This window comes from Acomys russatus, chromosome 5 (genome assembly GCF_903995435.1).
Source record: "Acomys russatus chromosome 5, mAcoRus1.1, whole genome shotgun sequence".
Lineage (NCBI taxonomy): Eukaryota > Metazoa > Chordata > Mammalia > Rodentia > Muridae > Acomys > Acomys russatus.
The window spans coordinates 2,385,845-2,530,023 of NC_067141.1; the positions used below are offsets into that span (position 1 = coordinate 2,385,845).

The 144,179-nt window shown below is 48.5% G+C and overlaps 2 protein-coding genes and 1 non-coding gene across 3 annotated transcripts in view; 2 read left to right on the forward strand and 1 right to left on the reverse strand.

The window, feature by feature from the left end:
- Window positions 1-23,865: 23,865 nt before the first annotated feature.
- Window positions 23,866-80,369, forward strand: Scnn1b (sodium channel epithelial 1 subunit beta). The gene is made up of 13 exons (XM_051145166.1): window positions 23,866-23,957; window positions 58,636-58,954; window positions 60,749-61,016; window positions 62,969-63,159; window positions 71,445-71,548; window positions 73,463-73,626; window positions 73,883-73,990; window positions 76,142-76,259; window positions 77,658-77,733; window positions 77,850-77,907; window positions 78,486-78,547; window positions 79,650-79,725; window positions 79,806-80,369. The coding sequence occupies exons 2-13, from the start codon at window positions 58,644-58,646 to the stop codon at window positions 80,184-80,186; spliced, it is 1,917 nt and encodes a 638-aa protein (XP_051001123.1). The 5' UTR covers window positions 23,866-23,957; window positions 58,636-58,643; the 3' UTR covers window positions 80,187-80,369.
- A 4,524-nt stretch (window positions 80,370-84,893) lies between these two features.
- Cog7 (component of oligomeric golgi complex 7) overlaps window positions 84,894-144,179 on the reverse strand; it is a 59,813-nt gene continuing 527 nt past the window's right edge. The window contains 17 exon segments of the mRNA XM_051145165.1: window positions 84,894-85,168; window positions 87,150-87,293; window positions 91,651-91,765; window positions 92,960-93,043; window positions 99,776-99,916; window positions 101,236-101,422; window positions 105,201-105,266; window positions 107,591-107,707; window positions 113,553-113,707; window positions 114,816-114,943; window positions 118,334-118,532; window positions 128,865-128,987; window positions 129,903-129,985; window positions 134,953-135,121; window positions 139,867-139,979; window positions 140,099-140,138; window positions 140,140-140,252. Of these exon segments, the coding sequence (XP_051001122.1) occupies window positions 85,002-85,168; window positions 87,150-87,293; window positions 91,651-91,765; window positions 92,960-93,043; window positions 99,776-99,916; window positions 101,236-101,422; window positions 105,201-105,266; window positions 107,591-107,707; window positions 113,553-113,707; window positions 114,816-114,943; window positions 118,334-118,532; window positions 128,865-128,987; window positions 129,903-129,985; window positions 134,953-135,121; window positions 139,867-139,979; window positions 140,099-140,138; window positions 140,140-140,252 (2,144 nt within the window). The 3' untranslated portion in view covers window positions 84,894-85,001.
- LOC127190262 (U6 spliceosomal RNA) lies at window positions 127,052-127,158 on the forward strand. The gene has a single exon (XR_007830758.1). It is a non-coding gene; the product is annotated as a U6 spliceosomal RNA (small nuclear RNA).

Below are 144,179 nucleotides of genomic sequence, written 5' to 3' on the forward strand. Positions count from 1 at the left end.
GCTTGTAAGAAACGTGAGACTGATGGCAAGCCTCCACATTCTCTTGTCCATGGAGGGCTCCAGGCTCCAGGTGCGGCGCTAAGCTCACTACAGACTCAGCCTTGCTCCCCTTCGCTCCTCACAGCAAGCACTGAGGAAGGCTTTGCTGTCCGCTTTGCACAGAGGAGGAAGAAGTGTGCAGCGGGGGGCTAGCCCACAGTGGAGAGATAACCATCTGGCCCTGCCTTCTGGAGCCTGACTTTCCAAATTGCTGTGGTCGCTAGTGTTTTTCCTCATCCTCCACCCAAGGTAAACATTTTTCATGAAGGCTGTGCTCCCGCCTTGTTTGGTAGGCCCTCTGGCATGTGAACTTTCTCCCTGCCATGTAGACATCTGTGCATAATTGTACATAGACTTAGAAGTGAAATCACCTGTGTGCGCTCTAGAGCCGACTTCTCGATGCCTTGGTCCACCTCCCTCTGCCATTTCTCTCTTCTTCCCTGGTCTCTTCCCTAGAACCTACACAGATCAGATGAGTGATCTTTGAATATTTTTTTCCATTTTTATTTCCTCAGTGCCCAAAACATCTCTCTCATTAACTATACATATGCAAGTTATTTGTAATTTTGTCTTTTCATTTTTAAAATATTTTTTAATTTAAAATTATGTGTATGTGGAGGGCATGCGACCGTGAGTGCAGAGTCTGTAGAGGCCAGAAGAGGGCGTCAGATGCCCTGGGCATATACAGGCAATTGTGAGCCATCCCATGTGGGTGCAAGGAACTGAATTCAGTTCCTCTGGGAGAGCGGGAAGCACCCTTAACTGCTGAGCCATCTCTGCAGCCCCAGCTCATTTAAACAAAACCTTTGAAAATCACCTGGACCGTCTGGCAGACTTTAGCCTACTATTTGTGTAGACTCTGCCATGCTGCAGGGGTCGACAATTGCCTTCTCAGCTGACTGCCATGCTTAGGCAGCAAGGACTTCCTCGAATGCACACCCCTGGATACCAGTGCTTTTCTCTCTAAGGGATGGAGTCTAAGGATTGTCTCCACTGCATGTGGGCTTTAATTAACACTTATAAATAAAATGTGGATATGGACAAGAGATCCAGGTGTAAGTGTCAATAATCTCAGTTCCAAATTCCAGCTTCTTACCACTGCTGGGACAAATCAGCATGTGCCCTCTAAGCCTCTGTGGTTTGAGTCAGCACAAATGCATTCCCCTACGGTTGTGGAAATCAGAAGTCCTGCAAGTGAGATGTGAGAATGGCTGTGTCCTTTCTGTGTCCTTCCTTCAGCAGCTCCTCCAGCTGCCTGAGGTCCCTGCAGCCTGCATCTCCATCCATCTTTAGTGGAGCAGCAACCTCGGCTTCTCTCCTCTGGTCCTCTGCCTCCTTGCTACTCAGACTCTCTCAGTCACACCAACCACCAGATAATCCAGACTAATCCCATTCCTTGGTCCTTAGTTGACCTGCAAAGTCCCTTCTTTGGCCAGGTCTGATGACATACTCACAGGTTCCCATGATAGAAAGTGGCTATCTTGGGGAGAGAAACACTGGTCAGTGGCTATGCCAGTTTAATGTGTAAGAAATGCATCCCTCACCTTGACTACTCCCAGAACTCCCATTTCCAGTCTCTGACATATCCTCCTAGAGATGTCTTGAGCCTGGAGAGAGGATCAGTCGATAACACTCGCCCTGCAAGCACGGGGCGCTTGAGTTTGGACTCCCAGAACCCATATAAAAGTCAGGCACCTGCATCTGTTACCCCAGCACTGGGAGGTGTCGGGGGGGGGGGGGGGGGGGGGGGGCAGGGCTATGCAAATCCCTGGGACCCAGACAGCCAGTCTAGCCAAATCCATGACCTCTCAGGTTCAGTGTGAGACCCTGTAGGAAGAAGAAAGTGGAGAGCAACTGAGGAAGGCAGCTGACATGGACCATTGGTCTCCACCTGCACACACTTGTATGAACACGCGTAAACATGTATGCACATGCTACCCATCTATATAAACATACCACACACAGAGAAACAAATAAATGTTTTTGTTCAAACTCCAATGTCTGTTTCTCTCTCTCTCTCTCTCTCTCTCTCTCTCTCTCTCTCTCTCTCTCTCTGTGTGTGTATGTGTGTGTGTGTGTGTGTGTGTGTGTGTTTTATTACATGAATACATAACATACCTAGTCTTCTGTCCCTTACTTCTTTTTATAGCATGTTTTGGTGATGGTCTCAGTGTCAGAGCTGAGCTTCTGATCCATTTGGAGGACTTGATGGACGCCCAGGTCCACAGGTAGACATGTGACTTACAAACAGCAGACAGCTCACCCAGACGTTGGGGAGCAAGTGGGACCATGATGGGTGGGTGGGTGGAGGCCCAGTCTGGGAACACTGGCAACACTGGGAATTCCAGCAGGTGGATCAGCTTCAGGAGCTGTGTCATCAGCTCCCAGGTTTCACAGGCGGGACTAGGTGCTCAGAGAGGAAGGGACCATTGCTGAGAGGTAGGAGGAATTCAGTCCTGGGCAGGTTACCAAAACAGGCACTCAGAGCTGGAGAGTACAGCAACCACAAAAACAATTCCACAAATATTTGTTCAGCGGCTGCCACAGGCCAGGTGTGAGCTGAATGCTGCTGAGAGGAAGCGGCCCAAGCCTTGTCCTCCCGTAGCTCAGCCAGTAAGCCCGCAAGTAGAGAGGCAGCTGCTATACAGTAGCCCTGGTGTGGTGGGGAGAAAGGATTTCCTTACAAAAGTTGGGATGCTGCTGCCTGGTGTGGTGGCACAGGCCTTTAATCCCAGCACTCAGGAGCCAGAGGGAAGGGGATCTCTGTGAGTTTGAAGCCAGCCTGATATGCATAGCAAGTTCCAGGCCACCCAAGGCTACAAAGAGAGGCCCTGTCTTAAAAAAGAAAAAGAAAAAAGAAAGGAAGGAAGGAAAGAAGAAAGAAAGAAAGAAAGAGAAACAACAACATACACACATCTAAATAAAAACAGGAAAAGAAAAGAAAAGGAGGAGGAGGAAGAGTCCAAGGAATCATCATCATCTTCTGGGCTTGAGATGGTTCAGCAGGTGAAGGCACACGCTGCCAAGCCCAGCCACCCGAGTTCGATGCCCAGAACTCGCGTGTTGGAAGAGGAGCACAAACTCCTGCAAGCTGTCCTCTGACCTCCACTGTGGCATGCCCTCCATCTGGAAAAAAAATTAATCTCATACTGATAGTTGGAAAACAGGCAAATGGGATTTGTCTCCACCCCACCCCCACACCCCATACAGGGACCCAGGCTTAGTCTATTTGCCACTTGGCTGCACTGCCCTTCCCCAGGGTAAGCATTCTCCATGGGATCCCCTGTGAAGGAGAGCAGGAGAGGGTCCCATGGCTCCAGGTTTGACCTGGTATCAGAGTTTGCTGGCTTCCCACCAGCCAGACTCAGCTGCGGTTACCGCCCGTACTGGAGTAGTAATACTGGAAAAATATAGTCCAGCTGTGCACTCAAAAAGTCAAAGAAGCAAGAATTGGTAGATTCATAGTATCCTGGACTTCATGAGACCTGGGGAGAAGGGAAAAGCCTCTTGGATGGCGAGAGTCTATGCTGACAGTGGAGGTGACATGGAAGTGAGTTGCAGGATGGGAGGGGGTCAGAAAGAGCTGACAGACAGGCCAACTCCAGGAAGTACACAAAGCACCATGGTCTCAGTATGCTGGAAAAAAGTGAGTTCCACCTCAGGGCTGCATCAGGAGGGTTAAAGAATTGGTCTCAGCAGGATGTAATACCATTGGGAGGCTGAGGCAGGAGAATCGCCACAATTTCAAGGTCAGTAGGAGCTACATACTGAGTTCCAGGCCAGCCTGAGCTACACAATGAAACTCTGTCTCAAAAAAATAAAGCAAAAATAGAAGCCAAGCCCTTGGAAGATTAAAAATTTGTCTTTTAGCTAAAGTTCTGAGGCCAGGTGGCATGTGGTGATTGGCACGTGCCTTTAATCCCAGCACTAGGGAGGGAGGGCAAGTCTGTGAGTTCCAGGACAGCCAGGGGTCTGTGGAGAGACTGTATCTTGGAGAGACAGACAGAGAGACAAAGACACAGAGGGACAGAGAGAGAGAGAGAGAGAGAGAGAGAGAGAGAGAGAGAGAGAGAGAGAGAGAGAGAGAGTCAAGAGAAACAGACAGACAGAGACAGAGGCAGGAAGACAGAGACACACAGAGAAAAATTCTATCTGTATAGAAAAGAGATGAGGGGAAAGGGAGAAGATGCCAGAAAACTGGCTGTTAGGCTGAGAAAAATTATGGTTTGGCTGTAGGTGTGGCAGACACCAGGAAATGGGATGCACGGGACTCTAGCTGAATTATGATGCCCAGCAAAACGGAAATAACCAGAAGGCAGCGTCCCCTGAGCCGTTGACTGTTTGCACGGGAACAGCACCCTTCTGTTTAGGGGCAGGTTGAGTTTCCCTTTGCACTGGCTGAGTGTGTGCTACCACCTGGACAATTAGAGAGAGCCACACACTGCAGTCAGTTGCAAATGAGTCTAGAATCAAATGGAGGTTTAGGCTGGTGATAGTCATGAGAGTCCACAAGGACAGATCGCCATGGGATGCCCATGTGGTGGGCATCGAGGTGGAAAATGAACACGCACAGTGCTAGCATGTAGGACCAAAGCGAATGAGGCTGTGACACCGTGGAAGCATGTGTTTTGATCTACTTTCTGTTGTTACAGCAAAATGCCAGACACTGGGCTATTCACAAAGAATTAGAGTTTATCTGTTTCATGGTCCTGGAGTCTTGGAAGTCCAAAGTCATGGCTCTGGCATCTACCGGCATCTGGGGAGCAGCTTTTGGTGCATCTGAACCTGGCAGAAATATTGCATGGTGAGACGAGGCTAGAACTCTAACTCTCTTCCTCTTCATCCAAGCAACTGCAGCCCCACCTTCATGACCTCATCTAACCCTAATTACTCCCCCCAAAAGCCCCGCCTCTGCATACCATTGATATATGATCTGAGGTTCCATTTCCAATGCATGAGCTCTGAGGGATGAACCACCGCGGAAGTTCAGCTGTGTAAACCAGAGAGGCAAAGAAAACGAAGGACTGTAAATCACCTGTCAGTTTTGGCATCAAGGAAGTCAAGAGCTGACCTCAAAGACAGGACAGAAAGGGGAGATGGAGGCATAAGCATGGGCAGCCTGATCGAGAGCACTGCCTCATGACATGTGACGCCATTGGGGACACTGTTATGGGGGGGGGTGCTGAGGGGCCGCGGGGGGGCTGGGTATGACAAAGTCTGGGACTTGAGGAGTCTCTCAGGTTTTACTTTGATGTGTGTGGGAGGAAACAGCCATGTGTATGTGTCCAGAGGTCTTCGTCAGTCACCTTCCACATTTTTTTTCTTTTTTTCTTTTCTTTTTTTTTTTGATACAGGCTCTGTCACTGAACCTTGAGCTCACTGTTTTGGCAAGACTAGCTGGCCAGCAAGCCGTAGGGATCCCCCTATCTCTACCTTCCCAGCTCTAAAAGCACAGGTACATGTCACCACACCCAGCTTTTTGTGTGGGTGCTCACTTTACCAATTGAGCCATCTCCCCAGTTCCAGATTCTGTGTTTTGAGACAGGTTCTCATTATGTAGCCCAAGCTGGCCTCATGAGTCCCTCCTGCCTTAGGCTCTCGAGTGCTAGAATTTACCGACCTGCACCACCACACACACTAATGAACTATAAAATGGAAGGTCCAAATCCATGACTTTATCGAATGCTTATCAAGTGCTTCCTACACAGCAGGCAAACGCCTGCCCTGGTTTAGGCAAGAGAGGGCACAGCAGTGCCTCCAAGGCAGCAGGGACATACACAGTAAGCGTGTTGAAGCGGGTAACGGTGGCCTGAAGAAAACCGGATGGAGAAGCATCCGGGGAGGGGATGCAACTTCAAAAGCTCACGTGGTTAGGGGCCGTTTAGACAAAGACCTGACTGAAACTAAACAAACCACTTAGCAATCTCTGTGGAAGAATGTTCCAGAAAGAACATGAGAACAAAAAATTAAAGGAGGTGTGGACTGGAGAGATGGCTCAGCAGTCAAGAGCACTCGTTGCTCTTTCAAAGGACCCAGGTTTGATTTCCAGCATAAACACAGTGCCCACAACCATCCATAACTCCAGTTCCAGGGGATCCAATGCCCTCTTCTGACCTGTGCTGACACCAGGCATGCGCCTGTTGTACATATATATACATGCAGGCAAAATACGCATACATGTAAGATAAATCTTTAAAATATTGAAATAAAAAAGAATTATTCATATGTTTTAATATTAAAGATGCCAGCCTGAGTGGGCAGGTGACACAGGACAGAGATGGAGTACTAGGGACGTTGTGGGGCATGCGTGATGGTGAGGGAGATGGCGCAGGCACCAGAGAGGTTCCAGCGGAAAAGGTTCTTCAGAGTCCATCACAGGATTAGTGTAGGAGGTAAAGAGGGGACAGAAGGCGCAGAGGCCAGTAACCCAAGCCTCAGGGAGAGCTCGGTGCCAGCATAGGGACCTGAAGTCCATCCTCATCACACATGTCACAAGCCTGTCGTCCCAGCCCTGGGAGATGCAGACAAGAGGATCCCAGAAGCTTGCTTGCCAGCCAATCTAACTAACTGGTGAGCTCCAGGCTCAATGAGAGGCCTTGTCTTAAAACATAAGATAAAGGGGCCAGCAAGATGGCTCAGCAGATAAAGGTGCCAAGACAGACAGATGAGGTCAACCCCCAGCATCCACATGGTACAAAGAGAGAACATATAACCTCCACATGCACATCATGGTACATGTGTACCCACACATATGCATACACACAACACACACATGCACACACAAATACACACACACACACACACACACACACACACACACACACGTAGTAATCCAGCTAAGATAAGTAGGGACCAGGCATCAGTAGCAGAAAGGGTGGGAAGTGACTCCATTCTAAAATTATCTTGAGGACAGAGCCAGCTGGATTTGCTGGCTATTGGCTGTGAGATATAAAAGACGGGCCTCCAGAATGATTCAACTATAAAACAGAACAAAGCGGCAGACGTGTCACAGCATGCTTGGTCCTCAATATACCTTGCCAAGCAGAAGTCAGACACAGAAGAGCTTCTACTCGCTTGGTGAAATGCGCAGACTGGGTAAGTCACACACAGAGAATGCAGAGCTATGGGTTACCAGGAGCCTGTGGGTTAGACACAGAGCAAACGCTTCATGTGACATAAAAAGGCTAGCGGCCATGTTCATGCAGCATGGTGGCTGCATGCTGTACCACTGAACTGTCACCTGTGAAGTGGTTGAGGGCTGGGGAGGTGACTCACTGGGTAAAGTGCTTGCTGTGTAAACATGAGGGCCTGAGCTGGGATCCCCAGTTCCCGTGTAAAAGCCAGATGTGGTGACCCGGGGCTGTAACCCGGTGCTGAGGGGAGGGGGGTCAGACACAGGTGGATCCCTACATGTGCGTGGCCAGCCTAGCTGAACCAGCAAGCTTCGGGTGCAGTGAGAGACCCTGCCTCAAAAAACCAATGAGGAAGAGGGAGCAGTAGCTCTGTGACTAAGAACACTGGTTGCTCTTGCAAAGGGTTTGTGTTCAATTCCCAGCACCCACATGGCAGCGCAAAATGGTTTATAACTCCAGTTCTAGGTGATCCAAGGCAGCAGGCATGCACATAGTATACAGACATACATGCAGGGGAAACACTCATTAACATAAAATTATAAAGCAAAATATTCTAAAACTTTAAAAAAAGGTGGAGAGTAATTGAGGAAGACACCTGAAGTCAGCTTCTGACCTGTGCATAGGCATGCATGAACACACATGCACATACAAACACATATACACACATTAGACACACATACACAGGCACGCACACATGTGCACACACACACATATACATCACAAACACATACAGGCAGGCACACACAAACACATACATACACATCACACACATACAGTACATACACATCACACATACATACAGACAGGCAGAAATACACAAAAAGATTGGTTTGATGGTCTGACTTTCACTTCCCTTATTTTATTCTTATTTTATTTATTTATTTATTTATTTATTTGAAACAGGATCTCACTATGCAGCCCAACCTGGTCAGGAAGTCAAGATCCTCTTGCCTCAGCCTCCCTCGTGCTGGGATTCCAGCTGTGTAGTGCACACCAATTTTTTGCACTTAGAAAGATGCAGTATCTTTGGTGTGGACAGTAAGAATGGAATTGATTATCTAGTGTTGTACAGAGGGAAGGATGGCAGGATGAATAACACATGCAGCAGGCTTGGGAGAAAATTCTGGAGCCATGCTGGGTCATCGTGACTGCCTGTGAGCATCCCAGAAGATCAGGCACATACAGATGCGCTGGGATTTTGGGGGAAACATCGGGGCTCCTCAGGAGCTCATACTTTATACTTTATACTTCCTGGGGGGCGGGATGGACAGAAAGAGAATGCCATCACGAGAGGAAAGTAAACAGTTTTACGTGTGGCTCACCAGAGCTTGTGGACTGACAAATCACACTTTCTACACTAGAAAGCACTGCAGCTCTTTAAAACTATCCAAGCATGACAGACCTGGAGCCAGGCAGGGCTGGACACATCAGAAGGGCAGAGGTTGACAAAAGCTGGGTGACCAGGGCTGCCTCTGCCTCCCCGCAGTCCCTGGAATCCAAGCATGTCTTTGGTCTTCTAACAGATCGGCGTCCCTTAGAGCTGATTTCATCTGCTGAGCCTTGTCTGTTTGAAAAAGCACGTCTGGTTCATGAACAGAGCAAACCTTTGCCAAAGGAAGAACGTGGTGTTTAGATTAATCCAGTATTGCTGGTGTTTGTGGAAAATTAATACCATCCACCACCAAATGACAGTAAGAGCTGATTTGTAAGCCCCGATCTTCTGCCAGGGCATTTGCATTCCCCAACCAATTCTGCTCTCACATGATGATGCCCCTAAGTTTGAACAAGCACAGAGGGCTTAAGTGATCTGCCAAAGGACACACAGCAAGAAAATAGAGAAGCGAGAAGCAAACTCAAATATGTCCCAACCGAACACCTTCTGTTTTAGAGGAATAAACACAGAAACTTCTGGCACCATTCTGTAGCTTGAGGACACGTGGCCTAGGACCCTCCAGATGACCATGGGTCTCCTCACCAGGCCTTACCACTGGGGTTGCTGTGTAATTGGTGCACAATTACTGCCCAGAGTTTGCTGAATGAATGGATGGAAAGTACACAAAGGGATGATTAGCATATACCACGTGGCACTGTGCTCAGCATAGCATACACCACGTGTGCTCAGCATAGCATACACCACGTGTGCTTAGCGTAGCATACACCACGTGTGCTTAGCATAGCATACACCACGTGTGCTCAGCGTAGCATACACCACGTGTGCTTAGCATAGCATACAGCACACGTGCTTAGTATAACATATGCCACGTGGCACTGTGCTTAGCAATCAGTAAACCCTTCTCTCCTGCTAAGCTCCGAGCTAGTGGAGGGGAAAGGCATCTACATACACACACTCTAACAATGAAGTTCTCTGGGGAAAACATTCCTGAATACTGTTTATCTGAGGTTCAAACACACCCCCTCTTCTCTACCAGCTGCGTGACTTCTGGAACAAATGATTCAACTTCTCTGTGCTCTGAGAGTTTATCTGAAAACTGGAAAAATAAACACCTCATTAAACACATTTCTCCTGGCTAAATTAAGTAAAATAAGATCCAGCTACACCGTAGGTGTTCAATAAACATTAGTTATGTTTCTATGGAGCAAGAAAGACGTCCCTGCTGTCCCTGGTGGTATCAGGGACAGTTGATCCTTGTAACCAGAATAGCCTATGTGAGCTAAACACCTAATATACCCTAGCAGCACTAATAATAATATACTAGCAACACTAATGAGATGGAAGTCATTAGAATCCAACTTTCCTGATGAGGAGACTGAGGAAAAAAGATTAGGAGTTCAAGGCTATCTTCAGGCACTAAGCAAGTTCGACACCAGTCTGAGCTACATGAAACCTTGCGCAAGATAAATTTCAAGGGAAAGGAGGATGAACAGGAGGAGGAGGGAAAGAGGGAGGGAGGGAAAGAGAGAGAGAGAGAGAGAGAGAGAGAGAGAGAGAGAGAGAGAGAGAGAGAGAGAGAGAGAGAGAAGTGAGCCAGGCAAGGTGGCACATGCCTGTAATCCCGGCACTCAGGGAGGCAGAGGCAGGTGTATCTCTGTGAATTTGAAGCCAGCATGGTCTACAAATTGAGTCCAGGATAGCCAAGGCTACACAGAGAAACCCTATCTTGAAAAATCAAAGGGGAAAAAAGTGAATTGAGCATACAAAGGATACAACAGCTTGGGAGCCAACAAGGGATGGAGATGCAACCCAGGACCAGCCACAGCCAGAGGCAGCTCCTACTGTGAGCATTTTGGCATCCATAGGCCAATCTGCTGAAAGGCAAGGCTATGGGACCAATATGCCCTTCTGGTGATAGCAGCTGTGGGACCAGTGCCCCCCTTTTGGCTTCATCTGAAACAGGTCTCTTGCAGAGCTGGCTCAGGCTGGACCCCAGTGGGAGGGACATTGCAGATCTCTATTTCCTTGCCTCAGTGCAGTGGCGAAGGCCTGGAGCATAGTTTTTGCTATAGCTGAGCCTGTCGGGAAGGCTCCTCTTGGGTTTTAAAGATTTTAAAATTATTTTTACCAGTTCCTATATGGGGGTTTAAGAACCATCCTCAGCCTTTTAGTTCAGCACCAATTTTGTCCTTTTTTTTTTTTTTTTTTTTTTTTCTGAGACAGGGTTTCTCTGTGTAGTCTTGGCTGTCCTGGACTCACTTTGTAGACCAGGCTGGCCTCAAACTCTGCCTCCCGAGTGCTGGGATTAAAGGCATGTGCCACCACACCTGGCTCAGCACCAATTTTAATGATTAAAAAATAAGATGCCAGGCAACAGATATTATATGGAGTTCATTATGTGAGCATGGGGAGAGAAGGAAGGGAGCACCCCAGAAGGAGAGAAAGAGACAGAGACAGAGCAAGAGAGAGGAGGAGGGAGAGAAGAGTCAAGAGGGTAAGAGCTAAGAGATGGGTCTGTCCTTTATATACTGGGCAGGGCCACACCCATTGACAGGTAAGCAGACTAGGGCAGAATCCTAACACCTACTGCTGGGGCTCGGGGGCACAGGGCAGGGTGTCTGGGTACCCAGAGCATTGGCATGCAGAAGAAGCTGGAACTAGGCTCTGGCTGTCTAGGAAGGAGCTACAGGACAGAAGAGATGCATCTGGAGGAGTGAGGTGGGCTGTGTGAAGATGGAGAAGGGGAGCTCGGCTGCGCCCAGTGCTTCCAGAAGGTACTTTAGAGCTCAGTTTGACTAAAAGCTGATTGGCCAGCACAGGGTGGAGGGGGCGTGGAGTGGGGGAGTGGAGGGAGATGCAGTCTGCTGGGGGAGAGTGAAGAGTGGAGCTAAGACAGCAGGAAAGGGCCGGGGAGTTGCTTTGTAGCTGGGACAGAAAGGTGGAAGGGAGGGGACAGGGCAGACACACACTGAGTTCTGTGTTCTTGGAGAGAATGGGACCAGATGCCTTCAGAATCCGGGCAGTTTCTACCAAGGCCTGGAGCAAACTGGTTATAAGGAGGAACGAGGAACCACATCTGTCTAACCGGGGCAGCCCTGCTAAGCAGCACTGAGACTCAGCCAGAAGGCATAGACTTCAAAAGCTACCTATGGCCTGATGGGAGCTATTGACATCCTAGCACTCGAGAGACACAGGCAGGAAGGGTACAAATTCAAGGCCAGCCTGACTTGCACAGTGAGACCTTGTCCCCAAAGGAATAAATAACGCTGCTGTCGAGAGTGCTGACTTCTCAGGAGAGATGGAAAGTCTTGATCGTCAGGGGCTTGGGAGATGGTTCAGTTGGTGAAACACTTGCTTACATAGCACGAGGTCCTGAGTGGGGATCCCTAGTACCACAGAAAAGTCTGAGTTTGGGGCACAAGCCTAGAAGCCTGGAGTTGTGGTGGTAGCAGCAGGAAGATCCCTGGGGCTTGTTCACCAGGTCAGCCTAGTTGACCTGATGAGCTCCGGGTTCACCAAGGAACCCTGTTATCTCAAAACCCAAGGTGGAGGACCTGCAAGACGGCTCAGAGTGTAAAGGTGCTTGCCGCCATGCCCGACCATCTGAGTTCAATCTGAAAAACCCGTATGGTAGGAGAGAACTGACTCCCACACCATGGCTTGTATACATACTACAAAAAATAAGTTTTAAAAAGTAAAGTAAAATTTATTTACAATAATGTGGAGAGTGATTGAGGAGCTCTGGCTTCACACGCATGTACACACATGTGCATGTAGTCCCACAAACATGTACATAAATCACACACACACACACACACACACACACACACACACACACACACACACACACACGAAAGAAACTCCTGATTGTCAAAATAATTCCACCACTTTTTAAATGCTGGCAAAGTGGTAGATCCAACTGGAAACATTTGGAAGTCAAATCCAGATGGGTGTAGGGCATATCGTTGGGTCATAAAGCAAAGAAACTTGTCAGAGGTGACTGGAGCTGGTAGCCATGTCACCAGCACACAGCGAGCCTGGCACTCCCACTCGCTGAAGCTGGACCACATTTGAGTATCAAAAGTAAAGAAATGGGCTGTGAGTATAGCTCTGTTCTTAGAGCTGCTTTCCCAGCATGCAACTGGCTCTGACTATGACCCTCAGCTCCCCAGAAAAATCAGTGAAGGCTGATAGTAATGAACCAATACTGGTCTCTCAGTTTTGTCAAAATGCGTGTTACTGAAAGATATGAATGTGAGGGTAATTCGAGAAAGACAGCCAAGTTCTTTTCTTGCATCTGTTGGAATGTCTTTGTGCTTTGTTTAAGAGTAACTTTTTACGAGTGTGTGTGTGTGTGTGTGTGTGTGTGTGTGTGTGTGTGTGTGTGTGTGTGTTCCAGAAGGCTTTGGGTCCCCTGGAGCTGGAGTTGCACGCAGTTGTGAGCAGTCTGGTGTTGGTGTTGGGAACTAAACTTTGGTCCTCTGCAAAGGCAGCTAGGACTCTTAAGCACTGAGACACCTCTCTACCCTTTAAATCTGTTTTAAAGATTAGTGGGTAGCCTAATGATATTCAAGAGATAAAAAATAAATGTGTCACTGGCATTACCAGCCGTGGCATCAAATCCTCACTCTGAAAATGGTAGTAATTAAGTGGAAAGAATCTACTACCCCCGTCGATGAAGGCAAAAGCTCTCTGCAGAATGAATGACTGCTCACCAGGTTGGAGGGAGGTAAGCAGTCAGATTTTGCAACCAGGAATGAAGCCGTTGAGTCAGGCGAGGATCACAGATGGCCTCAGAGCCACAGGGCGAAAGGTTCGGGGAACGCTGGCTGCTATGCCGCCAGCACTGCCAAATTGTGGGCTCAGGGAGGACTGACCGGTTATAAGAGAGGTGACAGTGGAGGGATTGGGTTCACCACATGAACCCACAGATTCATCTCAGCTGCACGGGTGAAACAGCCTGGCACTCTACCCTGGTGCCCTCCCCGGGGAGGCAGGACTGGTGGCACCTAGGTAGCTGTGATCAGACCATGGAATGAGTCTCACCTACGAGAAGTACGGCTGCGAGGGGGACCAGGGAACCAGGTAGACACCAAGGAGACAGTTTTTTAAAAAAAGGTCTATTTATTCTACCATCAAGACAATGTTCCTCGTGGCTGTAACAAGTCAACGACCTGGGAGAGGAGGGGGAAATGAAAAAGAAAACTGAGACTTAAAGAAACTGAAGACTGGCTGGAGAGATGGCTCAGTGGTTAAGAGCCCTGTCTGCTCTTCCAATGGTCCTGAGTTCAATTCCCAGCAACCACATGGTGGCTCACAACCATCTATACTAAGATATAGTGCCCTCTACTGGCGTGCAAGCTAACATGTAGGCAGAACACCGTATAAATAATAAATAAATCTTTTTAAAAAAAAAGGAAACTGAAGACATAGGATCAATTTGTGAACTCTGGGTCCTGGTTTGAACAAACTATAAATGGTGTTTTTAGGGGACGGCTGGTCAGCAGGTTGAGGTGCCTGCCACCAAGTCTGACGACCTAAGTTCAATCCCCAGTACCACAGGATAAAGGGGGAGGACCAGCCCTGAGAGCTGCTTCCAGACCTCTGCAAGCATAACCGTACACAGCCAACAAATTAATCAACCAACCAACAACCCTTAGGGGCTGTTAAGAAAATGTAAATACGGAGGGATTGAATATTAATAAAGATTTGGGGCTCAGCTCACTAGGTGTTACAGTGATCCAGTGGCTGAATAAACAACAGGCTCTCTTGGTTAAGGATCCACTATTGACTATAAATACTATAAAATAATTGAGCCAAAACAAAAGCAGATGAATGCAGCCAATATAGCGAAATGTCCCAGTGGTTACCGATGGGCGGGCGCTGTGATGGCTAACTTCTGATGACAGCATGACTGGATTCAGAAGTCCCTAAGACGTGCACCTCCGGCTGTGAGTCTGAGGGTGTTTTCAGAGAGTTCTAACGAAGGTGGGAAGACACGCCCTGGATGTGGGCGGCTCCATGCCATGGGCTGGGTTCCCAGACTGAACAAAAAGGGAAACGGAGGAGGCAAGCTGAACACCAGCATTCATCTCTTCCTGACTCTGGATGCCATGTGACCAGCCGCCATGTGCTCCTGCCATAATGTCTCCCAACCATGAAGTACTATATCCTCAAGCTGAGACGCAAAGTAAATCTTTTTTTTTTTTTTTTTTTTTTTTTTAGTTGCTTCTCTCAGATCATAGAAATAAGTAAGATAGGGGCGCTAACCACCTACATATTGGTAATACAATTCGTTCTGCTTTTCTGTGTCTTAAAAAGTATCCAAAAGAACGAATACAGTAGTTTAGACAAGCAAGCCTATCATAAAAATGTTTTACTGATCTCTACTATGTGCCAAGCACTGAGTATATATCATAACTGCTGAGGATGGATGGAACTAGGGAAATGGCTCAGTCAGTGACATGTTTGCCATGGGAGAACAAGTCCCGAGTTCTTTCCGATGCCCATGTTTAAACGTCAGGCATGAGAGAGTGAGAGATTTTGAAACACTTAGTTCTAAATGAGATATTTTCACCAAATATCTTCCCTCAAGGCTCAAATACCTATGTGGGAGAGGAGACCAAGAGATTGTAAAAGCCACACTGACAGAAGACATGGACACAGGCTCCTATTCCTTGCTGAGAAGCTACCTGCAGTTAGTTCCCACTGGCAAAGGGAGAATCATTTCCCCAGTGGCACGTCACTGCTATGTCAGCCGCACTGCACAACAGGCAGTAGTAACCTTAAGCCTAAGCCTAGCCCTTTCCTAGGAGTAGTTGGCCAATAGAAAATGAGCTCCATTTTGTGTGTGTGTGTGTGTTTCTTGTAGATGTTTTGCTTTATTTTGTTTGGGCTATTTTTTTAATTTTTATTTTTTGTCTTATTGGTCCCTTATTTTGATTGTCATTTTTGTGGGGAATTTGTATATGTTTTTCTTGGGAGTTTGCTTGTTTGTTTATTTGTTTTGTATGTGCACGCGCGCACGCGCACGTGTGTGTGTGTGTGTGTGTGTGTGTGTGTGTGTGTGAGAGAGAGAGAGAGAGAGAGAGAGAGAGAGAGAGAGAGAGAAAGAGAGAGAGAGAGAATAAACAAGCAAACATTAAAATGTGTCTTTAAGTTGTTCTTGCAGTCCTATGGTGGCTAAAGGCCAAGGAGCAAGGTAAAACCTGCTGCAACTGTCATTCCACACTAACCATTTCAATTTGATCTCACAGATGAAGCACTACGCCTATCCAGAACACAGGAGGCCTCGAGGGATCATCTGTTGTCTTTCCCATGAAACTAGGCTAAGGAAACACACACCGCACACACAGTGTCCAGAGCAGTGGCCGGCGCAGCAGGGACTCTGTCCTCTCTCCACAGGCAGGCAAAGCTGCTCTTTATTCATGCTGTTTAGTGGCAGTAACGCTTTTGTGACTCCAATCCAAAACTCCATGACTGTGGCCTTCCGTGAGGCTGCCTGGCCTGGCGTGAGCTGTGAGTCCCCACCCCACCTGACTAGATCAGGCCAAATCTGGTGGTTTTGTGTCACTTGGACAGGAAACAGCTCTAGTTCCTGCCGGCCCTCGCCACACACACTGGTCTCCACCTGCTGCTCAAGCTCATTAAGCAGAGCCCCGCCTTGGAGAACTTGCTGGTCTAGCCTGGGCTATTCTTCTCCCGGAGGTCTCTAGAGCTACCTTCCTCAGTTCAATAGCATCTTACCCACTGGGTCTCCTCTAAATTTAAATCCAGCCCTCTCACCTCTTTTGGCCTGTGTTCATTTTTCTCCTTATCAGTTCCTACTTTCTGGAAGATTCATTATCTTTCGTACGTACAGGTGGCCAATGATAATTGTTGAATGAATCATCACAGTGCCATCTGGCTTTTCCTTCACAGCTAGACTATGGCTCTATCTCCTTCCATCCCCTACACAGCATTCATTAGTTTGAAAAACCACAGAACCAGGCAGGCAAAGTGTGAGAGCTACTTGCTACCCAGCCTGATTATCTGAAATAGGTGGCAGGTCCCACGTGCCAAAAGGAGAGAACAAGCCTCCTCTCACTTCCACATGAGTGCTATGACACGTGTGGTCCTCAATAAATAAAAAATAAAATAAACTGTAAAAATGAAAACCACAGAACACGTCATTCCTTTTGCCTCACCACCCCCCACCCCCTCACCTAATGCCTCACATGAGACCTTCTCAGCCTTTTCAAGGTCACCAAAGCCCAGCCTGGTCTTTCTCAAGGTTGCCGGATGCAACCAAAATCTTCCAGAGTGACATGGCAGAGTCTGTTCTCCAAGCGTCCTCTTTCCAGGCCAAGGCCTGGGAGCGCCGCCAGTGGGCAGAGAGAAGAGGGAAGCTATGTGCTGAGTGGCCAGGTAAGCGCCAGCACCCAGTCTGGCTGTGCCCTGTGTGATCCTGGGGTTTCTGGTTGCATTTCTGGGAACCAGGAGGTGGGGGAGGGCTTCTGGGCTTGGCAGGGACTGGAGGCCTTCGAGGCCACTGCTAGAGAAGAAGAAGAAAAAAAAAAATCAGACGAAGGAAGCTGAACATCCAAACACCTTCAGGGCACTGCCAAGAGATTAATCTGGGTTAAGATGACACTGGGCTCAGGCTGAGGTTTTTGTATCATATTTCCTGATTTTTAAGCAGTGGTTCTAAAGCAACAATGACGACAGGTGACCTGACAAAATGTCTGAAACCTGGACCTCTCCCAACCCCATGAGGACGATGGGCTGTATCCCCACGGAGTACCGAACTCTCAGACTTCAGTTCTGTTCGGGGGTGGGGGGAGGTGGGAGCCAGGAGGGCTTTGCCATCGTGTTGGGGAGTTCTTTGACACACTAGACTCCGCTTCTTCATCTGGAAACCAGAACCAAAATATAACGCAACCTCAGAAGATTCTTTGGATAAAGAAGACTTAGCGTTTCAGCTGTAGTAGAGATGGGGGCATGAGGAGAGGCCTAGGGACTGTTAGAGAGTGAATAAGGACAGAAAAGGGACATGGGTCCGGCCAGTTCAGAGGCAGGGGACATGCTATATAATCGCCAGGGCATTACCCAGGGACCTGACTGTAAACAGTAATGTGAGATTGCAGAGATGCAGACTCCACAGTGGGGCCTCTGGCCCTACAGGGGGCGCTGAGTCTCTGAGGGGCCCTTCTCCAAAGCCAGGTTTGCAATCCTGTACTCTGGCCAATCCCAGCACTGTTGGTTTGGAGCCAAACCCTCAAGTCTGTCACAATTCTACAAATATGTGTCTTTAAAAAAAAAAAAAAAAAATCTTAGCTGCCCCTATCTTTTGTATTTAAAAAAAAAAACAAGCAAACAAACAAATAATAAAGCAATACAACATCAAACTTCATAATTAGGAGGGTTTTTTTTTTTTTTTTTGGCTACAAACAACGAATTTCCATAGTAGCCTGGCGCAAAGGCAATACATAGCCCTGTGGGCTTGAACTGTCCAAAGGGCAGGGCTAACTTGTGGGATGGCTGTGGGTGGACCAAAGGACAATGCTGTAACCTTGTTTCCTTTAGCGCCTTTCTGGGCACTATCTCCTTTTTCTCTAGGGTTTTGTTTTGAGGTGCCAGGGCTTGAGCCCCGAGCCTTGTGCTTGCTAGTCAAGTGTTCTAGCGCTGAGCCACACCCCAACCTCATCATTTATTCTTATATTTCATATATACGTATGAAATGTATATCCTTGGGGGTGGGGCACACGCATCACAGCGTGTGTGTGAAGGTCCCAGGCATTGAACCTAGATCACCAGGCTCTGTGACAAGTGCCTGTACCTGCCAAGCCACCTTGTGGGCCCCAGCAGAGCTAAATTGGGTGCTGTTGCCTGAGCGAATGAGTGGGTTGTTAGTGCCACCTTCTCCCCACAGAAAGAATACTTACCATGTCTCCTATGCCAAGCGTTCTTCAAATTGTGTCTGGCGAGGGAACCAGGGCTTCAGCACCAAACAGGGCTGGCTTAGTTAATCTTGGATCCTTTCCTAGTGCCATCATCTCCTTGAATTATGCTATTCTTTTTAAAGCGGGGGTGGGGGGGGGGGGGGGAGGGTGGGGGATGGAGAGGGTGGGGGGCAGAGTTTGCTTCTATAATAATATTAAATGTTCAATTGAACTTCTATTGACAGAAATCCACTTCCCAGGACCTGTCGTGGTTCCATCCAGAAATGAAGTCACTAACTCAGCCCACATACATTCCTCTAGAGAAGAAAACAAAAAAAGGTATTCTAAACAAACAAGAACTAGCCAGTAGATCCATAGACCTGGCTACAATCTAGGCAGGTGCTCTGTGAGCTCAGAGCAACATCCTTATCTGAGAAGTGGAGGGGAGCAGATTTGCTCAGGCTGTCTTTGGGAACACAGTGCTCTTTGTTCGCAGTGATTTAAAATCACAGCCTTAAAATTTATCAGGCTTGCTGGGCATGGTGGTACTGTAATGCCAGCACTAGAGAGGTGGAGGCAGGAAGATGAATAGTTCAAAATCGGCTTCAGTGCATAGTGGTTTTGAGGCCAGCCTAGGCTACTTGAGACCCTGTCAAAAAAAAAAAAAAAAAAAAAAAGCAACAACAACAAAATGTCAGCCAAGGTACCTGGGAGATGGATAAGTCAACAAAAAGGCTGTCATGTGAGCATAAAGACCTGTGTTTGGATCCCTAGCATGTAGGCAAAATGCACACACCACAACATACATCCCTAATTCCAACACTGGAGAGGTGGACACAGGTGGGTAATATCATCTGCTTTCTGTTGCTGTCATAAAAACTAACTTGGGAGGGAAGGGTTTATCACATCTTACAAGTTAAAGTCTGTCATGAAGGGCAGCCAGGACAGGAACTCAAACAGGAACCTGGAGGCAGGCACTGAAACAGAGAACACAGAGAAACAGTGCTTGCTGGCTTGCTCTCCAGGCTCAAGGTCAGCCTGCTTTTTATACCACCCAGGGCCACCTGCCCAGGGATGCACTGCCTACAGTGGGCTGGGCCCTCTCACTTCTATTATTAAACAAGAAAATGTCCCTCAGGCTTGCCTACAGGCCAATCTGATGGAGGCGGTTTCTCAATTGAGGTTCCCCCACTTCTCAGATAACCCTAGCTTGCATCAGGTTGACAAAAACAAAACAAAACCCACAGTGGGGAATTCCTAGAGGTGTCTGGCTAGCCAGCAAGCTCAATCAGTGGACTCCAGGTTCAGTGAGAGATCCTGTTTTAAAAAATAAGGTGAAGAGTGATAGAAGACACCTGGTTTCAATCTCTGGTTTCCATACACATGCGTTCACAAGTGCACCTGCATGATCACACACACACTCACACACACACACACACACACACACACACACACACACACACACACACATTTGTCAGCCTGCCATCAGGCAATCTGGACTTCTTTGATGCCTTCAAACTCCAATCCTCCCTCCTTAGAAGTCATGCCCTGAAGAACAGGCAGCTGTACAAAGCTGATCACAGCAACCCAGGCCCATTCATTCCAACTCAGGGGGCTCATTCTGAAAGCATCTATAACACAGACCAGCCAAAGGGAAAGCCCTCACAAAAACACACATCAGGTTGAGCCATATGAAATAGCCATTTTTGGAGGCAAATAATAGCCAAATAGCAACTATTTCCCACCTGCCCACCTGAAAGTGCTAGAGCAGCAGTTCTCAAAGACCCTTTCTAAGAAAATAAAAAGTCCAAATTCACTTTCATAATGACACTAAGACATTTGTGTATCTTTTTTGTCTGTTTGTTTGGTTGGTTGGTTGGTTTTTGGTTTGTTTGTTGGTTGGTTGGTTGGTTTTTTGGATTTTTGTTTTTTCATTTTTCAAGACAGGGTTTCTCTGTGTAGCTTTGACTGTTCTGGACTCACTTTGTAGACTAAGCTCTCCCCGAACTCACAGAGATCCTCCTGTCTCTGCCTCCCTGAGTACTGGGATTACAGGCATGTGCCACTGCACCCAGGCTGTTGTGTGTCTTTTTAAGCAAGCTGGTCGCTGTATTCCCAGTGCAAAGGCAGAGCTGGCAGGATGGTTCTGGTGATGATGGTGTGTGACACCAAGACTGATGACCAGAGTTTGGTTCCCCAGGACCCTGGTGGCGGGAGAAGAGAACAGACTCCTGCAAGTCATCCTCAGACCTCTGCATGTGCATGCACGCACGTACACACAGCACACACACACACGCAATAAATCAATGAACAAATATATAAACACATAAATGAATAAATAAGCACAATTTTAACAACAAACTACAAAAGCAATCGTAAGCACTTCAGCTTATTTTCTGGTGCTCTTATACAGTTCTACACCAGGGTCAAGGAGTGCCAACTTGCCTTCTTGCTGACAGAGTCCCAAGGTGACTTGGGCATCAACGCAATGGAAAAACAGATTCTGTGTCTCTCTCCTGTTTGCCTGCTTGCTTGCTTTTAAGGCAGGGTCCCACGAGTAGCCCAGGCTGGATTCAAGATCATGCTCTTCTTGACTCAGCTCCTGTGTACCGGGATTACAGGTATGACCACCAGGCCCAGCCCTTTCTCCTTCTCATAAAGCCACCAGTACTCGATCACGAGCCTCCACCCTGATGACTTAGTGCTAATCACCTCCCAAAGGCCCCACCTCTCAATGCAATGGTTGGATTAAGAAATTGGAGCAGCATCCTGTCACAATGGGGATTCAAACCTACTGTGAGTCTCCGATAGAGACAGGCCATCTTTAAGGCATGCCAAGGGGTCATAGTGTTTAAAGCTGGGATTCCTTCATTGTCTTCCACCAAAACAACTCAGGGCAGCCAACTGGATGCGGAAGCACACAGGATGGTCCAAGGGCCTGTGAAGAAGACAGGCATCAGAGAAATTCAGTGAAGTACTTACAGCATCCTTCCCAAAATTTTCATTCTACGAAGATATGTTTTATAAAAGCATTTTACTTATGTCTGGGCATAAGGAATTTGTTGCTACTGTGTGATGGCTTGGGAAATATTTTATTTTGTGGGCAAGGAAGGGTGTGTGTGTGTGTGTATGTGTGTGCATGTGCGCTCGTGAGTGTGAGTGCGCATAAGTGTGAGTGTGTGTGTGTGACTATGTGTGTTGGCACACTCACGCGTGCAGGAATGGGCATGCTAGTGTGCTTGACTTCGAATGCATGTCTGGAGGTCAGAGATAGACTTCACGTGTCAATTTCCCTCTATTATTTGCCAACATGTTTTTTTGAGCCAGAGTCTCTTATTGAATCTGAAATTTGCCATTTGGCTAGACTGATTAGCCAGTAGGCCCCCAGGATCCACAAGTCAGGCCTCCCTAGCACTGAGATTACAGGTCCATGCCACCATGCCACTTACATGGCTGTAACTCAATTCTTCATAACTGCATGGCAAGCACTTTAGCCCCTGAGCCATATCATGCTTGGAAATATTTTTACAGTATCAGTGTTGATCTAACTTTATTCATTCCTTCATTCATTTATTATTTAGAGCCGGTCTCACTGTGCAGCCCAGGGTGGCCTCATTCTCATTATGTAGCTCAGGCTATTCTTAGACTCTGGGTCTTCCTTCCTGTTTCTTCCCAAGTGCTAAGATTGAAGGCATGTTCTGTGAGCTACTTTCTCATCTAGAAAATAGCAATAGGTATAACCCTTTGTGCTACTTTGTTATTAGTATTATTATTAGTATTATTAGTATTATTATGTTGTTGTTGTTGTTGTTTGGGGTTTGTTTTGGTTTGTTTGTTTGTTTTTTGTCAACTTAACACAAGCTCAGGTCTCCTGCAAAGAGGGAAACTCAACTGAGAAAATGTCTCCATCAGATCTCCCTGTAAGCAAGTTTGTGGGCATTCTCAATTGATGTGGGAGGGCCCAGCCCGCTGTGGGAGCTGCCCCCTCCACACACACACAGGTGGTCCTAGGTTGTATAAGAAAGCAGGCTGAGCAAGCCAGGAGGCACAAGCCAGTAAGCATCGTTCCTCCATGGCCTCTGCTTCCAGATTCCTGCCTACCTTGGCTTCCTTTGAGAGGGACTGGAACGTGTAAAATGAAATAAGCCCTCTTGTTGCCCAGTGTTGGTTTTGGTTGTGGTGTTTATCACAGCAATATAAAGCAAACTAAGATACCCATGTAAAGAAAAACTCTGGGGTCTTCAATATTTTTAAAAAGACAATAAGTGCGTGTAATATAAACTTCAAGAACTCCTATGTTAGGGGCACCCGTGGATAGATAGATACTCAGGAAGTGAGACAGTGTGGTTACTGGAAAGAAGGGAGCTGAACCCAAGAGGAGGGTAACAGTCACCTAGAGGAGGAGCTGGGATTTTGAAAGGAAGGCAGTGAAGAGGACAGGAACAGGAGTCCTTAGTGTGCTCTGTTGTAAATGCCACAATACTGGATACATATAAAAGAAAAGTTTGTTTTGGCTTCCAGCTCTGGACCAAGATCACTAGGTCCTTCACCTAGTGATGTCCTCCTTGTTGGCAGAGTCCCAGAGCAGTGCTGGAAGTCGGCTGCTCCTGGCAGACCTCGTCAAACTGACTGCAAAGGCACAGCCACTCCAGAGATGACCATTCCTCCCTTGACCGTGTGGATGCGTTCATCTGTTAACTGAGTAGCTGGAATGCCCCACTTATCCACGGGGACTCCTAATCGCCTCTTAAAGTGCTGCTTCTTGTCCCCTCAAAATGGAGGTTCAGCTTCAACTTGGAAGGGACAAACCGTCTTCAGCCCCTAGCACAGGAGTACCAGGGATGACTTAAGGCTACACCAGCAGTGCGGCGGGTGAACGCACTGGGAATGGCCAGAGATGCAGACTACCAAGTGGCCTGTCTGTTATCCCATTATCAGCCTGGGGCAAGAATGTTCTGGGGAGAACAGAGTGGAGGGCTTTCCTAAAATCCCCAATTTCTGCAGGGAAGTCTCAGCATCAGTATAACCGGCTGTAACAAGTGATGTGTCAGTGTGTGCGTGATGCGCTCCAGCAAGGTAAGCATGACAGAAAGATGGAAAGTTTGGGTGTTTATAAAGAGCGGGAACGCGCGGAGGAAGGTATTTCTGCACCTATGTAGGGTATAGAGTCTCTCCGGGGTATTGAGAATGGGACTGTTCAGTGAGAAGTGGCCTGTGAGTACTACAGAGGATGCGGGTGTGGAGCCTGTGAAGCGGGAAAGGGTGGCCAGGGAACCTGGCGGTGCAGACAGCCGGGCTAACCCAAGCAGGCTCCTCCCGTAGGCGCTCCCAGAACGGTGCTCTCCGCCCTCCACACTCCCTCCGCCTACAGCGTCCGTCCGGGCTCTTACAGGTGACCCGGCGGCGCCACAGCCACTCGGACGCCACCACCTTAGCTGCCATCACCGCACACTGGAGCCGCTGCCCAATCAGGTATGACAGCGACCCCTGCGCGCGCGTACCTGTACCTAGGCAGTGACCGCAGTCCTGTCCCCGAAAGCGGCTGAGCGCCAGCCAGCCAGCCTTAGTTTCCCACCAGAGAGCTTTGGGGTGTCTGGTCACCACCAAGCTCTCCACAGAGGGGACGATGGAACTGGACCCGCTGGGGAAGCAGGAAGATAGGGAAAGACTTGCTTGGTGAATCTGGGAGAGATTCGACGAGGGTTACACTCCTGTCGCCCCCGGAGGGAAGTAGGGCTGTGGTCAAGTCCTCACGCGGAGTGGGCGGGGCGAGCTGTAGTTCAAAAGGTGAAGGTAACAAAACTCGAGCGCATCCCCGCCCAGTGGGTTCTCCCAGTGCCCTTTCACAGAGAAGAAATGGAGGATCAAAGTGGGAGTGCGGTGCTGGGGGTGGCGCACACCTTCAAGGATCCCAAAGACAAGGTGCTACCTGTAGATCTGAGCCCAGGCATCTGACTCCAGAGCCTGGTTGTGGCCTCCTCTGCCAGGCCAGCCACCCCTGGGGGACACCGATGTAAGAAGCAGTGTCGGGGAAGGACCTAGATCCAGGTCCCAACCTGTGCTGTCTCTCCACCATTCCAGGATTTTTCTTTTTTTAAGCACAAAGCTAACGTCTAAAGAATGTCATGTGACAGACGTGCTGAACACAGGACATGAGGGACGGAGAACAAGAACATAGAGGGAGAAACTGGGGCTCGGGGTTCAGGGAGGAAGCTGCAGAATTTTTCCCACTCACAAGAAATTTCCATCAGCAAGGGTCATGGAACAGCTCAGTCTGGTGTGATCCCTGGATGAGCCTCTAGAGAGTTCCACAATGGGACATCTGCCAGCAAGCCAATACAAGGGGCTGTTCTTTCTCTCTCTTTCAAACCTTCCAAGTCCAGCTCTCTGTTCCCTAAAAACAACCACCATCTTCAAGTGGAGTATTTCTTCTAGGCCTTTCTCAACATCTATACGGTCATATATACAAGCCCATAAGAAATACATAAAATAGTAAGGTTGTGGGCAGATATGTAATGGCGTTGGGCAATGGTAGCTTATCCTCAACTCCACATATTCCTTCTAGAAACATCTATGTTGCTGCATAGACGTGGAGCTAACTTATAAACGACCATTTCAGAGTCAAGTTCAAATGCTTGTTCTTTGTTCCAAACTAACTTCACAGCATATGAATTAGGGGAGGGAGTACAAGGCCCCTTCTTTTCCATTGTACACACAGAAGCCATGTATGCATACATGTATAGTCAGTCATATGAATATAAGTAGGCACTGACATAAGACAGACTCCCCAGCACACAGACATACCGACAGGCAAACCCAGCTCGGTGCTAGCTATCCGTGGTCAAAGACAAACCCATTTCCCCTCTACCCGCAGTTTCCACTGAGCCCAAGCGCCAGGAAAGGGTCAGTGCTCACACTCTGCCTGTCAGTGCCCAGTGGGCAGAGATGACACCAAGGACTTTCTGACTGCCGCCAGTGTCATTCTGGAGGCTCAGTAGCTAGCAGTGATTGCTGCTCTTCCAGAGGACCCAAGTTCAGCTCCTATGTCAAGCAGCTCACAGCCACCCGTAACTCTAGATTCAGGGGATCTGACACACTCTTCTGACCTCTGAGAATACCCTCACATGGGGTGCAAATGTAGAAAGACACATAAATTTAAAAACCATTGGCTGACAAAGCTGAGTACTCAGTTTCCTGGAACGCACCCCATACTTTCTGGGTCTGGACAATACCGTAAGAAGATTATGACCATATCCTGAAAGGCCTGATAGGACCATCAAAAGTTTGATGGAGCATGGCATAGTGGTACATGGCAGTAATTCCAGTACTCAAGAGGCACAGGTGGACTGCAGGTTCGATGCCAACCTTGGCTGCATAGCAAATGCTAAGCCAGCCAGGGTTTCATAGCAAGACCTTGTCTCAAAATGTCAAAGCAAACAAACAAGTTTCTTTGAATATTTGATAACAGCCAGACTAGCAAGACTAGCAAGATGCTAAAGTCAAAGAGACTTCAAGTTCAATTCCAGCTTTTGCCACTTCTCAAGTCAAGCAAGTGCACTCCTATCTCTGAGGGACAGTTTTCACATCTGTCAAATGGGCTTAATGATAAGTCTCTCCAAACTGTTGAGTGTTCAAGTAGGGGGATGCAAATAAAATTCAGGAATTCTTGTTCTGGACTGGGGAGATCCTAAGATGGCCCTGGGGTAGAGACAATGCTGAGCTGCCACTTGGGACTTTTCCCACACTGCAAGGACAGCCAGAGTCCTGAGCACCAGGTAGGAGCCAAGAAGATATTTCTCTTGCAGAATGCCAAGTCTAGCTCACAATAGAGTCTAAACACGCAATGGTACTAAAAAAAAAAAAAAAGTCCTAGTGTGCGTCCATGCCTAAGCTAAGATGCCAAAATGACTTCCGGTGTGCACTTTTGGAATATAGGAGACTGTTGAAGTCACAAAGATATCCTGAGGTGAGGGGCCTGGAAAGATGTCGCAATGGTTAGAGTACAGGCTGCACCTACAGAGAACCTAGATTCAATTTCCATCATCTACATGGTGTCTCGCAACCATCCATAACTGCATTTCCAGGGGATTCAATGCCCTTTTCTGGTCTCTGAACACCAGGCACACACCTGGTGAATACATGCAGGCAAACAAGCCATAGATACAAAATTCAATAAACACATCTTTAAATTTTTTTTTAAAAAGCCAGCAGTGATGGTGCACACCTTTAATCCCAGCACTTGGGAGGTAGAGGCAGAGGCAGAGGCAGAAGCAGGCAGATCTCTGTGAATTTGAGGCCAGCCTGGTCTACAGAGTGAATTCTAGGATAGCCAGAGCTACACAGAGAAACCCTATCTCGAAGAGGGAGGTGGGGAGGGAAGGGAAGAGAAGAGAAGAGAAAAGAAGAGAAGAGACGAGAAGAGAAGAGAGCCTTTGGGAAGCCTTTCTAAGGCACACAGTGTGTGTGTGTGTGTGTGTGTGTGTGTGTGTGTGTGTGTGTGTGTGTGTGTGTGTGTGTGCGCGCGCACCATCTCCCCAGCCCCACATGTCCTTTTAAAAGGATAGGCTAGCTGCTTTGAAGAGATGGCCGAGCCGCTAAGGGCATGTATTGCTCTTGCAGAGTGCCTGACTTTGCTTCCCAGCAACCATGCCGGGTGCCTCCCACCACTTCTAACTCCATCTCCAGAGGAGCAGATGCTTTTGGTCTCCTTGGGTATCTGGACTCGAGTGCACATACCCACAGACAGACACATAGACACATAATTTTTTTTAAAAAAATTCTTCAAAATTGTAGCTTAGTCCTGAGATTTCTAAGCAGTGGCAACTTCCCTTTAGACCAGGCAGGAACCTCCAAGATCCCACAGTCCCCTGGAGGCCGTCCCTTCTTCTCCAAAAGTAACACAATAGAAAATAGCAACAAGACTCCAAAGCCATTTCTGTCTCCCAGATGACAGACCTGCCATCTCAGGTCTCTAATTTTGGCTCTTTTGTGACCATTTCCTTGTGGGGGAAACAGATGATACACAGATGAAGGACTGTTTCAGGAATTAAATGACTCAAAACACTTAAACCACTCCAGTAATGCCTGGGTGACCGTAAATATGACCTCGGCATTCTGATAATGGCAGCGTACACCGGCCAGACCTTGTTACAACATTTCAGGGAAAGGTACAAAGAGAAGGGAAATCTCTAAGGATCTGAAGGATGCACAGGAGTTCTCCTGGGGACAGAGTGACAAAGGAAGGCTACATATAGGAAACAGCCTTTAAAAAGCCAGAAGGGAAGCCCAGCATGGTAGCCCTGGTTTTTAATCCCAGCACTCAGGAAGCAGAGGCAGGAGGATCTCTGTGAGTTTGAGGCCAGCCTACGTAGCGAGTTCCAGGCTAGTTTTTTACATGGATGCTGGGGTTTTGAACTCAGATCCTCACACTTGTGCAGGAAGCACTCAGTGAGCCACCTCTCCTGCCCTATGTATTAAGTTTTAACTGGCAATTGGATTTATAAAGCAGATGCTGTGATGACTAAAGAGCCAACACTGTATGAGCTCACATAGATACAAAGATGAGGTCCTCACGGAAAGGGGCAACAGAGGGGGAGAGCTATGTGTCATGGTGTAGAGTCCCATGATGAAGGACTCATAGCAGTGGCATCTATGCAATGGCAGAAATGTGACTTCTTGCACTAAATTGTGTACTTTAAAGTGGTTTATAGTTTAGGAACAGGGTACATGTAGCTCCACGGTAGAACACTTGCCTAGCATGTGCAAGACCCTAGGTTTGATCCTCAGCAACACACACACACATACACACACGCATGCACACACACACACACACACACACACACCTTATGAGGCAACCATAACAAAAGAGGAGTTTTGAACTTGGCTGTCCTGGATTCCAGCTTTGGTTCCGACAATTCTCAAGATATGTGGACCCAGTTAAGTGAGTCTCTCTCCAAGCTTCGTTTTTCCCCTCTGCAAAATGGGGCAGGTGAAGTGCTGGCCTCACCTGCCCTGTTCGAACATTAAGTCATTTTGTGCACACACAGGGCTTTGCTGCCTAGGGCCATCACCGATAAGGCTCAAGGGAGCAGGGCGGCTCAAACCAGCAACTGGAATCAGATCCTCAGACTTCGGGTATAAGCTGACCTCTAAACCCAGGTGAAAAAGCTGGGCGTGGTGATGCACACTTGCAATCCAGCCATGGGGAAGTGGAGCCTAGAGCTCCCTGGCCAAACTGTTGGCCTAATCCCAAAGTACCAGCCCCATCTGGAGAGCCCATCTCAAAAACAACAAAATGGTCCACTCCTAAGAAACGCCACCCAAAGCTGACTCTGGCCTAGACACACACACACACACACACACACACACACACACACACACACACACACACACACACGAGGGGTTTTTCAGGGAACAAGTCTGTATTTTCCATCACTAACTTTGAACAAATTAGAAATTATAATCTTATAAGGCAAAATACAATATGTTGAGTCAGGTAAACTCTTGCCAGCTGGTAAGGAACACAGACAGATGCTGTGTTTCTCAGCCTTGGCTTGTGATTCCACAGATAACAGAGATTCAAATCCAGCCAGCCCTACCACTTAGGGACTGTGAGACTCACGCAAGTCCCTTCACTTGTCTGTGCCTCAGTTTTCTCATCTGTAAACCGGAAATAATGACTCTTCCATCAGGATGGACACTCTGAGGGTTAAAGGGTGAAACGTGTACCGCAGTGCTTAGCTCACAGAAAATCCCGACGACATGGATGTTATCTAACTAGATTTGAAGTGACCTGAAAGCCTTAGAAATTATGTTTTGAGAGATGTTATTGTTTGTTTCGGTTTATTGCAGCTGCATATGTACTTTGTCAGTGTGTGTGTGTAGGTATGAATATGCCACCACAGGTGTGTAGAGATCAGAGGACAATTTACAGGAGTCAGTTCTCTCCTGCTGTGGGAGTCCTGGGAGTGGAACTCAGGGCTTGGCAGCAAGCCCCTTTCCCACTGAGCCGTCTTGCAGGCCCCTGTTTGTTTTAGTTTATGAAGCTCTCACTATGCTATTCAGGCTAGTCTGAACCCTGGGATTAGAGGTGCAAGCTGCCACAAAGAGGTTATTTATTTATTTATTTATTTATTTATTTTGACACTAAAGATCCTTATCCTAGCCTGACTCGGAATTTTCTAGAAGGTCATTTGTGATCAGACAGGACCCTGGAGGCTCTGAGAGATTCCCAGACTGCCCAAGGCCTCACAGTAAAAACAACCTGAATTCAGCTGCCTCCTTCCCTCACCCCAGCACCCCATGACTAGGAAAATCTTAGGAGTAGTGGGCATGGGGGCTTGGAAACACCTGTACAAGCCTGGCTGTTCCATTCCTTGCTGACCTTGGGGTACAGACTTCAAGGACAAAGCCAGCCATGCTTGCTTGCTTGTTTTCCCTCTGTGTGTGGGGAGCTCACTCGCAGGTGAAGGCTACAGGTGTGCTTTCTCTGTAACTATTCTTGATCTGGCTCCTCTTAGCACTTCAGCAGAAATGGATGCAGCTCTGAAAACAGGCTCCCTTGATGGGGATTGCTGGCATTCTTAGACTGGTGAGTGTGTGCGTTCGTGTGTGTGTGTGTGTGTGTGTGTGTGTATGTGTGTGTAGGTTGATGCTTTTCCCTTTTTGAGATCGGGGGACAACACCCTCACACACAGGGCAGATCACCTCTTCCCTCTGCTCACACCACAGTGAGAAGCAGTTGGTCTTGGCCTTAATGGATTGTATGAAAGAAAGAAACTGCAGAAACCTGCTGGGTCTGCGGCTGTAAATTTTTTTGTTTTGGTTTGGTTTGGTTTTTGGTTTTTGGTTTGTTTTGTTTTTTCCAGACAGGGTTTCTCTGTGTAGCCTTGGCTGTCCTAGACTCGCTTTGTAGATCAGGTTGGCCTCAAACTCGCAGGGATCCACCTGCTTCTACCTCTGGACTGCTGGGATTAAAGGTGTGTGCCACCACTGCCCGGTGCGGCTGTGAATTTAAGGGCAGCCTTTAAAGGGTTGTTGAGAGATTAGCGGGTGACAGGTGTCAAATAGCAATAGCATGCCTGGCACCTGATAGTAAGTGCTCATTAAAGGAAGGCAAAAGAGGACAGGACAGAGAAGGAGAGCGATGAAGAAGAAGGGGGGAAACAGGGAGGAAGGGAGGCCAGAAGTCTGAGACACAGCCCTAAGCCTGCAGGGACAGAGAGGCCTGACTGGGCCCCAACCCTCTCTGCATGTGAGGGAGAAGAGCAGGGGCTGGCACTGACAGCTGCTGACTCTAAGAAGGAATTCATTGTCTTGGAGGCAGGGCCTCTACCTGCTGGGGGGAAAAGGTCTTGGGGGCACCTTTGTTCTTCATCCTGTTCCTGCCCTCCAGGCATCAAGACTGAAGTTTAGTCAAACTCGCCCAGTCCTTACTTCTGCCTCTTCCAAACAGTTTGTGTAACCTACACCCCCAGAGGCACCACTGTGCTTTCCCACCCTGGGATCTGGACTATAGTGCCTGTGAGAGCGAACGTGTGCAGAGCTCAACTCCTAAGGGCTACCCGGAGCTGACTTTTGACCCTCAGGGAGAGCATGAGGGTGGGGCAAATCCAAAAACACTCTCACTTATGCTTGGAACGCTGAAAGGTCAAGTTAGGGCTAGGAGTGCTGGGGAGGGTGCCAATCCCCCACCCTATCCCACCCCACCCCTCCCACCCTGGCTCTGGTCCACTGGCTGCAGAGGACAGCTAGGAGTTCACGGGGTTGTAAGCTGGTAGCAGAACCTGGTGCTCCGTGGGAAGAGGCACTCAGAAGTCAGGGACATCCCAGGCAGGATGCAGGGATGCCTCACATGCTGGGCACTATAACTGACATTGTAGGAATCTAAACCAGGGGGAAAGTGAGGGTGTTTGGATCTCTGTGGGAGCTGAGGCTCCAAGCTGATGCTCAGCGAACATCTGGGAAGCGAGAGTGGTGGAAGTGAAGGGAGGCAGTGCGGAGAGAGATGGGTGCATGCTGGAGGTAGAGTAGACACTGAAAAGATAGCTGGAATACCAAGCCATGGCTCAGCCGCAGGAGCCTCATCTGCCCCTCACCTGGAGACCCCCAACCCACCCTCACCCAATCCTGCAACTCCCAGTAGGGCTAGCCTGAGGTGTGGGCTGGGTTGCTCCTGGTAGGGCTGGCAGTGTAACATGCCAAAGCCCTCTTCCCTGAAGACCCCTCTGAGAAGCATCTCAGCATCTCCTAGAAGCTCCTCCACTGCTCCAGGCAGCTGTTCCACTGACTTTCAACAATGGTCCAAATGCCCGAATGGCTTCCTTCCATCAATACAGTAGCAACAGGCAGAGGCATTACTTTTTTTTTTTTTTAAATCCTGGGCTTTGCACTCAGTAAGCATGTGTTCTACCCCCAGCCTGGACCAGTTCTGTATACTACATGCAAGCAATTGCTTTATTTCATGGAATTCTTTTAGCACCTGTAAGGCCTAACGGGGAAACTGAGTTCTCTCACTGGATGACTTCGTTGCCACCTCACTCAGTCCCATGGAACAGGTGGCAGGGTTGTACGTTGTGGCAGATGATTAAAAAATAGAACCCAAGATATTAAGTCACCTATCCAAGGTCACTGAGAGCTAGCAAATGGTGAAGCTGGGGGTCTGTAACCTGGGCAGTCTGGCTGCAGAGTACACTATTTGCCTGGCCCTGCCCTCTGGGTGTCACCTGAGGAACCAGAGTGGATGAAAAGCGGAGCACTCTCCTCTGAGACATGGCTCTCAATCAATGCCTTTGGGCCACCCACAGCCAATATTAAAGTTTCAGCTTTCAGCTCAGCTGGGAATCACCCTGCGTCACTGTGTGGGTTAAGATCTTGGTCCCTCCTAACAAAGAGGCTGGCAAGTGTTGGCATGCGACTACTGCCTTTCTAGGGTCCCCTCTAACCTGAGGCACCAGCATCAGCCTCCAAACGTCCCAACAGTAGCAATTTCCTCTGACCTGATGGCTCTGAAGTGGAGGCAGGCAAAAAGACTGGGTCAGCCCACCCCTGGCACAAGGAAGAGAATGTATGGTCTGGACTCCATGCAGGGAAGAGAAGGTAGACTTCAGTAGGATGCTCAGAAGGCCGTAGAGGAGGACAATGGCACTGTCCTTTCCAGGTTTTCTGCAGTAGTAGGGCCAGAACCCAGGACTGTCCACTTGCTAGGCAAGTACTGTGACACTGAAGCCACACCCCCAGCCCTTCCTCCTTCCTCCTTCTTGTTTCTGATCTCAGGTTGAAAGGTTGTAAGCCCTGTTGCAGGGGGACCTGCTTCGGAGGTCTTTACAGAGGAGCCAGGGAACACTTGCAGAGAAATGGTCTGTCTGCAATTTCCTCAGTTGAGTCCGCTCACAATAACCAGGGAGATGTGAACCTCCAGCACTCCCAACCCCCGCCATCGTGATTACCCCTAAGTACCACTCTCACATCCGTTATCTTTATCATGACCATCATCACCACCATCACCAACAGCAACAGGACCCACGCAGCTTTTTCAGAGCCAAGGTCAAGGCCCAGCCTGCAAGCAGACACACTCAGAGGATGTGATGCATCTTGTTCCCTGGACAGATAGGCAAGGATTTGGGCCTTACCAGTACAAAGGACACCTACTCAATTCCTAGCTCTTTCTTTCACTCTCTAACTGTGTGACTTTGGGGAATTGACCCAGTGTCTCTGAACTTCAGAGAGCTGACCTACAAAGTGGAATAATTGCAATTCCTACCTCTTGGGCTCATGGGAAGGGACACATAAGCTCATTCAGGTACAGCCCTGGCACGGGGCCTGGCTTGGATTGTAAAAGCAAAACAAATACAGAAAAACACACAGGCCGGGGCATGGTAGTTAAGGACATAGCTTGAGGCTCTGGCTGTGAGTCAGTTCCCATCAGCTCTGGATTCCCAGAGGCAGGTGGAGCCCAGTGTGAGAACTGGCCTGGAATAAGGTGGCTTGAAGGCAGCCCAGCTAAGACCACCCAGAGGATGAGCATGGAGGGGAGAGCCAACTCTTGCCTAGACTGGGACAGAGATTCCCACTGAAGTTGTAATCAGCCCCATTTGAGGCAAGTCAGGAAGGGCGCTTCTTCAGCTGGAGGCAGAGATCCCAGAAAGAACCAACTACTTCCTGTTCCCAATCCAAGCAGGTCCCCAAAGCATCGATAGGCACACAGCCCCTCTCCCATCATACCCGGAGACATTTCCTTTTGATGGGTTGTTTCTCAACAGCAATAAAAACAGAATCCCAGGGCGGCTCCTAGCCTGGGTACCCTGAATGTCTTACTGCCAGCTTCCAGGGCTGCTGTGCACAGCTGCATGAAAGTGCAACCTCAGGACGTCACCCAACCAGCTCCATTATGAATGGCACCCCCTGCAGTTACGCAACCTGCGCAAACAAACAGGGCCAGCCGGCCTGCCAGCCTCCTTTCTCCTGAGTGGTATAGAATGATTTTTATCAGTTGCCAATACAGGCTCAAAGCGGAGGAGGAAGGTTGGATGGCTTCTAGATGCCAATCAAGGCCAGAGAGCCCAGGTTTGCTGCCCAAGCAGACCAAGCAGGTTTGTAGCTGACCTTGAGAAGTTTGTGCGTGGGCGTTGTGGCGACTGGGGACAGTGACGGGTTATAGATGGTCATTAAGATAGATGGCAAGGAAGCAGTGAACAGAGGGGAGGGGAATAAGGGGAAAAGGGGAGGGAGGGAAGAATGGGAGGACACAAGGAATGGGATAACCATTGAGATGTAACAAGAATAAATTAATAATAAAAAATTAAAAAAAAAAAAAAAGAAGAAGGCTCTGCAGTTAGATCCCCAGGCTGACTCTCCAGCACTGCCAAAAGAGGGGAAAAAATCCTCCTGGTCTTTCTGTGTGACTTACGGCAAATCACTTGACCTCACTGTGTCTCGCTTTCATCTAAAATGTAGATATATAACAACTCTCACGGAGGTACACTAGAGAAAGAAAGGCTTGAGCCTCTGCTGCACAGAACATTCATTTCAAGGCTCGGTTGTAGCCATCGCCTGTTAAAGGCAGGTCGTTAAAGTCCTCAGATGACAGGAGAATCAGGGCCCAGAGGCAGATAGGGTCAATCAATACTAGATTGCGGTTTTTACATGACTTTGTCTTAGTTCAGAGCTGCTAAGGCAGCTGAGGTGGGGTAGAGGGGCCCCGTGCATGCAACTGCTAGAAGGAGAAGCTGGCCAGCAGGCTGGGCTGCCAGTTCCCAGGACTGCAGTTCAGTGCCCAAGCCCAGGGGTGTGTGGACAAGGGTTCTCCAGCTGAGCTGGGTCTATCCTCTAACTATGGGCAGCATGTGAACTAAGCATGGACATTATATGGCTAAAATGACATTCAGCATGGTGACCCACACCTGCCATCCCAGCTCGGGAGGCTAACACAGGAAGATGGAGTTCAAGGCTAGTTGGGCTACCCAAGGAGACACAGTGTCAAAGTTTAAAAACAAAACAAAATGTTTTCAGTGCTTGCCTAGTAAAACACAAATTTCTAGGTTCAATCCCTAGCATCTTATACACATATAAATAATAATAATAATAATAATAATAATAATAATAATAATAATAATAACTATTATTATTATTATTATTATTATTATTATTATTATTATTACCTGGACCTCTAATAAAAGCATATCATCCTATCATCCTCAAGTTAATCCATTTCCCCAAACTCTGATTTTTGAGAATTTTGTCAACTCCAGGGTTACACCATACTCCAGACCAAGCAAATCAGGAGCTCTGAGGGCAAAGACAGTTGTCAGTGTTGTTTAAACACCAGCGGGTGATTTAAGCGTTCTCTCACTGGCTCCTCTCCAGTCTCCTCCTGTGTGTTCTGCCTGGAAGCAATGCCTGTTTCTACAATCAGAAAGCCCACTTGCTGTGCAAGTATGAGGGCCTGAGTTCTCTCCCCAGAACCCAGGTAGGAAGCCAAGGCACAGTACCACATGTTTATAGTCCCAACACTGGGGAGCAAGGCAGGAGGGTTCCTGGAACAGGCTGTCCACCAAGGCTAGCTTAATTAGTAAGGTCCAGGCCAATGAAGGACCCTGTCTCAAAGCAGGTGGGTGATGTCCCTAAGGATGACATCCCAGGTTGACATCCTCATGCATGTATGCCTGTGTACCCACACACACGCACAAGAAAATTTAATTCTCATATACCACGCACACAAACACACATGGTGGGGGGCAGGGCAGAGGGAGAAGGGGGAGAGACCAAATCACAGCCATGGTGTTCTTATCTCTTAAGGCCTGCGTCACTGTGTCCAGCTTTGGTGCCATCCTTGTGCACAGGATCACAAGCTGATGTTCCCAAGGTCTGACTGTGATTCACACAGCATTTTTCTCTGGGATGGAGGGTGTGAAGGAAGGAACTCAGGCCTTCTGAGCGTGCTAAGCAAATGTTCTACCACTAAGCCGTGCCCCAGCTATAGTCAGTTTGTCTTTCATCAAATTTCACCCGCATCTGGTTTTCAGCTTCTGTCTAAACATCAAATCCCAGTTTCCAGTGGTGGCTTTGTTTTGTGACATCATCTTCTATGAGAGCTTGAGGCTAAGGCCAGGGTGGCTCCAAGTCTAACAAGCACACAAGTCACGCAGAATCTGGTTACAATACACATTCTGGCTGGGGTGTGTGTGCTGGGACCCTTGCCTAGCAAAGCTCAAGGCCCTGGGTATATCCCAAGCACTGCAAAGAGTTAAAAGAGAAAGGTTCTGTGTTGGTGGGTCACATCAGGCTTGGAGTTTGTCTCTGCGAGTGGCTATTGGTCATTGTCCAAGCACCATCACTGCTTACCATTGTTTCTTATTTTATTTTTTTGTTTTTGTTTTCTGACATGGAGTCTCACTCGAATGCTTTCCAACTTAGTTGAGGCCCAGGTTGAACTCTCCATCCTCCTGCCTCAGACTCTGGAGAGGCTGGCATTTATAGGTACGCACTACTGTGTCCTACTCTAGTCCCACCCTTTAAGCAGAGAGACGTTAGGGCAGCGGTTCTTGAGCTTGAACGTGACCCAGAACTCCAGAAGCTGGTTTGAACCTGGAGCTCTGATTCAGAAGGGCTGGATGGGGCCTAAGACAGCCTTGGCAGCAGTGCTCCCAGGGGCTGTACATACAGTCATATGGAGAACCAGACCTTGAAAACTGCCTCAGTCATACACCGGGCACCGGCCCAGTAGCTCTCACTGAGCTGGGTTCCCCAGAGGGCCCCGGAAAACAGTTTTTATTCTGTCTAAGGCGCTCAGGTCTCACAGAAGATTCAGATCTTGGTTTGCTTCAGTGGCCAAGCTTGTGTCTTTAACCAGACCTGAGCAGTTTCCTCACGTTCAAACCCACAGTTTAAAGATAAAATTGCTGCTCAGAAGACAGAGCTGTTGTGGTCAGGCAACCTTCTTCCCCGTTCCATGGCTTCTGCCGTGTGCAGCTCAGCGCTGAAGGGGTCATGGAGGATAACACAACCGAGCCTGTCAAGTGCCCTTCAGCTTCACCTCTGGGGCCTCAGCTTCAGGCCAGGAGCCATGGGAGGGAGGGGACTAGGCCCAGTGCCACCCACCACAACTGCCTTGATCAAGAATGACCACCCAGACCCCAACTGGCTCCCTGAGGCCTTGAACTTGAGAGGGCTGACAGGCAGATCTGAGTGGGTGAGTAAGCTACTGGAGATCAGACAGTAGAAGTGTGGGGTTTTTTCTTCCTACATGGGGGGGGGTTAGGGGGGCCGGAGGCTAGCTACCTCTGGGTGGGGGTGACTCCTGTTGCTATGGTAACCAGAAGCGCCAGTCCATGGGTGTCAGGGGTGGGAGGATCAATAAAACTGCATCACTGTTCACTGGAGAAGGCTGGTACAGTGAGACCTTTCACTCGGCTTCCCTTGTCACAGCTGGGTGACCCTGAGTGGTGTTCTGTGCTGGAGAGGTGACAGTCCCTTGCAGGCTTGACTCAAGGATTAAATGAGATGGTGTCATGTGATAGTTCCTGGTGCATACTAGGTGCTCAGCAAATGTTGCTGCCACCCTCACAGGACAGATAGGAGCTATGGTTTCATTCTGCAAACAGCCTGAGAGCACCGCTTCCCTATACCTGCTCCCTACACCCTGACCTCATACCCCCACCCCAAGCCCCCACCCGAGCCCTCTTCATGCCTCTGTGGCCTGCTGCTCGCAAGAGTTGGCTTCAGATCAGAAAGCACCTGTTTGGCCCCAAACATGCTCGTTGCAATAGCCAACCCATATTTAAGCACTTACTCACTGTTCAGCTCAATGCTGTCTTGTGTTAATATAATACGATCCGTAAACATGAGCCATGGAAGCGATTAAACGTCCTGTTCTGTGATGTCCAGGATCGAGCCCAAGACCTTGAATGTGCGAACCAAGTGCACTTGCAATGGCAGGCCTAGATTTTTGAGACAGGGTCCATCTGTGGAACCCAGGCTGGCTGTGAACTCGTAATTCTCCTGCCTCAGCCTCCCAAGAGCTGATGTTAAAAGTATATGTCACCACACCCAGAGATATATTTTATTTTCAGTTGCGATTTAAAAAAACAAAAGATCTGAGACATACAAACTGTCACCTTTTTTGTTTTTAGTGCTAGGGATGGAGCCCAGGGCCTCAGACACGCAGGACAAGGTTCCACCCAACCTCAACTCACCACTTTAAATCATTGGTTTTTTGTTTTTGGTTTTTGTTTTTGTTTTTGTTTTTAGACAGAGTCTCACTATGTAGGCCTGGCTGGTCTCAAACTCACAGAAATCTACCTGCCTTTGTCTCCTAAGTACTAGAATTAAAGACATTTCTGCCACCCGCAGTAACCCACTCTTTAATTTCCAAATTACATTATTTATTTTGAGGTGGGCACCCAGGTACCACAGCATGTATCAGAGGACCAATTTGGGGAGTCAGCTCTTCCCTCCTACCATACGTGGGTGCTGGGAATTGAACCCAGGTCCTCTGGAAAAGCAGTCAGTGCTCTTACCCGCTGAGCCATCTCTCCAGCAGACCAGGCTGGCCTCGAACTCAGCCTCCTGAGTGCTGTGATTAAAGGTGTGCGCCACCAAGGCTGGCTTATCTCCACTTTTCGTAACACATTCACCCATGATTGTCAGTGGGACCACCATGGAGCCTTGAACTGTTAGCAAATCAACTTGATTTTTTTTTTTTACTCGATTCCACAGATTATCCAACTCCCTCCACTTACACACACACACACACACACACACACACACACACACACACACACACACACACACACACACGGAGGCAGCAAAAAAAGCAGCCACATTCTTCCCTCACAACCTGCCACCAGCACATGGCACCCCACCCACCCTGAGCAGGTGGCCACTTGAATGAGTGAGGGCAGAGCCAAGGGCTTGGATGCTTGCCATGGGTGCCCCCCAAGTCATCCACGCACTGGCAGAAGATGACAGAGCTCCTGGCTCTGGGCCTGGTGGAGGAGGTGTTCTCCCACACTGGGGATTGCAAAGGATAGGGCACCCTGGTGATAGGAAGAGCAAATAGTGGGCGATGGAGAACATCAGTGTGAAGAGAGTCACCACAGCCACCTCCTCTGAAAGCCATCTTGGGCTCACCCTGTCCTCTAGAGGCAAGGCCAGGGTCACCTCCAGAAGCTGTAGGAGTAAGTGTGAGCTTGCTGGAGGTCCCAGGTAGACTGGGCCAGTTGACTGAGCACCTCTTTTGTTTGGTTTGTCTTGAATTGAAAATAAGTTATAAAGTAGCAAAAATTGGAGTTAAGCAGGGGCAAATAAATTATAAAGTAACAAAAACTGGAGCAAACGGGAACAAAGATTAGAAAGCAAGCTGAAGTGTATGCCCAATTTTATGTTCTTCTGTAAACCTGTTTGGCCAAGTAGTAGAAATTTGATCCCAAACAACTGAGGTGTTCTTTATAACACTCCCCCAGCTGCTCAATTCTAGAAAGCCAACCAAAAAAAAATAGTTTTCTGAGCTGGATGGCACATTCCAGTAACCCCAGCCAGCACGCAGAAGGTGCCATGAGGCAAGCCTGGACTGCATACTAAGTTCCAGAACAGCCAGGGCTATATAGCTAGATTTTTATCTTAAAAACAACAAACTGTATTTCCTGATGACCTCCAACCGCTTTCCCCTAAAAACTTTCTTTTTTCACACACAGCATCTTTTCAAATCCACACGGGACTACATCTAAGACCTAAGTCCTCGCTGTTCAGCCCCTCATATAAAGTGATTCAGGGGCACAGGCACACGTGACCTCTGTACATCCCCTGGAAACTTGCTCATCTTTAGGTCACCTATTGTCACTACTACAATGTATGTGTTTACAGACTGAGGAGGACATCTGTACCTGATCAGGACAGACACTACCTTAAAAAAAAAAAAAAAAAGTCTTATCTGAGATTGCTTGAGTCCACAGATGATACAAGAGACCAGTTGTATTTTTTATTTATATTGGTGGGGGGGGGGAGAGAGAACCATAACACTGCCCTGACTGGCTGTCAGAGGGGCCCTGATTGGCTGTCAGAGCCCCCCCCCCATTGGCTGCCAGAGGCGCCCTGATTGGCTGTCAGAGGGGCCCTGATTGGCTGTCAGAGGGCAGCCTCAGGAGCCTGTTCTCTCCTCCGCCTTCTCTGAGAAAGGCCAATCTTCTTTCCCCTGCTGTGCTGTTAAATTCTAGGCTCACAGGCCTGAGCTTCCAGAAGATTCTATTTGCAGTGGGGGTGCTAGGATTATGGGCATGCGCCGCTAACTACTTCTGGTTTTGTTTTGTTTTTTTATTTTACATGGGCTGATCATCAGGTTTATATGGCCAATATTTTTACTCCTGAGCCATCCTGCTGGTTCTGTTTTATAATCTCGGTTTTTCCAAGTAGAAATGCTGCCTAGAGACTTTTCCCACACCACTGCAAAACTAAGAATGTGCTTGTGGTATAAACAATATATGTTCATTACAGGAAAGTTGTAAAATGCAGATAAACTAAAAATATCATCCTTAGTAAGCCAAGCTCTTGCTTCTAAGAGGAAATCACATAAACACCCTGGTTAATGTCATCCCAGATGGCTTTTTCCTATGTACACAGATATGCGCATAATCCTACAGGTTGGTTTAAATCTAGGGATGGGGGAACTGGGTCTCACTATGTAGCTCAGGCTGGTTTAGAATTCTCCATCAGCCTCCTGAAAACTGGGATTACAAGTATGTATGTCAGCAAGATCAACTCTACAGGTGTGTGTGGTGTGCGTGCGTGCGTGCGTGCGTGTGTAGCCCATGCATGTAGAGACAAGAGAACAGCCTTGACTGTCATACCTCAGACACCTCTACTTTTTGGGTTGGAACTTTGCCAAGTTGACTTGACTAGCTGGCCATAGAGTTTCTAGAGATTCACATCCCGGTCCTTACACTTGCAAGGGAAGTGCTTCACCAACTAAGCCACCTTCCCAGACCCCACAGGTTATTTTACACAACACTTAACCATCCTTCCTAATGACCCCCAGGATTCTTCGTGTGTCTGGAATGTGCACAGCAGGCCGGGCGCTTCCAATTCCTACCACACATTTAGATCTCCTCTCAGTGAGCTTCTGTATTGTCGTAGAAAGGCTGGGCATTGAGGATGGGACAGCCAAGGGTGTGGTTACCTTCCTAGGCCCAGTTGTGGAACTTAATCACCAGGTGCCCAAGGAAATGACAGGTGTTTCCTTAAAAGGCTGGGACATCGCTCAATGATAGAGTGCTTCCACCGCGTGCTGAAGGGCCTGAGTGGCCTCCCAGAACCTCCAGAAAGTAAACGCTTTCTAAGCTTGATATGGTGATACATGTGACCATAACCCTAGTCCTTCAGAGTCTAGAGCACAGGAAGACGGCATATTGCAGGCCAGCCTGGGGATTGGGAGTGAGAGGGAGTATTCAAGGGCTGGAGATGTGGCTCAGCAGTAAAAGACTTGACTAGCATGACACAAGGGCCCGGGTTCAAGCTCCAGCCCTGGTCTGGGCAGGGCAACCAGTTAGCCTTATCTGACAGCTGTGGCCACCTGAGGTCTTAGAGATCGGTAACCCCGGTCTGGTTAGCTGTGCACTTCTCAGACTGTTCCTGGGATGGAGGCCTATGCAATCCTAGGCTGGGTGGTAGAGGAACCTACAAAACAGGTCAGGCTAAGATCCACCAGGCATGACCACTCAGGGGGCGGGGTCAGCATGTCAGGCTGTCAGGCAGCAAGGCGATTAATGTAGTCTAGTGAGTTAGGAGAAGACAAGGCTCCTGCCTGGGAGAGGGTAGCAGTGGCTTTCATATAGCACACACACGGCACTCTTTCTCATCTCGTTCATAATTGTTTATGTTGAGGTGGATTAGAACACATATAATTAGTAACATCCAACCTGTGATTTAGTGGACACTGTTGCTTAGGACAAAGCTAAAGTGGGTATTTAAGCAAAACTAGGAGTGAGTCAACTGAAAGAAAGATATTAAGTAAATGGCAGTATAATTGGTTCCCAAAGGCAGCTCATATCATGTCATGATTACTAGGCTCAAAGGATTCCTTGGACATGAAGCAGCCAGGCACAGAAAGACAGGAAGCTGTTTTCTGTCTGCAGAGATAACCTTATGGAATTCTTCAACGGTTCTGTGAGCTGAACTCTAAGGTGTTGGCTAGAACTGGTAAACAGATGGCACATGGTCATCAGAAAGGGGAGGGGGGTCACTGGATGTGGGCCCCGGGATGTCCTTCATCTGCAGAAAGTGCACTTTTTACTCCTGATTACTTCTCTTGTCCTAACTTTCACTGTGGAGCAAAGCGAGCTCCCATGATAATTAATGTTACTCTCTAATAACACTGCCATTAGGGAGGCAGATGCCTGGCACTTTTGGCCATAACCGGGGAGAGCACAGGGAAATAACATGTCAGGGGGAGAATAGGAGAGAGCAAAGAAGGTTGGATTTGGGGTCCGCCCGGAGGTGTGGTGTGGTGTGTGTACAGCTTGCCTTCCCAAGGAAAGCTTGACACATTTTAACTTTTCAGAGTCAAAGTTTCCTTTCAATCTGGTCCTTGGGTGGAAAACATTTATTTTTAAAAAAATGTATCAAACTTTAAAATCAGGAAAAAGACATTCTCTGCGCCTGCAGTGACTGGGGCCTTTGCACAGATGGCAACTCCATGCCACACTTGGGCCTGGGTGGGCTGTGCCCCACATCCTGTCCAACAGTGAAATTCCTCCTTGCTCTTCATTCGCCATCATTTACCTCCTAACAGCACAGAGGTACAGTCTGTTTGTCTCATTGGCATGACTTCAGACATCGCTTAACCATTGCCCATTTTAAAAATGTGTGTTTGGTTTGGGTTTATTTGTGGGTTTTTGTTTATTTTTGTTTTGTTTTGTTTTGTTTTTTGCTTGCTTCTTTTTGGTTTCTGGTTTGGGTTTTTGTGGGGAAAAAAAAATCTCAAGTAGCCCAGGATTGTCTTTAAATTGTCCTATAGACAAAGATGACCTTGAACTCCTGATCCTCTAGCCTCCGCCTGAGTAGTGAGATTACAGAACAAGCCACCACACCTGGCTCCTGTGTCCACTTTCCTTTTTGTGTTTGGAAGGCAGTGTGGCCTTTCACTTTCCTAGGTCCTTCAGAGAAAAAAAGGCGGCAGAAACAGGTGTGCAAGGTGTGCTGTGAGCCACACAGGGTTCTAAGCACCCTTAGAGTAAGGCATGACATCGGCTTTACACCTCAGATAAAAAAGTGAAGAGGCACAGAGACACCATGTGGTTTTCCAGGGTTGCACAGCTTCCCTGGAGGGGACTCTGGAGAAGCCTTTCTTGCAAGTTCTGTCTTTGTTACATTAGTTTCCTTCTTGGAAGGAAGGGATGGGGATCTTTCTCATGTTGAAAATATGGCCCCACTCGTGCAAGAAGGGCTGGCTGTGGCTCTGAGCAGAAGCCAGCATTTAACAGCAGCATCCAGATCGACATGGGATCTGAAAGCAGGAAGGAGAAAGTCACTCTTTTGGTGAGTGTCATAGCTGAGGACGCACATCTGGGCCAGTATGGCTGATGCTGGTTTTGAGGTGCCACCCCCTTCCTCTCCACCTAGCAGCTCAGCAAGCATCCGGTATGGGGATTTATGGTACTTGGATGGTTAGGGAGAAAAACAGGTGGAAGCGTCCATCCTTGAGGGCTTAGAGACTGCGTTCTCTTCATGCCCGGGAACATCTCTATGTGCGGTATTGACGAAACCTTGCAAAGAACGGGACAGGCCTTCACAGGAGCTGGACAGAGGCCAGAGAGGGTGTGAAACCGTTGGACTCTGCAGCTTCTGCTTTCTGTGTGGTGCCTGAGCATGTGCATACATGTGGAGGTCCGAGGATGATGTCAGAAATCATCCTCAATCACTCTTCCGTATTATTCAATGAGACAGAGTCTCTCAGTCAAGCCCAGAGTTCAGCAATATGGCTACTTCCGTGGACTGTTTGCTTTGGAATCTCCTGTTTCTGCCTCCCAGGGCTGCCATGCCCAGTTAGTATTACCATAGGTTCTGAATACCTGAACCTCAGTCTTCAGGGTTACAGGGCCATCATTTAATTACTGAGCCATCTCCCCAGCCCAAGGAAAACAGTTTTGATTTGACTGGGAGGAAAGGAAAGTGCCGAGTCCCAAGTCATTTGCAGGATGATCTGGGGTTTTGAGAAGTGGCATTCTCTGACCCTCACCACATTGCAACCAAACTTTTCCAGAGAACACATACATGTCACTGCTTTGCCAGCTGCCCTGCTCCCCTCAGGCTGCTGAAATAAAATGGCAGAGTGTTGGTGGGACAGGAACAGCACAGGTTTATTATGGTTCTGAAATCTGGAAGCCTAAGATCAGTATGTTGGCACACCCTGTCTGGTGGTGAGGGTCTGCTCCACAGTCCGCAGGAGGCTTCTTTTCCACCCGCCGTCCTCCAATGAATGCCTTCCTTGATGCCCTAGGGTGTTCTGCTCCTGGTGTGAAATGATAAGGAGACCGCCATTAACCCCCACCCTGACAGCTGCCTGTCAAAGACACTGCGTGCAGGAGTCCCGTGTAGCCACTCACAGAATCCTGACAACACCTAACTTCCTCCCACAGAGCCCCACCTCCTCAATGTGTTGTCATTTCTTCTTAGTACTCCAGGCTGAAAAACCAAGCCTTCAATACACGGGTTCTGGGGTGCATTCAAGATCTAAACCCATTTTTTTCATGGACTGAGCTTTCTCTAAGGACGCCGCAGAATCACCCATAACTGGGCTCCAATTGTACACCTGCGTCTGGGTAGGAGCAGTGGTCTTAATGCAGTTTATATCTATGCTGTGGATTGAAATCTCTGATGCCCTCTGAGGGTGCCCCCTCTGAGGGTGACCCCACCATCATCCAATTGTTGGACTAGACCAGAGAGCACCAATGATATGCGTCTCAGGTACAATGCCACCTAGAGGCCACCCCAAAACACGGTTAGCAAGCCCAAAGGGCATTCCCATACCATTCGTGAGTGTGGCCACTGCTTTAATGCTTCCAGAGAAGAGAGTGACCTGCCACGGAGGACAGAGAATGACATCAGCATAGCATTGCCACACATGTTAGCATTCCAGAGCTGGGATGCATATCTGTTAAAGCGCCTCTATGCCAACACTTGCTGGGCTTCTCCTCCACCACAGTTCACAAAGAGTCAAGGGGCAGCGCATTGAGGCGCAGCAACTACACACAGGGCAGCCAGGGGCAGGGCTTAGGGCTACAAAGCTTGGCTACCATACCCAAGGCTCAGCATCCCATGCCCTGCACCACAGAGAAGCAATGAAAGAAAAAGTCAGAGCAGGGACCAAAGGAAGCAATGTGCATTGTTGGATTGAGTCCTGGGCAAAAAGTAAGTAAGGATAGACATATAAACAAAAAATAAGTAAGCACAAGCCAACAGGTGGCAGTGGGGTCAAGGCTCAGTTCCCAAGCACCAACATGCCATCGGCTTCCCTGAAACCCAGAAGGCACACTCAAAGTCCAGCCATGTGGTTTCTTTTCCTGGCTTTTTTTTTTTTTTCAAGGACCCTCTGCCACCCCTTTTAGGAACCACCTTGGGTGGTGTGCTGATTAATTCTTTTAATTATCAACTAGAATCACCAGGGAAGAGAGTCTTAATGGGGAGGAATTATTAAGGTCAGGTTGGCACATGGGCTTATCTTTGAGGATTCTCTTGATTGTTAATGTGAGAAGGCCCAGCCCAGTGTGGGCAGCACCATTCCCTGAGCCGGGGGACCTGAGCAGTAGAGTTGAGGAGAAAGCTGTCTGAGAGCGTGCAAGCCTCAGGGGATATGATGATTTCCCTGCAGTCACAGATTATAACTTGGAGTTGTGAACCAAATGAATTCCTTTATCCCACACGCTCTTCTTGTCAGGATGCTTTACCATAGCAACAGAAATGAAAGGAGAAGAGACGGTTTCTAGTCCGAGGGCGTCCAGCGTCACAATCAGCAACCATACATTACGAGTGCTCACACACACTTGTGCACAGAGCCACTGGTGCACACTGGAAGTGCAAACACCAGGGTGTGTATCACCTGAAATATAACGAGACTCCAGCGTGCATCAGTGCAAACCCCATTAGCACAGAGAAGAGTCCTTTTCCCTAGAGCCTGGCCAACAGTTGGTGCTATGAAACATTTTCATGAGTGCTGCACCTAACTCTGATGAGCGTAAGGCTCAAACTTCAATTGTTCCTTTTCATACTTTTTGTCTCCTGTGGGCATGCACACGACACAGAGATGGATGTGTTACCAGATTTGAACCCTCAGGAATGCCTAGGGCCTAAATAGTATTTAAGACGTAGTTGCTGAGCAAGTAAGTACAAGGATTGATGGTGATGTGCCCAAACTTCAAGAAATGCAAAAGGAATGATTTGTTTTTTCAGTCTCTTTGCCAGGAAGTTCCCTTCCTTGAAGGCTGGTCATATTACCACTTCCTTAAATAGACCCTTAGACGTAGACCACACATACTTAACCACGCCCCTTGCCTCCTCTCCCTCCTGACTGTTGCTCTGTCTGTCTGTCTGTCTGCCTTTCAGCCTGTCCATCTGTCTCTATCTGTCTGTCTCTATTTCTCTCTGCTTCTGCTGCCCCCTCAAATACCAAATCCAGGGACTCATACATGCTAGTCAAGAACTCTACAACTGACCTCAAATTAGTAATCCTCCTGCCTCAGCTTCTGGAACAGTAGGATTGCCACCGACTGACACGAAGGCTTTCTGTATCAAGCCTTCCTTTGTTCCTGTCACTTAACCTTACACTATGCATAACTTAGCTGTGGCCAGTGACTCTCCCCTTCCAAGAGGCAATGCAGGAAGCCACCTTTGCTATGGTTTCCACCTGTAAGTGCTGAGCCTGGCTCTCTGGGAGAGCACCTACCTAGACATTGGCACACGAAGCCTTGAGTGAAGGAGGCGCATATGTGCCCACGCATGCAGGCAGCCGCCCCATTGCTACATTTGCCACTTCCCCTGACGCCCACAGGAACAGGTGCAGGGTGTCAGGCGTCCTTTGAGAGTGTCGATGAGTGATGGCTGGTTTCTATTTCCAGAACCGCTGTGAGTCACCGTGACTGCGACTGCGCACACACCCCTCTGCGCTCTCATTACCTTCCCTGAGAAATGGGCTTAATTATATCTGTGCCAGCACTCTTAAAAGGATGGCGTGCAAGCACACACAGGCACATGAGAAAAATACCTTGGAGGGAATCTTGTGTCCTCGGATGTCAGGTGCTTCGGCTAAAGGGAAACCATGGAAAGGAGAGCTCCTCTTTTGGCGAGGCCAGTACTCCACTCCTGAGCCACATGCCTGGCTCCTGTTGTTTTACTTTTTTATTTTGAGGCATGTTCTTACTAGTTTTCCTAGCCTGCTCTGAAAATTGCTATGCAGACCTTGGATTCATAGAGAGCTGCCCACCTCTGCTTCCCAAAGGCAGAGACTAAAAGCATACACAGCCATGCCTAGCCCAAAGGACTGAGTGGCTCACAAATAACCTATTTTTGAATGGTCTGAAAAGATACTTTTAGGGACTTCTTGGTGCTTCAAACTTATTATTTCACACACATAACTATCCACTTACTGTTCACAGCGCCTCTCAGGCTGAGGCTGCAGGGATTCCCGTAGCAAAAGCCAGACGATGCACCGTTAACTTTATACAAATCAGACACAAATGCTCCAGGGACTCAGTAGACAATGTGTTGACCTATGGATGGCAGATGACTCAGAAACCATCCAACTGTTTGGGGGGAACAAAAATCAAACTTAAAACATGGGAAACCCTCCACAGTATTCTGCTGTGACTCTGAAATGTCCTCACGGGCTCATGCTCTGAACACTTGCCCCTCTGCTGGTGACATGCTGGGGAGGGTAGAACCTTGATAAGGTGGGACCTAGTAGCACAATCAGCTCACCAGGGTGAGCGCCAGCCAACTGCCCCTGGTCCCAGCCTTTCTCTCTGCCCCTTGGTCCACCACAACGTGAGCAGCCTGAGCTACACTCCCCTGCTGTCCTGTCTTCACCACTGTGTTGGACTGGAGCCCTCTGAAACTGTGAGCTCAAATAAACCTCTCCTCCCTGAAGGTATAACTGGTGAGCTATTAAAACACAAAGTAAGGTGGAGGCATGTTTTTCTATAAAGAGTCAAATAGTTAATAGTTTGAGTTTTCTGAACTATGCATCTCTATCGCGTATTCTTTTTCTTCGTAAGACTGTAAAATTAGGATCTTGCTGGGCACACACCTTTAAATCTCAGCACTGGGAGTCAGAGGCAGCTGGATTTCTGTGAGTTCCAGGCCAGACAGGGCTACATAGTGAGACCTTGCCAAAAAAAAACCAATGATTTAATGAGTAAAGCGCCAGCCATGAAAACATGTGGATTCCAAACACCCATGTAAAAGCTGGCTATGGTGGTGTATAGTTGTAACACCAGCACTTATGGGTGCAGAGACACATAGGAAGGCCCTGGGGACCAGTCTAGCCAAATCCATCAAGCTTTGGTTTCAGTGAAAGACCATGACTCAAAACCTATGCCGGATAACAATAGAGGAAGATACCAGATGTCAACCTCTGGCCTCCACAGGCCTACAATGGGTGCTTATACCCATGCACACACACTGCATACACATTACAAGAATGTAGAATTCACTCTATGCTTAAGGACATCACAAACACAGGCCACACAGCAGGCTTTGAGCTGTAATTTACAGACCCTTGATACAAGCAAATTTATAGTATATGCTCATTTCCAGGGGCCCGTTTATCGGTGTCATTTATCTACTAATGACTTTACCAGTTTACTTACTTTCCCATTTTTTATGTCCTCATGAACCCATGGGATTTTAATGCATAATGTGTCTCCATTCAGCCCAAATCTCTGTCTATTTTAACATTGTAAAGGTGCCTAAAGTGCCCTACTGTTGCCAGTGACAATCTTTCCCAGGCACCCTTCTGATAGAAGCCAACAGACTTTGGTATTTCCCTTTCTTTCTAGTGTGATGGTAGCTCAAGATCGCCTTGTATTTCCTACAACACACTAGTGTCAATTGTTTGCCTCGTAAGGCCTGGTTGCTTCAGTCAGCTGTGGTATGCAGACACCAAGATACAGGTGCTGGGATGCACACAATACCAGACGCCAGAAGATACTGACCCCTCCCTTTAGCCTCTCCCCTAAGCCAAGTGTGGTGGTGCACAGCTGTAATCACAGCTCTCAGGTGGCTGCGGTGGAAAGATCCCATGAGCCCAGGAGCCCCAGACCCGACTGGGAAGCAGAGTGAGACTTCACCTCTTAGAAACAAAGCCTTGCCTTCAGCTCCTCTTTCCTAGCACAGCCAACCCCACCCCTGCCCTGATACTACCTGTTTTTTTGAGAACAAAGCCCCACTCATGTTCTGTGGCTCCGGCAGCAAAGACACAACCATGGAAACTTTCTCAATAACCAGAGTGGAATCTGTGCTCAGGTTAACCTTCCATTAGGTTTCAAACCTAAGCAGCTGATACCTAGGTCCTCTTATACTCTGAGGTTTTGCTATAAAAATAAATACAAGGAATGTAAATGAAAGAATTTCTGAAATACACAAAGATGTCAATGTAAGCAAAGCAGCTAGTGAGGAAGATGAGTACAGTGGGCTGGGTATAAAACATCCACAAATGGGGGTGAATCAGAGAGAATGGGGGACACTTCCAGCAGCTGTTTCTATGCTTGGCTTATTTTTTTTCAAACTTAAAAGAAAAATCTAGATTTTTATTTTAATGCAGAATCTCATACATATGAAATGACAATGGGTACATTTTTCCAAAGTTCACTAAGCTATAATTTACATGAAATAAAAAATACAGTCTTTGGGGGCTGGAGAGATATCTCAGAGGTTAAGAGCACTTGCTACTACTCCTCCAGAGGACCTAGGTTCAATTCCCAGAACCCACGTGGCAGCTCACAACTGTCAGTAACTCCAGTTCCAGGGAAGTTACTACACTCACACAGACCTACACACACGCGTGCACATGGGCATTTTTAAAGTAATTTTGTAAAAAGACTTTACTGAACTGCCAACCAGGGAGCCTGCAGGAGGCTGACCTCTGCACATACGTTGTGTAGCTTGGTCTTTTTGTGGGACTCCTAGCAGAGGGAGCAGGGTCTATCTCTGGCTTTGTTGCCTGCCTTTGGGACCCTTTCCTCCTATTGGGCTGCCTCTTCTAGCCTCAGTAGGAGAGGATGTGCTTAGTCTAAATGCAACTTGATGCACCAGGACTGGTTGATGCACATGAGAGGCCTACCCTTTTCTGAAGAGAAAAGGACGAGAAATGGATAGGTGGAGGGAGGGTAGGGGGAGGGCTGGGAGGGGAGGAGGAGAGAGGGGAAACTGGTTGAGATGTAAATTAATTAATGTAAAATAGTCTTTATAAATGCATAGATTAGCACATCCAAATTAGTCACCATCCCAGGACCAATCTAAGCATGCCTATTATCTCCAGAAGATTCTTCTGTGAGACTTTCTAGCCAGCCCCCTCCCCACTAAGTAAGACACAGTAGTCTCCAATCTGCCTTCTCTCTCAATAACTTAGTTCTGCTCAGCCAGGGCTTTCTTAGAGGGAATTTTACAGGCTTCTCTTTTGTGACTGGCTCATTTTACTCAGCATAATGATTGTGCATAACCATTCATGCCACTTTGTGTATTAATCATTGATTCCTGTTTATTGCTGAATAGTATTCCACTGTGGCTATGCCACAATTTCTTTTATGAGTGGATGAAAATTTGAGTAGTTTTCCCCCTTTGAGGGTATCATGACTGAGGCTGCTATGAAGAGGCATGGGTTTTTTTGTGTGTGTGGTTTTTTGTTGTTGTTGTTGTTTTGTTTGTTTGTTTGTTTTTTGGTTTTTTGCCCAGCCAGCTCCTCCAACCCTGGCATGGATGTTTTTGTGTATGCACATACTTTAGGTTCTCTCAGATAAATAAAATTGGGATTGTTGAATCACAAGAGATGTCATTTAACTTTTTTTTTTTTAAAGAATTATTTATCTTAATTTTATTTCATTCTTAATTTTTGTTTTGGGGGCATTATGGTGTGTATGTGGGGGGTCATAGGACAACTTGTAAGAGTTGGATCTTTCCTTCCACCATGTGGGTTCTGGGGATTAAATTTAGGTTTTTGGGTTTCACAAGGCACCCTTTACCCACTGAACCATCATCTGCCAGCCATTCAAATTTACAAGCTCTGAGCTAGCTGCTTTTATGTCACCTCCAATAGTCAAGAGAGCTACCCTGGAGGGCATGAAAGCAGGAGAACTAGCCCTGCACTCTCACTGGCTGTAGAACTTGGGAGAGCAGGCCCTGCACCTCTCCTAGGCAGCACAGTGGAGCTTGCCCTGATGGCAAAGGCATAGGTTAGCCAGCTCCCAAGTGTGTGAGAGCGAGGGAGCTGGTCCAGTGCCTAGAAGGCTGCAGCACTTGGGAAAATGGGCCCCGAGCCTTGACTGGGCAGCACAGTGGAGCTTGGAGGCATGGGTGCTGGTGAGGCAGCCCCAAGGGCATGAGAGCAGGAGAGCTGACCCTGCCTCCTGCCAGCACTGGCAGTGGATGGCCTTCCTGGAGCAGTGCTGGAGAGCTTGCCCTTGTGGTGCATATAAGAGGGAGCCGGCTCAATGACCAGCTCAGCTACCACCAAGGCCCAGATCCAAGGCTCTAAGTTGGCCCACTCCAAAGTCTATATAATCTGTGAATGTGAGAAGGGCCAGTCTTGCTGTTCCAAAGCAGCAGGCTTTCCATGACACAAAACAACAGCAAGATTAGTGGGAGGAGTCCTGATGGGGATCCAATATTGATGGTGTCACCGAAGCCAAAGACCATGAACGTTTGCAAATGAAGATGTGTGGACAGAGGGATATACTGTGGGACACACTGTGACGTACTACAGTTTCCACAATGTTTTCTATGCTTTGTTATTTTTGTGCTTGGTTGACTTTTGGTGTGTGTGTGTGTGTGTGTGTGTGTGTTTTATTTGGAGAGAAGGTTGCAAGGATGATGGGTGGATATGAAGGGATGGGGAAATGAGAGAGATTAGGTGCATGATGTGAAACTCACAAAAAAAAATCAATAAAAAGTTTAAAAAAAAAAAAGAAAAGAAAAAGAAGAAGAAAGAAAGAAAATGCCTTCACCCAGGTGTGGTGTGCACATCTTCACTCCCAGCACCCAGCAGGCAGAGGTTGGCACACCTATGTGAGTTCTAAGCCAGACCAGTTTACAAAGTGAGTTCCAGGACAACCAGAGCTACATGGTGAAACTGTCTCAAATAACAAAACAAACAAAAAACCTTCCATAAGATTTGGCTGTAGGCAAACCTTTCTGCTGTAACTTGGGTTTTTTTAATTAATTTATTCAGATTACAACTCAATTGTTCTCCCATCACTCATATCCTCCTGTTCCTCCTACCCTCCCACCTCCACCCTGTTACCCTCCCTTAGGTCCATGTCCGAGGGGAACCTCCTCCTCAACTTTATGGTAGTAGGCTATCAAGTCTCATCTTGGTAGTCTGCCTATTCTTTCTTTGAGTGCCACCAGGGCTCCCCACCAAGGGGAGGTCGTCAATAATGGGGCACCAGAGCTCATGTCAGAGTTAGTCCCTGCTCTCCACATAACTGTGGAGGATGTTCTGTCCATTGGCTACATCAGAGACCGTCCTTGGTTAGTGCAATAGTTTGAGCAGATACCCCTGGGCTCTGATCCATCCATTACAATGTTCTTCTTGTAGGTTTCTAAGATCCTCTGTATCCTTCTATTTCCCCATCTCCTATATTTCTCTTACCTAGAGTTCCAGTAGGATGTCCTCACATCTGTCCCAATCTCCTGGTAACTGAAGACATTCATAGGACATGTCTTTTGGGCTAGTGTCGAATTATAAGTGAGTATATACCTTGTGAGTCTTTCTGTTTCTGGGTTAACTCACTCAGTATGATCGTTTCTAATTTCCTCCATTTGTCCACAAATTTCTGGATTTCCACGTTTTTTATAGCGGAGTAGTATTCCATAGTGTAAATGTACCACAATTTCTTTATCCATTCTTCAACTGAGGGACATTTAGGCTCTTTCCAGATTCTAGCTATTATGAATAAGGCTGATATGAACATGGTTGAGCATATGTCCCTGTTGTGTGGTGGAGCATTTTCTGGGTATATTCCAAGGAGTGAAATAGCTGGGTCTTGAGGAAGCCCTATTCTCATTTTTCTGAGAAACTGCCAGATAGATTTCCAAAGTGGTTGTACTAGTTTGCATTCCCACCAGCAATGAAGGAGCGTTGCTCTTTCTCCACATCCTCACCAGCATGTGGTGTCACTTGAATTTTTGATCTTAGCCATTCTGATGGGTGTAAGATGGAATCTCAGATTCATTTTGATTTGCATTTCTCTAATGACTAACGACGTTGAGCATTTCTTTAAGTGTTTCTCATCCATTTGACATTCCTCTGTTGAGAATTCTCTGTTTAGTTCTGAGCCCCATTTCTCAGTTGGGTTATTTGGTTTGGTGGTGTTTAATTTCTTGAGTTCTTTATATATTTTTGGAAATTAAACCTTTGTCAGATGTAGGGTTAGTGAAGATCTTTTCCTAGTCTGTAGATTGTCGCTCTGTTGTGTTGACAGTGTCTCCTGCCTTACAGAAGCTTCTCAGCCTCAATAGGTCCCATTTATTAATTGTTGACCTTAGGGACTGGGCTGTTGGTGTTGTGTTCAGGAAGTTGTCTCCTGTGCCAGTGTGTTCCAGGCTCTTCCCCACTTTTTCTTCTAACCGATTTAATGTCTCTGGTTTTATGTTGAGGTCTTTAATCTATTTGAACTTGAGTTTTGTGCATGGTGACAAATATGGGTCCAATTGCATTTTTCTACATGTAGACATCCAGTTAGACCATCACCATTTGCTGAAGATGCTATCCTTTTCTATTGAATAGATAAAAGAAGATTATGAACAGAACAGTGTCTTTTATGATGTGTTTTTTTTTAATCTTTTTCCATTTATATTCTTATTATTGTGTGTGTGCATGTGTGAGTCTAGTGTGCATATGTGTGCATTATACCCCTTTGCAGTCCCTCAAGAGGCCAGAGGATGATGTCAGGTGTCCCCCTCTAGCACTCCTCCAGGGTCTGTCACTGACTCTGCAGCTAAGGTTGGCAGCCAGCAAGGGCCATCAAATCTCCCATTTCTACCCTTTACAACACCAGGCTACAGGCATATGTGGGGTCACACTCAGATATTTACATGTATGCGGGAATTCCAACTGAGGTCCTTAGCACAGCAAGTGCTCTTTTGAGAAAGGGTCTCTCTGTGTAGCATTGGCTGGCCTGGAACTCACTATGTAGCTCAGGCTAGCCTGGAACTCAGAGATCCACCTGCATCTCAAGTGCTGGGACTAAAGATGTGTGCCACCACACATGGCTTCCTTTTCCCATTTTAAAAAGGAACATTTATGTATGAGGCCACGTGTTCAATCACCAGGAACATCAGGGAGAGAGAGGGGGGCCCTCTGAAGGTGAGTCTTATTCTGTTGAAATTATAAAATGGAGCTGGCAATGTTTTTGTGGTTTTGTGGTGAATTAGTGGGTGCCAGCCTCATGTTGGTGAATTTAATGTTTTAATATTTTTAGATGTTAACTGATAGACAATCACTTGCATTTTATCAGTGAGTGTATAAGATTTTCATCCATGAACACAACAGACAAAGATCAGATCAGGGCAATTGGTGCATTTGTCACCTCAAACATTTATCATTTCTTTCTGCTAACAGTCAGAATCCTCTCTACACCTGTTCTGAGTATTCAATTAGTTGTCATCAATGAGTTAGCCACAGTGCCACTATAACCCTGTGCCATAGAAGGAAAAGCTATTCCTCCTGCCCCTGTCAACAGTCTCTCCTCTTCACTCACCCCTTCATCGCTGCCCTAGCCAGCCACTGGCTGTGTGCATGGGTGAGTTGTCTGCATGCGCATATGTGTCCGTGGAGGCCAGAGGAGGGCGTCAAATCCCTTGGAACTGGAGTTACAGGTGCTTGTGAGCCACCACGTGGGTGCTAGTAACTAAACCAAGCAAGTGCTCCGAAGCCCTGAGTGGGCTCTTTGGCCCAATTTGCATTCTTTTCATGGATGAATGATATTCTGTTGCTTTTTCTTTGCCGTTGGGGTTTTTGTTTACTTGCTTATACTTTGCTTGGTCTTGTTTTGTGGTACAGTCTTCCTGTGTTAGACTTGAATTTGCAATCTTTCTGCATCAGCCTCTCTAGGGACTGCAAGTGTTCGCCGCCATGTATGGCTAGCACATGGTCTTCATCCGTTCACCTTGGTTGGGTATCTGAGCTGACTCCATGTCCTTGCTTACCTTCTGATTTATAAGGCTCTCCATCTATCTGTCATTAGAATTCTTTCTCAGACTTGAACGTCACAAGTGTCTTCTTCATCTGCTTGTTCTGTCACTTTAACAACAGGTACCATTTTGCAGGGGAGGGGCTGTAGTGCTCAGGATAACAAACACTAGACAAGTGATATAGTAATAATCTGTGTCTTCAACCACTGACTGGTTTGTTGATTGATGGGGATGAGAGTCTTACTAAGTTCCCCAGGCTAGCCCTGAATGGGCTATGTCGCCCCAACTGGCCTCAAGCTTGACAGTCTTTTCCTTCAGCCTCCCGAGCCGCTGGGATTACAGATGGGACCCAGCACACCTGCCTTGGCAATGTCTTTGAAAAAGCAAAGACCTGGGGGTGTTCAGTTGGTAAGGCGCTTGCTGACAAAGACCAGAGTTCAATCCCAGGGCCCTACAGAAGAACTTGGGCTCTGTGGTTCACACGTATAACCCAGAACTAGGGACCCAGAGGCTGCACATTCCTAGAGGCAGAGAAGCCAGCCAGCCTAGCCTGCTCAGAGAGCTCTAGGGCAGAGGGAGAACTTGTCTCAAAAACACAGGGTGGACAGTGCTGGAGGAACAATACCCAAGACATTGCTCAGGCCTAAATGCAGGCACACACACACAAACAAATAAATACATAAATAAAATAGTGTGATCTAAAAACTAAAAATAAATCCAGTGAGCAGAGTACTGTCTGCATTAATAATAATAATAATAATAATAATAATAATAATAATAATAATAATAATGTAGGTCAATGAAAAAACACTTATCTAGCATGCCCTTCGTTTGATCCCCAGCTCCATAAGAATAATATATTAAATTAAGCATAAATTAAAAGACAGGTATGGTGACATACACCTGGAATCCCAGCACTGCAGGAGGTTGAAGCAGAGGGGTCTGGGGTGCAAGGCCGTCCTCGGGCACACAGGGAGCAGGAGCCCAGCGTGGATGCCAAGGCTCTGTCTGAGAACATAAGCAAGCCCAGTGAAAAGGCAAATGTTGCTTACTCCGACTGGATGCCGTGTCTGACTGTATTCTGAGCCTGAGGCCCCACTGTTGAGCTAGGAGAGCATCAGAACCTGTCCAGCCTGGACTTCCTCCCTGACTGAACCAGAAGGAATAAATGAGAAGGGAAAAGATTAGAACCCAAAAGATGCCCTTCATTTCTTTCTGCCATACAGCTCACCGGAACCTAATGTGCTGTTTTCTGAGGCCTTGGGGTGCTGGAGTTTTCCAGATAGGACAGCCTCGTCCACTGTGCACTTACCAGTCATAGAGTAATGTGTGAGAGGAACGTGGCATGTGGAACAGCTGCAAACAGCAGGAGACACTCAGGACAGGCCTGCTGAGGGATGCTGCGGCCAGGGGACTGTTTGACCGCTACCTTATAGCCACAAGGCTTGGGAAGCCATGGGATTTGACTCCCACAGAGAAGGAAGGCCACAGAGATGGCAAGGTGCCTGGTGCTCTGGCTCCTTCTGTTATGGGAGGAAAGCTGAGGGTGCCACTGTATGCAGACTGGCTGTGAACACACCTGGACAGTGCAGATAGGGACACCTGACTTGCTATATCTGGCTGTTCAGTGGAGATCTGGGTGCAACGCTGGACATTGTTAAAGATCCAAAGGCTGCCCCCTCCCCAGCACCCACCCATGGAGCTTGGTCTTTTCAGGAAGGAGCCATCCACCTGAGTAACTATAACACAGGCTTAACCTCTAACAGTTGCAAATGACAGACACCCAGTTGGGATCAGCAGGTACCACATGTCCCACCTCAGTGTCCTCAGCAGAAAGTGGCTCTCACAGCAGGCTAAATGTCATTCCAGCTCAGAGTCAGGACAGCTTGGAGGAGGAGAGCCTCTGCTGTTGACCTTGAAGGTGGACTAAGCTGGGACAGGAGGAAGCCAGGACTAGGGTGGCTCTGCTGTGCAGCGGACGAGCAATTTCCTGAGGCGTAGTGGTAATTATTAGCAGTCTCTGTGTGAGCCCTGCCTTCTGTGTTCCTGGGAGACAGATCTAGAATGGTTTAAGAGTATTTCACAGCTACCACCGGATGCTCTAAGCCAACTCACCCCATTCCAACCTGACCTATGGAGCAGCTGGAGTATTCGTTCCAAATCCAAGACTTAACGTCCCCCACCCCCATGCCCCCTGCACCATGCAGCCAGCACTGAGCTGGCTCCTTTGGACTCAGTGATTAGCAAAATTAACAAGCTTCCTTATGCCCCTGGGAATTCCCAACCTATGGGCCAATTACATAGACATGAAATGGGGGTGACAGTAAGCTCGCACTCTTCTGTGTTTTGAGACAGGGTTTCATATAGTCAAGGTGGCTTTTTGCACTCGCTATGGGATAGCCTTGATGCTTCGGCTGGTTGTAGGTGTGCATCACACACCCTGTTTGTGTGGTGCTGGGTCTCAAAGGCAAGCATTCTGCCAACTGAGCTACATCCCAGCCCAGTTCTTCTGCTTTTTTATTTTCATGTTTTGTAGTGTTGGGGATGGGACCTCAAGATCTCAATTCATATTCATTCATATCCATGTTCTCTGTGTCTCTGTCTGTCTGTCTGTCTGTCTGTCTGTCTCTCCTTCTTCTTTCTATCCCCACCCCCTTTCTGGTTATGGAGCCCAAAGCCTCCTACGGGCTAGGCAAGTGCTCCACCACTGCACTAGATCCTCAAACCCTTGTTTTTTATGAGACAGGGTCTCACTTTGTAGCCCAGTCTAGCCTGGAACTCATGGCAATCTTCCTGCCTCAGCTTCCCAAAGGATGAGATTACAAGCAGGGACCACCGTGCTTACTCGTGCCTGGGGGGGTCTCAGGGTGCAGAGCCCCAGTCTTTGAGCAGGCCATATGGAAGCTCAGCATTGCTACTCTATTTTATCAGCACCAGTCCATTGAGGCAAATCAGAATGCCACCGGTACACACCTCACTTAGGATGGTCAAGCTCTGGACTTGCTGTGACAGGGCTTGCTGTGGTCAGTGGCAGAGCACCTTCCTAGCATGCACAGGGCTCCAAACTCTGCTCCAGAGACACTGGTTCCATCATGCTATAGTCACTCAGAAAGTGCTCTCTGTTGGACGGACAGATAGGTGGAAAGTAGATTAAGGGTAGACAAAGGATAGAGGAAGAGAGGGGCTGATCTCTGTGACAAGTCGCCAAGCCTGCGGCCTCCTCATCAGTCCTGTCTGATGGCATCCCATGTCCGAGCAGGTGCCACCATGCCAGTGAAGAAGTACCTGTTGAAGTGCCTGCACCGGCTGCAGAAGGGCCCGGGCTACACCTACAAGGAGCTGCTGGTGTGGTACTGCAACAACACCAACACACACGGCCCCAAGCGCATCATCTGCGAGGGGCCCAAGAAGAAGGCCATGTGGTTCCTGATCACGCTGCTGTTCGCCTGCCTGGTGTGCTGGCAGTGGGGCGTCTTCATCCAGACCTACCTGAGCTGGGAGGTCAGCGTTTCGCTGTCCATGGGCTTCAAGACCATGAACTTCCCCGCAGTCACCGTCTGCAATTCCAGCCCCTTCCAGTAGGTGGTTCCCAGAGCAAAGCTGGCTCTTCTCTGTCCCTTCTTACAATCTCCTCTTCCTTTTCTTTTCTCCCTGCTTTCCCATATCCCTTTTCTTTCCATGGTCCTCTGTTTTGCTCCTCCTTTTTTCCCTTCATTCCTTTCTCTTTTGACGTTCACTCTTTGCAATATGTCTTCCTGGGCTTAGAGAGAACCGCAATATGGCTACATCTATATGGTTTTGGAGTAGAGAAAAGGTCAACCTCTAGTGTTGTGCCTCGGGCAATGTCCATCTTTCTGAAAATATTTTATTTACTATCCTTGTATACCTATGTATAATGTATTTGGATAAAAATCTACCCCCCATTAACTCCTCTCCAGCCCCTCTCTTAACCCCTCCCTTCTCTTTCCCCTCCCAAGTTCATTTGCTCTCTCTCTCTCTCTCTCTCTCTCTCTCTCTCTCTCTCTCTCTCTCTCTCTCTCTCTCTCCTCTCCACTCCTCCTCTCCTCTCTCCTCGCTCTCTCCTCTCCGCTCTCTCTCTCTCTCTCTCTCTCTCTCTCTCTCTCTCTCTCTCTCTCTCTCTCTCTCTCTCTCTCTCTCTCCCACCCCCCCACCCCCACCCTCCACCCCCAGCAGCCACTAGTTTCTGATAGCTCCTCTGCTAGGAATGAGACTTTATGAACCCCTCCCCAACCCAGGCTGGGATCTCCACTTGATCTTGTGCAGCTTGCTGTGAGTCTCTGTGTGCAACTGTGCTGCCATAGCCAGCAAATGTTGTCTTGTTACAGACACTGACTCCCTCTGGCTCTTATAATCTCTCCGCCCCCCGCTTCCGTGCTGCCCCTGAACCTCAGTGGGAGGGGGTACAGGGTTTATCATTATGATCTGAGCTCACTTATTAGCATAGGCTGGTTGCTACTACTGCCAGGGACCCACCTCTCTCCAGATCCCAGGTCCAGGGTTACAGATTTGTTCTACCACACCTTTCCACATAGGTGCTGAGGACCAAACTCAGGTCCTTGTGCTTGTTTATCCAGCAGTTAGCATCTCACCAGCCCTTGCACATCTGTAGCTACATCTGTGGTGGCAGACATCTATAACCCTGGCACTCGGAAGCTGAAGCAGGATGGTTCCAGGCCAGCCTGGGTTGTACAGCCAGATACATATGGCAGTTCCTGCTTTCAGCAAAGCTGCATTTATACACTGCATTTGTGTTTACTGGGCATCTATACTGTATGCCAGACACAGTTCTATATGCTGGGAATATTATCAATGAGCAGAACCAAGCCTCTGCCCTCTGTATAATCTGTCAGAGGAAACAACCATTAGGATTCTTTTTCCCATATTGGAGCTGGAGAAATGGTTCATCAGTTAAGAGCACCAGCTATTCCTCCAGGGGACCTAGGTTCAAATTCCAGCACCGACATGACAGGTCACCATGGCCTTTCGTTCCAGTTGCAGGAGATCCAGCGCCCGCCCTCCTCTGCCCTCTTTGGGCACCAAGTATGCACACGGCGCACAGAAATGCACACAGGCAAAAAAGAAAGGATATTGGAGGCCGGAGAGACAGCTGAGTGGTTAAAAACGCTTGTTGGTAGATGGGCATGGTGGTGCACGCCTATAATCCCAGCACTCAGGGAGGCAGAGGCAGGTGGATCTCTGTGAGTTTGAGGCCAGCCTGGTCTACAAAGTTGAGCCCAGGACACCAAGGCTACACAGAGGAACCCTGTCTTGAAAAGAAAACAAAACAAACACCATACATACTCTTTCTGTGGCAGCCTCTTGCCCACCTGACCCAATGTCTCCCCACTTAGGTACTCCAAAGTCAAGCACTTGCTGAAGGACCTGGATGAACTGATGGAGGCTGTCCTGGACAGGATTCTGGCTCCAGAGCCCAGCCACATCAACACCACCAGCTCCCTGAACTTCACTATCTGGAACCACACGCCTCTGGTCCTGATTGATGAGCGGAACCCTGACCATCCAGTGGTCCGGGACTTGTTTGGGGACAGCCAGAACAGCAGCAGCCCAACCCCAGGAAGCACCTGCAATGCCCAGGGGTGCAAGGTGGCCATGAGGCTGGTAAGCTCCCCCAAGCACACGACTGGCCATAGCTAAGGAGGCTGGTGACAATCTGTTTTCATTAATAACTTAAGATTGGCTGAGGGGACCCAGTGCCTGTTTTATTTACCTGCAGAGGTTTAAGGGGGTGCATGAGTATTTGTCATGTGTACCTGTCAGGGTCAGTTAGAGGACAACTTCAGTCGCCATTTTTCCTTAGGCAAAGCTGGCTGCCCAGCAAGCCTGAGGGGTCTTCCTGTCTCCGCCTCCCCAGCTCCAAGTTTACAAACACCATTTCCCTTCCTCTGGATTGTAAATTATTTTTAAGATTTATTTTATGTGTATAAATGTTTTCTTGCATGTATGTCTATGCCTGAAGTCTATGGAGGTCTGAAGAGGGCACTGGAGCTCCTGGAACAGGGGATATAGATGGTTGTGAGCTTCCGTGTGGTGCTGGGAATCAGACCTGGGTCCTCTGGAAGAACAAGTGTTCATAGATGCCGGGCTGTCTCTCCTGCCCTCACCTGGATTTTTATGTGGGTTCTGAGCATCCACCTCATGTTCTCTTGTTTATGTTGCTTTACCAGCTGGGCTATTCCCTGAGCCTTGCAAGCACCTTTTAAAAGGTAGAAATAGCTGGTGTGTTAGTCAAGACTCTTGGATGAGAGTGACCCAGCTCAAACTAATTTATGCAAAGGAGGGTGTCGCTGGCACACGGAACAGCCATCCAGAGTTCTCCTGGGTTCAGGCATGGGTGGATCCAGGTGCTCAGGTGCTTTCATGAGGACTTATCTCCCTCCATCCCAGCTCCCCGATGACGTCTCAGCAACCTCTCCCACGGTTCCTCTTTCTCAATAATGACAGCCAAACGCCTTGGACTTCCTCCTCTGGTCACAGAGCACTACAGCTCAGCCTCCAGTGATTGGCCAGTCCTGGATCATGTGCTCTGGATCTGCTAGTGATGTCAGTTTCACAAAGACCTAGGCAGGGAGGATGTAGCCAGAGGCCAGGAAACCACTGCCCACACCGAGGCCAAGGTGCTGCCCCAGTGGAAGAAAGCCCATCTGGTCTGGTACCACCCAGAGCCATGGCTCAATCCAGATGGTGATTGAGGCATTATCCCTGGAGAGTCCAAGGATGCTTGCTGTACAGGGGCTCGGCCCAGAAGCCTGCACTGGCTTCTCTGGCTACTCTGAGGTTCAGCCTCAGTCAGGGGCAAGGTTGGGGTGTGTAGTCTCCAGAGGGGCAACTGTCTGCCTTGCACTGGTACACGGTCACAACCTCCAAAGTCCACTCTACCCTAACTCAAACCTGAGCTGAGAGCCCAGGAATGAATGCCACACTTTAGGGTGTGGTCACAAGTTATCTATTCAACCCAAGCCTGTGTATCCACTAGCTCTTGGGGTAAGCCATGTGTCTGTGTGTGTCCCTGTGTCCCTATGTGTCTGAGTGTGTGTCTGTGTACTTACATGTGTGCATCTGTGTGTGTACTCATGTGTGTTTGAGTGTGTCTGTGTGTAAATGTGTGTACACATGTGTATTTATGTGTCTGTTTAGCCACGTATGTTTGGATGGCTGCCTGTGTTTGCCTGTGTGTGTTTGTGGTGCATCTGAGTGTATGTGTTTGTGTGCCCATATGTATTTGTATCCTTGTGTGTCTGAGTGTGTGTCTTTTGTATGTCTTTGTATGCTTGTGTGTGTGTGCGTGTATGTGTGGGTATGTTTGTGGGTCTGTATGTGTGTCAAAGAGGAGTCATGTATCTGTACATGTGACCTGTGCTCATGCCTAAGAGTACCAAGAGGGGCTATGTATGACCTTGAGCTGCTGGAGGTAGCAGACCCTGAGCAAGCACGAGCTGGGATTCTAACATAGAGTGAAGCCACAGGGCAGCTGATGCACTGCTCCCCTCCCCTCCTGGGTTCCTCAGGGCAATGGCCTCTGTGTCTTCAGGAACCTCTTTTCCCGTCCACAGTGCAGTGCCAATGGGACCATGTGTACCTTCCGGAACTTCACCAGTGCCACCCAGGCCGTGACTGAGTGGTACATCCTGCAGGCCACCAACACCTTCTCGCAAGTGCTTCCCCAGGACCTGGTGGGGATGGGCTACCCTGCTGATCGCATAATCCTAGCCTGCCTGTTTGGGACAGAGCCCTGCAGCCATCGGTGAGAGCAACTCCTGTGCCCTGCTCTGAAAGCTAGAATGAGTTAGGAGCCTGGCCTGCCAGGGTTCAGACTCACCCAGTTCTGGAGTAGCTAGCTATCTACAGGCTGATCTATGCCTCAGTGTCACATTGCAGCTTGCCGGAGGCCTGTCTGAGGTAGGCTCATGATGCCAGAGGGAATCACTTCGGGAGAAGTCAGCAGGAAAGGAGGGTAAGGGTGGGCAAGGAGGTAGCGACTGTGGGCGGAGCCTGGGCTTGGCCTGATTCATGGGAAGATCTGCTGCAGTGCACGAATAGAATCAGAGTTGTTGTCCCTTGGTAGAGGGGCCAGGTCTTTTATAATGTCCCCATCAGCCAGACTCAGCCATTGGCCACCCCAGGAACAGGGGCCGCCTTGGGCCATTAGCCCAACAGCTGGGGGATAATGTGACCAACCAACCACCTGTTGGCATATCTGGGTGGTGGTGGTAGTTTAGAAGCATGGCCTACTAAGTGTTTATTATTATGCTTATAATTATTATGGCAGTATTATCTAACCTTCTTTTACAACCAATATAGACACAGACTCTTGATTAGTTTAGAATAGCCTATTTTCACCTGGGCAAGACAGATATTACCTCCTAAGCTATCTTTATTTATACCCCAGCCTCCATCCCATGCCATCTGCTTCTGATAATTTCTATTGATTTACCTCCCATCCATAATCCCCAAATAGTTGTTAAGATTGTTCATTTGAGCCATTTCTTTCATTTTCCTTCTCTGGACCCGCATGGCTCTTTCCTATCCCACGGTGGTTCTCCTCTGGTCCTGTCTGCCTCTCCTTCCCAAGATTCTCTCTGTTCAAGGCCCATGAAGCTTCGGTCAGCCCCTTCCTTCTGCCTTGCCCAGGGGCTGGCCTTTTATTCAGCCAATCATGGAGGTGAGGTTCAGGGTAGCAACTAGATCTTAGGAGCCAGTAATTAGCATCAAAATACACAGCATCAGACCAACCTCCAACAGGGTGGGCTCCTGACATTGCCTGGCTTTTGTTTTCTTTTTTCTAAAACAGGACAATCGTTTTACCTACCTCTTCCATTTACTATGAAAGGGATATGTTAGGCCCACACTGATACATGTTGGGTCCACACCGGCATACGTTAGGTCCATACTGGCACATGTGAGGTCCACACTGGTACATGTTAGGTCCACACTGGCATCCGAGGCCTGAGAATCTTCCTCTTCCCTATAATGCCTCCTCATGTTGAAAGAGTGTCAGAGTGAAGGCGACAGCAAGCCAGAAAGTCTGGGCTGCCTTCCAGCTTGTCCACAAAGTTCTGTCTCCTTTACCTGGGCACAGAGACTACTGCCCTCCTGGTCCGAGCTCTCACACTTCAGCTCTCAATCCTGCTGCTGCACAGGGAGGGGCTCCTTCCTAAGATCTGTGACAAGCTTCCAGGTTCCTCTTCCAGGGGCTGTAGCCTCGGCCTTGAACCTTCCAGAGGCTCAGTGAAGAAACAGCTGAGAGCTGCAGACTCTGTCCTCCCTTCTGCACAGGTGGACTGGGCAGGCATTTAACACATGGTGTCAAGGAGTCACCGATCACACCAAATGCGATGGTGCAAGCCTGTGGTCCCAGCACTCAGGAGTCAGTGGCAGGAAGACCAAGAATTCCTTGTCATCACACACACACACACACACACACACACACACACCACATAGGATAGCACCAATGTCCCATAATGTAAATCAGAAAAATGGCAGTCCCCATGGGTGTAATAATCACAAGATGGTACTCCACTTATGGGAAAGGCCTGCCTTGAGGCAGCCTGGATTTCAACTAGTTGTTTGTATTACTAAACCCACATTTGATAAGAAATTCAAATTTACTAATAATGTAATGTTTACTGGAGCTTTTGTGGGCCAAACTCTATTCTGAGCACTTTTCATATATAAAATTATAATTCACCATAGCAACAAGCCTATGAAAGGGCACTGTTTTCCCTCCTTCCCCCAGAGAGATTAGGTCACATTGCTCAAAAGTGGCAGAGCCAGGGGCCTCTGTTATTCATGGTGTCAGATGCCGGTAGTTGGAGCACGAGAGCTGGGTGGAGCAGGAGTTCAAGACTGGGCTACGTGAGACTCTGGAAAGAAAAGAAAGGAAGAGACAGATGGGTGGGGGTAGGAGGATAAGGGAGGGGAAATGGAAAGAATAGGAAAAAAGAAAACAAAAATATCTATCATCACCTCTCCCTACCAACTTCTTTCTTTTTTAAAAAATTATTTATCTTTATTTCATGTGCATTTGTGTTTTGCCTGCATGTATGTCTGTGTGAGGGTGTCAGTTCTCGGAGTTACAAACAGTTGTAAACTGCCATGTGGGTGGTGGGAATTGAACCTTTGGAAGAGCAGTCAGTGCTCTTAACTGCTGAGCCATCTCTCCAAACCCCCAACTTCTTTCAAATCTCCTGAGCCAAGCCTCTGGATAAAAGAGGCCACTCAGCCACCTTGTCACAAAACCATAGCCAACCTACATGTGGGCTGTCCCTTACTGTCCCAGCTGCTGGGTACCAGCTTCCTGAGTGGAAACCGAGCGGCACTTTGTTCCTTGTCTTCCACCATACTGAGCCCCTGACACCCAACCCCGGCCTCCTCACTCTCTGCCTCTGTCCCCTCTCTTGGTTGTATGAATGCTCCTCAAAGGAAAGACTCGCTGTTAGGAGCAGGTGTCACAGCTGCACCCTGCCATCAAGCTGCCGAGATCTGATCACCAGCCAGTGCTGTTTGACCAGACTCACCACTTAGTTTCTTTTTCTCTGTCTCTCGGTCCATATCTTTCTCATCATTTCCTGTACTTTTATTAATCCATATGCAATTGTCAGGAGGCAGAGACAGGAGTACTAAGAAGCCCTTGGCACATACACACACACACACTCACATGCACATTCGCCATACACACACATGCACACACAAACAGAGCCAAAGCCAACATACAGGACTATCTTTTACCCCCTGCCCAGTGGTCTCTTTTCTTAACATCCTATCCTGCAATTGCAATCTGTCAAAACTAAGGGGAAAAGTGTGATGTAGGTCAGGGGCTGAGTGCATCCCCAGCGTGTTAAGGGTCCTGGGTCAAATCCCAGCACCACAAAAGCAAACAGCAAAGGATGAAAACTAGCACATCTCTAGGAAGGAAACCCACACGCTTTGTTCTGGCTTCATCCATTTTCCCACGTGACATTTTCCTGTCACAGACTCCATCCAGGACCGACAGGTGGCATTGACCATGGAGTCTCCCTGGTAGGATGGTTTCTCAGACTTCTTTGCTGGGGATGATCTGGAATGTTTCAGAGCACTAGTTGGATGCCTTTGATGTGAGTGGACCTGTTTGATCTTAGCAGGGGTCATGGGCTCAAGGAAGCCTGCTCCAGAGGCCAGCTAACACCTGTAAGGTATCATAGCTAGTGGAGCATAGTGGCCAGGTTATAGCACCCATGACATCATCTTCCTTGACTGGGTATTGCCTTCCCTTATTCCGGAAGTGATCTGATGGAGTGGTCAAGTGGTCACGTGATCGGGGTATGTAGACTCACGGATGCTAGGCATCTCCGCCCCTCTCCTAAATATCTTGTCCAGTCTGGAGCGGATCTCCTAAGCTCAAGTCACACAAGTGAGCTGGGTGTCCCTGGCTATCTCTCAGTCACCTCCGAAGGCTTGCTGGCCTTTGCATGTGTGGCTCCTGTCTCAGGAAACAGTTATAGCGGGGACCCTCGCCCTGGAACTAGAGGCTATCAGAGCTGGGCACAGCCTCTCTGAGTGACAAATATTGCCAAGAAATGACAGCCTGCAGAGTGTGGCCTGAAGAGGGGACTGACTTGCCACACCCTTGCAGCCTCCCGCTGCTTCCTGGGCTACAGCTGCCTGAGACAGTCACTTGAGAACACTGTGTCCTCAAAGCCTGGGGCGAGGTCTCTCCCTTCAGAGCAGGGCCTGGCTGTAGCGTGTTTGCTTTGCTCTCTGCCTGTGTTCTCAGCTATGACCCACACAGTATATAGACCCTGCAGCACCTGCTCAAGGATCCTGCTCCCCTTCACGCCTTTGCCAGTCCAAGAAGGACACACCCTTCCCTTTCCCACCTACTAGACTCCAACACCTCTTCTCATCCTTCATGTCTCCTGAGACAGCTTCCCTGACCCACCTCTCCCTCCCTCCCATCCCCCACCCCACCCCAGTTTCTCTCTCCAGTGTCCTTATCACATATTACAGTTTATTCAACAAATATTTGCCAAATGTCTGTGTGCTTCTGCACTGTGTGCTGGGCCCTGGGAACAGAGGCGTGAACAGTACCAGGCAAGGTGCTGTCATAGTAATGCTAGGCATCTCACCTTTGCCTCAGTCCTGGAAGGTGGTGGTAACTGCTGCTGCAGCTGCTGCTGCTCTCGGGGAAAATGAAAGCTCAGCATTGTTAAGGAACATCTTCAGGCAGGCAGATCCAAAGTCATGGCTCTCAGGCTCAGGGTCCACAGCAGGAGCGGCACATAGGCAAGCAGCTAAATTAGGCTGATTTCCCAGTCTTGTGCGGAATTGCAGCTAAGAAAAAGGTGGAAACCTGATGGGGGAGGGAGTATTCCTCGTCAGAGCCAGTGGAGTTCCATCACTTGGCATAGGGTGAGCTGGAGGCTGAGGAGGTCTCGGAGGAAATGACACTGGAGGAAACGGAAATACCAGCTATTTGATGGGACGGATTGACAACGTTCCAGACACAGGAGCAGCAGGTGTCCAGAGGGCTGTGTGTGCAAGCATCTGGGCCTTCACTGAAGTATAGTGACGGACAGGGAGGAGCCAAGGCAAAGGCTCCTGTGAGAAGCATGGGCCCTCTGGTGCATCTGAGAGGGCTGGGCTGTGCCTCATACACAGATGGGCACAGTGACCCTGACACTGTACAGGAGGACGGAAGGAGCAAAGGTGGGGACATGGCTTCTGAGAGGACCTTGGCATCAAATGACTATTTAAGAGCAAAGGCGAGGGCAGGGCTTTCGCAGGGATTCTAGCATGAGGTGGCTGTCAGGGAACAAGGGGACCAGGTGCCTTGGAGAGCCTGGGCTGGAGCCAGGGCCAGTGAGATGACTCAACAGGTAAATGTGCTTGCCGCCAAGCCTGATAATCTGAGTTCAACTTCTCAGACCCACATGGTGGAAGAGAAATGACTTCTTTAAGTTGTCCTCTGGTGCCTCCATACATACTCCTCCCTAATAAGTAAGTGTAATCTGTTTTAAAGTGGATAGGTCAGAGCCATATTTGAGAGTAGACGCACCATGGAGCTATCCCCTGCCTATGCTATGTCGTAAGTGGCATAAGTAGCCCTATCCCATTTTCTTTGCTGCTCCAGCCCAGTGTCCACTTCTAGAAATGTTTGTAGGGCCAAGAAAAGCTAACTATTACTCTGTGCTGTTTAGGAAAACCAAAGCCCAGAGGTTGAGCAGTGCAGCTCACCTGATAGTGGCCAAGAAAGCCAGGGCAGCGTCCAGGTGGGAGGTCTGTATCTGCACTGGGCCACCTCAGGCTACTCACAGTCCAGGGGCTAAGATTAGTACAGGATTTCCCTGTGAGAAAATGTGGGGAATAACACTTTGTTATCCAAGGACCAAGTGATGGTGTACAGAAAACAGAACAGGCTTGGCTGTGGAAATTGCTCAGTAAACATCACAGAATATAAGGTTTAAGATTTGGAATGCCAGTCGATATTTAAATTTCTCACATTGGGTGGATTTTCCCTGTTCCTTCTGGTTTTAAAGAAATATATATATATATATATATATATATATATATATATATATATATATATATATATATATATATATATATATATATAACAACAGTGTAGATACATAGAGGTCCTTTTGTTTTTACTTTGAAAAATACTTTTAAAACATGTACTACATGTGTTTGTTTGTTTGTTTGTTTGTGGGAGGCACATGCCACAGCCCACATGTGAAGGTCAGAGTTGAGCTTGAGGGAGCCAGTCCTCTCTCCACAGTGTGGGTCCTGGGGACAGAAGTCAGGAGGTCAGGCTTGTCAGCAAGCACACGTACGGGATGAGCCATCCTAAGCCCCTGGAATAGACTCTGAGCGCTACGTCTAAGGGCCACGAGAGCAGCCACAGCCCAGAGCAGAGCCAGAGGAACTGCTCAGGCCTGTACTAGGATCACACAGGCATGTGCCGCTATACCCAGCGTGTGCTCTTCCTTTTGGTCAAATAATCTTTTAAAAAAGAGAGAAGCGCCAGGCATGGTAGTGCATGCCTTTAATCCCAGCACTCGAGAGGCAGAGGCAGGCGGAATGCTGTGAGTTCAAGGCCAGCCTGGTCTACAAAGTGAGTCCAGGACAGCCAAGGCTACACAGAGAAACCCTGTCTCAAAACAAGAGAGAGAGAGAGAGAGAGAGAGAGAGAGAGAGAGAGAGAGAGAGAGAGAGAGAGAGAGAGAGAGAAAGGGAGAAGGAAGGTAGGAGTGTATGTATGTACATGCTGAGTATACTTGTGTGTGTCCACGTGTACTGCTTGTGGGGACAGTATGGGGACAGTGTGACCATGCCCTACTGCTATTACACACAGGGAACAAATCAAAGCATCTCTACCTTCCAAGACAGTCACCCTTCGTTCATTGGGAACCCTCCCTTCTAGTTTTTGTTGTTAGCCTGGTTTGTTTGTTTTGTACTTTGAAACAGCACCTCCCTACCTAGCCCAGGCTGGTCTCAAACTCCAGATTCTCCCTCCTCGGCCTGACTGCTTGGATGACAGGCCCTGCTTCCCAGCTTTATGTAAACCATGTAAGATATTGTCAGGAGCTGCCATTGCCCTGCTGTGCTACACACCAGCTGACCCCCACACAGTCTTACTGACACTGTGCACAGGCTCTGGGGACTTGCCGCCCACTCCCAGCCCACTCCCAGCCCATTCCCAGCCCACTCCCAGCCCACTCCCAGCCCACCCCCAGCCCACCCCCAGCGCACTCCCAGCCCACCCCCAGCCCATTCCCAGCCCACCCCCAGCCCACCCCCAGCCCACTCCCAGCCCACCCCCAGCCCACTCCCAGTCCACCCCCAGCCCACTCCCAGCCCATTCCCAGCCCACCCCCAGCCCACCCTCAGCCCATTCCCAGCCCACCCCCAGCCCACTCCCAGCCCATTCCCAGCCCACCCCAAGCCCTCAGCGACTACCAGGCCCTCTTTCCCAGCCCATCTACGTAGGCCACTTTTCAGCTTGCACACATCAAGTGAGCGTGCAAAGTCTGATCTTACACACTGTCGATTCTGAGTTTCTGTTCGTCTATAGGTGATTTCCTTTTCCCTCACACCCTTTATTTACTGAAAGGACTAACACTGTCACAGTCCCCACCACGTGCATTTCTGATGACTCTGTTCTAGCTGACAGTGTGATCTGGCTTTCAGAAAAGGCTATCTCATGTTCAGTTATTACATGGAGTAAACCAGAACTGTATTTTCATCTACTTTTGCTATTATTTGTGCGTACATTGCACACATGCACGCATGACTGCTGTGCTCAGAGAACAACTCTTGGGACTTAGTTTTCTCCTTTCCACCATGGGTCCCAAAAATCAGTCTCAGGCTGTCAAGCCTGTGTGGTGTGGGCTTTTCTTATTAGACCAAAAGACATAGTCCAAAGAGACTTAGAGGACTTGCTAACCAAATACAATTAAACAACTATTAAAATTATTTTGGTCATGACTTAAATAAACAAATGGGAAAAAATCTAATATCTGTGAAACAAGTGGAAATTGGAACTGCATATTTAACCAGTAGCACTGAGAGATTTGGCTGATAAGTTTTGAACATGGTAACAGCATTGTTTTAGAGAGCAACAGGAAGTCTTCACAAAGCCAATGCACACCTAGAACCCCCACAGAGGCTAAGGATCCCTAGGCCTGGGCAGCTATGCAAAGCAAAAGGGGTTGGGCAGAGGCCACATCCTTCTGATGCAGTGACTGAGGCAGCCATTTGGGACCATTTCTTCTTCACAAGCCACAAAAGCTAAAGCAGCCCCAGACAGGAGAGACACCCTCCCTTCCTCCTCACAGCCTTCCCGGAGTCTCCCTGCTGGCTGCCACAGGGGACTGACTGGAAGAAAAGAGCTGAGCTCCGACCTAGCCTGTCCTTTCTGCTGCCTTTCTTAAGCGAGTGAAAAGCAGCTGCCACCGCGCCCCCACCCCCATGTGGAGCAGGGCAGTGTCCTGGGGGACCCCTCTGGCCAGGGAAGCTCCCCCAGCCTCCAGCCTCCACTGTTTCTTTCAGGAACTTCACGCCTATCTTCTACCCTGATTATGGCAACTGCTACATCTTCAACTGGGGCATGAGAGAGAAGGCACTTCCCTCTGCCAACCCGGGATCTGAATTTGGTGAGTTTTGGTTTGCTGAGGAGCAGAGCAGATCTGTGAGATGCTACCACATGGGGCTGAAAGGCCCTCTGACATCAGGAGTGGGATGGAGGGTTAGACTAAGGTTAGACTAAGAGACCTGGGGCCACTGCTGAGCCTCCGCTGGGTACCAGGAGAGGCCAAGGTCTCTACCAATCCTTGGCTGTGTGCTAAGAAAAGCCTAGCAGGAGCCACTCAGCAACCTCTTCCCCAGTGCCAAGAACTGGGTGGAGGCTGGCTGCTTCCACAGAGGGATGGACAGGAAGGAAAGAGCTATGACGTAGTCGTTCCCTTCTGCTGCCTCTCTCAAGTGTATGAGGGGCAGCAGCTACCCACTCCCTCTTCCGCAGGTCAGGGCAATGCCCTGGGGAGCCCTTTGCCCAGGATTAGGTTAGAGCTAGGTTAAGAGTTAGGATTAGGATTAGGCTTGCCTGGAGGCTGTTGAATATACCATGTTGTTCCAGAAGCAACACAACTCATGGCTATGACAGTATTCTCAGGGCCTCAGTTTCTCCCTGAGGAACACAGTACTTGGTAACTAAGAATGGCACACAATGTCATTCAGCTCCTGGTTGCATAACGTTGTATGAGAAACCACCTCATGTGAACAGGAAATAGGACTGTACGGCGTGCTCTGGGCACTCTGAGAAGTTCTTGCACGACTGCTCCAAGGTCACGTGGTGACTACAGGGCGTAGAGTAGCCCAACAGAGCGAAAGAGTGAAGAACAGAGGGGCAGTGGGATGTGGCTGGCGACAGATGCCCATTCCACTGCCCTGTCCTCTAGAGGGAGGCTGGTGGGAGCTGGCTGTCGCGGAATACACCCGCAACCTCTACATCTGTGTGGCTGAAGTGAGATGATCACAAGACCAGCCTCAGTGACAGAGACACACACTCAAAACATCCACGTTCATGGGTGGCAGTCAGCACACAGTCTTGGGCTGTGACACTCTGGCCATCAAAAGGCAGGATGGCCTTCCTTGACCATTAGGGTTCCTGGATATGAGGGGCCCCTGGGCTGAGCACCTTCCTAGTGAAAACAGTCAACACACTCCTGGACTATTCACTTGAGAGATACATTACTAAAATGAGGAGCTGGTGGGCCTGGTTAGAATCCCAACAAATTCTCTTCCTTCCAGAGCGGCCTTAGAGAGGTCCCTCTGCCTCCATGTGCGTCAGTTTGCTTACCTGTAAAATGGGGCTTTTGTGAGCACCCACTAGACTGTTTTGTAATAAGGAACTTTATAGCCAAATTCAACGACATAAGTCTGTGATCTCAGCAATCAAGACAGGAAGATCACCACTTTGAGGCCAGTTCCTGTCTTAAATAAATAAATAAGCATCTCACTAGCACATAGTGTGGAGCAAGTGCTCTGTGAGTGATGGCTCCAATTGTCTCAGGCTGAGATGGTCACCCCAGTGCCCCAAGCTCAGGGCTCAGTGTGATGGAGCAAATCTTTGTCTCCAAACCGGGCAGCCCAGCGGGGAAGAAGACAGACAATAAGAATGCGGGTCCAGAGCTAGGAGAGGGCACACAGAGACCCTGTGGCTCTGAACAAGGAAGCTGCTGGAGGAAGTGATACCTCAGCCTTAAGAAAGAGTGAGGGTGTTCCAGAAGAAAGGAGAGGGCAAGGACAGCATTCCATAGCTAGGGAAAAGCGCCTTCAGAGGCACAGCAGGAAGGAGCGACGCCATTGGAAGGGGCTGAATGGGGAGGATGAGGTCACCTCGGGTGAGATGGGCTGGGCTGGGCTGGGCAGGGCGGGCGGGGCTGATGAGAGACTGTAGGCGGGGCCTATGAGCCCAGGAAGTGACTCTAGGCCCTAGAGGACGCCTTGGCTGAACATCTGGGGGATGTGCACGCTCTGTAATAGCCCTCCCTGTCCTACCCCAACAGGTCTCAAGTTGATCCTGGACATTGGCCAGGAGGACTATGTCCCCTTCCTTGCGTCCACGGCAGGGGCCAGGCTGATGCTCCACGAGCAGAGGACGTACCCCTTCATTAGAGAAGAGGGCATCTATGCCATGGCAGGGACTGAGACATCCATCGGGGTGCTGGTGGTAAAGACGGGGACCCCAGGGCAGCCTAAGTGGGAAGGCTGAAGAGTGAAGAGAGAAGCTTCCCTGTCCAGGCTGTCCTCCAATGCCCTGAGGAAGTAGCTCCATGACCCCAGGCCAGCCTTGGCAATGCACTAGATCTAGTAACCCCCTGGCACCTCCAGGGACTCCCCACTCCTTAGCAGCATCTGGCTGGCCCCAGGGGAGGTACATCCTGAAGGGGCTACCAGGGGTCTCCATGAGCCATCTTTCTCCACAGGACAAGCTGCAGCGCAAGGGGAATCCCTACAGTCCCTGCACCATGAACGGCTCCGATGTTAAAATTCAGAACCTCTACAGTGACTACAACACAACCTACTCCATCCAGGTGGGAAGGCTGGACAGGCGTGGTGACCTTGGGGCCCTGTCCCCTTTACCTCAGCTCTCTATGAGAGCTGGACCAGCCCTGCCAAATCTTTTCTTTCCTATTTCCTTATGTGAGACAGGGTTTCCCTGTGTAGCCTGGGCTGGCCTGAAATGCACAATCCTCTTTCCTTAGCTTTTTCAGTAGTAGTAGGATTACAGGCATGCAGCACCGGACAGACCTGGCTGGATCTTTGTATGGAGCGCAGGGGATCACAGTACTGCAAAGACAAGGGTTCTGACTGGGTTCTTACCCAGAGCCCAGGGCTGGCCACTCTAACATACTTTCCAGGATGGAACTGCCATTGTGTGTGAGATTTAGTGATGATCTATCTGCATGCATTTACTCGTTTGATTTCTTTGGCCCCTCCGCTATGATATCAATATGCCAACAACAGCAGCATTTATGATTTCAATAAGTCAACAACAGCAGCATTTATGATATCAATATGCCAACAACAGCAGCATTTATGAATGCCCTAACTGCAAAAGGTTGGCTGTGTACTTAGAAAGTAATTTACACGTTACACCCTCGAGGCACCTGTAGTGCACGTGGCTTATCGACTCTTGTGTAGGAAGGAGGAAAACTGCAATTTACAGACCCTGACCTGAATGCCTCACCAATTAACCTGAGGAAGTCCCTCTTAGCTAGCTGCCCTCCAGCTTTCTTGCTGTAGCTGGGAGCTTTCCTCTTGTCTTCATCTGAGGTCAGCCTGCAACTTTCCCTCTACAGCCTTGGGAGGGGGGGGAGAACAAATCTTGAAGAAAGGACCAAATGAACAGCTTCCTGCCTTTTTCCGCCAGCACAGCCAAGGAAACAGAGGCAAAGGGTGCTTGCCTCATGTCTGGGTGCACTACACCTTCCTCTTGGGCTGACTTGGCCACTTCCTGTTTGAGGGGCTTCTGTCTTCCATGGAGAACTCTGGCCACCTCTGGAGCTTCCAGAGGAATGGACAGACAGACAGACAGACAGACAGACAGACAGACAGACAAAGCAGCACAGGGAGGACTAGCTACATCCCCGGGAAACTTCAGTCTGCCAACCAGGAACTCCTAAAGGGGATGCCTGGGTTACCCCGCTTCAGGCGCGGGGTTGGGGATGACACCTGTTTTCCGAGTGAGAGACTGAGGTCTGTGTGAGCCACTTGCCTGAACCAGGGTCACTCTAACTCCACGACCTTCTCTGACACCTGCTCTGTCTCTTCTTGGCCACACTTCTGAATGAGCTAGCCAGCCCATCTCCTGCCAGCAGGTGCCTCAATGGTCCCTCTGGGAGAAGAGGTCAGATGCAGTGGTCTGGAGGAGGGTAGCAGGGGAGCAGGCAGAGGCAAGAGGAGCAGGGATGGGTTAGAGGCAGGAGCCCATAGTGGACACATGAGCCATGCACAAGAGCGAAGGAGAAGGCGTAATAACTACTTATCAAGCGCCTGACGCTGTGCTGAGTCCTCCAACCTTGGAAGGCAGGTGTGGCTAGTATCCTGTTTCTCCATGAGTAAACTGAGGCTCACAAGTTAATCATTTGCTTCAGGACACATAGCTAGTCTGGGAGTAAACTGAAACCAGGTCAGAATGACCTAAACACCATGGATATCAGGGCCCTGAAAGTGTCCTCAGTAGATCCAGTTCTCAGGGCTAGGGACTCTTGTGTCCTCTCTACTTCATCTCCCCTCAGCTCTGATCCATTAAAGGTCATCCCCCTGCCTCCCTTGGGTAGTCCTCCCTACCCCCCATAAGAAAGAGATCAGAACCAGCTGACCTGCCCTCTCTCTGGGTCTCTGTGTGCATGGGCCTCAGAAGGGTGCTGGCACTTCACTGAAGGAGCTGTTAGCTCATTTATTTGAGGCAGGCCGCCCCTACGCCATACCACCTAGCTTTGGATGGAGATCTGCTGGGATCTGCTTTGAGTCCGCAATGTGCAAGAACAACCATGGCCTAACTAAAGAGCCTGTAGCTGTGCTGTCTGCTCACCACAGGTTCCCAGCCAAAAGGCCACACCTCCTAGCCACCCCCCCCAACCCCCCAGCTCTCTGTCCTGGCTGCACCTTCTCTGGGCTCCTTCTTCCGGGTACCAGAGTGGGAGCATCCACCATGTCTGAGATCTGTTCTGCACCCCCAGGCCTGTCTTCACTCCTGTTTCCAAGAGCACATGATCCGTAAGTGTAGCTGTGGCCACTACCTGTACCCACTGCCTGCTGGGGAGAAACACTGCAACAACAGAGACTTCCCAGCCTGGGGTGAGTTCAGCACAGGACGACAGCCAGCCAGCAGCGCAGGACCGCCTCTAGCCCAGGGGCTCTCCCTCCCCAGCCCAGGGGCCCTCCCCAGCCCCGCTTCTCCCCAGCCCAGGGGCTCTCTCCCCAGCCCAGGGGCTCCCTCCCCAGCCCAGGGGCTCCCTCCCCAGCCCAGGGGCTCCCTCCCCAGCCCAGGGGCCCTCTCTCCCCAGCCCAGGGGCCCTCCCTCTCCAGCCCAGGGGCCCTCCCTCTCCAGCCCAGGGGCTCCCTCCCCAGCCCAGGGGCCCTCCCCAGCCCAGGGGCCATCCCTCTCCAGCCCAGGGGCTCACTCCCCAGCCCAGGGGCCCTCCCTCCCCAGCCCAGGGGCCCTCCCTCCCCAGCCCAGGGGCCCTCCCCAGCCCCGCTTCTCCCCAGCCCAGGGGCTCCCTCCCCAGCCCAGGGGCTCCCTCCCCAGCCCAGGGGCTCTCTCCCCAGGCCAGGGGCCCTCCCTCCCCAGCCCAGGGGCTCTCCCCAGCCCCGCTTCTCCCCATCTTGATTCTGTGAAGTACAACACGCTTGAGACCCATGGGTGTGGGGATGAGCTGCTGTCCTTCCAGGCGTGTGTGCCATGTACATCCATGCACACACACGAGCCAGGGCATGGGGCTGCTGGAGACTATGCTGTGTGTGTGTGTGTGTGTGTGTGTGTGTGTGTGTGTGTGTGTGTGTGTGTGTGTATGTCTTCAGATGCACATAGGAAAGGCATAGTTGTGTCTCCATGTGCAGAACCGGTGTGTGCTCATGAGCAGACATCTTGATTCAAGAGCTTGCATGTGTGTACGTGCACACAAAGACATGACTCCATCCTCAGCATGTGTGTCCATGCATGAAGTGATCTGGGCTGGAAGGGAACACTGAAGAAGCTGGTGTTGTGATTGTGGCTTCATCACAGGAAAAAAATCCCCAATGTGTTCCCACGGAGATGGGAGACTCCCCTGGGAGATTGGAGTTGGTCCAGAGATGCGCTTAGCATCTGTGAGTCATACAACCAATACAATATACAAATGAGGAAAACATCCATCCATCCATTCATACATGCATGCATACATAAATACATACATTTATTCTTTGGCTGTTCATCCTTCTGTACATGACCCTAGAAGCCATCTTCTGGGTAAGGATGAGGAGGGACAAAGGAGAAGAGCCTCTCGCCTACTGAGTTGTATCTATGTTTAGGGATAGCAAACACACCATGCTGGGCTAGGCAAGATGACCCAGGAGGAGGGGTGAGGTATGGAACAATGATTTTAGTGTCAGGGAACTTGGGTTGCGCCTCCTTTGGGTGATCTAGGAGGAAAGCAGAGGCCCCCTGGGGGAGGGAGGCCCCTCCTGGTTCCTGACCTCCCCCTCTCTCCCATGAAGCCTACTGCTACCTAAGCCTACAGATGAGTGTGGCCCAGAGAGAGACCTGCCTCAGCATGTGCAAAGAATCCTGCAAGTGAGTGTGGCTCAGGGGACTCGCGGGTGCTGGTGAGGGGGCCCAGGGGACCCACGGGTGCTGGTAAGGAGGGCAGGGCTATTGGGACAGCAACAGGGCTGGCGTCTCTCTTCCAGTGACACCCAGTACAAGATGACCATCTCCATGGCTGACTGGCCTTCCGAGGCCTCTGAGGTGAGATGTTAGGAGGTCTACTTCTGTTCTTCTATCTTTGGGTAGAGAACAAGTCCAGGACTTTAGAGAGGGTCTTTCCCCTTCCATCTTTCTTTCCTTAAACACCTCCGTCCATTTCTACATCCCTTCCTCTTTTCTTCCCTTCCTTCCTCTCCTTAGTTCCTCTGTCCCTTCTTTCGACTCCACCAATACTCTCCGAGGCACCACGCCAGTCTTCCCTTTACCAAGTGCGCAGCCCAGTCAGTGAGAGACAATATATACATAGAAATAAGATCATTTTGAAGTCGTGGCTGTGAGGGACAAACAATGGCAGTGACAGCAAGGGGAGGCCTCTCTAAGGAGGTAGTGTGAGCTACAGCCACAGCAGAGCTGTCCTGGGCAGGGATCTGGGCAGACAATGCCTGCCAGGGGACAAGAGAGCTAGAGAGCTGAGCCCCTTCCCCGCTGTGAGTGTCTTCTGCTCTGAAGTCACGGCTGTGGCTTCTAAGAGGGCAGGGCTGATCTCTGCACTAGCCCTGGGCAGCTGGGCTGTGCTGCATGTGCATGTGTGTTCTCTCAGCTGCTTTCTTGGGTTCCAGGATTGGATCTTGCATGTCCTGTCTCAGGAGCGGGACCAGAGTCCAAATATCACCCTGAGCAGGTGAGTCTGGAGTGAAGGGAGGAACCAGTGCCCTGGGCAGGGTTTGCATAGGAAACAGCTGCCCAAATGCCTTTTGCTGCTCAAATCCAGTGCAATACGAGAGGAGGAAGAGGGGGTGAAAGGGGAAAGAAAGGCAGCTGAGTGTCTAATGGAGGGGCCCCGATTTCCATGTGTTAGCACCTCTCCATCACCCCATCTTCCATTCTTAAAAGAATTATTCTGGATATGACATGTATGTATGTAGGCACACATGCCATAGTGTGCATGTGAAGGTCAGATGACAACTTTGTGGAGTCCCCTCTCTCTTTCCATTGTTATGTGGGTTCCTGAGATTAACTTAGGCCATCAGGCTTATGTGGCGATCACTTTCCATGCTGAGCTGTCTCGCCAACTCCCATCCTTCCGTTTTTCTCCCCATGCGCCCACTGAAGACAAATGCTCTGAGTGCAGGACAGGCAAGGTCTACACTCCAGTAACCTTGAGCTGAGATGCAAGAAGGGCTTCTAGCCAGGAGGGTCCTGCATGAGCCACTCTCCCTTAGGAACACGGAGAAGCCTCAGTGTGCCCAAGAGACTAGGAGGTTTGTGATTAGGTGACAGTTGAGAAGTTGGAGCTACCCAGGAGAAAGACTGGAGTTTGGGAAAGGCCTGGAGAAATGAGATGGCTCAGCCTTTCCAGGGACTCCCAGTGTAATGAAGGGCCACTCCTTGGCCCCAAGTGCCCTGGTCCCCCAGCTTGAGGCTGCCACACTTCTTGGGTGTGCGGCATATGGGCCGGGCTACCCTAGGACCAGACAAGGGCTGCAGAGTGACTTTTGGGGCCATCTCAAGACAGAAGTCCCTTTAGTAAAACTGTAGACACGGGACGAAGATGAGGTCCACAGGTCAGGTGCTAAGCACAGATGTCCTTTTTGGCTCTGAGGCCCAGGGCAAGTAGGAAGGGTAGTAATTCCAGGTCTGGTTTCAAGCACCTCACTCCTGGGAGCAACTCAGACTGGAGGTGGGCAGGTGCCCTGTAGTGCCCGCCCCACAGGGCACATGCATGCACCCATCCTGGGAGGGAGGGCAGCAATGGTCCCAGCCTGCCTTGCTACCTCTTATAGGAAGGGTATTGTCAAGCTCAACATCTATTTCCAAGAATTCAACTACCGCACCATCGAGGAATCGCCAGCCAACAATGTGAGTGCCTGGGTCCCGAGGTGGGAGCTGGGACCCCCAAAGCTGGGCAGGTCCAGGCCTCACGCCCCTGTGTCCTACAGATCGTGTGGCTGCTCTCCAACCTGGGGGGCCAGTTTGGCTTCTGGATGGGGGGCTCGGTGCTGTGCCTCATTGAATTTGGGGAGATCATTATCGACTTCATCTGGATCACCATCATCAAGCTGGTGGCTTCCTGCAGAGGCCTGCGCAGGATGCGGCCACAAGCGCCGTACACTGGCCCACCACCCACTGTGGCTGAGCTCGTGGAGGCCCACACCAATTTTGGCTTCCAGCCTGACACAACCAACCACAGTCCCCACGCCGAGGTCTACCCTGACCAACAGACTCTGCCCATTCCGGGCACCCCACCTCCCAACTATGACTCCCTGAGGCTGCAGCCGCTGGACACCATGGAGTCGGACAGTGAAGTTGAAGCCATCTAGACAACCCGCCCCCACCCGACCCAGCAGCTGGTGAACTCAAAACTCAAGGGTTATAACTGTTGCCAGGGCCTCGTTTTATTAGGCCTTGTCCAAAGAGCCAGATGCACAGGTGCCCAAGCCAGAGCCCATGTCCCTCTGGTCAGTCCCAGGCTGAGGGTCCCTAGGGTCATGACACTGATACCACACTTCCCACAGTCTTCTGGCCTGATAGACCCCTTGAGTCCCTCTCTTGGTGACAGGCCATTCCCCTTTCTGTGTGTCACCACCTCAGTCCCCCAGAATCAGTGACCTTGCCCTCATCGGCACTGGCTGACCTCTGTTAATAGATTTGGGGAGGATAGAGCGGCAGACCATCGGGGGCATCAGGCAAGAAGGCTTTACCGGGGAGCACGTGCTTTGTTTGGAAAAATAAAGAGAGAAAACACTGGATGGAGGCTTGTTCTTTATCCCTCTAGGAAGCAAGGGTGTCCTGGAGCATGCCTGGGGTGTGGGAGGGGCAAGCATGCTGCCCTGAGAGCCAAGAACTTTCAGGCAGGCCAGAAGTCCTAGGCTAGCTTGGGAAGGGTGCACTTCCTTTCCAGTTGTCCTCAAAGCATTGACCTGAGGCCCTTAGCAGTGTTACCCAGTCACAGACAGATAGGAAACTGAAACCAACTTCAGCAAAACCAATCGTGGGGATGGAAGGCAAATGGCTGTAATCCCAGGCACAAGGATCCAAATTCAAGGCCAGCTTGGACTACATCATGAGACCGACTGTCTTGGGAAACCCAACTACACAAATACACAACCCACAAAACAAACCCATGGTCTCAAACATCCCAAATAATTCAGTCTCTGCTTCTGGAGCCTCTAGGGGGTCTCTCTTAATGCCTGCTGGAGGCTGACACTCATTGGTCCCTGACTGGGTCATATGCCTATCTCTGAGCCAATCAGCGTGCTCAGTGAGCTGGAGAAACTGCTCAGACTGGCAGACCCAATTTTATCTGTCCAGACCTTAGCCACCATAGCACCCAGCAAATCACAGAGGCTGAGGGGAGTGGGGCCTAATGCCTACAGTTGCCAGATAAAATTCAAGTCCCTGAGTTAAACCAGCTTCAGGGAGACAACAAGCTGGTTTTGTAGCATAGTTACACCTATGCAATAGTTGGGGTGTATTATATGAATAAATCTTTTGTTTCTCTCACATTCAAGCTTAAGTGAATGGCTTTGGCCCTTTGCTGTCAAATATGGCAACCCCAATGACTCCTCATAGGGAAGGCAAGGTGCTGCTGGCAGGGGCAGAGCCCCACTGCCACCTGGCAAGTCCCAGTTAGGAGGAAGTCTGGCTACAGAGCCTGCTATCTGAGGGTCTAGCCTGGTGTAGAGATCAGCTGGGTTCCCTGGTCTGCCATCAAGGACCCACTGCCACATCTGTGGAAGAAGGCAGTGCCCACCTGGGTCAGGCTACAGGCTGTATGAGGGACACTGGGTCTCCCAGTTCAGGGCCCAGCTAGGCTGCAGCCTGGAGTCACCGGTAGGGTTTCCATCTTTGCTGCTATGACTAGAGCTTTTATTATCAGCGGCCCTCAACACACTCACCATCAGTGTTTATTGTCACTATTAAATAAACATCAGCTATAGAACACCAAGTACTTACCACCATGTGCCAGACCCTATGCTGAGCCCTTTATTGTTTTCATAGTAGTATTGTGGGTGTGGTGCGCACACATGTTCGCGTGAGTACACATGCGTATGAAAGCCAGAGGCCGACATCAGGTGTGTCCCTTGACTGCACTCCACCTTAGGGTTTTCTGAGGCAGAGTATCTCACTATACCTGGTGCTCAAAGACTGGCTAGGCTGGCCAGCGAGCTCCAGGGATCTGCCTGTCTCCAGCTCAAAGCTGTTGTTACAGACCCAGGCCACTGCGCCCACCAGCCACCCTGTGCATGGTCTAGAATTATATTGTGTTATTGCTACCAGGGACCCCATGAGCCTTTTTAGCACTGGGAACAGGTTGGGTGCACTTCAATCACCCAAGACAGTCTGATTTCATCTCCAAAAGAGATGCAGGGTTAACATGCAGGAGCCTTATGAACGAACAATGAACAGGAAGTTGCCACATGCCATTGACCCCACTGTCTCTCCATGGGTCTTCAGGTGGTCTAAGTAAAAGTCAGAAACCATCATGGGGCTTTAGAATTTGGCACAAAGAGGGAGTAACTTTCCCAAGGTCACACAGCCAGGAGGTAGCAAAGTCTTGCATCCAGCCCCATGCCATCCCTCAAAAGCCTAAGCCTTCCCAAGGCTCCTAGTGACAAGTGTGAACTTCCATGTTTCCAGCTGTCACTCCTGCCACAGACAGTCTGTGATCAGCCCATGAGAAACCAAAGCATTTTTCACAGGGCAAGGTCATAGCTGATACTGTTGTCCATGCCAGCCAAACTAGTTCCCAAGGTATAAGGACAGTGTCAGTGAGATGCTAGCCCTAGTGGCTCCATGGGTGTGGTGCACCACTCTACAGGGTGGCACAAGCAGGCTGACCTGCTGGGATTAAGTGTCCCTACACTGTGTGCCTCCCAGGCCACATGCCTCCCAGAGCATGTGTCACGTAGGTCATGCACCTCCCACACAGTGTACAAAGAAGGCAGCTGGCACTGGGTAGTTCTATGGTCACTAGACTTATTCTACAGAGCTTACCACAAAGCAGTTGATAAGCCTGGAAACTCCCCAAGCCTCTCTTGATTAGAGATAACAGCCTATGCCTCCCAGGGCTGTGGTGGGCTTCCATGAAAGACCCCAGCAGAAATAAAGCTTCACCCCTGGGACCTTGGGTAAGCTAAATTCTCACAAGCAGCCCTTTGAGAGGTAGTGCTGCTGTTCCCACCTTCCTTGCCAAGAAACAGCCGCTTGTAGCCAGACATGGTTGTGTATGCCCCTAACCCAGCCCTTGGGAGGCTGAGGCAGGAGGGTGGTGAGTTTGAGGCTTAGCACTGGTCACAGCATGAAAAGAAGTCAGACCTGATAGTGTGGCCAGCTCTGAGAGGCTGAGGAAGGACAGTCACAAGTTCAAGGCTTATCTGAGTTACAAAGCAAGTTTGGATCAGCCCAGACAACTTTGTAAGACACCACTTCAAGTTAAAAATTTTAAAACAGCTGCAACACAGCTCTGGAAGAGTGCTTGTGTCTCAGTCATGAGGCTGTAATTAGATCCCCAGTGTCACAAATAATGGAGAACCAGCTGGGCGTGGTGGCGCATGCTTTTAATCCCAGCACTCAGGAGGTAGAGGCAGGCGGATCACTGTGAGTTCAAGGCCAGCCTGGCCTACAAAAGGAAGTCCAGGACAGCCAAGGTTACACAAAGAAACCCTGTCTCAGAAAACCAAACCAAACCAAAACAAAACAAAAAAACAAGTAATGGAGAACCAGCTTTGTTTAGGGTAGCCATTGGCTCAGCTCAGGGTATGAAGCCTGGTTGCACTAACCAGTGTTTCCTTATGGGATTTGACCTGGGAATCTCTGAAGACAGTTTTGGTTGTCCCAGTGAGAGCTATGTTCCTAGCAGCTAGTGGACAGAAGCCAGGCTGAGGTGAGGAACAGTTTCCCAATAAAGTTATTTGACTCAAAATGTTGAGAGGGTTAAGTTGAGAAATACCAGAGCAGCTCCTGTTCCCCCATACCCATTTTCCCAGCATCCCTTACAGCTGGGACATATCTTGTGACCAAGAAATGGCCAATATGGCCTAGAAGTCAGCAGGGGCTACTGGCACACTGCTGATTGCCTGGTAGAAGGTAGAACCGTGTCTCCCCAGCCCATCCCGTGGTCTCTTCCTGTATAGTGTGACAGTCACACTGCCAGGGTTACCTGCCATGAGCACTGGCAAAGGGCCCTACTCTGTTCAGGCCCTGAGTCAGCTCCTGGAGTCCCCACCCTCTGACTTCTCATTATTGAAAAATTAATTCCTCTTGGCTCAAAGTCACTCAGGCAATGTTATTTTCTGTTACATATAAGCCACACACAGCCTTGCAAGTACAGGTGCAATAGACCAAAAAGATTTTTAAAGAAGGGTGGGGGGATGAAATGTGCATCATCCTGTACAATAAAATAAAAAGGGGAAAGTGAAGCGAAAATTCTCACCACAGCCTTTAAGATCCTATATGATTTAGCCCAATTCTTCCCTAATATAAATGCCCACTGCCTTTCTCTGCAGCCACCCTGCCCTGCTGTGCCTCCCTGCTGCAGACCTTCACCCCAGCCTCTGCCCACCCGCCAGCCTCCACCCACCTGGCTGCCCACCTCTTTCCCACCTGTGCCTCCACCTTCTCGCCCACCTTCTGCCCCCTCTGCACTGGGGAAGCCGCAGCCTCTTTCACAGCCCTGCCCGCCTCAGTGTTCTAAGGCCCTGCTCAGGGTGGGAGCACTCAGACATCAGCAGAAAGTAAACACCCTCTGCCCCAGTTCACAGTGTTTATTAAACCCACTTTTAAGATAAGGTTATTTTTAAAAAATCATCTGAAAACTTCTCTCTAATAAATAGCACATTATTTCTCATTTACAACCTTTTCCTTGTAGAGATCGGCCGGCTCTCACTCTAGCCTAGGATGATCTCATACACACAGCAATCCTTCTGCCTCTACTTCCCAAGAGACTATAGGCATGCACCACCATGCCTGGCTTATAACCTGGGTTTGGTTATACAAAAAAGAAGAAGAAGGAGAAGGAAAAGGAGAAAAAGAAAAGCATCTTACACACTGCCCCAGCACTAGCAGCTGCTGAGAATTCATCCATGCTGAGGCACTTGTCCTGACCCCACCCTGGGCCCTCTTTTCGGAACTGGTCAGTAATTCACACCACGCATGGTGGCCACTGTGGCTGCAAGGCGGCGTGGCAGGCCCTTGCTGACCTGTCTATAATCCTCGGGCTTGGTCTTCAAGAGCATCACAATGTTCTGGAGGGTGCGTGACGGCTGCAGGCCCAGCGCATCCATCACGTTGATCAGATAGTCTGTGGGTGAAGAGGAGACAGATTCAGCAGTGCAGAACATGGGGCCCCCCATGGCCTTCCCAAATGTTGGGTGCTCCCTTGCTCCTCCTGCAGGCAGGCCTTCACTGGGGACTGTGGGTATGACCCAAGTCCGGGAATTCAGATTTAACGAAGAGCAAGCTGGCGTTGCCACCGTCTACCCCTATCTCTCTAACACCAGTGTAAAAGGTAGCAGGGTCTCCCACACCCCACTCCCAGTGTGTTCTCCAGCATGTGGAGAAGCAGAGGTGGTGGGGAACGTGGGCTGCCGAACAACCAAAGCCTGCCCTTGGGAACCTACACTGAACACAAGGCTGGTATCAGAGGTGGTGGCCTGGTGGCCTGGTGCCACGCAGGCTTCACTCCCCTGAGAACTAGTTAATGCAGGTTTATTAGCCCAAACCCAGATCAAATTGAACACAATGATGAAGAGAGACCTAGCTGGGCATGGTATGTATGTCTTTAGCGCTCAAAAGGCAGAGGTAGGTGGAGCTCCGTGAGTTCAAAGACAGCCTGCCTACCTAGTGAGTGCTAGGCCAGCCAGGGCTATACCTTTACCACACCGCCCACGCAGTCAGTGCCCACCAGGCAGCAGGATGGAGGTGGGATGGTACAGATACCCTAAAGGTGTCAGTTGTGCTAGAGGGGTCACTGCTCAGAAGGCCTGGAGGGCAGCACTACCCAGGCCACTCCTGGTCCTCCTGACCATCTGATTCTGCCTGGGCTCACCTCTTCTCTGGCTAGTTCTGAGCTCCAGGTGAGGTCAGGCTCTTCCTTAGGACTTCATTGACAGGCCCAGCTCAATGGTAAAACCAGGAGGCCCTGCTCTGCCATGACCTTGCGTTTGGCCAGCAGTGTTTTATGTTGTTATGTGAATGCTTAATTTGAACGTCTTCCATTCCTTACCATGGGCCTCATTGTTCAGCATCCTTCTCAGCCCTTAACCTCACTTCCTTATGCTCAACACAAAAAGAAACACTAATGTCTGCTGCATGCCATTCCTTAGCACTATAGCTGGCACACAGTAGGCGCTCAAGCGCTGTTGAGCAAGGGAGAAGGGAAGGAGAGGGATGACATGGCCCACTGAACTCTCTACGGGCAATCCCAGCACCTCATGTCCTCCCCAACCCCGACCCCCCACCCCCCATTCCAGGCGGCTCCTCCATGCTCTCTCTCTCGCCTGTACCAGTTGGGTATACACCAAAGGGCATCTGAACTGCCTTATCCATTTCTGATACTTGTGCCTAGAAACATCACTGAAAGGTGGTGGTGCCTCTGGGAAGAGCCAAAGGCAGACTGAAATGAGAAGGGCGAGGAATCAGGGCAGCTGGATGTGAGGCGGGCCCCACCACTAACCACCCTGGAAGCCCAAGGGCTGGACTTTGCTTCTAATTCTTCACCACCAAACCAAACAGAAGTGGGACCTGGCTCAGCCCCGTGGTCACTGAGGTCACAGCTGGGATGTGTCTCTGGGGAGTTGATTGTTAAGGCTCCTCCACCCTTTCTCCAGACCACTTAAAACCCAGGGAGGAAGGAGTGGGGAAGCCATGCCCTCTGATCTGGGGCAGTATAGCGTTCTGATGGAGACTATAGAGGAGCCTAGGCTGTGGCCTTGTCACACAACATCACATACCCACAGGATTGTGTAATACAATGGATGCATGCTTGCTTCGGTGTCCGATATGCCTGGTATGCAGTAAGCACTCCATAAACGTTAGTTAGGTTAGTAATTGCTATGTCCGGGAGCAGAGACCAGGCAGGGCCAGGCTGCCCCAATCACTGCATCTCACAGAAGCCCCTTCATGGTTCCCCACCTCCGCAGCCTTCCAGAATCCATCTACCCAGCTTCACAGTCAACTCCAGCATTAAAGTTAGGAGGAGTCTGGGGTGATACTCCTGGAGATTAAGACAGAGTCAAACTCGCATCAGCTTCTCTCCTGCTGACCTGCCCATGGCTACTTACCAATGTCTGTAGCCAGCTGCTTGGTGGAGTGTGGGGTCACCTCTGGGATCTGGAGGATCACATCACAATAGGTCTGCATGGTGGCTCTGGCAATGGAGCCCAGCCAGTTGTCAGCCATGTTGTCCAACTCAGGAAGTTCATCCCCTGAAGGGGTAAGAAGGTTATAGAGAAATACACAATCTGCTCAGAAGTCACCCCTCAGCGTGTCCCAGCTCCCAGTAAGTGCGTGCTACATGCCCTGATGTGCCAGGGAGCTAATAGGCTCCGTGGGAAACAGAACAAGGAACCTACGGGTCCACTGGTGTTGACCAGGAACAAGGAGAGGCCCGAAGAGGAGTCAGCCTGATGCAGGTACCCAAGTCCCTCAAGCTTGGGAACTAAATCAAGCCATAGAGGCCAGAGCTTCTGCAGGCAAAGGGGATCCCAGAGAGACGAAAGCCTCAAAGTAAAGGTGGAGGGGGACACTAAAGGAGCAAAGAGGTAATGCATAAGACAGGTGCCATGCTGGAACCAAGACTGGGGCTCAAAACAACTGCACCTCTAGGGAGCCAAGGGCCCCAGGCTCCCTGAGACCATCCACCATGTGTATAGACAGTAACAGGAGCCCTGGCTTCATGGAGCTGCCGTGGGAGCCAGTTACACTTAGGAGCTCATAAAAATGTATGAATAAGTAAACAGGAAGTAAGAGTAACACACCAAGTCAACCATGCTGGTGAGATAAGCAGACCAAAGCAAGACACTGTCTGAGTGCGGAGGATGAGGGGCAGTTTCTCGGCAATCAGACAAGACTGGATCTAGCAAGTTCCTGCTGGGTCTGGGCGGCTCAGACTGCCCTCAGTACACCCCAGCCAGGAAGGATGAGGCCCGCAGGCACAGTAAAGCCAGCCTTGCAGCACAGGCCATTCAGAGATTTATGCCAGAAGAGCACTGAATTCCATCAGCTCAGGCTGCTGCAGAGACAAATGGGCCACTTGCCAAACACAAAGGAGGGAGGAGTGTCTGGAAGGGACAGCACAAAAATTGTTTTTAAAGAATGTTCAGGAGAGGGCTAGAATGGTTAAGAGCACTTGTTGCTCTTACAGAGAACCTACATGCCCGTGGTATGCAGATATACACACAGGAAAACACCCATATACACAAAATAAAAATTAATAACAAAAAAAAAATTAACAAATAAAAATGTGTTCAGGAGGGCTGGGGACTTAGCTCAGTCAGTAGAGTGTCTAGCATGTACCAGGCTCTGGATTTGATCCCAACATCACAGAAATTAGACATGTGGGACACATTTGTAATCCCAGCATGGGGACACACCTGGAATCCCAGCATGTGGGACACACCTGTAATCCCAGCATGTGGGGCACACCTGGAATCCCAGCATGTGGGGCACACCTGGAATCCCAGCATGTGGGGCACACCTGGAATCCCAGCATGGAGACACACCTGTAATCCCAGCACGGGGACACACCTGTAATCCCAGCATGTAGGGCACACCTGGAATCCCAGCATGTGGGGCACACCTGGAATCCCAGCATGTAGGGCACACCTGGAATCCCAGCATGTGGGGCACACCTGGAATCCCAGCATGTGGGGCACACCTGGAATCCCAGCATGTGGGGCACACCTGGAATCCCAGCATGTGGGGCACACCTGGAATCCCAGCATGTGGGGCACACCTGGAATCCCAGCATGTGGGAGGTGAAGGCAGGAGAACCAAGAGCTCAAGGTCACTCTGTAGAGTTTGAAGCTTGCCTCAGCTACACAATGCCCAGTCTCAAACAAACATGCAAACAAGTAAATAAATACTATTCATGAATTAAACTCATCATTTTCAGCAAGAACCATATAATGATGATGATGATGATAGCTTTCAACAGCAATAACATTATAAATAAAAATTTTCAAGCAAAACATGGTGTCACATTTCCAGGAAGACTACCCTGAGTTTGAGGCCAGCCTAGACTACTTTGAGAATACCAGGCCAGCCAAGGCCACACAGCAAGACCTTGTCTCAAAAAGCTAAACAAACAAATATGGTAAAGTACTTATGAGGCTGCACTTAGAAAAAAGGATGTGTGGGGCTGCAAGTGACAGAGCAGTCCCTAGCAGGCTAACGGCCATTACCTATGGGTGGAAAATTACTGTTGACTACTTACTGGTTGATTTTTGAGAAAGGGGTAAACTATGTAGCCCCACCCCCACCCCAGCCTCTGTGTATGACGGAAAATACCTAAGATACTTCAACTTAACATAAAGCTCTGTTTCCTCATGTACAAAGCAGTTATTTTTATTATTTATTGTGTATGTGCAGGTGCATGCACGCCACAGTGTCTGTGTGATGGACAGAAAATAACTCTTGGAACTCTGGCATTGAACCTGAGCCTGAGAGTGGGCACGTCTGTCTGCTGAGGCATCATGCTAACCCTTGCTAAGGTTTTTAAGCATCCGCTATACTATTTAGGAAAAGCACTTTTGCTAACAGATATGGGGCTGCACCTACAATCCCAACACTTGGGACAGGTTCTGGGACAGCCGGGGCCTTTCTGAAAACCCAAGCAAAAATAAGAAGATCACAGCTGGTTATCCAAGGCAAAGTGTTTCTATGGCTGCTCACGGTGGGGTTTTTGTTCTGCTTGGAAGCAGGTTGATTGTTACTGATATTTTTTGAGACAGGATCTATAACTTGGAAATTTTGAAGGGGTGGCAAGATCAATCAGTGCTTGACAAGCCTAAAGATCCCTGGATTCCACAATGGGAGGAAAGAACTGACTGTTACCAATTGTCCTCTGGCCTCTACATACACACTGTGTGACATATGAGCAGGCACATACATGTGCTCACATACACTACTCCCCTCAATAGAATTTGAATACTTTTTTGGCTGGGAATGCAGCTCAGTGATAAAAACTTGCTAGCATGCTCAAGGCCCTAGAGCCAATGCCAATAACACCAAAAAAGAAAAAAGAAAGGAAGGAAATGATAACAAATGCTGTTGGGTATAGCAGTGTCAACTGTGGTATTAATAACAGTGGTGTTGAGGTAGGGTACTAGCCCTAGCACTGGGGAGTAGAGGCAGGAGGATCAGGAACTTACGGCCATCCTTGACTACACAGCCAGTCTAAGGCCAGCCTGGGCTACATGAACCCTGTCTCAAAACAACAAACAAAACCAAAATCTAGAAGAATATTGCTGATACTGTAAGGACTATTGAAATCTACTCTGGTGAAGACATCCTAGCTGCCCACATAGTAAGCGGTTAGTAAACATCCGAGAAGTGAGTGAGTGATGCCCTGTGGAAGCAGGCACCAGGCAGTACACGCAGCAGCACGCCTTTCTTCCCAAGGAAGCTGAAGCAGCTTTCAGTCCGTATCAGGCACACACATAGCATAGCCACCATGAGATGAGGCACACGGGGTCTGACTTAACATCCCAACAGGATTCTATCTTCACTGTGCTACTCCCGATGAGCGGCTGAATCTTTTATGTACCAAATGTGGGTTTTTTTGTTTACTTTATAAAATATTCAATATTGGGAGTTAAGATTTTTGATCAGCAAGTATGTGTCCCCTGCTCACCTTCGTCAGGCCCAAAGAACAAGGACAGGAAGCAGTTAAATGACTGCATGTTTGCCGCATCAGTTTAGAGATGGGGTGACATGTGGAGGCAGCAGAGAGCTGCAGGTAGAGGAATCCACACAGGGCACACTCTAAAAAGCCACTTATGAGGACCAGCAACACCATTCTTATAGAGCGGCAGCTGACCTGCTTGCTCACAGGGAGCAGCAAGGAGACACATCCTTGGGACCCTCACCCTGTGAACCTATAACATCTAGTTGCCAAGACCCCAGGATGTTCTGGCCACGGCATCCCCAGCTGTGGGTACTGTGAGCTCCTGGCAGGATTCTCTGCCCTGTTCCCAAGGCAGTCTGTATAGAGCAAAGCAAGACGGCCAGACCTCATCCCTGCTGAAGTTCCTGGGGGCCAGGGAGGGGAGGGCTCAGGCTTTCTTGGCTCCCTTTATATAATACAAATATGTGTAGTTTGTGGTTTTTTGTTTTTTTTTTTAAGATTTATTTATTATTTATACAGTATTCTGCCTGCATGTACACCTGCATGCCAGTAGAGGGCACCAGACCTCATTATAGGTGGTTGTAAGCCACTATGTGGTTGCTGGGAACTGAACTCAGGACCTTTGGAAGAGCAGATGGTGCTCTTAACTTCTGAGCTATCTCTTTTGCTCTTATTCAATCATCCAGGTTGATCTGGGACTTACCATGTAGCCCAGGCTGGCCTCGTGTGGTCCTCCTGCCTCAGCCTCCCACTTGCTGGGATTATAGGCGTAAGCCATCAGTGCAGCTTTTCTAGACTATGTTTGACAACTACATCACTGGGAGTTTAGAGAGATTTACAGCTGACGAGGTGTTGAAGATGAATCTGTAAGCTCCACATGGCAGGTGCCTCCTTCTCCCTGGACAGCAAGCGCTATGGCTCTCTGGTCATCTCACCTTGCTCAGGCGGGAATGGCAGCTTCCCAGCATGCAAGGCCAGCTCTAATGCGGAGTCCTCTTGAGTCACAAACGGCTCAAGATTCAGGGGCAGGGACATGATGTACTGCCCAATCTGAAACAGAAGCAAGCACTTTCAGCCTGACATGACAGCCTTGGGTAATTACTTGCAAAGTTAGTTTATGAGAGACAAAGCTGCTGGGCCTGGCATGAGCACCAGTGTGAGTGAGGTGATGCTAGTTATGGCAACACCTCAGAAACAACCACTAAGGGAAGCATGCTGCTCAATCCTGAGGGAGAACCAAGTTCTTCCTTCCCCAGCACCCATGTGAAAAGGCAGGCGTGGCGGTGTGTGTCTATAATCCAAGGGCTGAGAAAAGACAAGTGGATCCCTGGGGCCTGTTAACCAGCCAGACTAGCTGAGTCAGGGTGCTCCAGGCCCCAGTGAGAGACTCTCAAAAACACACTCCCTTTTAAACGTACACACGCACGCACGGCAATGGAGGTTTGCTCCACCCTGTGGACACATCCTTCTCGGCAGTGGCGCCAGTATTCTGAAATGCGTCTAGCGCCACCTACTTCAATGAGGCAGCAGGTATGAAGAAACTTATGAGACCAAAAGCATTGTGTAAAGCTGAGTTCTCATTACTGCTTACAGAGAAAAGTCCACTAAGGTGCTAATGTCCTGTCACTTGGACTGGCACCTGGTTCTTTTTCTCTCCCTTTAAGATGGCTTAGCCTGGAGGAAGAAGGAACTCTGTTTGGAAGTTGCCACTTATAACTACAGTCTAGAGATAAATTACATTGTGATTGTCACACGCTAGAAAACAGAGATGGCAGAACCTTCTTCTCTGGTGCAGGATCCAGAAGGGAAAGTTGTAAGATGTCAGGGGCGAGGTCACAGCTAAGAAAGCGTTTGTCACAAATGAACACGACACACGACACACACGTGATGTCACCTGTGCCCATTTCAAGCCCATCCTTCTATTACAGTTCACAGCTCTTTGTGTTTTACGGTTAAGTATAGAGGACCAGAAAATAATTTGGCCACTTGCTCCTTGATTTCCAAGTCAGAATTTCTGAGTGGACTCAATTCCAACACCCGTAGGGGTCACACTGGAAGAGTAGGGCAGGTGCCACAGTGTCTCAGCATCTGAAATAATTAGCATTTTCCAGGCTCTGCATGAAGATTATCCCAAACCACGTCCACACAGCACAAACCAGTTGATGACTTCCAGAAAGGAACCAGAAGACAAGGTGAGCTGTGACATGCAGAGACCACCTGGGGGCATACCCAAGAAGCTCTTACATTGCTGATGTACTCGAGAGGCGTGAGGCTGAAGGCAGGCAGATCGTCTGTCAGGGTTTCGCCAATGCCAGCGGTGTTCCAGCTCTGGAAAAGGATGGGAGGAAGCTATCAGAAACATGCTACCAGGCAGCTCTGGAAGGGACACTGTAACAGCACACAGAGAGCACCATGGCCCTTCCTGAAAGAGTCTTCCATGGGCAGAGCTGACCTAGGGGCCTGACGCCACTCAGCAGGCCAGGGACATCTCTATGAAAGTCCTGGAAGTCCGCCATAACTCCCAGCCTACACAGGAGCACTTACATTCTCAGCTCAACTACCAGATGGATACTGATCATGTCTGCTTATCTCACTAGGAACGTGAAATGAGTTAGGCGTCCCTCAGTCTGCATTTATATGATGGAGTCACCATGCAAAACCAAGCAGCTCCACTAGAACTCTGAAGTAGATGGAAACCCCTGTGCTCTTCCTTAGAGACTGCATGAAGACGGCTCCTCTTGAGAGGGAGGCCCATGAGCCCTGTGCACAGAACCACCCCGGCACACTCACCAGAGCCGCCCTGACTCAAGTGAGGATACACCGCCTTCTCCATGTATCTCTGGATTGACCCAGGGTTTGGGTGAAACCTGAACAACTGTCCCCTGTCTCTCAGGTGACCCTCTGTGAGGGGACAGCCTCAGCACCCCATGCAGCTATTGCCATTTGAAGTGGAGACAACTCTGACACTGCTACACGAGCAGGTACACCCCACCCCCCCCCCACCCCCACAGCACACATGGGCTCACAGCTGTGCCTTGGCGTGCCTCCCCACCCCCCACAGCACACATGGGCTCACAGCTGTGCCTTGGCATGCCTCCCCACCCCCCACAGCACACATGGGCTCACAGCTGTGCCTTGGCATGCCTTTCAGAGAGACCCAGCTTCTTGATTCCAGGCGGGAGTAACCCTGGAGGTCACAGTGGGGCTGCTTGATCCTTTAAGTAGCACTCCTGGAATGGAATGACAAAGCTACCCCGGGGCTCTTGATCCAGGCTAAGCTTCAGCAAGCTTCTACGTCTGACTGCCAACTCCATCTAGTCTCTGTTTCTGTGAAGGTACTGGTTCTTCCCTGCCACTGCTCATCACTTTCCTTTTTCTAGATTCCTTGTGCTTGTTTGAGAATCTTTTTATTCAAATATCCCACCCACCTCCAACTAACTCCCTATCCTCTTTGTTTTATTTGTTTGTTTGTTTGAGATGAGGTCTCATAAATCCCAGGTTGGCCTCAAATTCACCATGTGGCCAATGATGATCCTGACCTCCCAAATACTTGGACTGTAAATACATAACCATGGAGAGTTGGGATCGAGCACAAAGCTTCATGAATGCTAGGAAAGTACTCTATCATTATTCCTGCACCTCTGCTCCAAATCCACTTTAAAGGGGCACTGCACCCACCCACGTGAGTGAGAATCCCCCCCCACCCCCGTAGGCTCATGTATTTGCATATTTAGTCCCCAGTCGGGGGTGAACCACTTGAGAAGAATTACAAGGACTGTAGGAGGAAAGTGTGTCAGATTAGAAGGTATGGCCTTGTTGGAGGAAGTGTGTCATTGGGGTTTTTTGAGGTTTCAAAAGCCCTTGCCAGGCCCAGTGGCTCTGTCTGCTGCCTGTGGAGCGGGATGTAAAGCTCTCGGCTCCTTCTCCAGCACCTGCTTCCATGTCCCTTTGCTTCCCGCCATGATGATAATGGACTAAACCTCTGAAGCTACAAGCCAGTCCCCTTTCTTTTCTAAGAGTTGCCTTGCTCGTGGTGTCTCTTCACAGCAATGGAATCCTGACGAAACATTTACCTAGTACCCAGGGTGTTCAGTACCTCATGCTAATCTTTGCCCTTGTTCTCAGAAGCTATGGAGGCAGCAAGATGGCTAGACAATCGCCCCTCCCTACCCCATCCCCTCAGGCCATTTTCTGCCCTCTCTTGTGCGTGCACAGCGATGGGCTGGCACTGAGGGCTCTGTGTGAGGTGCAAGAGCTGAGGGAAGGGATCAGCCACAGGATGAAGGCAAGTGTGGAGTTGCAGAGTGAGGATGGAAAGAGAACGAACAGCTTTGCACACCAGCCTAGGAATAGGTACCACATTCAACAAACAGCTTTCTAGAGAAAGGTGGGGTGGGCAGGAAGGTCAGCAAGAAGCGAAAGGGAAGGAGGAGCAACACACAGTTGAAAAGAAATGGAAGACAGTCTCTTTGTGCAGGATCCTGGCTCATGATCCAAATAGTGACATTTATAAGACAACTGAATCTCAGCACACAGATGAGTGATAATGAGAAATTATTCTGGGGCCAGAGAGATGGCTCAGCAAGTAAAGTGCTTTCCACCCAAGCCTGATGTCCTGAGTTTGATCCCTGGAACTCACACTCACGTAAGGGTGCAAGGAGAGAACTGACCCCACAAAGTTGTTCTCTGGCCTCAACATACAGACTGCAGCCCAAATGTGCCTGCACTTACACACACACACACACACACACACACACACACACACACACACACACACACACGCACACACACACATCCATCACACACACACACACATCCATCACACACACACACACACACAGTTCTCAGATTAGCCCCAGGAGCCACAGAAATGCTGAGAAATGAGATGAGAACAATGCTCTGTAAAACACGCAGCAACCATTCTGAGTGAGGCTGGGAGTGAGCTAAGGGGTGAAAATCATTTCAGAGATGGTGGAGACCTGCGTCAGGCAGTAGTCACAGAGTAGGAGGCCCAGAAGTGACACTGTGGAGCAGGACACAGTTGAGAAATGACCCACAGCAAAAGCTATCACTGCCACCATCCATTAAGAGTGCAATTGCTGTGAGTTGCAGGCCTGAGCTAGGCTCCTGAGAGGAAGCAGAGCCTTAAGAGTACAGGCTCAGAGGGAGGGGCAGGGGGTGGAGAAGTTTGAAGAAGGGTCGAGGTGAAATGGCCTGAGCTGGGAAGGACTTAGAAAGCAGGCAAATAAGGCTCACTTGAAGAGGGCAATGAGGAAATGTGTAGATTATTTCTTAATTGTTCAAGAGTTATTTAAACTGCCCTTCAAAAGGGCTTTTCTATTCATCTGTCAGCAGGTAATACAGGTAAACGTCAATAATCTATTCTGAATTGAATATAGTGTTGGTTAATAGTCTTAAAACACAAAGGAGCAATACAATTTACCAGCAAACCTTCAACACAAACACCAATGACCGGGGTTTTATTTTCAAATCCTCCAGGCCCAAGTGTTTGCCTTGTATTGTGTGCTGGACACTGGCTCCCACACAACTCCATCTAATCTCCAAAGCTGCCCTGGACTATCCCAGTGTCCCAGCACCACGGTAAAGCCTGAACAAAAAGTGGGGATCCCAGCAACTGGGCTGTGGATCAGAATAAGGAAGTCTGGAATGCAGAAGTGGAGGCGAAGGTGAGAGCAGAGGTGAGAGCCTGCTTCAGTGGAACTAAGAAGAACAGCTGGCAAAGTGAGGCCAACATCTTAAACTAGGACAAAATAAAAGAACACGATGGCTCAATGGGTAAAATGCTTGTTGTGACAGCCTGGGGACCCAAGCCCACAGTTTCATTTACTTTCCCTTCAGTTTTACTCAGTTAAATTGAAATAAGACTTGGTCTGCGTGTGCTGTCTCCTGTTGCTCTTTCTGTCTGGTCTGGTCTGGTATTGAGATAAAGTCTCACTATACAGCCCACGCTGACATGGGGCTCACTTTGTACTCCTGGCTGGCTTAAGCTCATAGAGAGCTACTGGCTACTGAGTGCTGGGATCAGAGGTGTGTGTATCACTCTTTTAAAGGTAAAACATATAACATAACTCCATGTGTCCTTTGGGTCCATGTCTATAGGCATCTGCTCAACCTGAGACACACTTGAGTAAGCAGGTCATTGGGAGTGCTGGACATCAAATGTTTACACTCACATTTTAGATCGTGACTTTTTTTTTTTTTTTTTAAAGACAGGGTATGGCTATCCTGGACTCACTTTGTAGATCAGGCTGGCCTTGAACTCAAAGAGATCCACCTGTCTCTGCCTCCCAAGTGCTGAGATTACAGGAGTGTGCCACCACACCCAGCAAGATGGTGACATTTTAAAGGGATTTATTATACTTGTTACTCTGCATTTTCTAGTATTAAGTGTGTTTCTAAAAGTGAGTATGCGTATGTTTGTACTTTAAAGACTCAATTAAGCCCTTTCTCTTAGAAAAAGAGAACCACAGCTAAGTGGAGGTGCATGCCTGTCATCCTAGACTTAGGAACTGAGGCAGGAGGCTCCTGAGTCTGAGATGAGCTTAGGAGACCCTAGCTCAAAAAACAGTGGGGGGGGGGTCCCCGGGGAGATGGCTCAGCAGTCAAAAACACTTACTGCTCTTACAGAGGACCCAAGTTCAGTTTCCAGCACCCACATAGTGGCTCATAACCATCTTTAACTCTAGTTTCAGGGAATCCGATGTCCTCTTCTGGTCTCTGTAAGTACTTTATACACATGGTACATGTACATACATACAAAAACCATTTATACACATAACATAAAAAGAATTTTCAAATATTTACATACTTACTTTATTATATATGTGTAAATACTTGCCCCCCATCTTTTTTTGGTTTTTTTGTTTTGTTTTGTTGGTTTTTCAAGACAGAGTTTCTCTGTGTAGCCTTGGCTGTCCTAGACACACTTTGTAGACCAGGCTGGCCTTGAACTCACAGCAATCCACCTGCCTCTGTCTCCTAAGTGCTAGGATTAAAGACATGTGCCACCACACCCAGCTGGTATATATCTTCTGGTATATATCAGATGTATATATTATACATACATTTATTTGTAATGTACATATCAGAATATAGAATCACAGAAAAGAAAAAAACAATAATTTATTAAACTCTGTGGGTGGTGGTGGTGTGGGCCTTTAATCCTAGCACTTGGGAGGCAGAGGCAGGCAGATCTCTGAGTTTGAGGCCAGCCTGGTCTATGAAGAAATCCAGGACAGCCAGAGCTACACAGAGAAACCTTGCCTCAAAAAACTAACACCAAAACCGAACAACCAGCATGCACTATGTGGCGCTGCTGTGCTAAACCCTGCCACACAGCATCCACAGGGTGGAGACTACTGCACCCACGCGGCCACAGAGGACTGAATAAGCAGGCGCTGAGCATCTGGCCTCCACATCACCTCCTCTGCAGCTCTCTGCAGTGCTGCCCTCGGTGTTAGAAACACAAACTCCAGCTAGAGTGGACCTCACGGCATCTCAGGGAATAGAAATCAAAGGCGCAAGGTGGAATGAACACCAAAACCATACAGAAAAACAGAGTTGTTTTATGGACAGAGATTTTTAGAGCCAAAGAGGGGCTGAGACTTAAGCAAGGCTCTACAGAGGCTCTTCACACACTTTCTAGAGGGCAGCAGAAAACCAAGGCCTTGTGATTATACCATGCAAGTTCTTGCTGTTTCCTTAAGGAGCTGTGCCCTATAAGAAGCACATAACTGGGGCTGGAGAGATGGCTCAGAGCTTAAGAGCACTGGCTTCTCTCTCAAAGGTCCTGAGTTCAATTCCCAGCAACCACATGGTGGCTCACAACCATCTATAATGAGATCTGGTATCCTCTTCCAGCATGGCACACATGTAGGCAAAACACTGTACACATAATAATGAAAAAGAAGGAGGAGGAGGAAAAGGAGGAAGCAGCTGCTGCTGCAGCACATAGCTAGATCTTTTCCAAACAATTACCTTCCAAAAAAATGAGACCCTAAACAGACTTGTGGAACTGGTGAGACAACCGACCAGGGTGTCTTGCCCAGCAGAGAGCAATGGGATCTGAACCAAGGTGGAGACGATGTGACTGCTGGGCAGCTCCTCCTAAAGCAAGTGGGACAAGCAGAGAAGGGAAGAGGGCACCAGGCCAGGACAGTGAGATGACTCTGAAATAGGCAGACATGAAGACAGCAGGAAGGAAAGTAGCAGCACCACCCGGCCAGGGCAGAGAGGGTCACAACTTCAAGGCCAGCCAGCACAGCAGAGCCAGTGAATGAGTGAAAGAGGCAGAGCCCCCTCCAAAACACTGAACCAAGGCACAGGAGGTGTGCTCCTGCTTGAGAGCCACAGCTGTTGCCTCTGGCAGGAGAACAATCCAGCATCAGAAGACCAGGGCATCAGAGCAGCGCACAACCTCCCCAACTCCATGAAAAGGCAGGAAAGTCCCCACCAACGGGAAAGCTAACAAGCACTACTGACAGTCTTCAGAAAGCCACGCGTGATAGTATACACCTGTAATCACAGCACTTGGAGGTTGAGATGGGGGATGGTGAGATGCAGGCTAACCTGGCTACATAGTAAGACCCTGTCTCAAATAATGAGAACCACCATCACTGTCATCACTATCTTATGAAATGGCCTCTCAATATAGCACCTGAGTAACTACAATTAAGATGAGAAACTCGGGTTGGAGAGTTGGCTTAGCAGTTAACAGTACTGGGTGCTCTTCCAAAGGACCCGGGTTCAATTCCCAGCACCGACATGGCAGCTCACAACTGTCTCTAACTCCTGTTCCAAAGGATCTGACACTCTCACACCAAATGCACATAAAATAAAGTTAAATACATTTTAGAAAAAAAAAAAAAAAGATGAGAAATTCATGTGCAGCCAGCCAGAGGCTGCAACGACCAAGCGACAACTCAACGGCAAGGCTGTTTGTTCCTGCATCTCATGGGGAGCAGGGAGGGAGAGCATCCTGCATGGGCTGAGGCTATGGGGGACCTGGCAGCACAGACACTGCAGTCAGTGGGGACTCACATCCATCCTAGAAACGAGCAGCAGCTGCTGTTTGATGCGCAAGAAGACCGAGTCGAAAGCCAGCTGGTGGGCCTGCTGGTTCAGCCGGGTCAGGGCTGTGCGTGACGAGGACAGCAGGCTGTGGTTACTGGACCCCTTCTCCTAGGATAGGGAAAGGCAAAGGCAGTTAAGCCCCTTAACAAGGTCACCATCTAGTTACAAGTGTTGAAAGATCACTAAGTGGAACACAGCAAATGGCTTCTACAATTGTGGCCCCCGAACCTGACTATGTACCCCCTGAAAGGTTAATTGACAGATTCACAAGCTCCAAAACACTGAACCCATGAGGACTGACGTCACTTTCCAGGTGACTCTGATGCATTTGTTCCAACATGAGTTTATGGATTTGAAATTTAGGAAAACCTAACTTGTGACCATCCCTTGGGGACCAAGGAGGAGGGGAAAAAGATCCATGGCCTCACATATAAACAAGAGTGATGGGCAGAGCGCTGATTCCCAGAGAGGTCAGGTCAGTTACCCTTGGCTGAAAACCAGAGTATGTACAACCTGTGTGAGGCCTGGGAGTCTACACAGCCTGAGAAAATACAGGGATGGAAAATGTAACCTTAGTTCTTGTGATTATAAATGGACCGATTACAACAGACATAAATCAGATTAGCAATAAAGATAAACAGAGTTGGTTTAACTTAATCTCAGAAGCACGGGTGAATGAGCTTACAGAATTGCTTTAAGAAGCGTGTTGGTCAAGCTCAAATGCAGCCAAGGTGCAGAGTTGGGGAGACTCTGGGGAAGTAACACGAGGGCCTCAGTGCGCAGTTCACCTCCAGAGCACCGTGGCCATCGGGTGAGCTGTAGATGCTATCTGGTGGCATATGACTGTATCTCCAGTGGTGAGCGTTCTGAACCACATGCCCTGGTCCTCCTACAACCCTGTGTGCCTTGGAGCTGCTAGGCGACTCACTGCATTTGCTGGGAAGTCCTCTTGGCCCTGGATCCAAGGGGCCTAGAGCTTAAAGCCAAGGTCAGCTTCATAGCAGACAGAATAAGGCTACAAAGACGAGCCAGGAGGGGACCCTCCCCACAACAACGTGGTCTTCGTTACAGGTTTACTAACTGCAGACAGTGCACATCTGATCCCCTGGCTGCCCTCAGTAAAGGGACTGTTGCTACATAGGGCCTCGCACTGCCATAGTCTATAGACAAGTTTATCTCTGAGCTGAGATACAGTAAGCTTGATGGACGATGCTCAAGCCTGGTTTTCATGCATAAAAAGACCCGTCCACTCAACTCCCACAGCTTTATCTCAGCAAGTTCCAATGCAGCTCCTTAAAACCTCACATACAGAAGACAGAGAGGTGACGGCAGGACTACAAATGGAGCCAGCAAACCTGGCACCAGGGAAGAGTGAGTGACAAGGGAAAGCTTTCATTTGTAAGAATGCCGCTGGTCTGGTCTCATACCTTGAGGGTATAAAGTATTTCCATTAAACTGGCATATTCAGCAGGGTTATCTTTCTGGAGGTAATTATACTCCTGCCATGGGTTCTTGGCAGGGCTCTTCTTGTCTGTCAAGATGCTGTCCTGAAAACCCGCCAGGCTCCGAGGGCTGTAGGAGTCAGACAGATACTTCCCCGCTGTGGACAGGATCCTGAAAGGAAATGGGTGAGCATTGTGCCCTGAGCCGGCTGTACCAAGCTTCCCTTTCAGAGCGCTCCAATGGCTGAGAGAATTAAGGTCTGCTTTGTATGGAAATGAAGACATCCCTCCTTGTTTAGGAAGGAGCTGGGCCTCAGGTGCGTGAAAGAAACCAGGGTTAACACTAAAACTCAACTTTAACCCTATTTAACACTCACGCCACCAGAAGATAGCATGCTATGCAGATAGTCTGCCCAAGGACAGCGCTTAGTTGCTGCCATCTGGGACACTGTTCACTTCCTCGCTCCATGGGCATCATGGGCGTCAAATGCCTGGGAGAGCCCCTGGCTGACTGCATGTTGGTTTTTCCTCAGCACATACCTTCCCCACACACTGCACAACACTGGTATTCACTGGCACACCACAGAGTTTACTTTTGTGGCTTAGATGCTACAGAAAGATCTACTGAGAATAGCTGACATTTTCCAGAGTCTTCAAGAAAGAGATGCTTCGGGGAGCATCTCTGTGATAATCCACCTGTGGCACTACTGCGGAGCTGAGTCTCTTCAGACAAGGACTATTCTGGAAGCACTCTTCTCCCTCGGTTCACTCTTGCCATGCACCTCCACATTCAAATGTGCACAGAATTGTGGGAAAGAAAAGGTATTGTACCAACCCCTTCCTCTCTGACCCTCCCTCTCAAATACTTCTTATGAGAGCAATTGCCTTGGACAAGCCAAGGCTTAGGCTGCACCCACATATTTAAAAACAGGCCCTTGAGCTAGGCAGGGTAGCGCACATGGGAAATCCCATCACTCAGGAGGTTGAGGCAGGAGGATTATAAGTTTGAAGCAAGCCTGGATCCTATCTCAAGAAAATAAAACAAACCAGGCATGATGAGACACACCTTTGATCCCAGCACCTGGAGGCAGACACTGGTGGATCTGTGAGTCCCAGGCCAGCCAGGAGTATACAGTGAGATCCTGTCTCACAAATAAAAAGGAAAGAAGAGGCACAAACAGTGAAGTGGTCCCCGAGCTTGCTGAGCTACTGCAGACAGGGGCTTCCTCAGAAACCCCTCCATACCTCCACCCTGAGGCTCAAGCAGTGTTCCCATTAAGCCCACCTTGAGACTTCACCTTCGGGTCTGGATTGAAGAAGATCTCTAACTGTCTTCCATTTCCTTACCCTTCCTCACTCCGCCTCATCCACCTGAGTTAACAGAGTAGTATTTACAACTCTGATTTTGGGGGGGTTTTTGTGGGTGTTCTTGTTTTTTCCAGGAGTAACTACAACTCTCCAGGATAAGACTAAAACATGCAGAAGCCTGGTAGTCAGGGCCATCCCTCCCAGTCTCACCTGCCCCTCCCCTCCACACTCACACACCCATCTCACAGACTCACTCTCTGAAACACTCTCTCTGCCCAGTGTGTCCCTTAGGAGGCCCCTAGGCTCCCTTCCCCCAGCAGCTGCTAGCAGCCTCTTGCCTCTGCTGTGCACCTATGAGAACGATGGTGAGGAGAGGACAAAGTGGCTTCACTGGCCAACCCTAGGACCCAGTACAGTGCCTGGCACAGGAAAGGGGTTCAACAGCTGTTTGTGAAGGGTCAGGGGCTGCACACGGGGAGCCCGGCCTCCCTGTATTAGCTTGCCACCCTCCCTAAAGAGAAGGCCGGATGCTAGGGATGTCCTCTGCAGCAGCCTCACCTCCATAGACATCGCTAGACAACCTCATCACAGAGATGACTGGAGCCTCAGTGAAATGAACACTGATTTGTTTCCCCGCACTGTAATGGCTTCTGCGGCTCAGCCAGGATACAGAAGAGGTAACAGTCCTAATTCTCAAGCTCAGAGATTAGTGGGAGGGGACAATGTGTACCACCATATCTGGAGAATGCAGCGAGTGCACACTCAAGAGGGAATGTTATAATTTCACTTATTTCCTCAATGCATTTCCCTTCAAGACAAGCTATTTCTCTCCCGAGTCACTGAAGCTTATACATCTTCAATGAATTCCTGAAACCTGACTGACCATTTGAATTATCCTACAAGGACTTTAAAAGTGCAGATGCTCCTACACTTACAATAGGGCTGTGATCCAATAAGCACCCATAAGATGAGAATCCTAAAGTCCTTAACCTTCTGGGCTCCCAACTTAGCAACAGTAGGGGGAGCTGCTGGCTAGCTGCCACTGCCAGCACTGTGAGAAAGGATCCACCATAGCCTGAACAGAAAAGACTAAAATTTGAAATACATGTCCTCCTGAGTGTGCCAGCGTGTAGCCAAAGCATCATCATATAACAGGAATATTTGTACCAGTGTTCTAAAGGAAAGTGGAGAGCACCAAGAAGGGAGAGAGGCCACAGCAGTCCCTTGCATCTCACTCAAGGCACCTAAGACAAGAGGTGACACCGGATCTGATTTACACAGCCCATAACCCTTTTGCAAAGAGATCTCAAGAGTGACAGCTGATGTCAGTCTTATCCAGAGTGGCCGCTCTGCCTTGCCCTGTGCCCGGCCCGGGGAGTGGCCCTGCTGCAGTCTGGGTTCTAAGGTGAGACAGATGGGGAGATAAGATAAGCTTTACAGGGTGGCTGCCACACACCAAGCTGTGGGCCAGATGGGAACACAGATGGTGACTGTCCCCAGGATCAGTGCTTCCAGGATGACATCACCTCTCTCAGAGGCTATGCGGTCTCTCGCTGAAGCAGAAACAGTCTTTTGGCTTCTCTCCAGGCTGCAAGCTGCAGCTAGAGGCTCATCACACAGCCATCCAGTTCTCGTTCGCCTTCTTAACCTGAGCCCTCCTCACCCTTTGAAAGGCAGAAGACTAAGGAAAATCACTATGTCCTGAAGAGGAGAGATGTCTAACAAATATTCCCAGAGTAATGCCAGTGTAAGGACACTGTGACAAAGCGAAGTATGGGGACAATGTTTGATGACGTAGATGACAACAAAGTTAAGGTAAATACCTTCTCAGTTGGGCATGGTAGCGTATGCTTTTAATCTCAACCCCAGCACTTGGGAGGTAAAGGCAAGTGGATCTCTGTGTTTAAGGCTAGCCTGGTCTATACAGTGAGCTCTAGGTCAGCCTGGGCCTATAACATAGTAAGGGCTAATCTAACACACACACACACACACAATAACTATTAAAAAACAATCACCCCTCCCCTAACACACACACCAGGCTTCTTAATTCCTACAGGATGAAGAAACAAGGAAACTGGAAAGCTTGGTAGGGAAATGTCTGAATGGGGCAAGTCTGGATCACATAAAAAGCCCTGGCAGTATTGGAGGGGAGACTCCAATACTACCTTAGAGCAGACTGCTTTAGAGCAGACCCTAAAATTCTCCTTTGATTCATACTCCTTGGCAGCCCAGACTTCTACCTCAGGACCTGTACTGCAGGCTGCCTGGGTTAATTTCTATCCTCTGGGTTGGTCCAGGGCTTTAGTCACCACTTGTAACATGCTCTCTATGGGGAAATGTACTTCAAGCCCAGTAACTGACCATAAGGAGAAGCCTAACCCACGTGGAATTGGGAAACAACATGTACTATTACCTCATCTAGACCGGCGCCTCCATATCTAACCAGATTTATGTGGCTACTGCCAAGTAGGATGAGCCCTGCCCTTTCAGGTGTTCAATAAATGTTTAATGATGACAGTAATGACACCTTGTATCTAGGTACAGTCAGTCCTCCAGCCCCGTGGCTTTTAGGTTCTGTCCATACCTCCCAGCCAAGAAGCCCAGCGAACGAAGAGCAAGGAGAGCAAGCTCACCCCTCCTACCTGTTCGCTAGCTGCTGCTCGAAGTCCCCACACTGGCGCAGGAGCTCTCCACAGGTGGCTATGATCCTAGACAGAACAAAGACACTTCAAGCTCAAGTACTGCCTGGCATGCCAGCATTTACAGGACAAAACAGTCTCATTCATAAAAATTCTAACTATTTGCTCCTTCTGGTGGCACTGGGTTCTGGGAAAAGTGTAAACCTGTCACTGCCTTCCTGAAATGTTTAATATAACGAATGTTAGAGGCAAGTGCTGGCCTCCCTGTCACTAACACTCGGTCATGAATCACAATCCTGCCCAACGCTACCTCAAACTGGGTTTTAACTAAGAAAACTGGCTAGAAGTACTCAGTGTTTGAAATTTGAAAGCAAAATGTATTTATTACTCAATACCTACTAGACAGCCACTATTTGCATAGGAAACTGTCTCCCTCTCACACATGAAAGGCAGATGATGACCAACTCATCTGTCTGTGAGATAAGCCTGAGCGAGTGTCACATCTGCATTTCATAACCTTTGCATTTTGAAGTAATATTAATGCCAGCCCGAGTCCTTCAACAGCAAACCCATTATGTTGGGACAAATCCAAAGATTCAAAACATCTCAAGCCTAGTTAATTTTTAACTCTCTCTGAAAGTGCCTGTCATCACCAGGATATCTGGGCATTCCATCATGAGAAAGTAAAATATTCCGCTCGCCTCGGGTGCACCAGACAAGCCTTGTACAGAATATCTCCTGTATGCCACAATACCATGGGAGAGGGGATGAAGTTAGCATCGCGGGCCATAAAGATAAAGCCCAGAACAGAGGGCACGAGATGGTAACCAAGATGGTCCTGGGTGATCCTGGACTCACGCTGACAACCTTCAGTGGCTGGCCAAGCGCTGGCATTCCCAGCATGCACCATGATGTTGCCATGGGACACACCCGGGCGCTGGGGCCAGGGGTCAGCTGAGGAGCAGCTCGCCTCTGGAACACAGAGCCGTGAGAAGCAGTTTTGGAAAAACAAGTGTCTCTAGACACCCTAGTCAGACACTTCAACTACCAGACCCATTATCTCTGTGACAATGCAGACAACTCATAAGTTGTGCCAATTCAGAGATCTGGACTGTGTTCAGTTTGCTTTACATGTTGGTAACTAAGCCACAATTCTTTTTTAAAGATTTATTGTATTTATTTATTATGGATATAGTGCTTTGCCTGCACACCAGAAGAGGGCACCAGGTCACATTATAGATGATTGTGAGCCACCATGTGGTTTCTAGGAATTGAACTCAGGACCTTTGGAAGGAGAACCAGTGTGCTGAACCTCTGAGCCATCTCTCTCCAGCCCCACAATTCTTTTAAGTGCTATGATGGTAAGTGGTATCTGTGGGTCAGAGACTTTTCAGCTGAACATGCCAGGGCCAAGATTTTCTCAAGACCTTCCTGACAATATTCCCCAGGCAATGGGACATCTACCTGGTGGCCCAAAAACCACACGAGCTCCTCAGTGTAGCTGCTGACAACATGCGAGGGCCAGCTCAATGCTGCCCCTCAACTCCTGCAGGGTCCTTCCCAAGACATTCCACGTGATGAAACACCGTGGTTCTTAGACCCAACACAGGACAGACCAGCTCAGCTGTCCTCTACCAAATATAGCTGCACATGTTAGTTTTGGGGACAAAATCCAAAACACCCCACAGGTTAGAGAAAGGGGATCTCACACCAAATGTGAAAGAGTTTTTCATTAAAGAAGAAAAGGAATTTGAAAAGAAATTTTTACATTTTTTCACAGGAACTGGAGAGATGGTTCAGTGATTAAGAGCCCTTGCTGCTCTTGCAAAGGACAAATGTTTAGTTCCCAGTACCTATATGGTGGCTAACAACCATCTTAACTGTGGTTCCAGTGGATCTGATGCCCTCTTCTGTCCTCCTCTGGTACTGCATGCACATGGTGCTCAGATAAAACATACAGAAAAAAAATTCATACAGAAACATACAGAAAATAAAACATACAGAAAAAATATTTTACATGCTATAGGAATATTTTGGCACTTTGTTGTTGGCATATGGTTGGTTTTTTTTTAACTGGCTGCTTAAATTTAGGTACTGGCTTTAAAAAAGGCACTGAGCCAGGATCACACACACCTTTGATCCCAGCAGGTGTGGGATCAGGAGGCAGTGGCAGGCCTATCGCTGTGATCTAGGCCAGTGGGGTCTACATAGCAAGTTCCAGGACAGCCACAACTATTAAAAGAGACCCTGTCTCAAAACAAACAGACAAAGGCACTGAAAGAGAAAAAAAGGAACAACTCATCATAAATACACACATTTCACAGACCATTTTACGGCCATGTTGGCAAACCTGCTGCATTTGGTGCATGCTTACACTGAAGCATCCATGTTACCTGACAGAGTTCTGAAAAGCAGTCCAATCTTCCTGGAAAAGGGAGTTGGGAGGAATATCGTCCAGCTTGCATTTCTTTCTGATCGACTGGAGAGCGTTGGTGAAATGAGACACGTACCTAAGGGGGAGGAGAAAGTGACAGCTCTAAGAACAGCTGGAATCCCAGAGGTCCAAAGCACGACCTTGTAAATGTCCTTAAAGGCTTCTGTCATGGTGTGAGAACACTTAGGAACCTCCTGCTACACAAAAACTTCCAGGCCATTTAATACAAGACAGGGGGGCTTCAGGGGGTGTTCTGGATAAGGAGGGACAGGTGGTCACAAACAGGATCCACTAGCCAACCAGGTACGAGATGCTAAATAACCCCTCATCCTGGCACATGAACTTCTTCAGAAACAGGCCACATGGGCCAACTGTAATGCAGTCACTGACATCCAGGGTACTTTTGCGAGCACATCTTCCAATCTAGCTATGGCAGGAAGACTGAAGCTCAGCAGTGGGAAGGGCACCCAGGAGTACCGTCGGCGGAGACCCTCAGAGGCCGCGCTGATGGCGCTCACTGCACACACTGCTTCTCTCAGCACACTTGTGCACTGTAACTGAACGGCTTACTTAGTGTTGGCTGACTCGGTGTGTGAAGCTGTATTGCTGGTGTGACTGTCAGCTCTGTAGAACAGGGTCTGTGCTCTGTAGCTCTTTACTACAGCTCCAGCAGCCAGCAATGGTCCAGGCAGAAGGAAATCCTGGTACCAACTCCCAGTTGAGTGACACACATACATTACAACTCTGGGTGTGTGCCTCGGTGTCTTTAGACCTCAGTTTTCTCATCTCTAAACTGGATTTAATGATGTCTTCTGCATCCTCTTACAAATAAAATAGTGTAAAATCTCTGGAAAGTATGAGATGAAAGCTCCAGGTGAGACATATTTTTAAAGATATAAATTTCGTTCCTATGTCCTCAAGAAGATGAAGATGAAGACAAAGTGGGGCTGTGTCCTCTGGAAGACAGGAATCCTATGTCTGTGCATCACAAAGAGTCTAACCTCCCTCCCTCCCTAAATCATCAGCGCTAAGAGAACAGAGCAGAATGTGGTACCCGGGGCCTGAAAAGGGAGCTGTGTAGCAAAAAGAAAGGCCTTTCATTTACTTTGCAGTGGAAGAGCTGACCCAGACATTGCACAACCACTCAATTCCCTTTACAAAGACCTCCCAGGCTTTAGCTGAGAAACCACAATTCCACAGAGAACAGAGGACTCAAGAGAAAACTGACAATAAAAGTTAGGAGACATAACTGTCTCTATTGTGAGAAATTAAACAACTGTCAGCAGCCAGGAACTATGACAAATGTGCCACAAGCAGGCTACAGCTTCCATGACAGAGCTCCTGGGATGCTGTGCAGCCAGGAAATCTCACTGTCTTTCAGTCCATAATTCAAACCACAAGTATAAGTTGTGTGTGTATGGGTGCGTGTGAGTGCGTGTGTGCGTGTGTCTGTGTGTGTGTGTGTGTGTAGATAGGTAGGTAGGTAGATAGATAGATAGATAAGATAGACACATAGGTAGATGATAGATACATAGACAGACAGACAGACACTAGATAGAAAGAATATTACCCGCTTTAATTCACTTTCACCATAGACAGCTTCAGGTGACCACCACAAGAAAGTTAGTCTGTTAGGATGTCAATTATAATCCTTTCCTTAATATTCACTGTTTCAGTCCAGTTTACTCAAAGCAAAGACACCGAAACACAGAAAGGAGCAGTGACCAGCACACAAGCCGGCTCCTGGGTGCCAGGACCAGGCTGAGCCCAGGTTGATCCAACTCCGAGACCTGTGCTGCCGCAGCTGTGCAGCCATTTTTCTATTGCCTCCTTATGGGCTACCTTAGTGTGCAGGGCCAGAGCTCAAGTCAGGCTACTTACTCTGCCCCATCCTCCCTACCCTGTCCAAGCCCTCCTCTCCCCTGAGAGTGGGAGCTCACCCACTTGAACCTTGATAAAATTAACTTCAATTCCGTTTATAAACTTGCAATATTAGTAATATCCAAATTCTAGAGACAGTGATCTCATTGCCCCATTATACTTTTATATGGTAAGTTTTAATGGAAGTATAAATTATTTTGGAATCATAAAAACAACAGAAGAAAAGAAAATCTGATCAGTGCTCAGAGGGGTAAGGGCTAAAGGAAGAAAATGCCCTAAAAGCTCATGACCTCATTTTCATGGTAGAGGAGTGACAGATAATATTTTTTAAAGTTGATAAAACCTTTTGCATTTGCCAAGAGTTAGAAAACCAAACCCAAAGTGTTCCAATATGCTACTTTTGTGGGACTGAAAGCTAATGGGGGCATAATTTTACATTTTATACAAAATATATATATATATATATAACCCTCTGACCTTTGAGACTTTACCAGGGCTGCCCAGGGCAGGGCTGGTGCCACAGCCAAGAACACTGGAACACTGGGCTCAATATATATATATTTTATATATATATATGGAAAACTATTTCCAAAAGCATTATTTCTATTATCTTACAGAATATATTTTAGATCTTAAAAAAAAAAAAAAAAAAAAAGCTTTCCTTGGCTGGTGCCTTAGTTTGAGCGGGAGCCCCTACCCAGATCTAGCCAACGGTCAGAACATTCTCCACAGTTGAGTGGAGAGTGGGATATGACTTTCTCACGTACTCTGGTGCCTCACATTTGACCATGTCCCCTGGAGGGGGAGACCTGGTGGCACTCAGAGGAAGGACAGCAGGTTGCCAAGAAGAGACTTGATACCCTATGAGCATATACAGGGGGAGGTATTCCCCCTCACGAACAGTCATAGGGGAGGGGAATAAGGGGAAAATGGGAGGGAGGGAAGAATGGGAGGATACAAGGGATGGGATAACCATTGAAATGTAACAAGAATAAATTAATAAAAAAAAATAGAAAAAAAAAGCTTTCCATCCATAAAATCCTGATGGTGGCGAGACAAATAAGAGGTTTTTTTAAAGAAGAGGCAATGTGGGAGGCACAAGGGAACTTGACTCAGTGATTAAAAACACTGGCTGCGCTGGCAGAGGCCTGAGTTCAGTTCCCAGCACCCTCGTGGCAGCTCACCACCATCTATAACTGCAGTTCCGGGGGATCCAGTGCTGCCTTCTCACCTCCACGGATACCAGATAAGCACATGGTTCGCAAGTAGAAATGCAGGCAAAAAAAAATTCATACATACAAAATAAATCTAAAAGATAAAAATAAGTCAGTGGCTGGGAGCAGTGGTGCACACCTGCAATCCCAGCACTCGGGGAGGCAGAGGTGAGTTGAGGCCAGTCTGGTCTACAAAGCAAGTCTAGGGCAGCCAAGGCTGTACAAAGAAACCCTGTCTCGAGAAAATGAAAAACTAAAAAATAGAAAAAAGAAAAGTAAGTGAACACTGCACTCACTGCTAGTGCTTCTCTCGTTCCAGAAGCACACCTGGGCTCCTCTGGGCAAACCTCTGACCCTTGAGGCCTTACCAGGGCTGCCCAGGGCAGAGTTGGTGGCCACAGCCAAGAACACTGGGCTCACAAGGGCCAGCCTGGTATTTCTGGAATGACAAGAGCTCCCTAATATCCTAAGCAAAACAGCATTCAGTTCAGTGAAGGAATCTGGAGATGCAGGGCGGCCTCATGGAGAAACGAATTACCACGGGGAGGCCCTTGGAGGACACAGCAATGTACCTGTGGCTCATCGACTTCACAGCTGGTGAGATGGTTGATTACTTTGCTCCCCACACCCCCAAGTAAGTGCGCACAGCACCTTCAGCACTGTGAAAGCTCTCCAGTGGGGATGAAACTTCCCAGTAGGAACCAGCTTGGTTCCTCCATGTCCTGTGATTCAAATATGTGGTGTTTTCAGAAGCAGGATGCTACTATCGAGCTCTAAGCGGTAACCAGGGGCAACAACACAGATGTGGATTGTGTGGAGACGTCCATGGGACTCCACTGACCAATAACTCAAAAAGATGCAATCCATATTTACCAGTTATTGTGGTTTCTTGTTTTTTGGTTGCATATGGTGTCTAGAGCAAGGTATGCCCCCTAGCTACATAAATGTCATGGGAGCAAACTTCCTAAGTGGATTTGAGACCTGATCCACAAGACGATGCTCGTGTACTACCTTGTAGTGTCACCATCGGCAAAAACCTGTGGTTGGCTAGGTCACAGGCCAATTAAATGGACAGTGAACTGTCCTCTAAATGATCATCTATACCCACAGGTCAGTGCATCTCTCAATCCTCATCAGAGAAGCTTCTTTTTCCTGCAGAGGCAGGTTAGTAGAGAGATGCATAATCAGTCATTGTGTTTAGAATAAGAGACTGTGAGATGCTCAGCTCTAAATGAAACAGCTACCATCACCCCACACCTAAGACCCAGGAAGCATCAGGGAAGATGAGATGAGAAGACTGGAAGAGGCAGAGGTAGTGGACATCTGCAGAGGAACAGTATGTGCTAGACACACACGAACTCAGAGAAGCTGTCTGTGACTACGTGCATGACACCTGCACAAGATCAAGTCTGACAAAATCCGAACACAGCTGCGGGAGGGGCCTTGAAGTTCTACTTCTAGCTGAGGAGCTGCTGGCAACTGATGGCTGCTGGGGGAAGAAGAGTCAGTTGTCTTCAGAGGTGCAGCTCCCAAGAAGAGGCTACTCATGTGCCAGTAAATGGCCCAACACGCATGCGTACACTGGCAGAACACGCATGCACATGCTAGCAGTACTAAGTAGACCCTGGATATAAAAAGAAAGCACACATGAAGATGCGAAGGAAAGTGGTGCCAGAGAGGGACGGAATTAAGGACACAGAAACAGGGGGCAGATCTGATCAAAAGTCAATACATAAAAACTGGAGTATGCCTGCTCCCAAGGACCTCATGCCTCCCTTACACGGGTCAGAGGACTCAGCCTAATAATTCTTTCTTATTCTTCTGTCAAAATGTGATTAAACTTTCCCTTTTTTCTCTTTTTCTTTCATATATATGTATATATTGGTTTGGTGGTTTGGTTTGGTTTGGTTTGGTGTTTGGTGTTTGGTTTTTTTTCCTTGGCTTTTTTCCAGACAGGGTAGCCCTAGCTGTCCTGGAACTCACTTTGTAGACCAGGATGGCCTCGAACTCAGAGATCCACCTGCCTCTGCCTCCCAAGTGCTAGGATTAAAGGCATATACCACCATACCCAGCTTTCTTTTTCTTTCTTTCAGTAACAAGTTTTTGGTTTTACTTTTGGGGTACTGGGTACTTAACCCAAGTATGCAAATCACACTCTACCTCGGAGGATACCCCAACGCCTTTGGTTACTTCATCTTCCCTAGGTTCTCCCAGGTAACCAGGAACCTGTTCTGGTTTTCTCGATAAACTTGTCTGTTTGGGGCAATTCAGACAGATGGATGGCGTTTTATAAGTAGCTTCTTTCACCTATAGGGCACTTAGATCACTTTTTAATTTTACTTGAAAATTTTTATTTGTGTGTGTGTGTGTATATGTGTGTGTGTATGTGTGTGTGTGCGCGCGCATGCACGTGTGCGCGTGCTTTTGGAGACAGGGTCTCTCTCCATAGTCCTGACTGGCCTCAAACTATGCAGATCTGATTGGCCTCAAACTCACAGATATCTGCCTGCCTCTACCTCTGTCTCTGTGCTAGGATTAAAAGCGTGTGACCCTACACCTGGCTCACCTGACATTTTAAAGTATGTATTTAGTCATAGCCCAATGGATGAACATGTTGATAACTTCCAGTGCTCCACCTATGCAAATGATGCTCAAGTGAGCATCCTTAAGAATATCCTCTCGGGATCAGGTACAGGCTTCTTCCAAGGGTCACAGCAACAGGAACACAGAACACACTCTTAAGTGGAATAGACAGGATCCTCCAATGTGGCCGGCCCTGCCCCTCATCCGCCTCCCCCCCCACCCCCCCAGCACCCTCAGCCTTACTTGGCAAAGAGGGATTTCAGGGCTGTCAGCAGTCCACAGGTCCCCAGGCCATTGGTGAATCTGGCACATCTGTCAACAGCTGCAGATGCCAGGCCAAAGAGCTTGTGCACAGAGTGGCTCAGCTCCTGAACGCAGTCGATCACTTCCCCGTGCTCCTGGGCAGTAGATATAGACAAGCAAGAGCCTCATCAGACTCGAGAACGCTGGCATAGACAGCATTAACACCAGAACGCACCATGGGGAAAGTGGCAGCTAAACCATCTTAGAAACCAAACACACACACACACAGAGAAATTAACTCCTGGCAGAAAAACATAACCAATGTTTTGTTCATTTGAATGCTTGGCCCATAGGAAGTCCCACTATTTTGGAGGTGTGGCCTTATTGGAGGAAGCATGTCACTGTGGGGACAGGCTTTGAGGTTTCATATGCTCAAGCTATACAGACAGGTTGCTTCTGCTGCCTGTGGATCAAGATGTAGAATTTTCAGCTCCTTCTCCAGCACCCTGTCTGCCTGCACGCTCCCATGCTTCCTGTATGATGATAATGGACTAACCTCTGAAACTGTAAGCCAGCCCCATCTAAATATTCTCCTTTATAAGAGCTGCTGTGGTCACGGTGTCTTCACAGCAACAAAACCCTAGCTAAGACTGGCATCCTTGTAGTCTTCGTTTCTTTGCTCTCTTTCTGTGATTAGTAAAATGGTACTTCTCTTGCTAGCACTACAGCTAGGATAAGGTTCCCCGATTGGACACTCAAAGGAGGGCAACAGAGGGGAAATACCTGCTGCAGGACAAGAACAGAACTGAGGCAGAGCAGACTTCCTAGGTCCCTGGAGGTGGCAGGCCTCAACTGCTGCTCATAGCAGCTCACCTCAAAACACTGTCTGACAGTGAGATGGCCTTGACCCCTTGGCGCCCACATAGGGTACCTGCTCCAAAACCCTTAACATAAAAGACCAACATAAGACAACATTGCTACGTTGAAGAGACAAATTTAAGTCTCTTTGATTTGTTTTGCTTTCTTTTAACTAGTGATTTGAAACGAAGATGGAAGCACATTGGTAGCTTCATTTTCTATTTGGACTGCAAGAGTGCCTGAGGCATTTAAAGCCAGCCAGCCTACCTTCTTCCTTTCCTTCTCTCTTCCCTTTTATGTACACTTGATCCCACCCCAAACCTCCGCTATACACAGCCAAGAGCCTAGCACACAGAATGCTTGGTGAGCCGCTGGTAGCCGCACTGCATTGCTGTCAGACATTACCAGAGGCACAGCGCTGATCTGTATGAGAAGGTTGTTCTCCTCCATGTCACCGTACTTTAACTGGTAGGGTTTATATGGGCCATACACAGCATCCACCAGCTCCACCACTTTCACCATATTGTGGTCCTCTGTAGGGAACAAGTTAAAATAACAATAGATAAATAATATGAAACTGGCTGCTGGAAAAATAGGAAAGAGGTACTCTACTGGAACACCCCCTGATCGCCCACATTGCATTGATCTGCTTTTCTCAGTCACAGAAGCCTCTGTGATCCCCAGAGCAAAAATCTGAGCTGAGTATTGTTCCCAGTGGCATACAAACACCATGCCCCGAGGGCTCGCACACCCCTTGCAGTGAGACGCCAGACTCAGGTGAAAACTCCTGGGCCGGAGAGTAGTGATGCACGCCCATAGTGTCAGGTGGAGGTGACAGGAGGAGGCATTCCAGGGCGTCCTCTGCTATACAGGGAGTTGGAGGCCAGCCTGGGCTATGTATGAGATTTGTCTCAAAAAAGTAAACCAGGGGCTGGAGAGACAGTTCAGCAGATAAAAGCAGTTCTGCTCTTTCAAAGGGCCTGAGTTCGGTCTTCAACACCCAAATGAGGCAACTCACAGTCACCTTTAACTCAAGCTCCAAATAGACCTGATTATTCTGGCCTCCGTGGGCATCTGTATTCTCGTGCACATAACCACACACACATGCATACTTTAAAAAACAAAAACAAACAAACAGCACTTATCAGGGTCAGTGAAATGGCTCACAGCAAGAAAAGGAATTTGCTGCCAAGCCTAATGAACTGAATTTGACTCCTGGGATCCACATGGTAGGAGAAAATCGGCTCCCCCAATTGTTCTTTGACCTCTACATGTATGCCATGGCACACACATGCTCATATGTATATGTGCTAAATAAACAAAAGTGAAAAATATAATAAAATAAAAACCACACTTTGATAGGGTCAAGAAGTGACTATAGGGGGCTGGAGAAATGGCTCAGATGTTTAGGGCACTGGCTGTTCTTCCAAAGGGCCTGAGTTCAATTCCCAGCTACCACATGGTGACTGGGAATTGTCCTCTTCTGGTGTGCAGGCCTACATGCAGACAGAACACTGTATACATAAATCTGTATAAATAAATAAATCTTTAAAAAAAAAAAGTGATTATAGAGAAGAGGCTCTGGAGGAGACCTCATCTGCAGTGTTCCTGAAAAGGGCTCTGCATAGGGCTGGGGAAAAGTGCATGTCCACGTGTAAAAGGATGAAATCAGATGCACGTCAGTTGCCCTGCATAAAAATTAAATCGAAGAGGATTGAAGATCTCAATTTGAAATCTGAAACACTGAAACTGCTGGAAGAAAACATATGCAGTTTAGGAAAGGACTTTCTGAAAAGGACTCCATTTGCCTAGGAATTAAGGGCAAAAGTGCCAAGTGTGACCTCATAAAACTAAAAGTTTCTGCACAGCTAATGGATAATCAATCAAGCAAAGAAGAAATCCACAAAATGGGGGAGAATCTTTGCCAACTATATATCTGACAAGAGTAATATTTAGAATATAAAAATTTCAAAAAGCAAAGAGTTAATAAAACATGCTGGGATTGGTGCACATCTGTAATCCCAGCTCTTAGGAGGCAGAGGTAGGCAGTGAGTTTCAGGACAGCCTGGTCTACATAGAAGTTGGGAGCTCTACATAGTGAGTCCAGGACAGCCAAGCTAGACAGAGAAACGCTGTCTCAAAAAAAAAAAAAAAAAAAAAGCAAACAAAAGTATGTATCATTCTTAGCAATTATGGTTATGGACATGCGAATTTAAATAACTTTGAGCTTTCATTTCACCCCAGCCAGAATAGCTAAGATCAACCAAGATCAACCAAACAACCAGCCACAAATGCTGGCAAAAATGTAGAGAAAGGGGCGCCTTCATTGTCTGCTAGTGGGACTGCAAATTGATGCAGCCACTCTAGAAGTCAGTATGGAGAGGCCTCAAAACACTAGAAGTGAGTCCACTCTATGACTGGGATATACCACTCCTGGGCACACAGCCAAAGGACTTGACATTCTACTTGCTCTTCCTTTGGAAGAGTAGCCAGTGCTCTTAACCACCAGGCCGTATCTCCAGCCCTTGTACTGTTCCTCAAGACAGGGTTTCTTTGTGTAGCCCGACTGTCCTGGAACTCACTCCACAGATCAGGCTAACACAGAGATCCTCCTGTTTCTGCCTCTGGAGTACTGAGATTAAAGGCATGCACCACCACACCTATTTTTCCAAACCTCTTTTTTTTTTTTTTTTGGCTTAAAACAATACAAAGAACAGTTTGAAGGCCTCATTTGAAATTACTAGGAATCTAAGCTTTCTTGCTGAGTTTGGAGGGTGTTTCTCAAGTCTTTAAGAAACTCCATCCGTAGCTGGGAAGTGGTGGTGCACGCCTTTAATCCCAGCACTTGGGAGGCAGAGACAGGTGGATCACTGTGAGTTCGAGGCCAGCCTGGTCTACCAAGTAGGTCCGGGACAGCCGAGGCTACACAGAGAAACCCTGTCTCGAAAAAAAAAAAAACAAAACAGCAAAAAAAGAAACTCCACCCGTGCGGAGGAGTGCAACCTGCTCCCTGCCCTACCTTGGCCAGCCTGCTCCAGCATGGTGCCCAGTCTAAGTATTCTATAGGCACTTGGGCCAGGGCATCACAGTCCTTGGGAAACCACCCACATGACTGTGCGTCTCCCACAAGACTTAAGCAGAGAGTGTGCCACAACACCTGTGAATCATCAGGCTCACCAAAAATAAACACACTCCCTGGAATGTACAGGCAATTAAACACAATGTAATTAAAGAGAATAACTATTAAATAAACCAAGTCTGTGACACACAGCAGCCACATGGCAGAATGAGGCCTTCCTGAAGCAATTTCCTGATTTGACAGCAGCAGGATGCGTCACGTCTATGTTACTTAAAAGTTTATGGTGCTTTTCCTACGGTGGAAAACAGCTGGAAAGCTTGGCATCTACACCCTATGCACCCTAGTGGGATAAGCTGTGCTCTGCTCACAGCCGGCGCCAGGAATGCCCACCTTCCCCACAGTCACTTCAGGCCTGTCATGGCTCCTGTGCAGCTGCTGCTGCCCTTCAAAGCCCTCCTCGCTAGCCTATGTGTTCTCCTAAACTTACTGTTTAGGTTGAACTGTCCGAGGCTTGGACTTAAAAGGCAGAGGAGCCTCCCACTGAAACTCCGCCAGCTCACCGGCACTCACGGCTCCCTGCTTCACACTGAGCTTCTTACACGCTCAGGCATAGCAGAAGTGTCTGTCACTGCCTTGGACTCTGCGAAGCTCCTGATCAACACTGGGCCAGGAGAGCACCCTGAAGCCCCACTCCATGCTGGCATTGTTTTCATGGGAAAGCTTTCCCTATGGGTGAAGAACACTGACCCCTTTCCTTTCCACACAGGTACCTGAAACAGTAAACACACCCAAGCCCCCAAAGCAAGGAAAGACCAGCCAGAGAGCAGGAAGTAGGAATGCTTACGGAGGTGGGGGAGCAGTGCCATCTCCAGCCCCTTGGCAAAGTGGGCGGTGGTGTCGTAAAACTCCAGCAGTCTGGCGAGCTCCAGTTCAGGCCCTGCTCTCTCCACGCCTGCACTGAGGCACATGGGCAGGGAGGGCACCAAGGCCCCCAGGGTCTGAATCAGCAGCACTGTCACCACCTCATGGGGGTTCTTGAAGACCTGCAGCGGGAGAGAGGCATTTTCATCAGTCCACTGGAGCACACAAGAGGAGCCTTCCGAATAAGCGAGTCCACCATCTCCTGATGGTTCCAAGGTGGACCCTAGGACTGCTAAAAATGGGCCAGTCGGAAACCTTAAGTTTCCCTCACTGGCCAAACTAGACAAGGACAAAATAGAAAGTGACAGGAGCTGCTATTTGGTCAGAAAACCAGGCCTAACCCTGGCCTACATGCCTATTCACTAAAGCTTACCAAATGCCTGGTACAGTACTGAGATGGTCATCAGCGAGGACTCAGGTGACAGAGGGGAGACTGGAAGGATGAGCAGGGCAAAACACAAAGAAAGAGCAACACTGGCTATAGCTGGAGGGCCTGAGCCGCTCTTCTTCCCTGAGCAGGTCTGGGGCCCACATGCAATCTCTAAGGAACGACAGAGACCGTGGACCTGGACAGTTTAGGTGGCTCACGTCTCCAGTGGTCTTTTCTCACTCTCTATTCCTTAGGGCTCTTGAGAAAATTTGAATAGTGTACCAAGTCCACTTAGGAAGTATTCTCATCATCCTGTGCTGATTAACCCAAATAGGTGCAAACATGAGATGAGATATAAGAACTAGCCTTAGAAAAGCTAAAGGCCAAAAAAGATACAAATGGAAAACTATATAGTCAATAAAAGTAAAACTTTATTCAAAGTTAACTTAATAGAAAAGAAACTAAAACAGAGCACAAGCAAACCCACAGGACACAGCAAAAACAGATGGAGGAGGAGGATTCACAGCTACGCACGCACACAATAAAAATCTCACCTCAAAGGCCTAACTGCACGCATTAAAGAACTCTGGGGGTAGGAGCAGCTTGGTGGGACGGCTCTTGTCTATCAACCATGCATGGCTCTAGTCCCCAGCACCACACAGAACTGCCTGGACTTCCAGCACTCAGGAAATAGAGGCAAGCAAATCAGAAGTTCAAAGCCACCCTTAGCTACACAGAAAAGCAAGCCCAGCCTGAGCTACATGGACTCGGCCACAAAAACCAAGAACCAGAACTAGAAAAAGAGGAAACTAAAAGTAAGAAAGAGATTCCTGAGGTTTGAAAGAGGAGATAAAGAGAAAACTGATACAAAGAATCAACAGCAGAAGCTGGGTTTTTGCAGAGCACTCTAAAATTGATACACCATACCCAAACTAAAGACATAGGACAGAGGACTCAAGTTACTAGGCTCAGACATGCAAGTAGGAACCCTAGCACTGAGTCTATAAAAACAGGAAGGAAGCAGAGCTCCAAAGGGACAACCATGAACAACTATACACCCGTAGCCTGAACCCGTGCATGCAGTGCTGGAGCCACTATCTACCAAAACTGGCCCCAGGGGAGAACGAAACTCCAAAGAGACCTGAAGTTGGCCAGGACCATGAATCAGCGGTCACACAGGCCCAGACAGCTGATGTGCCGCTCATGCCTGCAATCGCAGTATAGGAGTAGAGGCAGGAAGGGCAGGAGTTCAGGGATAGCCTAGAATACACGAGACCCGGTCTCAACAAAACAAAACAAACAGGTCCAAATAAAGATCAGAAGTGATGGCAGTTCATCTGTAATCTCTACAAAACATCAAAGAATTTACACCAATCCTCCCAAGACACTAAGAACACTGAAGGAGCATCTCATAGTCTGAACTGTGTCTCCCTAAAATCCCACACTAAAGTCTGAGCCACTGAATAACTTAAATTTGACCCTTTATGGAGACAGCCCTTTGAAGAAATAGTGAAGGTACAATGGTACCATAGGGGCAGGATCTGATTCTATTTGCTAGGTGTGTTCTCTTAAGAAGACATCAGGATTGGGCCGGGCCAGAGGGAGATTCAGAGGGAAGACACACTTCCACAGGTCAAGAAGAGAAGACTCCAGCCCTGAGCACAACTTGACCTTGAACTTCTAGCATAAAGAAGTTTGGAACTACTACTGTTGTTTAAACTGGATAGTAAAACTACCCAGTCTAGGGAAAGGAGAGGTAGCTCAGCAGTTAAGGCATAGGTCGCTCTTCCAGAGGACCCAGGTCAATTCCCAGCACACACAGCAGTTGAGAGCCCTCTGAAACTCCAGTGTCAGAGGATCCGACATCTTCTTCTGGCTTCTGCAGGCACTGCATGCACATGGGTTATATACAAATACACATAGAGACAAAATGTTCATACACAGAAAATAAAAATAAAATCTCAAAAAAAATTAAACTATCCAGTCTAAGGGATTTTGCTATGGCATCAACCAGTGGACTAACATGGAATATGTCCTAGCCCATTCTGTCCAGCCAGCATTGTGACAACAGCACTGACAGGAGACAAGAAAAGAATGCTGAGCCCAGGGTCTGGAGAGATGGCTCAGAGGTTAAGAGCACTGGTTGCTCTCCCAGAGGTCCTGAGTTCAATTCCCAGCAACCACATGGTGGCTCATAACTATCTATAACGAGATCTGGTGCCCTCTACTGATGTGCAGGCATACATGTAGTTAGAATACAGTATACATAATAAATATACAATTGGAAAAAAAATGCCAGAGCTGGAGAGATGGCTCAGCGGTTAAAAGCACTGGCTGCTCTGAGTTCAATTCCCAGCACCCACATGGCAGCTCACAACTGTCTGTAATTCCAGTTCCAGAGGATCCAACATCCTCTCACAGACATACATCCAGGCAAAACATTAATGCAAATAAAAGAAATTCTTTATTAGAAAAAGAAAGAAAAAAAGAATGCCAAGGCCGTTTAACAGGGAGAGCGGCATCCTGACAATGTGTGGTTTTCACAAACAGGGTGAGCATCCTCCTGTGAGAAGACAGAGGGGAGGAAGAGGAAAATAAATTACAAGTCAACTCAGAGTGAATCAAAGACCACTGGCAACTGGTCATAAGGTAGTACATACATAGTATATATGATCCAAAATACGCTCTCTTTTTTCTGAACACTCTAAGAATTTACAAGGCTTCATAAATCCTGTTCTAGACTCCGGTTAGAGCCGCCCAGCTAGAGTCTCAGAGAAGTAGAAGGAGAAGAACACAGGGCAATAGATAATAAATGGCTGCATGGTGATCCCACTCCACCTTGCATGGCCTGAGTGCGCCTTCCAACCATCTGCCTTCCTAATCACTCTCACTTAGAACTTAAAAGCTCCCAGGCTAGCAACAGGGCTCAGTGGGTGCAGGCACTCATCTTGACAGCTTCATGACCCAAGGTCCATCCCTAAGGCCACATAAAGAGAGACTCCACAAAGTACACAAAAATAAATACATATTTCAAAGCATTACAAACTGAAACTCCTTCTGTCCAGCTGACCCAAGACCCCTCCCGTCCCTACCTCGGTCAGTAATCCCCCCACTACCCTGGATGGAGTCTCCCTTCTGGCTTTCCTTTCTTCCAGTTACAATCATTGCTTTGGCTGCCCTTAGAACAGATGCTAACAACTGCTCATCCTTTTTGAGCTTTTCTTTTTCTTTCCAGGCTGGTCTGAAACTCACTGTATGGGAATTTCCTGCCTCGCCTCCCAAAGTCTAGGGTTGTAGGCATAAGCCGCCCTGCCCAGCTCCTCCTGTCTGCTATCACCACTCCGCTCTACCCGGCAGTGATGCTTACCTTTCTCAAATATCTTATCATGAATTCACTGTCCACATCACTACTAAACTCATTAATCTTAGGTGTTACTTTAAATTTTTACTTAAGGAACTGTGGCATTATCTTCCATTGCAAAGTTTCTATTCAGGTCTTGGACCCATTTTTTTTTAAACTATGCAGTTACTACAGTTTTCTATCTATTCCAAATAGTCCTTTACCATGTTTTATAGACATCTTCCTCTGAGGCTCTGTGTTGACAAAGCATGATCTATCCATGCTGTTGTTGCTCTGTGCCTGTCTGTGTTGTGGTTACTGCTTCCATGACTAGGGAATCAGCCTCAATTCTGAAACCATGCTTGAACTTTCATTGCTTTGTGGCAAATGGCCAGAGAACCCCTTTGTCCAGTCACTCCAAGGAAAGAGAAAACTGAGCAAAAGGGACCCAGTATGTGTAGTTGAAGCATGTATTTACAGAATGCCACCAGAGGTCCAGGAAATGACTTTGTGTATAGACTTCACTGGAATAAAGCCATTTCCCGGAGCCAGGTGTGGTGGTGCACGTCTTTAATCCCAGCACTCGAGAGGCAGAGATAGGCAGATCTCTGTGAGTTCAAGGCCAGCCTGGTCTACAGCAAGTCCAGGAGAGCCAGGACTACAAGAGAAACCTTGTCTCAAAAAACCAAAAAAAAAAAAAAAAAAAAAAAAAGAAGAAGAGGAGGAGGAGGAAGAGGAGGAGCCCAGTGGGGATAAACGCTAAGCAAGCAGACTTAGGAGCGAGGGCTACAGAGTCAGCCTGACTAGTCCATGGTGAGACCTTGTGATCTGCCCCTCGCTATGCACCAAAACTTACTAGGATGGACCACAGAAGCAAGGTGAAAGCTAATACAGTTCCAGAAGACGCCAATAAGAATGCCTTTGCAACCTCGGGGCTGGTGATAGTGCTTTAGGATATGGAAAACAATACCCATGAAAGAAAGAAAAGTGATAAGCTTGGCTTCATCAAAATCAGAACTTGTGGGGGCTGGAAAGGTAGCTAAGTGGTTCAGAGCACATGCTGCTCTTCCAGAAGACCCAAGTTCAGTTCCCAGCACCCATGTTAACTGCCTCTCAGTTCCGCTCCAAGAGCTCTGACACCCTCTGGTTTCCTCAAGCACCTACCCACAGTGGCAGACACTCACACACACACACACACACACACACACACACACACACACACACACACACACACACACACAAATAAAATGAATTTTAAAAAATCAAAACCTCTACCCCAGCAAGATGGCCCAGTGGGAAAGGGCACCTGCCACCAAGCCTGACAACCTTAGTTCAATCCCTGAGATCCACCTGGTAAAAGAGAGAACTGACTCCCACAAGTTGCACAATGGTATGTGTAGCTGCCCCCGCCCAAATTTAATTGATAAACAGACAGATATAGATATAGATAGATAGATAGGTAGGTAGAATGGAATCGGGACTTCTGCTCAGAGCTGGGGTGCAGACTGGTGGCAGCACACTTGGCTGGCGTGTGTGAGCTGGGGTGCAGACCGGTGGCAGCACACTTGGCTGGCATGTGTGAGCTGGGGTGCAGACTGGTGGCAGCACACTTGGCTGGCGTGTGTGAGCTGGGGTGCAGACCGGTGGCAGCACACTTGGCTGGCGTGTGTGAGCTGGGGTGCAGACCGGTGGCAGCACACTTGGCTGGCGTGTGTGAGCTGGGGTGCAGACCGGTGGCAGCACACTTGGCTGGCGTGTGTGAGCTGGGGTGCAGACCGGTGGCAGCACACTTGGCTGGCGTGTGTGAGCTGGGGTGCAGACCGGTGGCAGCACACTTGGGTGGCATGTGTGAGCTGGTGTGCAGACAGGTGGCAGCACACTTGGGTGGCATGTGTGAGCTGGGGTGTAGACAGGTGGCAGCACACTTGGCTGGCGTGTGTGAGCTGGTGTGCAGACAGGTGGCAGCATACTTGGTGGCGTGTGTGAGCTGGGGTGCAGACCAGTGGCAGCGCACTTGGCTCGCGTGTGTGAGCTGGGGTGCAGACCGGTGGCAGCACACTTGGCTGGCGTGTGTGAGCTGGGGTGCAGACCGGTGGTAGCACACTTGGGTGGCGTGTGTGAGCTGGGGTGCAGACCGGTGGCAGCACACTTGGCTGGCATGTGTGAGCTGGGGTGCAGACCGGTGGCAGCATACTTGGGTGGCGTGTGTGAGCTGGGGTGCAGACCGGTGGCAGCACACTTGGCTGGCGTGTGTGAGCTGGGGTGCAGACCGGTGGCAGCACACTTGGCTGGCGTGTGTGAGCTGGGGTGCAGACCGGTGGCAGCACACTTGGCTGGCGTGTGTGAGCTGGGGTGCAGACAGGTGGCAGCACACTTGGCTGGCGTGTGTGAGCTGGGGTGCAGACCGGTGGCAGCACACTTGGCTGGCGTGTGTGAGCTGGTGTGCAGACAGGTGGCAGCACACTTGGCTGGCGTGTGTGAGCTGGGGTGCAGACAGGTGGCAGCACACTTGGCTGGCGTGTGTGAGCTGGTGTGCAGACAGGTGGCAGCACACTTGGCTGGCGTGTGTGAGCTGGGGTGCAGACCGGTGGCAGCACACTTGGCTGGCGTGTGTGAGCTGGTGTGCAGACAGGTGGCAGCACACTTGGCTGGCGTGTGTGAGCTGGTGTGCAGACAGGTGGCAGCACACTTGGCTGGCGTGTGTGAGCTGGTGTGCAGACAGGTGGCAGCACACTTGGCTGGCGTGTGTGAGCTGGTGTGCAGACAGGGGGCAGCACACTTGGCTGGTGTGTGCAAACTCTGCGTTCATTCCCCAGCATCCCACAAGCAGATAACCAAAAACTCTCTTCTCAAGCTACAAACTGGAAGAAAGTGTCTACAAACATATTTGAGACTGGACTTATATTCATAATAATGAACTTCCTAAACTAAATAGTGCAAAGACAAATAACCCAATATTTCTTAAAACAAGCAAGAGACTTGAGTAGACATGTCATAAAGGAATGTATACAAACGGCCAATAAGCACAGGAGTGGGTGTTCAATATCTTTAGTCATCAAGGAAATGCAAATTAAAGTCACAATGAGATGCTACCACACACCCACCAGAAGGCTAAAATTAAACAGAATGACAACATCTTACATCAGCATGGATGCCCGGCAAGCAGAGCCCGTGCACACCGAGGTGGGAATGCACAAAGTATGACCATTCTGGAAAAGGGCTGACAATTTTATACAGACACACACACACACACACACACACACACACACACACAAACAAAAACAAAACCCTGCCCTCTCAACCCACAAATCTACTCTCAGGTATTTACACATAAGCACAAAGACCCCTTGTGAAGTACTGTCCAGAGTGGCTTTAACAACAGCCTCAAACAAGACCAGACCAAGTTTCTATCAAAAAAAAGAGAGTGGACCACATTTAATCCCAGCACTTGGGAGGCCGAGGAAAAAGGATCTCTATGAATTCGAGGCCAGCCTGGTCTACATAAAGAGTTCCAGGACAGCCAGGGCTATGTAACTAGACCTTGTCTAAAACAAACAGATAAATAAACAAACAAAACCAAACCAAAAGAGGGAGAGGGAGAAAGAGCTTGTAAACACACTAATATATATTCACACCTGTCATAATATTAAGCAATAAAAAAGAACAAACCATGATACAAAATGCACAGACTGGGAAAATCTCATCAGAAGACCAGCCCACCATTTGCTGCATGTACAGAACACCAGAGTAGACTAGATTAATTCATGTAAGCAGGAGCAGCAGCAACAGCAACAGCAACAGAGCAATGGGTGCCTGGGAAAGAAGCACAGGGAACTTTCTAGAATGTGTTGAAAGAGGGTGAAGTTGCACAGGTATCTGCACTTATTTAACTACTCACATGGCATATTTAAGATCACTGTACTTCATAATTCAACCTAAACAAATAAATACTCTGGTTGATAATATATAATATGTATATGTTCTAAAGTGAATAATGTTTGCAAATGACCTTTAAAAAAAATAAATAAAAATTAGCAGTCTCAATGAACAGTTGGAGACATCGATAGAGGGACAGATTTGTGGTAAAGCCAAAACAGTGAAATGCTCCTTGCAAAGCCTTGGGGTGGGGTTATTCACTGCAGAATTCTTCCAGCTTTTTATAGCTGGGGATTTCTTCATAGTGAGTTACAGAGGAGGACGATGACGCACTCAGTGGCCAAGAACTAGTATGCCCAGGGCCCTGGGTTGGAGCCCCAGATTAGGAGTAAGGTTTTAAAATTACAATACTGGGCAGGAACGAGGATCTAGTTCAGTTAACAGAGTGCTTTCACAAAGCCTGGGCAATGTCCCCTGCAACACATAAATCAGGCACGACAGGACATCCATGCAGGGAGTAAAGGCCAGAGCTACATGAAGAAGTACATGAGACTCTGCCCCCACCCCTACCTCCACCCCCCAAAACCCAGCAACAACAAAATAGGTGTGGACATGCATAACTATAACTCCAGGAGGGCGAGGAGGAGAGCTGCTATGAATTACAGGCCAACTTGGGCTACTCTTTCTTTCTCCTCCCTCCCTCCCTCTCTCCTTCCTTCCTTCCTTTTTAAGACAGGATCTCACTATGTAGCCCAGGTTGTCCTGAAAGTCACTATGTAGACCAGGCTGGCCTCAAAGATAATGGGATCTGCCTGCCTCTGCCTCTACTATCAAGCCCGTCTATACAGTGAATTTCAAGCCAGTCTGGATTATGGAGTAAGACCTTGTCTCAAAACAATAACAAAATAAAATTTAAAATAATCAATTCTTAGAAAGAAAAGAAAGGGAAAACTGAATCTAGTGGCAGAGACCTGTAATCCCAGCTACAAAGGAGGAACAAAGCAGGAAGATTAAAAAGTCAAGGCCAGCCTGAGCAACTTAAAAAACAAAAAACAGTGCTCACTTCGGCAGCACATACACTAAAAGTGGAAAGATATGGACAAGACTAGCATGGCCCCTGAGCAAGGATGACACGCAAATTCATGAAGCATTTCATATTTCTTACAATCAAATATAGTTGGTTATGGGATAAGATCTTTTTAGATCAAGATAAAGGATTTAATAGAGATGCGATGTGATAAATACTGAATTCCACTCAGAAATTTAGACCCAAAAAGACAGGAAAGATGTTTATTTCAAGTCTGACAAATACAAATAGCCAAATCACTATGAATACAACATTTATATAACTCATGATTGTCTCATGGTTCTCCCTGCTGTATGTAGTTTGTTTTATTCATATGTAATAAAATAAATATATATGTAAAACAACAACAACAACAAATATCTCCAAATAAAATAAGAAAATGTTTCAGCCTAGCGTGTGTGAAACTGCAGGTTGGATCCACAAACTCACTAAAATAAAATGAATGCTGGGAGGAAGGGAACACTAGGGGACACTTCACCCTGTCACCTCTGGCCTTGCTTTGCCCAAGCTTCAGCAGCCTGCCGGCTTCACACACCTACCTCCAGCTAAAAAAAACCTTGGGGGTGGGGGGCCAGGGCCATTAGCCAAAGGTACAAATGAACATGCCTTCCAAAATTGAGGTGAGAGCCCAGGGTCTTCTTAGATGGCACAGGACATTTTCATGTATAGACACGAGGTGGATTTTTTGTTTTGTTCTGTTCTGTTTTGTTTTGTTTTATCCTTGTCCTGGCAAGGATGTGTGAGTGAACGTGGACGCACAGGCACACCAGAAAGTGGTACCTACATAAAACTGGGAACTTAGAGCCTAAGTCTGAATTAGGTTGGTTCAAACAACAATAAACATGGACAGAGGAACTGGAGGCTGAAGAAGGAGGATGAAAAGAAAGAAATAAAACAAAACGCTTTAGCCAACTTGGAATGATAGAACCCAAGGAATTCTCCCAACCAGGGCTGAGTTCATTCCAGCAAGTGACGGATGACTATCCGAGGAGTCATGACTACCTGGGAAAAGAAGTCACACGGCCATCAGACCTGACCCACTAGCACTCCCAGTAAGATGGGCTTTTCCCCTCCCAGAAGAGCTGTGAGCCTCTGACATCAGACAGGGAAGGGTGGCTCATACCCTATCGACTGAGAAAGGAAGTGACGGGAGGTTCCCACTCAAAGCCTAGCACCGACCTCACCCTGCTCAGAGAGCACCTTTAAAATAAGACTAGTCCTCCAGCTCTGAGTGAGGAAAAGGGAAGTTGACCTGAGCTCAAGATGGAAAAAAACAAAACAAAACAAAAAAACAGTCTGCTATGGTGCTGGAAAGATGTCTCAGTGGTTAAGAGTACTGACTGTTCTTCCAGAGGACCGGGGGCTCAGTTCCCAGCACCCACATGGCAGCTCACAACTGCCTGTAACTCCAGTATCCGACACCCTCACACAGACATACATGCAGGCAAAATACCAATGCACACAAAATAAAAATAAATAAAAATGTTCAGAAAGTCTGCTCTCTCCACCACCTGACTAGGGCCCTCTGGCTCTCAGCTATCACAATAATGGCTCCCGTGAAAGCCAGAGGCTCCCCACTGAACTCCGGGGACACTGTCTCACTGGATCCTACTTAAGATATGGAAGAGAGTGGTAAGAAGGGTTTCCTTAGAGACCTAAAAGTTCACTGATGCCAGTTTATAAGCCTATGTTTTAACCCCTTGGGTGACAACAGCACTTGGTCCAGAGCAGTCACCCATTCCCGTGCTACCGTCGGCCTTGTTCTCCAACGCTGCGGTTACCTGGGCGGTCCACTGGGTTTGTGTGTGCCAAGCCCCGAGCAAGGCATCGTAGAGGCCGGTGAGCTGCCGGTCCAGTGGAAGGTCACTCTGGCACAGCTCTTGCCAGGCTGCTAAAAGCTGTACCTGCAGAGGCACAGCAAAGCAGGTATCTTACTAGGTACCCAGAGACATGCTGGAAAACTGCCCCATGCCACCACAGAATTCATTGCTGCCACTGTCCTGAACACATAACTCACTACCTGCTGAGATTCACCCACTTGAGAAAAAGCAGACAACAAGCAGGCCAGAGGCTCCTGCTCTCATCACATCTGACACTTGAATTTGTCGCCCTCCAGGCAACACTGTCTCCTCTGACGCCACCCCAAAGCGCACCACTGTGCTTCCACAGGGCACTCTGCACTCTCCTAAAGAGCCCTCAGAGGGGCCATCAGTGTGTGCTGACACTCTGTGCCCTCCACCTATGATTTAAACACACACACACGGGCCACCACGATGAATCACTGTGTAAAGACAGTTCCCTGGAACCTTGGTGACCCTGGAACCCACACAAAGGTGGAAGGAAAGCAGATTCCATAACACTGTCCTCTTACCGACACGTGCACCATGGCATGCTTGTGCACGCACACATGCACCACACAACAATAATAATAAACAATAAACAAGTAAAACAACAACATGAAAACTGTGTTTGAATTAAGGTGAACCCAGCAAGCTGCAGGCTGTCAGCCTAACCCTTGAAAACATAAAACATAAAATTCTTATGGCTTGCTAATGTGAAGCCTTAGACATAAATCTCCTTTAAAAAGACAAAAATAGGAACAAATTAAAACAATGTTTTAAGTCTGTGAATCAATCCAGGCAGAAACCCACTGACTTGTTCCAAGTGACACCTATTGAGTGGATCAAGAGCACCCCCTACTGGCTTTAATAGAAAGAAACACGACTAAAGGGCAAAGAGGCAAATTTTGCCTTTGCCTATGAAAGATTTCAGCCCAGTGCTAGTGACCCTCCACAGTCATAATCACCCCCAGCGCTTACCTTGTGACACTTGTAGTAATACGCAAGGAGCTGGGGCATCCGGTCAATTTCAGTAAACACCTTCACAAATACTTTAGACTGATCTAAGGAACAGAAAATGTGCATATACTATTAGCAGCAGGTCCCCAGGGCAGCCAAGGAAAGCAACTCACTCTGATAAATTCAGATATATGTCATTAGATTCAGAAGTATCTACTGACCTGAGATGACTGCTTTAATTCAAACAAGAGAATTATAAGCAAAAGAAATAAGGGCAGAACATGGGGACTCAGTACCAGACACTGCAAGCCTAGGCTTATTAAAATAAAGCATCAAACACCATTAACACCGCTAAGATTAGCTGGGCATGGTGACCCATGCCTGGTATTCTAACACTCAGGAGGCTCCCACGGAGGCTGCCAGCCTGACTACATACAAGCTCCTATCTCAAAAAGCAACGCATACAGGGTCTGGAGAGATGGCGTAGAGGGTAAGAGCACTGGCTGCTCTTTTTTGTTGTTGTTGTTGTTTTGTTTTGTTTTTAGAGACAGGGTTTCTCTGTGTAGCTGTGTAGCCTTGCTTTGTATACCAGCCTCGAAATCACAGTGATCCCATCCGCCTGCCTCTACCTCCCAAGTGCTGGGATTAAAGGTGTGCGCCACCACACTCAGCTGCGCTGGCTGCTCCTACAGAGGACCTAAGTTTGACTCTTAGCACCTACATAGCAACTTGGAACCATCTGTAACTCCAGCTCTAAGGATCCAATGCCTCTCCCCACCTAGACACTAGAGCTTCTGGCCTCTGTGAGCACCAGGCACAAACATGGCGCCCAGAGCAGGCAAATACCCATACATGTAAAAGAATGAAATAATTTTATCCTGATAAAGCAACAGGAGGAGTGCAATAACCAGTGCATGAGGCTGTGGTAAACAGATGAAAGCAGGGCTCATACCAAACCTGGGATGTAAAATTTAAGGAGGCCCTGAGGCCCAGAGTTGTCCAAGAGCTCACCTACTTGGCTTACCTAGTCCTGGCCCTGCACCACATCATGAACTGTCTGTCACTCATCTCATCCATCAACCTCCAGCGCATGCAGCGCCGACTTTCAATTGTTCTGATTCACAAAAACAGCCATTTCATCCAATTCCATTAAAGTGAGTGAGCAAGCAAGCCTTCTGTCAGATGCCACGGACAACTCACTCTTTACCACCTCTGGCCTCGGTGCCTCTTATGGTCTCGGGTGATCTCCGGGGTCCTAACTAGTCAACCTAAACTAGGCTCCCCGCCATACCTCCCTTCACAGAATGGGTCACACTGCACTTACCATATCAGGCTCTTTAGGTAACCGCTTGTTCTTTCCCACACAGAGAAGCCACATGAAGCTGTGACATCCTGTCTTGTTTCACTGTTTCTTGCTAAATTATCACAAAATGCTGTTTCTAGAATTATACTAAAAGAAGTAAGTAGCACTGCCAGGGGTGAGGGTAGAGGCAGGAGGACTGAGTTCAAGGCCATACAGGGCTGCATGTAATGAGACTACTTCAAACAAACCACAAGAAGGGCAAAGGAAGGCGGGGAGCAGAAGGGAGATGTGGTGCATAGAGAGCAGGGAAACGGAAAAGGAGATCAGTGAAGCCAGAAGTCTGAAGAAGCCAGCAAACTGAAAAATCTACCTAGACCCCCTAAGTAAAAAAACAAAAGCAACAAAATAAGAACGCTTAAATGAGAAATGAAAACCAAAATGACATTATTGAAAGGATAATAGGAAAGATCTTTGGACTATTATAAAACAACACATCAGATGATCCTTGATGAAGATGATAAAATTCCTCCAAACACACAAACTACTAAACTACCAAAACTGAATCCCAAAGATATGCTAAGCCGGGCACATTGTATTGTTCCAAGTGTGAGACCAGCCTGGTCTGCACAGCAACTTTCTGGCTAGAAAGAGCTACGCAGTAAGGCTCTGTCTCAAAAAAGCAAACAGAAAAGAGGATAGAAGAAAGGGGCTTGATCCTAAGCACCACATAAAACTGTTTGTGCGCACTTGATATCACTGCACTCAGGAGGCAGAAACAGGAGGATCAGAAGTTCAAGGTCAGGGCTGGAGCGACAGCTCAGTGGTTAAGAGCACTGGCTGCTCTTCCAGAGGATCTGAGTTCAATTCCCAGCAACCACATGGCAGCTCACAACTATAACTTCAGTTCCAGGGTATCTGACACCCTCACACAGACATATGTGCAGCCAAACACCAATGCACATTAAAATTAAAAAATAGAAAGTTCAAGGTCAGGCCAGAAGCTCACTCAGCAAGTTCAGCACTGCACATGCTGGCTTGACCCTCTGGGTGTGAAGAGGTGTGCAGGAGCAATCCCAGTGAGTGTGAAGGGGTGTGCAGGAGCAATCCCAGTGAGTGTGAAAGGGTGTGCAGTGCAATCCCAGTGAGTGTGAAGGGGTGTACAGCTGCAATCCCGGTGAGTGTGAAGGAGTGTACAGCTGCAATCCCGTTGAGTGTGAAGGGGTGTGCAGTGCAATCCCGGTGAGTGTGAAGGAGTGTACAGCTGCAATCCCGGTGAGTGTGAAGGGGTGTGCAGCGCAATCCCGGTGAGTGTGAAGGAGTGTACAGCTGCAATCCCGGTGAGTGTGAAGGGGTGTGCAGTGCAATCCCGGTGAGTGTGAAGGAGTGTACAGCTGCAATCCCGGTGAGTGTGAAGGGGTGTGCAGTGCAATCCCGGTGAGTGTGAAGGGGTGTGCAGTGCAATCCCGGTGAGTGTGAAGGGGTGTGCAGTGCAATCCTGGTGAGTGTGAAGGGGTGTGCAGTGCAATCCCGGTGAGTGTGAAGGGGTGTGCAGTGCAATCCCGGTGAGTTTGGAGAAAGACAAGAGAACTGCTCAGAAGCTCTCCAGCCAGCTGGCCCAGAGTGTGCAGAGCAGAAACAGGGAGACTCCGCCCAGAAGCAAAGTGGAGGGACAGACAGACCACCAAAAGCTGTCCTCTGGCTTCTACACACATGAAGTGGCATGCCTACACATGGAAAAGAGTGAAGGGCACGGTTATCATCACCACATAATTAGTTTGAGGCCAGCCTGGACTACACTACACACTGTCTTTAAAGAAAGAAAGAAAGAAAGAAAGAAAGAAAGAAAGAAAGAAAGAAAGAAAGAAAGAAAGAAAGAGGGCTGGAGAGATGGCTCAGAGGTTAAGAGCACTACCTGCTCTTCCAAAGGTCCTGAGTTCAATTTCCAGCAACCGCATGGTGACTCACAACCATCTACGATATGATCCAGGGCCTGCTTCTGGTGTGCAGGTGTACATGCAAAAAAAACAAAACAAAACCCAACAAAAAACAAACAAAACTGTATACTTAATAAATAAATGTTAAAAAAAAAAAAAAGAAAGAAAGAAAGAGAAAGACAAACCTTAACAACTCAAATTCACCAGATCTTTGTGAATTTGAGGCCAGCCTCGTCTACAAAGCAAGTTCCAGGACAGCCAGGACTACACTCAGAGAAACCCTGTCTCAAAAAACCAAAACCAAAAGCAAAAACAAAAAACCCACGCCTTTAATCCTAGCACTGGGGAGGTAGAGGTAGGTGGATCGCTGTGAGTTTGAAGCTAGCCTGGTCTACAGAGTGAGTTCCAGGGCACCCAAAGCTACATAGAGAGACCCTGTCTCAAACAAAACAAAACAAACAAACAAACAACACCCCCCCCCAAAAAAAGAATTGTAGCAGGGCATGGTGGTACACACCTTTAATCCCAGCACTAGGGAGGCAGAGGCAGGTGGATTGCTGTAAATTCCAGGCCAGCAGAGTGAACAGACCACAAACAGCTGACAGGATCAGCAAACGGCACGAATGCCCTCTGTGCTGGTGCACATCTCTAGTCTCAGCGCTTGGGACGCAGAGGCGGTTGGATCACTATTACTTGGGACGCAGAGGCGGTTGGATCACTATTACTTGGGACGCAGAGGCAGTTGGATCACTATTACTTGGGACGCAGAGGCGGTTGGATCACTATTACTTGGGACGCAGAGGCGGTTGGATCACTATTACTTGGCCTGTTCTACATCTCACGTTCCAGCCTAGCAAAGGCTACACAGTGGGACCCTGTCTCAAGAGGGGAAAAGGGCAGCTCCATTGCTGTCACTTCTTGACTGGCTGGTACTTGTGTGGATGAAGTATGTAGAAGTGAAGTACGCTGATGGCTGCACCTCACTTTGAAAAGAGTCAGCAGCGGGCTACAAGTGTAGTTTAAAAGTAACATGGATGAGCCCAGTCGTGATGGTGCATGCCTTTAATCTAAGCACTCAGGTAAATCTCTGTGAGTTTGAGGCCAGCCTGGTCTACAGAGCAAATTCAAGGACAGCCAGGGCTACACAGAAAAACCCTGTCTTGAAAAAACAAAAAACAAAAAAAGAAGTGGTAATGTGAATGTTTAACATGCACAAAGCCCTGGTTCTCCTCATAGCACCACGACTTCCCACACAAAAGACCAAGAGGAGCTGGAGCCGCAGTCAGTGACACAGTCGCCAAATAAACAACAATAAAAGAAAAAGAAACAGTAAGAAGGAGCAACAGGCATGTGATAAAGCAAATGTCAGGCTGCCGTGGAGCCTGTGGTAGGCACTTGCCGGGCCGTGGAGCCTGTGGCAGGCACTTGCTGGGTCGTGGAGCCTGTGGCAGGCACTTGCCGGGCAGTGAAGCCTGTGGCAGGCACTTGCCGGGCCGTGGAGCCTGTGGCAGGCACTTGCTGGGTCGTGGAGCCTGTGGCAGGCACCTGCCGGGCCGTGGAGCCTGTAGCAGGCAGTTGCCAGGCCTGGGATGCCCCCAGCATGGGGAGATGGCATAGAAAAATCACAATGCCAGGACCCAGAGGCCATCTGTGAGGTACCTGTTTCAACTATTCTGTATGTCAGGAAACGTTTGTATAAAATCTTAAAAATATGGACGCATTATGAAGTTACATTTATCTGCAATCCACACAATTCAATTAACACAGAAATTCAATCAACACAGCCTTATTCTTACACTGAGAGGTACACGCAGTTGAAACATGCCACACTCACCTACAGACTGAGCGGTGAACGCTGCTACGATCTGGGGACTGGCCAGGGCTTCTAGCCTGTTTTTCAGCGCCTCCAGGTGCACACACTTTTCTGAGTAATCTGGAGTGTCCACAAGCATTGTCAAGCTGTTCTGCATTCCAGTCAGCTTTGCAGAAATCACAGCAATGTCCTATATAGTGACAAAACAGAGGACACTTATTTTAAGACTCCCAATATCTCAACGGGAAACAGAGAAAATAGATTGGAAGGCAGCTCTTTGGGGTTAGAGAGATGATTCAAGGATGAAGGTGCTTACCAACAAGCTGAATATGCTGAGTTTGCCCCCCAGGGCCCCCATGATTGAAGGAAAGAACTGACTCTTCTAGAGTCGCCATGTGTACAGTGATACAGTAGCTTGTGTACACACACACACACACACACTATACACACACACACTATACACACACACACACACACACACACTATACACACACATACACACACACTATACACACACACACTATACACACACACACACACACACTATACACACACACACTATACACACACACACACAATTTAAAGACGTTTTTCAGCTTAAAAAAGTAATTCATAAAAATAAAAAGGCACATAAAAGTTATGTTTAACACTATCAGTACCAAAATAAACAAAAATTAAAACAAGGAAGTTCCATTTTCTTCTAATTGAGAAAGTACCAAAATGGCTATGCAAAACAAAAATACAAAAGAAAGCAAAAAACCAATCTGTCTGGCATCATAGAGGCAATGTCTGGAGCTAAGGAGATGGCTCAGTGGTTAGGAGGGCTTGCTGCTCAGTACAGGACCCGAGTTCAGATCCCAGCACCCACACTGGGAGGCTCACAGCGGCCTTTAACTGAGCTCCAGGTTCCTGACCTATTCTTCTGACCTGCACATCCACAAGCACATGCAGTCACACACACATGTAAATAATAATAAAATATTTTTAAATGTATATTATCTTACTAGGTGGCGATTTAACAATGGGTCAAGAGTCTTAAAAATATTCACAGGATGGGGGTGGGGGTCAGCTGTCCAAACCTGCCACCCTGAGTTTGAAGCCTGGAACCTACAGTGGAAAGAGAGAACAGACTTCTAAAAGAGGCCTGCTGGCCTCCGTATATGGGTGCTGTGGCATGTACATACCAGCACTCATGCAGGTCATACACGTGCACGCACGCGCACACACACACAATAGTAAACAACAAAGTCTTCACAGGGTCAGGGATGTAACTCAGTGGTGTGGTGCTGGTCTCGCTTGTTCTAGGCCCTGGGTTTCATCTCCAGCACTAATGGAAACAAGAAATCACATCCTTTAACCTGGTGTTTTCTTTTCTACAAATCTGTCTTAAAGAACTAATCTGAGGCTGGGCATGATAGTGCACGTGTAATGTCGGCACTCAGGAGACAGAGGCAGGAGGATCGCTGTGAGTTAGAGGCCAGCCTGGTCTACACAGCAGGTTACAGGCCAACTGAGACCCTACCCCAAAAACAAAACTAAACTAAACTAAAAACAAAAGAACTCGAGGCATTCTGGCGTCTGTTGCGCAAGCCTGGAATCCGAGCACCTGGCAAGTACATGCAGAAGGATGCAAAGTCAGGGCCAGCCTGGCAGACCTGAGACCTGGTCTGAGAGACAGCCTGAACAGAGAGAAAGAAAGCTCTTTGAAAGAAGAGGGGGAAATAGCTAAGAAATATCTCAAAAAATATTCATTATCCCTAGTAATTACGGAAATACAAATCAAAAGAATTATAAGAACTCACCTCATCCCAGTCAGAACAGCAAAGATCAATGTAACAACCAACAACGAAGGCTGAAGGGGATGTAGGGAAGAAAGCCCTCATCCACTGTTGCAGGGTTTGTAAATTCCTGCATGCAAACTATGGAAATCAGTGTGGAGTATCTCAAAACACTAAAACCAACTGACCATACAACCCAGCTACACCACTTGCTGGCATAATGCCCAAAAGACTTACCATCCTATTTCATAGATATTTGCTCAGCCATGTTCATTGTTGCTATGTCCACAACAGCCAAGAAAAGGAAACAACCTAAATGGTCTTCATTTATTTGTTTGTTGTTGTTGTTGTTGTTGCTGTTGTTTTTCGAGACAGGGTCTCTCTGTGTAGCCTTGACTGGCCTGTACTCACTCTGTAGACCAGGCTGGCCTCGAACTCACAGCGATCCACCTACCTCTGCCTCCCGAGTGCTGGGATTAAAGACATGTGTCATCATGCCCAGCATGTCCTTCATTTATGAATGGATAATGAAAATCGGGTACCTATACAGAATGGAATACTATTCAGCTGTAAAGAAAAGTGAAGTCATGAACTTTGCAGGTAAATGGATGGAACTAGAAAAGATCATTTTGAGTGAGGTAACCCAGACCCCGAAGGACAAGGATTGCATCTTCCCTCCTATTGGAAGCTTCTGGCGCCAAATCTCACATACCCTGGAGTAACTGCAGACACCGGAGAGTAAAAAGGGATCATTGGGAATTGGTGGGGAGGGGGCAATGGAGGGGGAAATAGCAGAGTACAAGTGATCTGAAAGGGGAAATGGGAAAAATAGGACTGGGGAGGAAGGGGTGGGGCACTCCAGGTAAGGAGGGAGAGGAAGATAAATATAGAAGAAAGGAGAAGGGTAAAATACCAGAAAAGATGTCTGAAAAGTCATAAGGAATCAAATCAAACTAGTAACCATCTCCCTAAAAATAACTACAATATACATAAGTACATGTATGTATATATATATGTGTGTGTGTAGAGATATAACAATTAAATGAAATTTTCCCATCTGGGCTGACAATGTTCCCTCCCAGAGCCATAGACAGACTGTCTCACTAACCCCCCAACACCAGGTATGAGAAGCCCTCTTTTGAGTTGTTGGTCAGAGTTGCTGTCCAAGAGACTTCCAAAATTTTATGGGTTATTGCTAGTGCCCTTGGCTGCCCCAAGTGCTAGAAGCTAAGTCCCTATTGCTGAAGACGCCATGCACTAAAGACACAGGGTCCAGAGTCCCCTGAGCTGGAACTGCCTGAAAGCCTCCTCCCTGAGGAGTAGCTTTCATGTTACCAGAAGGCACCATGCATGCTTCCAGGGGAGGAAGCGAACAACAGTGCTACCCAGCTATGATGCCTAAGACCCACAACAACCAATATGGCACAGTAACCCTAAGTGGGGCAGTAACGGTAACCAACACCTCTAACCAGACATAAGACCGCTCAACAAGAGGGAAGTCTTGCCTGGTACTGGCGACCTATCCAAGTAGCCCGGGTTAGGTGAAGTCATGGATCTTGGAGGAGAACCTACAAACACCACTACACTAAGCCAGCACAATCTCTTATTACAGTCTAAATATTTGTCCTTGTGCCTACAAATAAATGTAGGGGGCAAGAAGGCCTTGTGCACACAGATAAGCCCTGGAGAAGCCAAGAAAGATTAAGCGCACAGCTGATGACTCTAAAGGGAGAAGATGTTTGGCCATTCCTTCTAGAAACCTGGACTCCTCTGCTACCTACTGGGCAGGCTCTGTCCACCCCCAGGATATCCTGTTGTTTGCCACAGACTTTCCCCCTCCTAGGCCATGAAAGGCATCCTCGTCAGGGACGTCCTTCATACCTTACAACTGCCTAAGTGGCTTATACTTATCTCAGGGCCAGGCATCACGTCTCCCTCCGTCACCCTCCCGGGACATTGTTCCTAAGTCACCAAACCCCATCTTACAGATAAAGCCGTATGTACTTCGTTGAGAGTTTCAGTGCTTTGTCGTCCTCACGGGGCTGAGCTAACTGTTATCTGAATACTTTTCCAAACTGTGCTTAATTAAATATGGCTAAAGTTAAGTGATCTGGGTGAGACGGGAAATACTGGCCCAGCGCTGCTTACCAAAGTGGGGCTGGTCTGAGTTCCCTTCTTCCCTCACCCTGATCAGTTTTCCCTGCCCGATGTAAACCATGCAGGGCTCTCTCACAAGTGTAGTCCTCACAGTGACACTGGCAGGAGCCTACAATGTCCCAGTTCAATAGCTGAAAGCCAAGATCAAGAACTACAGCCTAAACGTCTGCCCTCACACCCACAGATAAGTGTCGTCTTCACTCCTCACCAAGGACGCTTCTGTCTGCAATAGGTGGAAACCACCACAGACACCACAACCAAATGCAGAGCGGACAGCCCGGTCTCAAGTGACACACCTACAACACACCTCTTGCACCAATGCTCTCTTTTGGCCTCTGAGGGTATTAGGCAAGCACACAGTGCCCAGATATACATGCAGGAAAAAACAAAAAACAAACGACAACAAAAACCAAACACACAAAATAAGTAAATAATTTCTTTAAAACAAGAACAAAAAAAGAAGATCTCAACACTTGGAAGACTTCAGTGCCAGCCACAGCCACTACGGAGTTTCAGAGAGAGAGACAGGGATGGGAGGTTGGCTGTTGAATGAAAAACAAAGAAAGTGCACACTGGTGCTCACACCCTGGAGCTGTTTGTGGGCAGGGTCGGGGGTGGGGGGCGGGGCCAACTAGAGGAGCAGCATAAAGCTGCTGAGTGTCTACAGAAGAGAATTTGGGGCTTGGAGAGTCGGGTTGTAATGTGCTTTCTGAGAGTCCTTCATACCACACACTTCACCTTGCAGGCAGGTTTCTAAGCCATTACTGTTTTCTACTTCCGTGGCCTCTGAAAAGCGAAGTAATTTGCCAAAGTCACACTCAGCTCACCCTCTCTGCTTGTACATGCCTCCTGGGCTTCAGTGGAGGAGGGGAGGGTGGAAGAAGTGCCAGGGCTGGCCTCCCCCACGATGGCTGAGTGCTTCTGTCTGCTGCTGCTGACACCCCTTAAGCCCCACGATCCCCCCCTAAATGGCCACACCGTGCCCTGTAAAGGGACATACTTGAGTTTTGAAGGTCTCCTCGATATCAGCGCTCAGCGTGCTCCACTTGTCAGCTTCCTGAAGTGACTCCGCAGCAAGCTGCATCCTGGACTTCACCTGGTCGATTTCTACTAGTACCTGAAAGAGAAACCACGTGCACAGTTCAGGCCCCTTTTATCCAATCTGAGTTCAAACCCCCTGTGAGCGAGAACACCTGCTGAGAGACGAACCCACATCGAGGCCGGAAGCCAAGGTACCTGCATCGATTGTGAAGTGTCCTGTTCAAATTTTTTTAATGTCCTCTTTGACAAGAATCATTTGTTCTTTCAGAAAAGATGCCTCCTGCTTCAGGGCTTCCACATCGCGGAGCACTTTGGGCATGTTCTGAAGGGCCTGCAGACTTGTTTCTGCAGGAAAAAAAAAAAATCAACAACGGCAATGTGCACAAATGGTAGAAACTGGAGCGTATACGGGAGGAAGTCACACGTATGGCGACAGAGGAAACTGGCCCGACAGCATTACCAATCAGGTCTGAGAAACTGCAGGGAATACGTGGCAAACCAGGGGCCAGAGAGGTGACCTCTGCCAGGACCATGTTCTCCGTGAGTGACGAGTGAAACCGTGCTTCAGAAACAAGTCATCAACACCAACCTGACCTAAGACCAACAGAAAGAGTGAAGGACACAGGTGTGGTCAGTCGCGTGTGCCTGTAATCCGAACCCTTAGGAAGCTGGGGCAGGAGAATTACTGGGAAAAGTGATGCCCTCTTAGGCTACATAGTGAGTTCCAGGTCGGCTTGTTTTACAATAGTGAGACCCTGTCTCAAAAAGCAAAGAATGTGGGCTAGAGAGATGGCTCAGAGGTTAAGGGCACCCTTTGCTCTTCCAGAGGTCCTGAGTTCAATTCCCAGCAACCACATGGTGACTCATTGCCATTTATAATGTATCTGATGCCCTTTTCTGGCCTGCAGGTGTTACTTGCAGAACACTCATACATAAAATATAAATAAATAAAAATTTAAAAACAAACAAACAAAAATACAGAACCTGTCATGATGACTGAAGACTCACAGTTGAGAAAGGGGGACATAGAAGGCTTCTGTGACAACCCTACTTCCCCCCTCATTATCCCCCACAAAAAAGTAAGCCTGGACAGGAACCCATTGAAGAGAACTGTTAAAAACTGTGATGGGGGCTGGGTGGTGGTGGGGCACACCTTTAGTCCCAGCACTAGGGAGGCAGAGGCAGGTACATCTCAGTCAGAGGCCAGCCTTGGAACTTTGTCCCGAAAATAAAAATTGTGCTAGGGTTGCTGAAGTGTAGCTCTCTACAACTGATGACTTCCGGCCTGGCGGGGTTGCAGGTGGGAAGACCTCAGTTTTAAGGGGTTGGCCACCAGGAGTTTGAGCATGCTCCGTTGAGCATATGGCCAACACAAATTGGACTTGTTTATCTTCTTCTGTTCTTCTGTCCTGGGGTTGGGGTGGGAGAGGTAACAAGGGCTGGGGGAGGACCTGGGAGGACTGAAAAGAGAGTGTGCTTCAGGCTCATTATGTGAAATTCCCAAATAATCAATAAACACACTATCTAAAAAAAGAAGGAAAACTGGGGGCTGATGGCTTCATGACTAAGAGCAGAGTACAGCTCGCTCTGTCCGAGGGCAGAATTTGGATGATGCCTGTAACTAGCTCCAAGGTGTCTGTAGCTCTCTCCTGGCCTCTGTGCATTTGCACACGTACACACACGCACTTAAAAGAAAACAAATCTTGCCGGGTGGTGGTGATGCATGCCTTTAATCCCAGCACTCAGGAAGCAGAGGCAGGTGGATCACTGTGAGTTTGAGGCCAGCCTGGTCTACAAAGTAAGTCTAGGACAGCCAAGGCTACACAGAGAAACCCTGTCTCGGAAAAAAAAAGAAAGAAAAGAAAACAAATCTTAAAACATACAAACCCCAGGACTGGAGAGAAGGCTCAGCAGTTAAGAATACTAGATTTTCTTCTAAAGGACCAGGGTTCAATTCTCAGCACCCATGTGGCAGCTCACACCTGCCTGTAACTCCAGTTCCAGGGGATCTGACACCCTCACACAGATATACATGCAGGCAAAGTATTAATGCACCTAAAATAAAAATAAATATTGAAAAATAAAACAAAAACAACACAACATACAAACCCCAAAAGCTGGGGCTGTAGCTCAGTGCAATGTACCTGTCAATTATATGAGTTTATCTGCTTGCCATGGTTTGGTTTTTCTGTTTTTGTTTTTGTTTTCTGGTTTTCATAGTTTTATTTTGTTGGACTTTTTCTGGGGTACATTTTCCCCAATTCCAACGTTTTCTAGAATATGTTCACTTTTGCTAATTATAAGAAGCTTCCTGAGAGCTGGGATTACAGGCACATGCTACCACGCCCGTGTTCTTCGTTCTTTCTTGCAGCCTGTTGGCCTTGGGTCGTGTTGAAGTTGCTTGCTGGCTTCTGAAGCAGTTTCCTTCATCACTCTGCAGAGGTGATGGTCCTGGCTGAGCTCCCCTCACTGACCCCTGTTTTACCACACATTCCCTGCTGCTTTAAAGAACCACCTGGGTGTATTTGTCAAGTGTCCCTCAATTAAAATTCTATTTTTATTTATCAATGAACTGGGTTGCGGACATCTTTAACAGGTGCTCATTCAAAATACATTGCTGCTACAAGTCTCCACTCGTTAGAGACCATCAGTGATGCTGCAGACGGACCCTTCACTATCTGCAGAGCAGTCGAGATGAGTGGCTAAGAACTCAAACCATTCGAGCTTCGAGCTGTCTGGGATGCTCTGAATCTGGGAAGTCTTCAAAATGGAACCGAAGGCCGAGGACCAAGACAAGCCTGAGCTACCAATGAAAGCAAGCCTGCCTGTGTGCTTCCTTAATACGTGTGTAAACTTTTGGAAATTCATAAGGCGAATGCCAGCACCCTGCATGCTATGGCTGCCATACCAATGAACATGAAAACAGAATCATACACAAAACCCAGGTGCTTGTAAAAGTCTGGGGGCCCATGAGGATGTTCATATGGCCGAGGCTGCCGCACTTGGAGCCCACTGCACCAGACTAGAGGAGGTGAGAACACCGTGGTCTCCGGTTTGCTTGCTGTTCTTAGACCTGAGCATGTTTCAGGACCGCCTAGTCTCTCATCTGGTAGGTGTGGGACAGGCCTCAAGATCTACATCCCTAGTACCTCTGAACACAAGGATGTGGGTCCCAAGGGCCACTGAGAACCACCAGCCTGCTCTTTCACTGCGCCCACACAGACTGAGGGAAAACATACCCTGGAAACTAAAGCGCAGCACCAAAACCCAGCCTATGGAGCACTGTGTCGTCTGCTCAGTGAAGGAGCAAGGAGAGAAACTGACTCATGCCAATCGATAATCTCTCTCCCTCTCCCCCGCCCCCCCCCCACACAAATAAATGTAATTTTAAAAAATGGTTATAATTCTGGGCATGGTGGTGCACACCTTTAATCCCAGCACTCAGGAGGCAGAGGCAAGCGGATCTCTGTGAGCTTAAGCCAGCCTGGTCTACAAATGATGTCCAGGACAGCCAGGGCTCTGTACACAGAGAAACCCTGTGTGTGTGTGTGGGGGGGGGGGGAGGCGTGTTAAGTCATAAATCTGCAGACTGGCACAGACCAGTAATTCCAGTCACTCAAGATGGCAAGATGCTAAAGCAAGATTGCAAATTCAAGGCTTCCTTAGGGCACAGAGTGAGTTCAAGGCCAGCCTAGGAAACTTAGCAAGACTGTGACAAAATAAGAGCATGAAAGGACCCAGATTTAACCCACAGTACACACACACACACACACACACACACACACCATAGGGTAAATGTATTCATTCAGGAATTCAGGATGGCCCATCTTCCTTAGTTTATAAAGAGTTAATGGATATGTGTTGTTCCCCTATACTGCTAAATACTAGGATCAGAAAACGATTTAAAAGTCTCTAAAGTGATCTTTATGCCAGGCATGATGGAACATGCCTACAATTCCAGAATTTCGGACTCTTGAGACATGAAAATCAAGAGTTCAAGGTCACCCTCCACCATACAGCAAGTTCAAAGCCAGGATGGGCTACACGAGACTCTACTTCCCAACCTCAAAAGAACTTCTCTCAAGGTTTATTTTTTTTAATTATGTGCACCTATGTGTGTCTGTGTGTCCGTTATGTGCATGTGAGTGCTCTTGCAAGCCCAAAGAGGCCACTGAACCCCTTGGAACTGGAGAGAGTGAAAGAGAGAGAGAGAGAGACAGACAGACAGACAGACAGACAGACAGAGAGAGAGAGACAGAGAGAGAGCGACAG

What these genes read in the sequence shown, in the direction of transcription:
- Scnn1b (XM_051145166.1), top strand. Translation starts at nt 58,644, where the DNA reads ATGCCAGTGAAGAAGTACCTGTTGAAGTGCCTGCACCGGCTGCAGAAG. An exon ending in CAACCCGGGATCTGAATTTG is followed by an intron (nt 71,549 to 73,462) that starts GTGAGTTTTGGT and finishes CTACCCCAACAG; the next exon opens with GTCTCAAGTTGATCCTGGAC. An exon ending in ATGTGCAAAGAATCCTGCAA is followed by an intron (nt 77,734 to 77,849) that starts GTGAGTGTGGCT and finishes TCTCTCTTCCAG; the next exon opens with TGACACCCAGTACAAGATGA.